This window comes from Protopterus annectens, chromosome 9.part0, assembly GCF_019279795.1.
Source record: "Protopterus annectens isolate FY-2018-M chromosome 9.part0, PAN1.0, whole genome shotgun sequence".
NCBI classification, from domain to species: Eukaryota; Metazoa; Chordata; order Ceratodontiformes; family Protopteridae; genus Protopterus; species Protopterus annectens.
In genome coordinates, this window is record NC_056743.1 from 655,023,182 (window position 1) to 655,167,360 (window position 144,179).

A 144,179-nucleotide genomic window follows, 5' to 3' on the forward strand; every position below is an offset into this window, starting at 1 on the left:
GACAAGAGGATCTGGTTAGCTGATAGACAATGTGCTACTTCAGATGAGTTGGGGAAGAAGGGGGACCTATACCTGGCAAGCAGGGCAGCCCTGCATAAGAAAGGGACCCCGAGTACTACTCATGGGTCTAAAGGAACCCATGGTGGGCAGCACACACTGCCACAACAGTATCTGTAGTAGCAGGGGAAGCCACTAGTCCAGGTACATGTCCAGGAGCAAGGGTTAAATGTTTTGAATGCAACCAGTGGAGCCATGTGGCATACATGTGTCCATGGAGGCAAGGTGGGGAACCAAAGGAGAGGGAGCCAGTAAATGGGAAAGACAAAATGCCAATAGTAGGTTGTCTTAAGACAACAGGGGTACCGAACTACCATCCTGCAGATGCCCTGAGAGGGAAGGGTTTTGAAGAGGCAGTACCATGTACTTATGCAGTTACACACAGTCAGGCTAGGAGTTGATCATGTGGGTCTGATAGCCTGGGAGAGACCCAGACAGACTGCATACTTGCAGCCAGGACTGGTGAGGTGGTTACTTCAGGGAGTGAGCTATGCTGTAGCAGTGAGACTGAAGGTGAGCCAAAGCTGCTTGTGGGTACTGATGTTCCCTTGGACAGAGTGACTGCAAAGGTAGAGGTGAGTAGTAGTACCCAGGCTGACAGTGAGGCACCACTGGCAGACGAGCCAGACTTTCTGTAGACAGGGAGCTGGGAAAGGTTACAAGGAGAGAGTTGAGACAGGCTCAGCTCGCAGACCCTACATTGCAAGGCCTGAGGCAGGTAGCTAGGGAGGTACCCGATTCTCAAGGAAAGGGGGAATCTGTATACTGGGACAAAGGGTTACTACACAGAGAGCGGACCCTTGAGGGAGGGCTAGCAGGTGGGAGAGTACAGCAGTTGGTAGTGCCTAGAGCCTACCATCTGGCGCTTCTAGCCATAGCCCATGATATTCCCTTTGCAGGTCATATGGGCATAAAACATACAAAGAGGCATATTATGCAGAACTTCTATTGTCCTGGAAATTCCACAGATGTAACAGGGTACTGCAGGACCTGTGAGCAGTGCCAACAGGTAGGCAAGGCAGGAAACAAGATGAGGGCTCCTTTGATGCCTTTGCCTGTGATAGAGGAGCCATTTCAGAGGGTAGCTATGGATATTGTGGGTCCTCTGAGTACCCCAAGTTCCACAGGGAAAAAGTATATCCTAGTGGTAGTGGATTATGCTACACAATACCCTAAGGCAGTGGTTTTGTCCTCCATTGAGACAGAGCAGGTGGCAAATGCTTTGTTAGAGATTTTCAGAAGGGTGGGTTTCCCAAAAGAAATACTGTCTGACAGAGTTGTCAATTTCATGTCAGACCTGCTGGCTTGTCTGTGGAAGTCCTGTGGGGTGAAGCTCATGAAGACCAACCCTACCATCCACAGACTAATGGTCTTGTTAAGAGGTTAAACTCTACAATCAAGTCCATGCTACGGGAATTTGCAGAGCAGTTTAAGATGGAGTGGGACAAATATCTGCCCCATCTGTTGTTTGCTTACAGAGATGTTCCCCAGGAATCCACAGGTTTTTCACCCTTTGAATTGCTGTATGGGCATAGGGTGAGTGGACCTCTAGATTTAATTCGAGAAGAGTGGGAAGATGAGTGTGAGTCTCACAAAGAGTCTGCTGTGGCATATGTCCTAGACTGCAGGACAAGGCTCAGAGAACTCATGGGCTTGACCCAGGAGAACCTGGCAAAAGCCCAACAACAGAAAAAGATTTGGTATGACACGAATATTCGAGCTATAGAGTATGCTGTGGGGCAGCAGGTAATGGTTCTCATTCCTGTCAGACACAACAAACTGCAAGCAGCTTGGGAGGGACCCTACCAGGTGGTATAAAAGGTAAGTGATGTTAACTTCAGGGTGGAACTGCTAGGCAGATGGCAGAGGCACAAATTGTACCATGTTAACATGATGAAACCGTACCATGATAGGGAGGCCCTTGTGCTGAGCATTGGCAGTGGATTGCAGGAGGAGTCTGAAGGAGATCTGGGGACTGATCTCCTCAGTGAGGCTCGGGCTAACACCTCAGTGGAACATGTAGCAATGTCCCAGCAGCTATCTCCTACCCAGGTCTGAGAAATCGGAGCAGTTTTGCAGGAATTTGGGGACATGTTCACTGGGAAACCAGGGTGCACCACCTAGTGCAGCACCAGGTGGATACAGGACCCCAAAGGCCTATTGGGCAGGCCCCTTATAGGGTTCCGGAGACAGTCATACAGACTCTGAGGGAGGAGGTACAGGAGATGTTGGAACTAGGGGTGATTCAAGAGTCCAACAGCCCCTGGGCCTCCCCAGTGGTGCTGGTGCCAAAGAAGGATGGCAGCACCAGGTTCTGTGTGGATTACAGGAAATTAAATAGTCACACAGAGTCGGATCCCTACCCCATGCCTAGGACAGATGAGGCCCTAGAGCATCTGGGTGGGGCTAAGTATCTTACAACCATTGATCTTACCAAGGGTTACTGGCAGGTACCCTTGACTCCCGGTGCTAGAGAGAAGTCAGCCTTTGTGACTCCTTTTGGCTTGTATGAGTTCACAAAGATGCCCTTTGGGATGAAGAATGCCCCAGCAACTTTCCTGAGGTTGGTGGATAATATCCTAGCAGGAGGGTTTGCCCTTGCTTACCTAGATAATATTGCCATCTACAGCCATTCCTGGCCAGACCCCTTCAGCATGTCAGGGAGATGCTGGGCAGACTACAGAGCGCAGGGTTGGCCATTAAGCTGAGCAAATGTCAGGTGGGTATGGCGGAGGTCTCCTACCTAGGACATAGAGCAGGGAGTGGTAAGATAAGTCCAGAACCTGCCAAAGTGGAAGCCATTCAGGCATGGCCTGCACCTGTTACCAAAATGCAGGTGAGGGTGTTCTTAGGGACAGCAGGGTACTACAGAAAGTTCATCCCTAGTTATATTACCATAGCTGCTTCCCTCACAGACCTGACAAGGAAGAACAGGCCAGATAAGGTAGTGTGGACCCCAGCATGTGAGCAGGCATTCCAGAAGCTTAAAGAAGCTTTGGGAGGACCCCCTGTGTTAGCCAGTCCAGATTACAGCAAAGAATTTGTTGTGCAAGTGGATGCTTCGAACCATGGGGTGGGGGCTGTACTTAGCCAGATTTCTTTAGAGGGGGAAGAGCACCCAGTGGTTTATCTCAGTTGTAGGCTCCAACCCAGGGAGGAATGCTATGCAGCTGTAGAAAAGGAATGTCTAGCCATAGTATGGGCACTGCAGAAACTTCAGCCTTATCTGTATGGAAGAAAATTCACTGTTATGACAGATCACAACCCTCTAACACGGTTAAATAGAGCCAGTCTGGAAAACGCTAAGTTGCTAAGATGGAGCCTGGGGTTGTAAGCATATGATATGTCAGTGCAGCACCAGAGTGGGATTAGCCACTCCTATAGCTTTAGCCCTGGGTTATACTACCAATTGGATAATAATGTTGCACAGTAATAATTGGACACCCTTTTAAGGGCCTTTGGGTAGCTGATAATTATTAGCTGGTGGTGGCAGTAAATACTACCGTATAGTCTGGGTAAAGGGGCACAGCTAGAGAATCTGTGTCAGCCTTTCCCAGGAGTGTCTGTGAAGTGGTATAAATACTTATCTCAAAGTGTATGTGTGTGTGTGTGTGTGTGTGTGTGTGTGTGTGTGTGTGTGTGTGTGTGTGTGTGTGTGTGTGTGTGTGTGTGTGTCTACCTGGGCAGGGACACGAAACACTGGTTAGACAGAGAGGGTACTGGAAGTTAGCCTGCCAGCTATGCTGAGATCTGGGCCCTATAGCTGTGCCAGTGGGGAGTCTAATTGGGGACCTAGGGAGCAACCAGCCCCAGACTGACTATGATCTCTGTGTGCACTTAGGGAAATTGTACTTGACTGTGTGTATTTGTTATCCTTTCCTCTTATATGAGACACCCTATCTGGTGTTAGTGGTGAGGACTGACGCTTCTTGATTGCTGGGCCAGGGCACAGCCATCACACCATCCACGTGTAATATTTGTATATACACTATTAACATCCAAAGTAATCCAATGCATTTTCGCATTCCATGTAACTTTTGAAACCTTATTCAAGAAATCAAAAGTATCCCTAATATAGGATGCAAGTGTTTCCACAAATGGTAATAGAGTTATATAATAAAACACCAGTGTTACATAGAAAATAGTTTGAAGCAGATACGATTGGTCGACCTGGAGGGCTGTACATATCTTTATGAATTTTCAGTAGGCAATAAAGAGTTGCCATAGTACAACCCTCTACATTAAATTTCTTTTCCACATCATTTTTCGTAAGGTACCCTGACCTCAAACCCTTCAACAAGCATGTAAACTGTTTCAATGCATCCTTATATATATTAATATTGCTAACTTCATAAACCATGTCATTATTTAAATGTTTAAGACACATCTGTATATATTGTATATAATACATGACCACTATCTTGTTCCCCTTATCAGCAGGTTTTATGACTGGATCCTTCCTAGCAGTGAGGTTTTTCAAAGCAGCCCATTCATTGTTAGTTAGGTTATAACAAATATGAGTTTTATTTTTATTAAACTTTATGTATGTTTGTTCAATTGCATAACCTAACACTGTGGAAAACTGTTTTACTCTTTCATTTGTAAGCAATAATATTAGTATTCAACAAACAATATGCATTAAAATTCATGAATTCATGTCATCATCCAACACATTCAGTATAATTGAATTACAGGAATAAAAACTTTTACTAGAAACATCAAAAACATCACTGTTAACATGTTTCACATTTTTGTCATTAAAAAACTTTTCAATTGTAGTTTGAGAGTAAATTGAAAGTTTTCTCATTTTAGAATATGTAAGTGAGGCAAAACTGTTGGAATAAACTTAAGGCCTAAATTTAAAACACTTATTTGTTCATTGGACAATACACAACTCTATAAATTAACAATCAAAGAATTACAGTCAATAAATGAATTATTGCCATCTACCTCTCTTTTGTATTGGTTTAAACTGTCCATCACCTGAAAATGTGACTGAGTCTTTCTTTTGTGATTATTACTTTGTTTGCCTCTGTTACCATGAAAGCATTGCTGATGCAAAGCTGGTTCCTGTGCTGATGGAAGTGGAAGAAATGCTCTAGCATCACTCTCTGAATCAGTGGTGTAACCTGTACCTTCAGAGGAAGCAAATTAAGTAGACTGAAGTTTTTTAAAACCTCCCACTTGACGAAAAGGTCTCTGCCATTGTCTGGCTTTCTTACTGGATCTCCATAGGAAAGCCCACCCATTCGTATAATCACGGATATCTCTCTTAGGCTTGCATGTCTTTTGTTCAACTAAGTCAGTTTCAAACACTCTAAGTTTTGCATTCATGTTATTCAGTAATACATCCAAGTGAGAAGTACCTAATTTAAAAAACATTTCTTTATGAATAACACATATTTCTTCTTTAATTTTACATTGTTTAATCTGTTTTCTTTCAATTAGAATAGAGACTCACTCCATAGCACATTTATGAGCAGCAGCTAACCAACGATCCCTAAAGGCTACCTCCCCTGCATCATTTGAATCAAAAGGGGTGGAGGGACTTTTAAAAGCCCAAAGTCCTCATGGAGATGCATCCAACCCACATAATATTGCAAGCTCAAAATGTTAAAATAAAGTCTGGTTTCTTTAAATAAAAATTTCTCAAAATGGTCAATCAATTCTTGAGCCTCCGGAGAAAAGGAGCCAGTACTTACATGGCTAACTGCAACAAAAGGATTATTCATTCTGCATCATCTCTCTTCCGCAAATTTATTAATAAATCCCATAGAATTATCACCAATGCTTGTAGTATGATGGTTTCCACTTATTACACCACCTTGAGCACCCTGAACTATGTAATTTTCCATAGTCCTTTGGGAAAATGAAGAACCCAAATTTAGAGAAGACAAAGACAAGAAACCATCTTCTCAAAAAATATGAGATAAACTGACCGATGGGTCAGTAGCCATTGCAAAAGACTCAAAAACCATCAGAAAGGAAAATTATTAATAAACAACAGGCTACTGCTCCAAAAGATTTTATTGAATAAAACGTTAGTGCCTCTGCTGAACAGCCTTCAAGAAGTAACCAACAGTATAAAACATCCCCTTATATAACAAACACACAGTAATTAACCAATACAACAATAAAATAATTGCAACATTTGCAATTCTTCTTTCATACAGTTCAAGCCACTTAGTTTGGATATTTGGGCACATGGCAGATATAGTTGTGATTCATCCTGTGTCATATACCTTGTCACTTGTGAGTTCTGTCCTAGTTTTTACATCAGTAAAACAGTCAGGCGACTGTCACAGAGGATATGCAAATATATGTTGGCCACTAGAAAAAATGGTCTTAATAATGCTTTTGCCAAGCATGACTCTGTTTCCCCAAATTTCAGGAAATTTTCAGTTTTTGTACTGGACTCACTATACTGAAAATCTTACCGGTGACTTCAAAGCTAGGCTAAAATGCTGTGAGGTTAAAATGGCAAATTAGATTAAGAGTCAACCATGAGCCTGAATTCATTGAGACTATCAATATTGCAGAAACTTCACTGATTTTAAATTTTATTGTTTCATGTATCAACTATTTTTATATTTATACATTTTAAATATATCACTTGTTTCTTTAAGGTCAAATGTACAATGGTACACCTACAAGACAACACATGCTAGTATTCTTACAGCTATTGGTTGTTGTAAGTCAAGTGATTGGCAACCTTTTTAAACTGCATTTCTAGTCCCCTTTGTATTTTCTGAAGATGTTCTAAGTATATGATTAAAAGAACGAAAGCGCTTAAAATACAATTTGTGTATAGAGTCTTGCCTGGTGGATTTCAAATGGAATTTTACTTTGTTCAGCTTTGTAATTGTGTAACAGCAATATCTAAAATCAGTTCTTAATTTTGGGTCTTTGTCTCTGACTCTTGAGCTAAGGGGCTGAGCATGCATGGGGTGCAATGGGTTGTTTTGTATGTCTGTAACAGCAGCAAGTTGAAACATTTCTTGGTCATTTTTTATGTATTTCTTCACTCATTTTATTACAAGCAAACATCTGTACAAAGTAATTCAAGTGGCAATAATCGATGGTGTGTGTGTGTGTGTGTGTGTGTGTGTGTGTGTGTGTGTGTGTGTGTGTGTGTGTGTGTGTGTGTGCTCATGTGTACATGTGTGTAAACACTTGGTTCCTTCATTTCACGGTAGTTATGCTGTAAAGGAAGGAAATGGTTGCAGTAAACAGGAGCATGCTCATATGAGCTATGTTTTTTGGGGTATGATCCTTGGCTTCCTTGTTTTGTTGATTGTTGACAATTTGTCTATTACCTGGTAGTGAGTAAACTGGATAGTATGAAGTGCATGAAATTAATTTTAATATTTTATCTGTGAATACATTTTTAATTTAGCTAGTTTCTTCTACACACATTACTGTGAAATGCATTGTACTGAGCTACAACAGTACAGGTGACAAAGGCTATGAGTTGTTAATGAGCTATTTTTTGTATTGCAAGGTTTGATTGCCTCAGCCTTTGCTCATCTATTGTGCGATTCTGACCAAGTCACTTCACCAGACAGTGCTCCCGAGCTCGCCATGAAAAGGGACACCTGTGTCTTTTTGGCTGTCCCAGGCTATTAGCAAGTGCATTACACATTCTCTTTTGAATCTCTTTACATAACCACTATTTAGTCTTTCCCTATATGCTATGTGAGTATGAATCCCAGCATTTTTTTAGTTTAATGGCTTGAATACACACTTTCAGTAACTGCGAGTTTCAAGGGAAGAGATGTTTACTGTTGCTCATGTTAGGGGTGTTTTCAGTGTTAGAATTTTTGTTTTGTTTAGCAACTCCTGTTCAGAAAATAGTATGCATATTGACAGGCTTGATTAGTGTTTTATGGTAACAAGGGAAAGAGACAAGTAATGAGATATTAGTATGTCTTGAAACCCCAGTTTATTACCCTACCTATGGCCCCATTTGACCATAATCTAGATCTGCCCCCCCCATCAAAATATAAATTATAGACTACCTTCTATAGTATATTGTCAAACTAGGTATGTCCCATTTATATTACATACTGTAAAGCTTGTCTAAATAGCATAAAGTTGAAAAAAAGTTTAGGAGCAGGCCTGCATTGACAACAAATAAGAAGGGCATGTTAGGGAAGCTAATGCTACAGCCAAACACAAATAACTTGTATGTAATGATGAACTGATCTTATACTAGCGTGGTTACACATTTTGTATTATTCTAGCAGCAACATCCAGTTCATGTGCTTTGTAGCTTAATAGCTGGATTATTATAGATCTTTTTCTCTTAATGATTAGTTGCAAATTTTCATAAGACTTTGATGCCATTTCTGTTTACCTTTAGTCTGCACTGACTTTCATTAATTAATCTGATACACTGATGAAGAAATAAGACAAAACAGTGCTGAACATTTACTCTTAAGGCATTCTATGTCGAAGATTTGTGTGTGACTTGATCCTAGTAATACAGACTTTTTTTTAGTTTGATGTAGTTACTTATCATTTGTTCATTTGTCTTTAGTCAGCTCCTTACATACCAGACTGTTGTGTACAGACGGGCTGCTGTATGTTCTCTTAAATGGGTTATGTGATGATGTGAGCTATTGCCAGCTATGCCAGAGAGAGTAGGGTAGTGCATGTGTAACATAAGCCAGCATAACTAGATGGAGTTTTGTAAAGAATTTGATGTCACTTGAATATCAAACTGATTTGTACAGATGCTTTTGTTAAAAATGTATTTGTAAAGTTGCTTGTGTTAAAAATGTATCAACAGTAGGTCCTGCTGAATAGAAAGGAAATATACATGTATGCCAGACTGTATTGTTACTGATGAAATGTATATATTTTAACATACAATGCTTGAAGGGAAGTGGTTAACCTCAACCCAACCAACCATAAGAAAAATATCCTGAAATTAAATGACTTTGTTTAGGTCATAAAGATTTTGTCTCAAAGCCCTGAATGCAGCCAGAGAATCAATGTCTGGACTGGGATCTTGATCTTATTATCCTTAATGGAGAACTAATTGCTACCCTGGGGTGCCAGAGAATGGCTGGTTAGTCTATGCAGGAAGGATGAAAGGGTTGGAATTGTTTTCACTCTCCAGATGAGGTAATAAGCTTTAGCAAAGTTCTAGGTGTGTATTGTGACACATCTGTGCTAGATCCTGGCTCATGTTTCTACTGAGGGGGTAGTGTTGTAACCACAGAGTCAGGTGACCAGATGTAATGTCATTTTGTGGCCAGCACTGAAATTGTATTAAGATGTTAGTGAGAGATATGACCGACACACTCAGCAAAAAGTGTGTGTGTGTGTGTGTGTGTGTGTGTGTGTGTGTGTCAGCTACTTGGAACAAGAGTCCAGAGCAATGATTTCTGCAGAGAGAAAAGTGAAGTCTTATTTGGGGCCTGGAGAAGAAGTCCAGCCACAAGACTGGAGTATGCTCCCTGTGTGTTCTTAAGGGAAATTGTGCTTGGTGCACAGAGCTGCATCTGAAAATACTGTGTGCATCTATTTTTATTCTAAGTGAACGTTCCCAACCAGTGTCAGTGGTGAAGATTTAGGCTCCTTGATTGCTAGTCCAGAGGTGGGACTTCACACATTGGTGAGTAGTGGTGTGGATATTAATTGAACTTCTGTAGCCTGTAAGCAGTTGTCATTGAAAGTGTATGTACTCTCAGCAGACACAAGGTAAACATACAAGAGTTTCATTTTTTACAACAGTTTTATTTATTTTTGTTAGTTTAGTCAGGGATGCAGGCAAAGATGTCAGCAGAGGATTATTGCAAGCTGACAGTGAACCAGTTGGCTAAGGTGTGCAAATCTAAATGACTGACCTGACTAAAGAGGAAATGATTTCAGCCTTAATCACAGCTGCAGCACAGATGAGTAACCAGGGGGACAACAAGTATGGCGATGGGGATGTGCAGCCCTCAGAAACAGGACAATTTACTTTTTCCTCAGAGGATTTAAAAACCCTTCTGGAGTTAAACTTGGACTTATTATTGCCCATAAAATCCTCTACCAGCCTAACAATACTCCAATACTCTCACACCTCATAACTTCTTATAAAAATCTTAATACCTTACGTTCATCCAACAAATGTCTAGCTAACATTAACAAATCTAATAACATGGCAGAGGATTATCTAACAAAACTGGGAAAAACTGGAACCATCTACCTAGTGAACTTACTTCCCTTCCTACCTTATCACTCTTCAAACATAAACTCAAAATTTTCCTTAATACACTCTGGCTTTGCTCTTGTTGTAACACTGATTAACCTATCAACACTGCTACCAATATCTTTACTAACTCTACTTCTCTCCACTAAACTTAGGTCCTGTAGTGCAATAGTAAAACGTTAAACCAGAAATGAGATACTTTATTTAGTTACTATTACAAGTAAATATCTTGCACTACTTTTTGTAAATAGCTCTATGAAGTGTGTAGAAATATCATCTATGTCTTGTATATTTTTTAGAAGAAAAAAAAAACCTTTGTCTGTCTTTCATCTGTGTTGGAGCTTTTCTCCCCGGGCCTCTACTGAAAATGGACATATATCCAGTTAGACTAGCCCAGTCAACAAATGTAAAATAAAATAAAATAAATAAATAAATAGACTTGAACTGATGGCATACACATGGAATTGGAATTGGCATACTTGGAGGTCGAGGAAATTGAGAGACTGTGGCGTTTGGAGGCTGAAGAAAATAAGAAGCAGCATCAACATGAGAGGGACATGTTGGCTCTTCAACAGGAACATGGAGGTAATGGGGACAGGAATAACCAAATCCCAGAAGCAATAAAGGTCAGTAAAGTTCTTCCACAGTATAAAGAAGGGGATAAATTTGATAGTTTTACGTCTATATTTGAAAGAATATGTAAACGGTATAATGTTGACCAAGGGCTCTGGGTATGGTTTCTGACCCCCTTACTCCATGGTAAAGCTGTAACTGCTGTTTCTAAATTGTCTGATACTGATTGTTTAAATTATGACAAATTTAAATAATGTTTATTGGAATGTTATAAGTTAATACCTAAAGCTTACAGAAAAAAGTTTTGTGAGCATAGACGTAAGGCAGATGAAAGGGTATGTGATTATATTTCTGAGATAAGCACTTATTTGCAGATGAGCTGGGGAGAAAAAGAGATCTCTTCTTAGCAAGCAGAGCACCACTGAACAAGAAGGGGATACCTAGTGCTGCAGATGGATACCACAGAACCGATGGTGGACAACCTGAACTAGCCCAACAGTCTACCAGTAACAGGGGAAGCCACTAGTTCAGGTACATGGCCAGGATCAAGGTTTAGATGTTTTAAATGTAACCAGAGGGGCCATGTAGCATGCAGATGTCTACTGAAGCAATGCGGGGAACAAACGGTGGGCCACTGGTAAGTTGTCTGGAGACAATAGGAGTACCAAATTATCACCAGAGTTTGTATCATATCTTAGTGGATGGAAAACAGGCCACAGCTAAGAGACACACAGTCTCTGACATAACCATAACTAAAATGATTGTTCTTCTGTATCTGTCTGAATATTTCCAGCTGTGGTATTTTTTTATATTTCCTGTGACTTTAAACTCTGGTGTTTATTGTAAACAGATATCTAGTATTCTCATTTTTTTATTATTTATTATTAAATATATATAAACCTTTCATTGTGGCTGGTCTTGTAGAAAATATTTTAACCCTTGAGAGTATTTGCATTTATTTGTGGCACTGTAGCATCACAGTCCTGAAAGTCTTGCCAATTGGTTAACACTACCATAAGTATTAATTTTACTAAGAGTAATTGGGTATCCTGGTAAGAGCCTTAAAGTAGCTGGCTGGTGGCAGTGAATCTACCTTATAGTCTGGGTGGAGGTGGCATAGCAGGTAAATCTGTGTCAGCCTTTCCCAAGTGTGTGTGTGTGTGTGTGTGTGTGTGTGTGTGTGTGTGTGTGTGTGTGTGAAAAAATCAAATCTCAAAGAGTGTGTGTGTGTGTGTCAACTCCTTGGAAAAGGAACACAGAGCACTGATTTCTTCAGAGAGAGGTGGAGTCTTATTTGGGGCCTGGAGAGAAAGTCCAGCCACAGGACTGGAGTGTACTCCCTGTGTGTTCTTAAGGGAAATTGTGCTTGGTGCAGAGAACTGCATCTGAAAATACTGTGTGCATCTATTTTTGTTTTAAGTAAACATTCCCCACCGGTGTATGTGGTGAGGACTGAAGCTCCTTGATTACTGTCCCAGAGAAGGGATGTCACAGGTTACATGACATGTGAAGTGTATAACAAAATATGCAGGTAGTATCTAGTGGTCATATACCATGACAGCATGCAGATGATTTACAATTGTGTAAACACACTCACATGTTGTGGCCACACTTCAAAACATGTAATAGTATCAAGCAAGCTCGAAGGTTTCACTTACATGAGACACATGAGTTCACTGCACATACATACATTAATATTCATATAAATCAATAGTGATGTCATGACATACTAACTCTCATTCTCTGCTCAGGGCTCTTGTATCTATCTATTCCATACATTGGATGTCAGACATATTATGTGACATTTTAAGGCATACTGTTTTGTAGAGAGACAAAGAGAAGTTAGCAGCCATGAAATGCACAAACACAGAAAGAACACTGACACATGAGAGAGGCGAGTGTACATTTCATTAACATTATATAAAGGAAAATTATAGTTTAGATTTAAATATTTTGACAATGAGAACAATGAAAATTATTTGTAGACTGCTTACTTCAAATAAAAATTGCCCCCTTATAGTTCTATACCATTATTGTTAACCACTTTCTCATAACTGCATATGAAGTACACAGTAGAGTGTGTTGTGTGATCCTCTGTGCTCCTTCCATGTGACAGTAGAAGAGCCCAGATTACTTTTTATCTATTTCAAATTGCATGTCCAAGATGACTATGAAAAGTAGCTAGTTGGACCAATCCACTGTTTCAGTTATCAGACATTAAACAGTCATCCATTCAGTCATTCTTTCATTTGTTTTATTACTTATGTAGTCCAGTTCAAGGCTGAGGAGATGTCAGAACCTTTCCTAGCACTAATAGTGTAAAAGGCAAAGAAACTAGTACTGAATAGAGCACTAGCCCATAGCTAGATGCAAATGTATACTCATTCATACATAACACACACACACACTTATGGGCAGTTTAGATTATTGAACGTCTTTAGGATGTAGGATAAAAGCATGAGACCACTGGAAAGCTCATTTAGGCAAAGTGAGGACATACAGACCACACAAGCTGGAGTACCAAGCACTGAAAAGCAGCAGTGTTAAGTGATCTACCACCGTGCCATCCAGAAACACACTTAAATACAATGCAAATATTAGGGAAAAACAACATTTTATTGGATTAGATGAGAACTTTAGATTTTTGAATACCAAAATGAATATTTTTTTTATTTCTTAAGTGCAAGGAAAAGTAGAACCTTAGTCTGATGAAATTAGGCAGCAAATTTAATAAATAAGAAATAAAGGTATGTATAATGTGTGACTGCAAGAGCTGAAGAAAACCCACACTGTTCAAATGCCATTAGTTTAAAAGTAAATCCATTTCAGAAAACAATGAAATACTTCTACAGGCCATCATGTGCTAATTTAAATTATTCATATTCATAATAATCACAATTAGCAATGCCTTGTCTCAGACTGAGATCTTGGCAAAATATGTAAAAGTAATCTGGCTTACAAAGTTTGCAGATTATTGCAAACTGGGAGTTGTTGCTAAGTAAGATGGTTGCAGACTGGGGGTTACTGTTAAGTCACCTAAAACGTGTAGTATCATCACTTTGGGTAAACAAGTCCTTCCCTCATCATACTGACTAGACAATAAACCTCTGCAAAATGTAAACGCTGCTAAGGACTGAGATATTTGGGTTGATAGCTCCCTCTCTTTTGACTCTTATATAATAATGGTTGTCAGGAATCCTTCCTTTTAGACAAGCTGATTGCCAAAGGAATATCAACAAGTTCAAAAGATGCAGTCACTCTCTTCTGTTCAGCATTGAGTAGGCCAATTATCAAGCACAACATCCCCTTGGGGTGAATCGCTTTAAATGTATCACATGATTAGAATGAATCCAAAGGTTCCTAACCAAAAAGATCACAAACCTAAAGTCCCTAAGCTACCAAGAGAAGCTAAAAGCTCTATCCCTTTATTCTGTGTATTAAAGACTTTTGAATGGCAATCTCTGTCGTGCTTACCCCTTCATTACAGCTCTGACTGCCCTGGACCTCCTGTTTCTCTGTAAACCTAATATCTTCATTAATACTAGTAAATAAAAAGCAGATAAATGAAACATGATGAAGAGACAGGTTAATACAAGCACCTCCCAAACCTCTGGAATATACTCCCCCTGCAGGTTAGGCAGTGTGGCTCACTATTTTCCTTTAAACAAACCTGGATGACTGAATGTATATCCACAGAGTTACTCCTAGATTGACCAGTATGGCACTCGCTGAGAAATTAATTGCTTCCTGAGGGAGGGTACTGCAAGGTGACAATGGTCATGAGACACAGTGAACTTGTAATATCTGTGAATCTATAATCAAACACTGTTCTTTTTCACATTGACCTTATTACAATAATGAGAAAATAAAGATAAATTGCCAAAGCTCCCCCAACATGGGCAGTTACCAAAATAAACCGTTACTACCAGTGGATGATAAATACTTGCACACCACTATCTTCTTTCAGCAATATGTTAAAAGAAAGAAATTATTTTCGATGTGCAGATATATTTTGATTGTTTAAGGCAGTAATGCTAGTTGTTCAAGTACTGTAAAGTATTACTGAGGTGAGCATAGAACTTACTTTACTGTATTTTATTCAATAAAAATCACTTCACCTATGATATTGTGCATTGCTTTATGTCTGATTGTGTTGCATGTTTATTACATCATTTGTTATTACTTACTTACCATCTTGTGTTTGGATTTTTTTTTCAAAATTTAACAGATATGCATTTTTGAGTCTGGCAAAGCTATACAACAGAAGTGAGAATGGCTGTGGAGAAACATGTTGTTTTATGTAGTAGTGGCGTTGATCTCATATTCTCTTTTCACCTACAGTTTTAGTGCCATGGAAATCCACACCTCTGCTCCTTTCCTCCTTATCTCTCTTTCTAGGCCTGGTTGTGACTTATTCAATCAAAAATATACTAAATTAAGTCACCAATACTAGTCATAAATAAAGTGTGAATGGGCGGAAGTGGGAGCAAAATTATGTAACCTTAGCTATGGAACCTTTTGTAACTCCCAAGGGCATTGAGAAGTCCCAGTTTACTTGTTACAGGTAGTGATTATCTACTTACTAAAATGCTATTATCTGCTTATTCTAGGGGTACATCAGAAACTTCCATCTCTATGCACACATACACACTATTGGCCAGGTTCAATGAAGCGTACACAGTCCGTTTCCACCATGTGGCATTTCAGCAGTAGTGCACTGTTTTGGATTCATTAACCATCGCTACACGGTGTGTAGAGCCACACACAGCCATGCAAACAAGGTAAATATCATGGAATGCAAATTACAGCATAAGCAGCTGAATTGTATGCTAATCAAACAATCCAAGATGGAGCAGCTATTCAACAAGCTGTAAAGCAACCATGTAGACTTAGTTGTGGTTTTCCCTGTGAATTCCAAAACATATTGGAATACAGCCATGGAAAGCAGTCAACACAGAAACAATGTTAGGGGCTGCTGTTGCTTTAATTCATGTGTGTGCAACAGGCTGAAGTCTATGCTGCTGCTGCTGCTAATAGACCAACAAGGCCAAGAAGGAGAAGAGTTTTCAGACCCAGGGTAACTTATCACAACCTACATGATGTGGAAATTGTAGAATGCTACAGGGTGGATGGAGACACTCTACAGGAACTCTGTAACCTCTATCATCCTCAACACAGAGCCAGGACAATCCAAGGGGAACCCATCCTACTGGAGGCAAAGGTATGTGTAGCACTTAAAATTTTAGCTACAGGAACCTTTCAGAGACCAATAAGGGACATACTGTGGGTGTCACAGGCATCAGCATCCAGGATACTCTATTAATTCTTGAATGCTATGCTCCAACATGCTAGTGACCACATATATTTCCCCTGTACTCCTGAGGACAGGACCAGAAATATGCAGAACTTCCATCAAGTAGCACACTACCCTGAAGTACCGGGTACCATACATTGCACACATGTATAAATTAAGGCACCACCTGGGGAATAGGAAAGGGTCTACGTTAATAGAAAGGAATTCCACTCTATTAACTGCCAAGTCATGTGTAATGCCAAGGGAATCATCTTATTTAATTTTATTTTATTTTACGTTATTTAACATTTGTTTACCAGGAAAGTCTTTCTTAGAATGAGCCAATTTTCAGAGGAGACCCAGGGAGAAATGCTCCAAACTTGAATGTGTGTGTGCTGGCAACCCAGACAGTTACCATGACTCACATACCTGGCACACCTCCTAACTGTATCAGATGTTCACTGGGGGGATATCCCACAGGGTCATTTACTGGGGGTTGCACTGGAACCGTGGCTGACAACACCCATCAGAAATGCACACACACCTGCTGAAGAACACCATAATGATGCACATACTCAAACCAGAAATATCATAGAATGTATGTGTTTGGGCTGCTGAAGTCGCAGTTCCAGTGTCTAGGTACGTCTGCGGGAACCCTGCAGTATAATCCATGGACATGTACTGAAATATTCACTGCATATGTCATACTACACAACATCAACCTGAGAAAACATCTTCAGCAGGATCAACAAGGGGAAGGGGCACACATCCCACCACCAAGAGTCAGAGGTGGAAGCAGCAGCTGCTGTGGGTGTAGGCAGACATAGGTGAGATCAATATGCCCTTGCACTGGCTAAGAAACATCCCATAGCACACTCACTACCTAGGGCCTAAAACCTTTCTGCTACTCACATACATATAATAACATCGATGCCAGGCAGCTCTCAAAACCTTTACCTCCTCATGTATTTGCTGTGTACTGCTTGCATCAGACAGAGTCAGCCCTGAACTAAAACTGTTGTAACTGCTGGATTTACAAGATAAGTGTGAACCTGAAATGTATTGTGTAATAATATCAATGACTGGCATATCCTTGCATTTTGTTACTTGGTAGTGTAAGCAAGTAAAAGGTGGGAGATTTGTACAGAAATGACCTTAGCATGTGACAGCAGAGAGTTATTTGACTTATATGTGCCCATTATTTAGTAGGCCTCAGGCATTAAAGATTCACACAGCCATAACCATCAAAAATAGTGATGGTCACTGCATGACTTCAGTTTAGCACCATACGTTTGTAGTGGAAAATCATTAAAGAGAGAAGTTAGAAAGTAATGACACACATTGCAGTTTCAGACTTCACAACCTTCACAAGATCACTAACAATAAAGATGGAAACATTTTGATGCTATCAACTGTCTAACTTTCTAAGACAAATATAAGTCAAAGGTACAATTACCAATTCAACATCACATATGCAGATATACTAATCACTAAGTCAGCTATGCACCCTGAGCATCAGGCACAAAGCTTATGTATCCCCGAATCCAAAAGATACAAAACAAGAATAAGGCACAGTTATTATCACTTGCACAGGGTGTTGCATGGGGGGGGGCAGGAAGCCTAGGCTAACACAAAAGGTTGGTGAGTGCATTTGAGTAAGAAAGAGAAGCAGGCAGACATTTGGATTAAGCAACAAATGGCCAGTGAGACAAAATAAGTTTTAAGCTTTACAGCTGAACCATGTAACTGTTATGTGTGTGTCTGTATGGGTCCTCCAAGTGAAACTGGTGTGTGAGTGTCTGCATGAACACAGCCAAGCTCTGTGCTAGCTCTATGTCTTGATATGTCAGACAGGCATGAGCTGTGCATGGTAGATTTGTCAGTTCATCATTGTCATTCCCGACCAAGAGAACTGGATCTGCCAGGAGTTGCACTGACACATCTATGCCCATGGTTAGATGCACTGCTGCTACCTGAATATGACTGATGTCTGCTGGATGAACTCCCCTTATGAGGACCCCCAGGACCACATCCCCATGGCCTGCCACCTCTGGGTGTGGACAGCTCAACCATTGATGGAGCAATGGAAGTACTGTCACTATGGGAGTGTGATTGAGCACAGCTATGTTGGCTAACAGCAGGTGATGTGACTGACCTATGCTCATAAGGAATCCCCTCCCAGCAGATGTTCCATCACAGACACTGCCTGTTCCAGTGTGTCATTCATCTGATCCATTGAATCAGCAACATGGAGGAGGCAGTCATGCATGTGCCACTTCTACAATCCTAAGCATTTCTGTGGAGGACCTATTGAAACATACCTGTGCCTCCATGGCAGCCCTAAACACATGTTGAGTGGCACGGGAAGAGACACCTGGATCAGGTGGAGGGTGTTCAGCAGGCCTCCTCTGAACACCTCTAACAATCCTCCTACATGGCACCTCGCTCACTCTTTGGCAACGGCCAGAGTCAACAGGCACCGAAGCTGCATTATCCACATTTCATTGATCGATTGTTTTACCCTCCACCTGTCCAATATCTAAGGGCTCACTGGAATGGGTAGGTGTAGCCCTACTGGTGTATCTGATAGAATTTCAGGGGATGTCTGTATGTCAACCTCAGTGTCAGATTCCACCCCTGCACCCGCAAACTGTGCCTCTGTTTGGCAACCATCATCATCAGAGTCTGTAGACACTCTGACTTCAGGTGGTAGAAGTCCCACACTTCCACTGTCAGGATCACCTACGATAATAAGTAACAAACAAAGGAACAATTAATACCTACACTACTATAGTCCAATATATGCTTACAAAGTAACAGTGGTGCCACTATTAGACAGTACAGCAAAACACGCAACAGTCCTGACATCAACGTCACACACTAAAATATTTCTTTGAATTGGCCATCAATACTGACATAAAATGTTTAGCTTACCATGTGCAGGTAATGACATGCTCTGTATGCTGGATGGTCCTGGAAGAAGTTAAGCAAAAGCTAAGGACAACATCATCAAAATTAACATTAACACAGGGGCTAATACTTTTCCTCTTTCTATGTCCATTAACCATACTTTCAACAAGAACTTGGATGGCAAGTCCAATCTAAGCCCATGTGTAATCAATGAGAATGTGTTGTTAACTGTAACAATCTTCAACCCCCCAAAAGAAATTCTTGTGAAACAGAATTAACGTATTGATTTAAATTACTTTATTATACAATAGTACTTAACAACTGAGATACAAAAGCCTACCTGGAAGCTCCTCCTGGGACATGCTTGCTGTCCCTGCAACAGTAGCATCAATGTCAAGGACATGCTGTTCTGCACTATCCTGTGAGCTGTCTGGATCCCTGACAGTGAACAGGAACTCTTCATTCACTGTTAGTGGTGGCTCTGTATCAGGCCCCTCAGTACCCATCCAATCACAGGCCACTGCAGCTGCTCTCCTCAGTGCAGATGAGATCATATCAGTGGCCCTATGTCATACCTGATTATATGCCTTGCTGTGACCGCCCACTGCATTAACATCTGCAACTACATGCTGACAAATTTCCATTCTGCCTGACATATCTCCATGCTCCCTTTCAAGCATGAAGGCACCATATCATCTAAAAGCTTCCACAATGACCTGATTCTCAGGGTCAGTAAAGGGTGATTTTCGAAGATTGAGATTCCTGAGTGCCATAGTCCTAGGTGTTCTAAACAACAGGAGGATAATACACATAAGTGTCACATAACTACAAAATAACTGTTCACAGAAAAAAAACAGTAAAGATAGCATTTCAGTATTATCCACTGGAAAAACATAAAGTCTAGAGATTTGAAATGTGAGCAAAAGGCTTGATGCAAAAAAAAAAAAGGAGAGTAACAATATCAACATATCCTTGTTTGTGCCATAACATGAATGTAGCTTTGTTCCCCCACCCACAAAAGAACAGACAAATGACACATTTTGCTAACAAACCATCTTTGAAATGCTGAAAGTCTATCACATGAACTGTCCCTGAAACTTATCTACAGACTTAACGCAGAAAATTCTGTGTTAAGGTATTGCCAGTCTTATATACCTGTACATGTCCATGCCATCGGTATACTTCTTACTAATGCATCCAGATAAAAGTGTAAAGCCTTTGATCAAAATATATGTATATATGTATACACACACACACACACACACACACATATGGGTTAACGTCAGAAGACTGACAAACCAAAAGACTGAATCCCAAAAGACTGAAATTCAAAATACTGAACACTTTTTAATGCAGGGGGCAAGCCCCCCTGCACCTCCATACTTTCTGCTAACTATATATATATATATATATATATATATATATATATATATATATATATATATATATACTAACTCCAACATCACACAACAGTGGAGAAGGGAAAAATTCCATCATTCACTATTTTAAATTTTCAGTCTTTTGTTTTTTTTCAGTCTTCTCAAGTAGACCCATATACATATATATATATATATATATATATATATATATATATATATATATATATATATATATACAGACACACACATATATATATATATATATATATATATATATATATATATATATATATATATATATAAAACTATTAAACAGATTTTTCTTCAGTACATTTCAGCATATGCCATATATAGCCAACAATATGCAAGCATATATTCTCAAGTTCAATTATCCTCTGTGCAGATATATCCGAAAGTAATAGCCTCTTTTCTGTGTCCTCCATATAAACAAGTCTCCTCACCTTCAGTTTCCATAGCTACACAGTTTCCTTTTTATGGTGTAGATTCAGGGCTGTCAGAATGGGGAATATGTAAATGAGGTGTGAACTCATTAAAATTGCTGAATCCCAAATACTTGGCTCAGTGTAGCAAATGTAAACATAGTGCAGCCACTCCCTCAGTGTCTGCTTTTAATGGATTGCAACTGTGAATAATTATTGGTAGGTAGAAGGAAAACACAACAGCAGTGCAGGCTGACCTACATCCAGTGGGTGCATCAGGTTAGACTTGCAAAGTGTTAGATGTAATTTTGTCAAGGTTGGACATGTAAGTATGCGGCACACAATTCATAGGTTCTGTTCATTAACTTCCAACCTTCCCTTCATTTTTGGCAACTGTATATTATATTATATTATTGCCATTTAAAATCCTCACATACTTTAAGGACAATGATATAGAATGACGTACAGACTTGCATATCTCAGATAAGAGAAAAATGAGTGACAGTCACAGAGAGGTAAGACAGAGCTGCATGTTTGCAAGCAATACTCAGAACTGGTTATGTCATCACTTAGTGTACTACATCCAGAATTAATAAATGTACAAATAACACTTATATGCTTTCATATTACTGTGGATGATGTTGCAGTTGGTTGTATGCAGAATGATTTCAACTCTTTGCTGCAAAGGTGTCTGTGTGGCAAAATAAGGATAATGCCTGCTTACTGTGTTCTGAAGGTACACTGGAGTCAGAGTTCAAATCCAGACCTATGTAGAAATATCTCATGTATACTAACATTTTGTAGTAATGTATGTATGTATATCATAGATTGCTTTTCCTCATTTCAACCACTTTTTCCTGTTTTTTTTTTTTTTTTTGGTGGGGGGCATTGTTTGCGTGATGCACGGCTTAGAGCAAACATGGAAACCAGAGAAAATTAATATCAGGTTTGGCTGTGCTAATCCCATTTGCAAGAAGCAGCAGTGTGCAAACTGGACTACTGGCCCACCCAGGAAGCAGACAGGTCACCTGCAGAGTACCTGCAAACTGGGCATCTATAAAAGGACAAAGGTCATAAAAAATACATTGTTGCAATTTTTGTGTTTCATCGCACAACTGCACTTAACTGTGTTGCGGGGCAGTTAGTAAGGCTACCCAACAGCTGCAGCCATCGAACACCTCCAGAGAGGACTCAGACAGCCAACAACTGAAACCGGATGCATTCAATTAATTCTATTGGGCACCACACAAACCTACTAAGTGGCGTTGTGCAGCAGTTAACACACAGACCTTAAGAATGATTAAGAAATTGGAAAATGCCATATAACTAGTCCTATTGCAGCAGGCGTAGGTGTAAGGTTGGAGTACATATGGTCCTGAGTTCTAGTACAAGGTGTGCAACCTATTTTAACTGTTGTGACAGTGCAGTTTATAGCAATGAACTGAAAAATAGACAAGTTTTATTTCAACTTTCTTGTGGCAACACGTGTAAGTGTAGGACTGCCACACATATAGTCATGGTTTCTAACACAGGATATTCCTTACACTTTTACTGTTGTTCCAGGTCCCATTATATTCACTCTCACTTATAACACTTTAGCTCATATGAATTATACATATGCAGGATGAGACACCATTATTGTGTTTTCAGATGTATGACTGAGGGTATACTATCTACTATATTTCTATAAATATAATTCTGCTATCTGGACTTGCATGAGCTATATAATTACATAAGACACATACACAACTGGATATATATTCAATAACTTTGTCAGTTCACACACATGTATATGTAACAGCTTAAACTGTTACCTGTATTTGTGCATGACTCCAGACTATGTCTGAGCAGCACTTCTTCTGTGGCAAAGAGGGAAAGTCAACACTGTGGATGAAAATGTTTTGTCCCTCATGCCTAGGTTTGATTCCCACAGTGTAAAACTAAATTTTCCTCAATGTATAAAGGCAAAAACAAATGTGCCGGGTCATTACATTTATGCCTCCAGTGCATGTCTGCAAACTTAACTCACCTAACAGTTACCTTCCAAGTTCCAATAAATATGTCCAGGCTACATCAGTAGACACCCCTCAAACTAAATCCAAGTGTCAGACTAATCTTCCAATTTCTGTTATTTAATTCCACCCCGCTTGACACTACTGCTCTCCACTTAACATTGTGCAAATGTAGTTGGCATCATTGTTCAGATTTGTGCACTACCAGTAAACATGATAACTGGAATTGGTGAGAAAGCATCAGTATCCATTGCTCTAGTTCAGCTGGTAGACATGGCTGGAGTTAGAAAGGAAAGTGCCAAGTTTTGGGCACAGACGTGGAGTGTCCAGGAGCCCAGGATATTTATTGGACTCCCTGTAAAGCACCACCGCCAAAGGCTTCTGCAAGGGGACTATTCTGCCTCCCAGTACAAGTCTGAAGAGTTGAATAATTTGACCCAGGCTGTATCCAGTGCCACTGGTATCTCACACACTAGATAGTAGTGTAGCATTATTGTAATGACCTACACAGATGAAAAAAGGGATACTCTCAACCACTGGTTGAATGAGTTTGAGACTACAGACATCCCACATCCATGTAAGTATAACAGGAGAATACTTGTAAGACTTAGAAAGTTAAATATAGACAAGAATGGTGTGCATAATGCTCTTCTGTTCTAGATACACCTGGATTTGAACCCAGTACCATATGGGCTCAAAAGAAATGTGTCAGTGCATTTACACCCACTGCCACAAAGTTAGTTAAGCAGCAGGTGTGTTTCATAAACTCAGTACTAACTCTCAGACTTTAGCAATGCTGCTCACATTTGCACACTGTTTAACTATGCACAGAAAGGGAAAGTATTAGAAATGTGCATCTTGCATGCACACTTTGCCATCTGTCACACAAACCCGCTGCTCGCCACACTATTGAAAAGTAAATATTATGTATTACTGCTGTTTACTGTGCATTTCCTGTTTATAACATGAAATTACATGTGGAAACATAACAAAGTGAAGGCCCCATCTAACAATATGTCACATATTTGCAATACAGCCATGTGTTGTCACCCCCCCCCCAAGCCCTGCAACCCTGGTGTCTCAGTACGTTTTTCACACATATATAACATACACTGCAGAAATTAATATCAAATATTGTGTGATATGCAATGCACATCAATCTGTTAACATGCAGAACTAGAACTATTGACCCATAAGCCTAAAAAGCCTTATCTGCAAGGCTATGGAAGGAATCAGCATGGACCTTATCAACAGGGACATAGCTGATCTTCAGCACACTTGACCCAACCCATTTTGTTTTGTCAAGGGTAGATTTTACTTATTAAACTGAATGGACATCTCTGATGACCCCAAAGATCTAGATGAAGGATAACAGGACATAACACCTATGTTGAGTTATCCAAGGCCTTTGACACTATCCCCCATTCAGGTATTATAGAGAAAATCTCCCATCTGGGGATTAACCCATACATTACTAGATGGATACCCAACTGGCTCACTGACAGAGCACACACTATCAAAGTCGGGGACTGCACCTCCACAACTAGACCACTTACCAGTGGAATACTATAAGGATCTGTGCTGGGCCCTCAACTGTTTGGAAACTATTTGTCTGAAGTCCGGGCAAAGGTAGATGGCCTGTGGTTTACCGACTTTGCAGATGACTGTCAACTGGACGAATTCATATAGAGCCCCCCAACGATTTTAACATATTACAGAAGAGATTGACACACACAAATGACTAGTGCCAAACTCATGGACTGAAACTTAATGCAAAAAATGCCTCATTTTCCCCTTTGGCAATGAAGTACCATGGCTAATTATGATAGACATAGGACCCCTCTAAGCTCAGACACAGTGTTGGGAGACTTTGGAACACATGTAGATAGCAATCTACACTTCAATCACTATGTGTCCATAGTGGTGAGGCACACGTTCTACATTGTGCACCTCATAAATAAGGCCATCACATTCAAGATCAGGAAGATCATAGTTCTGCTCTTATCAGACCACTAATTGTATACAATGATCCCTTCTGTCTGTACCTCACCAGACACCTGCAGCAACTGGAGAAAACACAGAGGTTTGTGACTGGAAGAATCCAGGGCCTCCAAAACATATACATGAAAAGACTGAAAGACCTGTCACTATACTCAGTATCATGCAGTCTGCTGAGAGGTGACCTATGCCTGGCCTTCAGAGTAGTCTCAGACCTTGACCTACTGGAAATGCTGGACATCTGCAAATCAAATGGGACAAAAAATAACTTGCTCCAGGGATCTAAACCTAGCCTGTGACATAAACAGAATATGCTGGGAAAACAGATATATCTCCCAGCAATTGCATGAGAAGCAGTGCTCCTCAATGACTCTATTCAAGCTCAACCTTGTCAACTGGATGAGGGATTGTAAATTCATCCCTGGGGTGGCACCTATGTCCCTCATGGACAGGGCCAGATGGTGCTGATCACAAAATCACTCTGCTAACAATGACCATCTAACTATACTCAATAAGGGTACTTAATTGTGTTTTTTACACAGCTAGGCTTGTAAATGCTTTAGGGACATTATTCTAGTCACCTCCTATGAACCTATGAACCTATGAAGCCATGAACCTATGCAGGCCTCCCAACATCTTCTCTACATGATGCCATGCTGATGTCTTTCACTATAAGTTGACCTGCAGACTTGTAAAAGTCTTACTTGTGCTGTTGTGCTTGCGTAAAGTACTGAGTTATGTACTCTGTGGACTTAGATAGATAGGGGTTCTGTTCTCACTACAGCCAACTGTGTATGTGCATGTATCTAGCCAGAAGAGCAGAAGTGTGTATCCTACAGTTACTGCTCCGCTCCCATGGATTGGCAGTATTTTGATACTTACACATGCCTACACATCCATTTCATGCAGGCCTCCCAACATCTTTTCTCCAACTTGTCCTGCTGATGTCATCCACTATACATTGACCTGCAGTCTTGTAAAAGTCAGACTTGTCCCATGGCACTTGCGTGAAAAACTGAGTTCTCTAGTCTGTGTACTTAGGTAGGGACTGTATTCTCACTGCAGTCAACTGGTGTGTGTGTGTGTGTGTGTGTGTGTGTGTGTGTGTGTGTGTGTGTGTGTGTGTGTGTGTGTGTGTGTGTATGCGCACGCGTGTATGTGCGCTTGTGTGTGCGCGTGTGTGTGTGTGCACTTGCTTGACATTACAGAGATACTTTTACACCAGCATGTGGGACACTGTTATTACTATAGTCTCCTTACCAGACACTACTGATGTCTTGTGGATGTATACTATTCCCAGCAGGGCATGGTTAGATACTAGACTGGTGGCCAGTCAAAAGTCACCTCATTCTATACAATACAAATTACAGTGACATGGATTTCATCTATCCACATGCATCATGGCATGGTTTGTATGCACTGTGTTTTCTTGGTGAGTAACCCATGTGGGTTCTCCAGCTGCTGCATGTGTCTGGTGAGGTACATGCAGAAGAGAACATTATATTCTATATTAGTGTTCTGATGAGGTTCAAGTACAGTGCTGTAATTTAATCCTGAGATTGGAATACGATGGTGTGACTTATGAGGTGCACAACATAGGCTTTCAATACCATTGTGGACATTTGGTGTTTGAAGTTCAGATCACTGTATACTTGTGTTCCCAGTGCTTGGATCACTGGGTTTCAGCATAGCAGGACTGTTGTCAATGCTATAATTAACAGGGAATTCCACTTTGCTGAAGACAAAAATAAAGACACATTTTTGCATTTATTTGTAGACGGTGTGGCTTTGTCACAATCATTTGTCTGTGTTAGCCCCTCCTCTAAAATCTCATTACCATAGTTAGACAATAATTGCACCCAGTATACAAGAATCAGCAAATGCAGTAAGACAAAGGCTATATACTTTAGCCGGAACTGTCTTGAAATAAATTCCAAACAGTAAACCGCCAAGCACAGATCCTTGGGGTACATAGTGGTGAGACCTCTACTGGTACAGGCTTAGTCACCAACTTCCAAAGTATGTGTTATGTCAGTGAGCCAATTGGTTACTCATCTAGTGACATGAGGTTTAATCCCCAGCTGGGAGAGTTTCTTAATGATCCCTGCATGGGGGGATTGTGTTCAAACCCAGTTGAGGATAGCCAGTATGCACTGTCGTAACTTTCATTTAGGCCTAACACACAGAATCAATGGGCTATGACAACATCACAGATCACCTATCATGTGACTCATCACATACACTTTCCTAACATGGGTGAATACACACTTCAACACACCACACAGACTATGTTCCTGTAGAAGGGTGTTTTCAACATTCATCCATGTGAGTTGGGGGCAACAGCACCCAATGCATACATGTATAGACACATCCTGAGTGTTCTCATCTGAGAGGTAGACCAACATGTTATCTGGACCTTTTCTAAATGGTTTCTAGTGATATCCAGGCTGTGTGTGCACCAGACTTGCATGCGTTGTTAATGCTACATCATGTCTGTTACATCTATTAGATGTCCTCAAAGAGATCATTAAGGACATGCATGACAACAACACTGTCAGCCATTTGAACTTGACAAGCAGTAAGAATTTGACACAAATCACACTGAGATATTCACTCAGTACTGTCAGATGTGGCCATATACACCTATATCACCAAGTGGGTAGACCAGTGTATAACATGCATGGCATCTAAACATGTTGACGTGTGAAATGACCTATATCTCAGGTCCAATGATCAGGTCCATACATCAGGGCTGTCTGCTAAGCCCTTTCCTGTCCATTATTTAAGTGATGGATATCACAGATGACAAACACATTCTGTGTCCAAACAGCTGCCTGAAGGACTACAGATTGTGGGCAATCATTGACTCCAACTGTGATATTAGTATAATACAGACAGTATCAACACACAGCAAAGATTGCTGCCACAGCCCTGACAACATCTGCAATGACAAGAAAACATGGGGGAATATGCTACATTAGGAAAACAAACACACAACCCAAATATAATGTAGATATCACCTTCTATAATCAGACCAATAGGTACGTGACCTGTGTTCTCGGGGCAATGTAAGTGGAACGTCCACAAGCATGTGGTCACAGTGCTGATTACTCCCTTGTATGTAACACAACTATTGAGTATGTGAAGGGCATCCACATCAGAGGTTATAATACCTCCATAGTTTACAGCTGTTATCACACCAATAACTGAGTACCATGCACTCGTATCCACCTACACATCTTCCCGTGATGTGTAACTAAAGTGTACCAACTTTGTCACAGTGAGCTGTCACACATCTTATTGGTTATACCTAGGTATTCCTTTTGTGGCATTAACATTACTGTCTGATGCTGCGGAACCCCCATCAAGTTGTTACACCAGATGCATGTGTGCTACCTGTTGTGGGGATGCACAGAGTACATACATAGCTGTTTGACAACATTAATGGCATGGGTAACATATTATTCATATATATATATATATATATATATATATATATATATATATATATATATATATATATATATGTATTATACCATGCACACCAGTCAACTAGCCTGTATTGATCATAATGTTGCATACAATTATAGCAATGACCCTCCTAACACCTCCAGCAGATGTTATGGTGCCAGTACAATATGCATGATTACCCTCATAGAGTGTGGACGCATCAAAATAGTTGGATAAGTGCGTTTTGCAGAATCATCTCTGATCACTCTAAATCACATATGTTATGTCACAGGCATGGGATTACTGGTGATATTATTCTGATATTGTCCATGATTGTGCTTGCTTCTTTTAATGTTGTCCATGAACCTTTATCTATGTCCCACTTGCTGGAGACTTCTGCTGTGATTACACTCATATTCAGGCAAATCAGTTTGCACAGTTTCCAATATGCAGCCAATTGTATGTAACATCCCTGAGAGATGTCCTCTGCATTATCCATGTAAGGATGCTTATTGTACACAGGCATCCTCCTCTTTGTTATGTCATCTTGCGTGACAGTCACATAATACACATTTTCACTAGGCAGTCCCTGTTGTGCCAGATTGATATGTGAGTAGTGTTGCTGCTACAACTGTCTTCCATTGACATGCCCTCATCTGCTGTACATTACTTTGGTTCATCTGTCCTCTTTCCCTGTGTTCAGTCCTGTAATTCATCTGTGTGTCCTGATTCAGTGCACACACTTCCCTCAGTGTTTATTTTACATGACAGTCCATGTACCCCTTACAGATCATTTGCACAACTTCAGTACAGAATGCCAGGAATGGGATTTTACAATACTCTGCACTGTAGATGCACTGTCCTGTACTGTATTTGGAACATATACTTAACATCATACCTCTCAACTGTCCAGATTTTCACAGAAAGTCCAGAATGTTGCCTTGTACATCTTTTGCTGTGTTCAAATTTGTGGTTTTCTGCCATACCACTGGGATGATCTCAGGACAGATGTGACTCAATAATTATATACATTTGAGTTTCAGACTTCAAATCCTTCAGAAAATGTATCTTAACACAAACTCCTGGTTATTCTAGCACATTTCTAAAGAGCAAATGTCAAATATGTCTCAATTTCTGGGACATTGCCCCCCCCCCATTATGTTGGCCTTTGTCCAGATGTCTTGCAGTAAGAGATTGAGTGCTATCTGTTAAGACCTGGTGATCCTTGTGGCATTCCACTCAAAACCATGGACCTTCAGTGCTTGGACTTAAACAGGATTGCTATCCGTGTTTGCTTACACAGTTTCCTAGCCAGCAACACTGTTGCCAGCCACAAAACCTCGCTTATTTACATTTAAACGTAGTGGCCAGCATGAATATGCAATGAGTGCTGCTGCTCACCGCGAATCACTACCCACACATGTAAACTCTGTGTAGACTTCACCCAAAATCTAAACAGATTTTATTGAATCCCAGGGTATGTGTTTATTATTTGTTTTTTCTTCTGGTTCTAGTTCTGTGTAGGTAAATTAAAAAAATGTAATACTCAGTACTGAACTGGAAAACCTGGGGGATATGTTAATGAAATACAAGTGTGAAGAGTACAACAGACAATGACCTGTGAAACACTGCAATGGACACAAGCAAAACCGTTAAATTGACAATGCAGTTTTAACAAAAATGCAAAGGAATAGTTTTCTTTCAAGAAAGCAGGATCCCGCACCTCCACATCACTATACAGACTAATTATGTGATTGTGTGGCCAACTAATTAAAAATTCATTTCAAAATATCTAAGTTTCCTGTTTCTTTAGTTATGGTTGGATACTCACTATGCATCCCAAATGTAGAGTATCACATTTGTCAGTCAGTGTATTTATTTCTGTCATATTTCAAGGTGTAGAGATTAGGATCAGCTTGTTTGCTGGTAACACAAAGATAGCTGCAGTAGCAGAGAATAAAGGAAGGATCTATGCCAGGGTCAGAGAAAGCTAAATGTAGGCTGAAAGGTGGCAAGTGAGGTCCACTGAAGACCAGTGCAGAAGACTACTGCATGTAAATCACAACATGTATGTAATGTATTAGCTGGAAAAGTGGAACTGATAACAAAAGGGCTGAAGAACCTGGGGATGTTAATCACAGTTATATTGCATCCAGATTAGTAGACTGAGCGGGAAATGGCAGTAGCAAATGAAATTATCGGGTCTAGCTTCAGAGGTCTAAACTCCAGAAGGGAAAAAAATGTAAGGTTTCCCCTCCAGCACTGAGTGGTTGTAGATGTTACATAAGGCAGTCATTTGTCTGCTGTAAAGATTCCAGAAGAAAGTCACCAGAATGGTGAGGAGGATGGAAGAGAAAAAGTATAACCACAGCTTAGTGCAGAATGGATTCCTCATGAGAGACCGTAAGGGACCATGAGTAGATAGCATGCACATATAATTTCAAGTCTAGCAATGTAAAAGGTCACCTTAAACAGGAAAATGGGAGCAGGACACATGCTGCAAACTAAGGGAACTAAGTTCTTACTGACTCTGAAGGTATTTTTTCGTGTCTATATCAGAACATCGAAGTTTTAAAACTTTGAATGTTCTAATATTGACCCGTTTTGAACGAATGCTAAAAATAGCGAAGTTGCAGAACACTGAATTCTTTCCTAGGGAAAGAATTCGGTTGTCCGGTTCTGTGGCTTCACTATTTTCAGCTCTGTGGTGGAAATTTACGGGTCGGCTTCAGGTAAGTGTGCGATTATGTGGTTGTTAGGATTAGGTCGTGGGTTAGATGAGTTAGGGTTAGAGCACGGGTTAGGTGAATTAGGGTTGGGGTGGGTTAAGTGAGTTAGGGTTAGGGCGCGGATTAGGTGAGTGCGCGATAGTGATGGACCTTAGGGTTAAGGTTTGGGTTAAGGTAAGTGGATAGATAGTAGTGCATGTACAGTTTAGTGTAGGGTTAGTTGTAGAATTATAAGTGTATGTGTGTGGATTGATGTTTTGTAGGTGTGCTTGTGTTATGTGTATGTGTTTCAGAATAGCAAATTTTTTTCCCAAGGAAAAAAATTGCTGTTCTGAATGTTCAATGTTATGTGGTTTAGATATTTTAGGTTCGATGAAATAGCGTTCGCTATTTTCATTTTCGATAGCATGATATAAACGCATTTTTTCCTGGAGAGGGTTGTGGAACCACAGAGTGACCTACAAGAATTGGTGGTGGAGACAGTGTTTACAGAGACATTCAAAAGAGCATGATAGAGAAGGTGAAAAGGAAAAGGAGATGTGGAGGACAGGTGTAATGTTAAATTCACTAAAAGGGCAGACTAGAAAACCTAACCACTTTCTTTTTTCTCAGATGAAAGTAATTTAATATAATTACTAAACTAAAATTAGTAACATATGGTACAAAGATCTTGGAGGAAAAGTGTAGGTACATTTTTTGCAACACTCAGAAGCATTGTAGCTGTTTCAATCTGTTATGTCTACAATTATCCAGATTGTTTATGCTAACAACAGCAACTTCAAGTGAATAACTTACTAACAGAAAGGATTGCTAATCTAAAAACAACATCTCTAACAGTTTTAGAGGGAACTGTTAAAAATGTTGTGTACATTTATTAACTGCTAGGGGCAACATTTTGAAAGATGTGTCCATTTTTTTAAATGCCAGGTGGGTTGGGGTACAAAATGGAATTTTCTGGTTACACTCCTGTCTTGGAGCAGCTCTTTTCCTTACCTGTTATTAGCTTTTGGCTGCATGTGCTGTGTTCCTGTTTTGCACACCAGGCAAGCTCCTCCGAACCTGTAGAGACAGAAATGTGTCTCACAGGATCCCTGTACTATGGAATAGGCTCCCCATCTATGTAAAACAGAGTTCTTCCCTGACCCTATTCAAATGAAACATTGACAATTGGATGGGAAGTCATAAATTTACCCTTAGTTTAACCCCCATGTCCCATATGGACAGAGGCAGTGAATAAAAAGAGTATTATCCTAACCCCTCCCCACAAATCCTTAGTTACCTCCCTACTAACATGCACCCCCCCTTGTATAAATGCCTATGAAACTTGAGACCCAAATGGTTTGGGGTTCACTGCAAGGGTTGTAAGGGTCCTACCCCTTTTAACAACTTATGAACACTACACACACACACACACTCAAAAATATTTATGAGTGCATTAAGGCATAGAACTGATTTGTTAAAGGTGGACTTATTTTAAATGCAGTTTGTCTTTCCATTTTCTTTTTAGTTTAATGTTTCTGAACTTAAACAGTATCAGAAAGTTTAACAGCTGTTTTTTTTTTTTTTTTTTTTTTTTTAACTATGTTGTGCAGTGCGTAACCAAAGAGATGGGAACCCAGAATGAAAACTAAAGTACACACATACTTCTCAACTGTCCAAATTTTTGTCTCTCATATTTTGGTCTGCTCCTCATACAATTTGTGGGTTTCTAGCAAATCACTGAGGGTTGAAACTTATTAAAATGGCAAGATAGTTGACTTTAAGCCACCATTTCATTAAGATAATTCAGTCTGACTTAAAACCAATTATTCTAGTACCTAAGTTTATTTGAGAAATCTTAATAATTTGTCCCTGATTTTGGGGTCTTTATTCTCCGGATAATTTTAGCTTTGTCCAGACTTCTGGCACTTAGAAGTTGAGAGGTATGAGTCTACACAAATGTAACTTCCAACACACACACACACACTAGATATACTTGAGTGTTAGAAAGGCATAGTACTAATTTGTTAAAGAATGTCTTACTTTATATGTAATTTGCCTTTCCTTTTAGGAAATGCTGCAAATTATACGAGACCACAGTTACGACTGAATTCCACTACAGACGTGTGTAACTTGTACGCCTTTGAATATCACAGACCACGGTCCTTAAAGCTGATAAATAGAAACATGAAGAAATACAGCAGTGCAGATAATTGGGAAAGCAAGGAATAGAAATTGAAACCACAGTGCCTGTAAGGGTGTGTTGCCTGGTTAATGAGGGGGAGGCAGACACTATGCAGGATATAAAGGGAAGGAACGATGAATTTATTTTGTTTTGTGTGTTTTTAATGCACAACGAATACGTTAAGCGAGAGCAGTCCACGCAGCTTAAAAAGCTTACGATGAAGCATTTTCTGGCTCTAGTTACACTATTTTTACTGTGTATCAGTTACGGTAAGAAAAATTATGCTATTTTTACAGGGCAGCACTTCACAATGAATAATTTTCTGACTTTTATTAACTATTCGTTATAAGAAAAATAGTGCAGATATTTATATGGTTTACTTTAACATTTCATACTTTTTTTATTCTAACAGAAAAAGTATAAATATTTCTCTGTTTCTTGTTAAGTTTAACGTTTCTGGAGTTAGGAAAGTTGAACAGATTGTTGTGTTTGTGTGTGCGTCTGTAACTTAAATAATATCGTGCGTTGAATTATAACCAAGTTATGGGAACTTAACTCTTCCTAAGCGAGCAGTTGTTTGACGATCGGCACCATACCTATCAAGTGTCCAATTTTTGGCAGAATGCCCTGATTTCTATCTCATATTTTTGGTCTGCTGCGCATAAAATTTTGATTTTCTTACAGATTATTGGCAAATCGTTGAGGGCTCAAGTCAAAAATGAGACATTTGAGTTTCAGACTTCACAACTTTCAGAAAAGTCATGCTAATGTAAAACCTGTTATTCTATCAACTTTCTATGTTTGTAAGAACAAACTTAAAAAAAAAAAACGGTCCCTATTTTTGTTCTTTGCCCCCTATCATTTATGGCTTTGTCAAGATTTCTCATTCTGAAGGATGAGAGGTACGATCAGGACGTGAAAGCTCGCGGCGTCCTCTGACAGCGTTGGTGCATGTGCTCACTTCCTCCGGGAGATCTTGGGGTTTGCTTGCTTTGTACAGTTCGGGAGTCGGTGGAAGGGAATAATGCCCCCTAAAAATGTACTTTGTTTTGCAATCTTAGTAGTCTTGCTCGGATTTCTCAGATTTACTTCCTTTCCTAATTTGGGTCATAAAAATGCCATGAGTCTGGCATTTCCACATTATACTTCCCAACTGTTCAAATTGGGCTAATCGGTGATGATTGAAGTCCCTAAATAAAGACATACTTTCAGAATTGATATCTTTCAGAAAAACACACACTAAACATAGCTCCCATTATTCTTTCGTTTTCAAAGGTTATAGAAAGATAATTAAAATATGTTCATATTTGGGGGCATTTGTTCCCCCAGTTTTTTGTCTAGATCTCTGCTAAGAAGTTGAGGCCTATATCTCTGAACTGTACAGATTTTCGCCTCATATTTTTGCTGTGTTCCTCCTAAAATCTATGCCTTTCTGCCAAACAGCTGTGGATTGAAGTAATTAAATAATGACATAACTGCGAATTCTTTAGAAAATTCATGCTAATGCAAAGCCTGTTATTCTATCAACTTTCTAAGTTTGTAAGAGCAATATTTAAAATCTGGCCCTAGTCCCCACTCATTTTAGGCTTTGTCCAGATTTTTTGCTCTGAGAAGTTGAGAGGTTTGCGCGCCGCCTCGCACACCGTCTCTTAATTTTGAGATCTGTGATGGGATTAATCAGTATTTATCAGTTTATCTAAATAACTTGTTCATAGCCTAGTATAAACCTATGAACCTATCTGCCCTAAGGCATTTATAAGCCTAGCCCAAATTTTTGTGGCTTACGCCACCCCTTATATGAAAAAATACTGTGCCCATTAGTTTGTTGTGCCTCTGTCCAGCAGTGACACAGAGATGATTCCCGGGATAAACCTACGATCTCCCATCCACAGGTCAAGATTTCTCTTGAACAGAGCCAGCCAGGTGCTCTGCCTCACATGGACCGGGATTTTATTCCACAGCATAGGGAGTCTCTGAGTGATAAATCTATCCCTCCAGCACGTCCTATTTATATCCGTGCTAAGGTTTAAGTTGCTTGCTCTAGTGGTTTTGGTGGATTTGGATTTTTTGAGGTGGAGCATGTCCATTAATTCCGGGTTGGACATGGCCTTGTATGTCAGGCACATGTCACCTCTGAGCAGACACTATGCAACTGAATAGAGCTGGAGTTTCTTCAATCTGGCAGCATATGACAGATTTTGGAGTCCCTTTATCCTTTTGGTGAGGAACTTTTGGGGTCTCTCCAATTGCTGCAGATGTCGGGTGAGATACATCCCGAATGGGGCATTGTACTCGATCATTGGTCTGATAAGTGAAGAGTACAGGGAACAATGACCTCACTAGATCTGGATGTGAATCCCTTCATGATCAGGTGGGCAATGTAGAAGGTCTTTCTAACCACTTTAGCAACGTGAGTGTCAAAAGAAAGGTCACTGTCAACCTGGGTCCCCAGGTCCCTGATAACCTCTTCTGTGCTTAGTGGATTGCCACCTATATGGTAGCTTAGGGTTACCTTGTTTTTCCCAAAGGGTATGACTATACATTTTTTGGCATTTAACTTCAGGCCATGGCTCTGGCACCAGCTATCTGTTTCCGTGAGTCCCTTCTGAAGGATTTCCGTGTCCGATGCACTTTCCACTATGGCACCCAGTTTGCAGTCGTCAGCAAACTTTGTCAGCCAAAGTCCTCCCATGTTGGCCTGTACTTCTGAGAAGTAGATGCCGAACAATAGGGGGCCAAGGACCGAGCCCTGTGGGACACCACTTGTGACCGGCTTGGAGTCTGACATAGCACCAGCAACTCTAACCCTGTGGGTTCTGTCCTTAAGCCAGTTTGCAACCCATCTTGTGACATATGGGTTTACATTTAAGCTGGTAAGTTTTTCTACAATGCCTGAGTGGGGTATTGTGTCGAAAGCCTTTGCAAGGTCAAGGTAGGCTGTATGGACTGCCTTTCCCTCATCAATGGCCTTGGTGACTGTTTCGAAGAAGTCGACCAAGTTCAAAAGGCATGATCTGCCCTTGACGAAGCCAAACTGGGTCGGGTCCAATGTCTGCAAGTCCCCTATATCTTTGTTTATGAGCTCCATTATGATCCTCTCCATAGCTTTGCAGACTAGACTTGTTAAGCTTATGGGGCAGTAATTACCAGGGTCTGTAGAGGCACCGCCTTTGTGGAGTGGGACCACAGTTGCCTTACGCCACTCCTTGGGCACGTATCCTGTGGTAAGGCTGAGATTAAACAGCTGCCTTATGTGCGGGTTTAATTCCTCATTTAGCTCATGTAGCACACAGCCGGGGACACCATCCGGTCCCATTGATGCTGTGTTTTTAGCTTTAGAGAGAGCAGCTTTCACCTGCGCATTTGAGATGTCTGGGAGGCTACACTCCGCTGGGATAGTTATCTCTCCTTTAGGGGCGTAGAGAGGGGTGAAGTTTGCACTGAACCTGTCTGCCAGTATGTTGGCAATGTCTGTGGGTTCAGTGATTTTTGTATCATTTTGGACTAATTCTGAGCATAACTGAGAGTTTCCACCCAGGTTCCTAACATAGCTGAAAAAGGCCTTATGATTGTCCTTTGAATCCATGGCAATTTTTCTCTCAAAATTGGCCTTAGTTGATTTTATGAGTGCTCGTATTTTTTACTAATAATGATCAGGGGTGACTTCCCTTTTATGGATTTTGTTCTATCATGTAATAGCTTTCTCCTCTTATTGTAAAGTTTGTTAATGGCTGGGGTCCACCAGACTGGACGTTTGCCCTTTGTGGAAAGAGTCTTGGTTTTATTTGGGATTGCCTGATCCATGCAGTCCTGGAGGTGTACATAGAAGGCATTTGTAAGGGCTTCCGCAGCTTGGGTTGTGGTTTCCACTGGCTCAGGGGCCTTGAAGGATACCACACCAGTCTTGAGTAGTGTGAAGTTTGCTTTAGAGAAGTTCTTCACTGTGGTCTTTTGTTTGGGGTGGGGCGGGATGTGGATTTCCAGTGAGATTAGTTTATGATCAGATCTCACCAATGAGGGATATACTTCCAGTGTGGAGCATTTTGTCCCCATGTTTGTGATAATGAGATCTAGTATATTTTCTCCTCTCGTGGGAACAGTGACTAGCTGTTCCATGGCATTTGAATTTATGAACTCCAGGAACCATTGGACTAGAAAGTTAGGGCTTGAGTAATGTTCCCAGTCTATATTCGGGTAGTTGAAGTCACCCAATATGATGGTGTTTGGAGATACATTTATACCCTCCAGTGTCTTCAGGAAGGCTGTGTGGGGTTCCTGAGTTTGAGAGAGTGGCCTGTAGCATGCTACAATTTGTAGAGCAGTTTTGCCTATGGTTAGTTGCACCTGGATGGTTTCCGAGCTTAGTGCGTTGCCACCAACCTTGAGGTGTGGGTATCCTTTATGAATATGGATACACCCCTCCTTTTGTGGTGTGGTCCGGGTTTTGGGGCCGGAACGCATGATATGAGGTAAAACCTAATAGTGCCGGGGTGCTCTCAGGAGCCTTGAACCAGGTTTCAGTTACAGCACAGACATCGATGTTCTCCATACTGAGAAGGGCCTCGAGTGCGTGCATTTTGAGATTTAGACTTCTGGCATTGAGCAGCATTACCCTCAGTTTCTTCCCATTTTTGTTTTCTAGGGTGGTAGGTTTAGAATTTGAGCCTCGCCTAAAAAGGCACTATGGGGTGGCAAGAGCCTTAGCCAATATCCGGAATCCCAGGGTGACAGGTGCAAGCCGTCCCTTGAAGCAGCGTGGCTTGTCAAGCATGTCATCCCAGGCAGACAGACACTGGATCCCCTTTGAATGACACCAGACATTAAGCCAATTGTTAAAGCTGATCATCTTGTCTCTATATTGTGGCATCATTCTTGGTGAAGGAAGGATACTGCTCAGGGTCAGGGTCATACCTGCCTGGGCTACATAATCAGATAGCTCCTCTATGTCTCTTTTCATGTAGTCCAGGGAGGTACATCTCAGGTCGTTCACACCAGCATGGACAATGACTGTGTCATATTTGTACTTGCCGTGGAGTGACCCGAGTGCTTGTGTTATGTGGCGGATTCTAGCACCTGATAGGCAGCTTACTGTGACCCTCTCCTTGTTCAGCCTGGTGAGTGGGACGTCAGTGTGTCTGACTATGGAGTCACCTATGACAAGTATGTTTGGTGTTGTATTTGGCCTTAAGGGCTGTGACTGCTTTGCACACTGCTTTTGTGGTTTATGTGTTGCTTGTGGGGTGTCTTGAGGTAGCAGTTGTTTGGGTGTCTGCTTTGGAGGCCTCTGCTGTTTAGGTAAATTTTTACTCAGAGCCTCCGAGTATGTCTTTGTGTGTTTATGTGTTTGATTCAGTGGTGTGGTAGCATTATGTGAGGCTGGTTTTGTGGTGTGTGTAGTTGCCTTCTCCTCCTGTCTGGTCTTGCCAGTCCTGAGTTGAGAGAGCTCAGCCTCCAGTTTGGCTAAATAGCTGCATCTCTCGCAAGTATTTGTGTTATGTGGGAGGAGGAGAGGGTTGTCTGTGTACATGAGGCAGTTATAACATTGCCTCAAGATTCCCAGATTCACCAGCTGGACCGGAGAGGAGATTGACAACCAACCTTTGGACATGCTAGAATAATATTGGGAATTTCTTAATAATTGAAAACAAGGGCCAGTGGGGAGTGAGGGTGTAGTGCTTTTAATTTTTAGTGCTGACTTATATAATTGCTTTAGTGAGCAAGTGCCAGGTAACTTGAGTGCAATGTGTTACAAGTAACTAAATGCAAAAACGACAAACAGTAACTTTCAAGTGAAACAAGGAACTAGTACAGTAAGCAATGCAGATATCACTAGTCATCCACAGAAGCTGAGAAGCGTATTAGGTGGAATTAGCTTCCAGGGAAATAACAAGCAAACAAACAACAAGCATATAAACAAAGCTAGATTCAGCAGGCCTGGATCTAGTCTATGCTAGAGCAAACAAGGTGTACCAATTTCAGTAAGATACAGTTCAAATATTCAGGCACTATAAACCTTTAACCAGAAATTCCCAGCTCAGAAGGGCAGAGTCCAGCCTCTTCTCCCACAAGAGTGCAGACCACAAACCTTCTTAATGTAAAATAACTGGCCTGAAGCCCAAGTGCCTAAACCAGAACTAATACTCTTGGACACTGGGCTCTCAATCAGCAGTTCCCAACTTAGAAGGATGAAAGCTACCTGTCCTGCCACCACAGTGCTTGCCACAAACCTTCCTAATGTAAAACAACTGGTCTGAAGCCCAAGTGCTTAATCCAAAAGACTTAGAATGATAGCTACACTTTAATCAAGTTACAACCAAGCAGTAATAAGTACAATTGAATACTTTAGAGAATGTCTGGATTAGTGCTCAAGTTACACAAACAAAGCTAGATCCAGCAGGCCCGAATCCAGTCTATGCCACAGCAAACAAGGCGCACCAACTTCGGTAAGAAGCAGTTCAGATATGCATGCACTATAAGCCTTTAACCAGAAATTCCCAGCTCAGAAGGGCAGAGTCCAGCCTCTCCTCCCACAAGAGTGCAGACCACAAACCCTCTTAATGTAAAATAACTGGCCTGAAAGCCCAAGTGCTTAAACCAGAATTAATACACTTTTAGAATAACAGACACTGAGCCCTCAATCAGCAGTTCCCAACCTAGAAGGATGTAAGCTACCTGTTCTGCCACAGCAGTGCAGACCACAAACCCTCTCAGTGCAAAACAACTTGGCCGAAGCCCAAGTATTTAAACCAAAAGGCTTAGAATGAGTTACACCAAGCAGTAATAAATACAATTGAGTATTTTTAAGATGATGCAAAAGTAAAATGAAGTAGGTAGAAACACATATTTATCTGAACAAGTGCTGAGATCAAAGAAACAGATTTGAGTGCTGAAACTAGAAAACTGGCTAGTTATAAAAAAAAAAAAAACAAGCTAGAAGGCTTCCCTCAAACACAGAAGGGCTTGGGGGCTCAGAAGCCTACAAATAGTCTATACCACTTAACAGGAAAGGCAGGAAATAAGCTTAATTTTTTTTTTTTTTTTTTTGTCGGTTTCCCAGATGCTCTCTTTGTACACAGTAGGAGTGCCTGAAATCAGAATATGATCTCACTGCACTCAGTTGAGTGAGCAAATGAGATGGGCCCAGAGGCAGGCTGTGGGGCGGGCAGTTTCAAGGCCACTAAGATTAACACCAAAACAAAAACAGGCAGGGTGGGTGGGAATAACTGAAGAGCAGATTAACTGCCACTTGAGTTAAATATTCCTTCAACACAGTTTAAATCAAATTAAATACTGTATTTTTTTTTAAAAAAGTGCAGATAAAGAGTACTTTTTTGCCTTTTTATCTGTTAAAGTTTTGTCCAGTGTTACCCGAATGCTGTTGTACCCATAAAAAACGTCTTTCGGCTTTTCCTGGTTAGGGGTCACTCCACCACGGGGAGGACAGGCGGACTCCACACAGAGGGCACGCTAGCCCAGAAGCGAACAGGAGAGCTATAGAGTTATAGACTTATTTTACTCTAAAGAATGTCATTTAACTGTAGTTATCTCCCTTTATCCAAAAGTCACCAGCTTTAGGATGGAGTAAGAGGGACGAAGCTAAAATCTGAGAAAAAATCAGGTGCGTCCCTGAAAAGTAAAACACTGAAATGGGATATGCTTACCGGGCATTTCATTTGTATGCTGGAGTTTTCTTGTAAGAATGCTGTTAGGCTAGAATTTCAAAGTAGAAAAACTCTAGCCATTGTGCAAATTTTAATCTGAATGTTTTATCTGAAGTGTGAAAGCATCTAACACTCATGCGTGAAAAAATGAACGGTGGTTCCGGTCTCTGTAGTATAGATATCAAAAATTCATTTCATTCAAAAATTAATTTGACACTTGATTACCGGGAAAGTCCAACTGGGTAGAAGCCGTTTTCAGAGGAGGCCTCCAGGAGAAGAGCTCCAAATTACTACAAAGTGCTTTAAGAACAAATTTACAATATTGCAGAAGCGCGTACATTCAACTACGCTGTTTTCCATATTATATTTGGTGACGTTGGGTAGATCATGTTTATTCACAGTAAGACTAGCAATTACCAGGAAAGGTAAGTAGTGGGTGGGTTTGGGCGGTCCTTGCTACTGCGCATTTGGTGGGGTAATGTTCTAATACAAAACTGTTTCGAAATTAAAACAAGCAACAGCATCTGCAGTTTAATTATAACTTAGACATAATTATAAAAGCATAACAATCGATACAAGGTATATGACAATCATTTTATATTTAGCGAATTTTAAACAGTTTGTAGAGATCTAAACTAGCCTAATAAAATAGGAATTGCAATATGATGTGTGTGTGGGGGTACAGGCTTATGGTATATTTAGAGAGAGAAAAATCAGGGAAGAGAATTAGATAGCAGTAAGGGAAGGGAGAGTAAGAGGTATAATGAAAGGTCCTTAACATTTAGGAATAGTTTATCCTAGTTTTGAACAAGAACAGAGTCAGATTTTAGCTAGGGAAGTCTTTCAGAGTTCCCAGTGTAATTATAAGTGGGGCAAAGGCCAAAAAATAGCAATTTCTAAATGTTGATCTTGTGTATTCAGAAATTTGTGAGTAACAGGTTGTGAATTAGTATCATTTAGGTCATATGAAGAATAACATTTCTTAAATGGTGACTAAAGTCCTCAATACTTTATCCAGAAAAACACATTTTGAGGACCAGACAAAAATGAGGCAAGTAGGGACATCGAGGAATATGGTGATATTTGAAAGATTCTTGGATATTCTCTATAGCTAGAGCATTAGGTATTTAATTAGGTGCTGCAGTGTGAGGTGTGATTGTCTTAAGTAGAAGTTAAAATTCCATTTCTTTTCACTTCAGTACATCCAGCAAAGTGGTATCCATTGCATCTTTAGGCAAAATGCAAAAAGAAACACTTTTGACTTGATACTTCCACACCATCATCATACACTTGTTCTCTGTTGCTGACTTAAAGGACCACTACGGGCAAACTATGAAAAAACATATATTTTTTATCTTGCCATGATTTACTGCACTTCCTAAAGCTGCCTGCAGCAAAATAAGTGCTCTTTCTTTTACTCTAGTCTTCCCTCATGGGGGCAGACATTGTGATTCCTTTGGAAAGCTAAATCTGTCTCAATGCACAGACTGTGAGAACAAATAGCCCTACCATTTGTTGTCAGACTAGACTTCCATTCACTTAGAATGGACCACCTGAAAAAAATGCCTTAAAAAACCCTAGTTTTTCTTTTATTTATTTATTTTTCTGGATTTACTATTTGTGGCCCAGCTCAGCCTTTTGTCTTCTGTAACAAGATTGCACATTTCAACCACATTACTTCACTGTCTAACTGGTTGCTACATCAAACAGCCTTTTTTGTTTGCACTTTAAGTTGTCCATCTATTTTCCCCCTGTTATTTGTAACTATTTGCATTGCCTTACTGTTTTATACCATCTTGGCTGTTTTTTGCTAATACTGCCTAGAGTTTTGTCCTATTTAAGTCAATGCCTTAAGTGAATATGCGTGGGTTGGGATGGCAACAATCATAGTCTGCTGTGAGAGGAGACATTATTACAGGTGTGACAATGTGAGGTATAGCCAGATGTGCCAGGAGAAGTAGGGCAATGGATGTGTAACATATGCCAGCACAGCGAGCCAGAATTTATTTGTCATTTGTCTGCCTGGCTATTACACAACCTTCCTGATATTCATGCCACTACTGAGACCTGGTTAGAACCCAACATTAGACTCAGAAATCCTCCCTCCTGGTTATAATGTTAGAGCTGACATACTCCACAAGAAAGCTGGAGGTCTTGCTCTTTTCTATCTTAACTCCCGTACTATTACCCCTATGAAGGCTGCCAGCCTAGCTAGATAGAATTTTATAAATAATTCTCGGAGACAGGATGCCTGGACTAAGGAATTCTTTCTATTGTCTTAAGACAAGAGTTAATTACTAGACTTTACACGTAAAATGTCTTTTATTGCTGTGGCTTCCCGCAGGTGCAGATTACAAAAAGAAATGTAAATTTTGAGTTGCTGTTAGCCGGGGAACCAAGTGTCAATAATGATGTAATGTGAAATGATTCAGCAGTACTGTGCTATCAATTTAAGACTTTCTCAGAGAGAGAGAGACAGTGATTAAAGCATTTTGGATTTTGTCTGAAGACATCAACTCACCAGCACTCTGCCTTTGCTATGTAAGTAAGATATTTATTTAGAACAGTGATTTCTCTTAGAGATAGAAATAGCCAGATCAGTCTAGCTGTTTTCGATATTTGTCAGACTATTCTACAGTATTATTTTAAAGCATTTTCCCATGATTTCAGAACTCTGTGATGTCATTGTGTTGAAGTAATAAGTATTGTGTTGTGTTTTTATTATTTATTATTAAATATTATTACACCTTTCAACTGTGGCTGTTTTGTGTAAAGGTAATTTAAGCTCTTGGAGTACATTGCATGTGTTTGGTGATACTGTCCAAGCCACTCCAATAGCTTTAGCCTTGGGTCACACTTACTATTTGGTTAACAGTAATATTACACAGTGAAATTAGTCACCCTTTGGGAAGGGCCTTATAGTAGCTGATATTAGTGGTTGGTTGCAGTGATTTTTACCATAGTCTGGAGAGAAGAGGGCATAGCTAGAGAACCTGTGTCAGCCTTCCTCAGGAGTGTGTGTGTTGTATATAACTCATATTGCAAAGTGTGTGTGTGTTTGTCAGCTGCGTGGGCAGGGGCACAAATCACTGGCTGGATAGAGAGGGTGCTGGAGGTTTTGGCTTGACCAATAGACTGGGATCTGTATCCTGTAGCTGTGCCAGTGGGGAGTCTTATTGGGGATCTGGAGAGAAAGGGAGAAACCAGCCCCAGACTGACTGTGATCTGTATGTGTTCTTAAGGGAAATTGTACTTTACTGTGTGTGTACTTATCCTTCCCAATGTGCACACCCCCCACTGGTGCTAGTGGTGAGGATTGAGACTCCTTGATTACTGGGCCAGTGCATGGGTGTCACATATTAATTGTTTGGCATTGGTGGGATATACACATTAAATATTGTTTGATCATGGTGAGTTAGCCACATCACATACTAACTGGCCTGTAGTGGTGTGGGTAGTGAATTCCTGTAGCTTGTGTACCATGATCACTGAATGTGTTTTTGTACTGTAAATCAGCCATGCAGTGAATATTTAGTTCAGATCACAATTGTTTAATTTCTTTTGTTAGCTTAGTTAGTTAGGGAGAGCAGGCAAGCATGTCAGCAGAGGAGTATGGCAAGCTGACAAGGAGCCAGTTTGCTGAGATGTGCTAGGCTAAGGGACTGGCACATGGAAACCTGACTAAGGCAGACATGATTGCAGCTTTGGTCACAGCTGCATCAGAAAACAGCAATCAGGAGGATGATCAGACTGGCTGTGGAGATATACAACAGTCTGAGAATGGACAGTTCACCCTTTCGGCAGAGGACTTAAAATCCATCTGGAGTTACAGACTTGAGTTTGAGGCCAGACGTTTGAAAATGGATGCTGTATTGAAGGAGAGGCAGAGGCAGCAAGAAAAGGAGATGGACCCCAGAAGCACAAAAGGTCAGTAAATCTCTTCTGTGGTTTACAGAGGGGGATAGTTTTGATAGTTTCATATGTCTGAGAGGGTATGTAAACAGTGTGAGGTTGACCAAAGGCTCTGGGTACAGTTCTTGACCCATTTACTGTATGGTAAAGCTGCAACTGTGTTGTGTTTAAATTATCTGATCATGAATGTTTTGATTATACTGCTGTTAAGAATTCTTTGTTAGAATTTTTTAAGCTAATCTCTGCCTAACACACAAAGCTATGTCAAACCCAGAGCTGTTGGACATGCTCCACTTAAAGAAGTCCCAATCCCTCAGAGCTACATGCTCTAGGGACCTAAACCTTGTCACCACAATAAACAGAACATGCCGGAGGGATAGATTCCTGTCCAAGTGACTTCCCATACTCTGGAATAAACTCCCTATCTATATCAAACAAAGCTCCACATTAGTACTCTTCAAGAAAATTTTTGATGATTGGATGGGAAATAGGAAATTCACCCCGGGGATCACTTCTGTGGCTCTGCTCAACAGTGGCACAGGAAAATAATTTTCTTTGGTGGCAAAAGCCAGGGTACCTTTTTGGCTGGGCTTGTATAGGCCTTAGGGCCGATAGCCTAGAACCTACCTATGAACCTAATACCTGAAGCTTATAGGAAAAGTTTCATGAGCATACACTCAAGGCAGATGAAAGTGTGTGTGAATATGTTGCTGAACTAAGCACTTATTTTCATAGGTGGGTGAGTGAATGTCAGGGCACCACTTTTGAAGGGCTGGCAGACCTTTTGGTGAAGGAACAATCACTTAGCACTTTGCCTGAGGAGATGAGGATCTGGTTAGCTGATAAACAATATGCTACTTCAGATGCGGTGAGGAAGAAGAGAGACCTTTACCTAGCAAGCAGGGTATCCCTGTGCAGGAAAGGGACACCCAGTGCTGCTCATGGGTCTAAGGAAACCTGTGGTGGGCAGCCCAGACTGCCCCAACTGAATCTGTCAGTAGCAGGGGAAGCTACTAGTCCAGGTACACATCCAGGACCTACTGTTAAATGTTTTGAATGCAACCAGTGGGGCCATGTGGCATATAGATGTCCACAGAGGCAAGGTGGGGAACAAAAGGTGAGGGAGCCAGTAAGTGGGAAAAACAAAATATCAACAGAAGATTGTCTTAACACAACAAGGGTACCAAATTGCCACCAGAGGTTATATCCTATCATAGTGAATGGCAAAGAGGCCATTGATAAGAGAGACACAGCCTCTGACTTAACCATTATGAAGCCTGCAATGGTTACATTGGAGCGCTACTTGCCTGGGCAGTCTACTCCAGTCAGAGCTTTAGGAAGGACCCCATTCCAAATACCTTTGGCTAGGGTTCACCTTGACTGGGAGGGTGGAAAAGGAAGCCAGCAACTGAGTGTGTTTGAGGATATCCCTACAGATGTCCTGATAAGGAATGAGTTTGATAATGCAGTACCATGTGCTCATGCACGTACATGCAGTCAGGCTTGGAGACAAGCATGTGGGTCTGGTAGCCTGGGGGAGACCCAGACAGACTGCACACTTGCAGCCAGGACTGGTGAGGCGGTTACTTCAGGGAGGGAGCTACGCTGTGGCAGTGAGACTGAAGGTGAGCCACAGCTTCTTGTGGGTACTGATGGTCCCTTGGCAGAGTGACTGCAAAGGTAGAGGTGAGTAGTAGTACCCAGGCTGACAGTGAGGCACCACTGTCAGAGGATGCCAGATGTCCTGTGGAAGGGGAGCTGGGAAGGGTTATAAAGAGAGAGAGTTAAGACAGGCTCAGCTCTCAGACCCAACATTACAAGGCCTGAGGCAGGTAGCTAGGGAGGCACCTGATTCTCAAGGGAAGGAGTAATCTGTATACTGGGACAAAGGATTACTGTATAGAGAGTGGACCCCTGAGGGAAGGATAGAAGGTGAGAGAATACAGCAGTTGGTAGTGCCTAGAGCCTACCATCTGGCTCTTCTAGCCATAGCCCATGATATTCCCTTTGCAGGTCATATGGGCATAAAACATACAGAGAGACGTATTATGCAGAACATCTATTGGCCTGGAATTTCCAGAGATGTAACAGGGTACTGCAGGACCTGTGAGCAGTGCCAAAAGGTAGGCAAGTAAATCCAAAACGAAAGGTAACCTGTAAAACAATCAAAGTGGTTGTAATGAATAAAGAGGATTACTTTAACAAAATTACAACAATGCTAAATGACAACAACACATATGAGAAGGTGTCAAGACATGAAATGAATAGAGCATACACCAAATTGGATTGGATCATGTATGAATACTTGATGGATGGAGTTATTGCAAAGGAGAGATTGAAGAAACTCCAGCTCTATTCAGTCACATACCGTCTGCTCAGAGGTGACATGTGCCTGACATACAAGGCCATGTCCAACCCGGAATTAATGGACATGCTCCACCTCAAAAAATCCAAATCCACCAAAACCACTAGAGCAAGTGACTTAAACCTTAGCACGGATATAAATAGGATGTGCTGGAGGGATAGATTTATCACTCAGAGACTCCCTATGCTGTGGAATAAAATCCCGGTCCATGTGAGGCAGAGCACCTCGCTGACTCTGTTCAAGAGAAATCTAGACCTGTGGATGGGAGATCGTAGGTTTACCCCGGGAATCATCTCTGTGTCACTGCTGGACAGAGGCACAACAAACTAATGGGCACAGTATTTTTTCATATAAGGGGTGGCGTAAGCCACAAAAATTTGGGCTAGGCTTGTAAATGCCTTAGGGCAGATAGCCTAGTATAAACCTATGAACCTATGAACCTATGAATACAATTTTCTCAATGTGGAACATCCTATTACTCCATCCATCTTTGGTATTCCAAAAATTCATAAAAGCATTCATGACCCACCATTTAGACCTATTGTTTCAGCCAGAGGGTCCAAAACTGAAGCTATGGCTTCATTTATTGATTTTCATTGCAAGGATGTCTTAGGTAATTTGGATCATATTGCTAAGGATTCATGGCATTGTTTGGACAAAATTAGAACTAGGCTTGTTGGAATTAACCAGGAGTTTTTTATGGCCACTATTGATATTGTGAGTCTTTTGCCATACCGCACAAACAAGGTTTGGAGATGTTTGAAGTGAGCCTACTCAAGTTTGGTACACTTAGTAGTGATAAATGTAAATTCATTACGGAATTAATGGAACTAGTTCTTGAAAATAATTTCATGTTCCTGAATGGTGAATATTTCAGACAAAAAACTGGTGTAGCAATGGGGGCACGGTGTGCTCCGATTTATGCCAACCTGGTGTTAGCGTTATGGGAGACGCACAAGATTTTTTCCTCATGTTTTTGGGATGATGTGGTTCTATATTTGAGGTTTTTGGACGACATTCTGATTTTTTGGAAGGGTACTAGAGAAAGATTTACTGAGTTTGAATCATTCCTAAATACTACAACAACCTTCCTGAGTTTTACCAGTAAGATGGTTGATAATTATTGTGAATATCTTGATATATTATTGTACAAAAACAACGACATGATAGATACTAATATTTATAGGAAAAAAACACACGCCAATTCCTTTTTACACTTTGATAGTTGTCACCCTTACCATCAAAGGAAGAATTTAGTCAAAGGACAGATGGTAAGATTATCCAGAATTATCAATGACGATACTTTTCCTTGATGAAATGAAAATCTTGTCAAGCATGTTTTCTGATAGAGGATATTCTAGGGAACTGATTGATAATATTAGTAATGAGATACGGATTAAAAGAAATGTCTACCAACCTATTATTAAATTCGGCCTTTCAAACACCATTAGTACGAATAGACCACGTATTGGTAACGACATCTTAGTCATCCCTTACAATGACACATCTATGAAGATCGTAAATGCTGTAAGAGATTGTTGGTCTAGTGTATTCACGAACCATGGTGAATGCACTGATATTTTGGGTTTTTTGCCAAAAGTTACCTACAGTAGAGGTATGAATTTGAAAGAGTATTTTGAATCAACACAGAGTATGAATACATATGTTAAGTCTAAGATGGGCAAATGTGGTTTTTGTCATTTCTGTAGATTTATTAATGATGGTCCATATGCAGTAGTTCCTAACTATGGTAAAACCATTAGATGCCCGGGACATTGCAATTGCAAAACAAAAATGGTAATATACCTTGCTACCTGTTCTACATGTCCTGCATACTATGTTGGGAAAACTATTAGGATGCTTAAAGACCGAATAGGAGAACATGTTAGAGACATTAAAAAGAAGAAAGACACCAGTGCATTATATTTACACAGCACAAGATGCAACAATTTTAAAAGGTTTCTATTTTTTTGTTATTGATAGAATACCTTTCAACAGCAACAAGGGTGGTGATGAAAAAACACTATTAGAGGTTAAAGAATGTTTGTGGCAGCTTAGATTTAATGCTAACACATACCCTGGTATTAATGACTGTATTTCCATAGCCAGTGTACTCAAATACAAATCGCTATTTATATAGGTTTTAGAGTAATATAGCTTATTATATACATTACTAATTTTTCTATTTTATGCTATTTTAGGTTTTAAATATTTGTGCATTGTGTGTTTTATTCTGATTAAATTATTAAAATATTAAATTATTTAATTAACAAAAGTATTATATAAATTATATTAAAAATCAGGTTTGCATTTTTAGCTGTAATCTAGTATTTTTTTAGTATTTGTATTTATCATTAATATATATATAAGTATTGACTATATATATTAGGCGTTTCAGCATTAATTAGAAGTGTTTAATTAATTGAATAATTATTTATTGATGCATCTATTTAAATTGAGAATTTTGTGAATGACGTTCTACTCTGATGCCCACAGTTTGGGTGAAAGCGCTTAGTACTTGGTCAGTGTATTATCAGACAGACTTCAAGCAATAAACCTGAGTTCTCCAAAAGGTAGGCAAGGCAGGAGACAAGGTGAGAACTCCTTTGATGCCTTTCTGTGATTAAGGAGCCATTTCTGAAGGTAGCTATGGATATTGTGGGGCCTCTGAGTACCCAAAGTTCCACAGGGAAAAAGTATATCCTAGTGGTAGTAGATTATGCTACAAGATACCCTGAGGCAGCAGCTTTGTCCTCAATTGAGGCGGAAAAGGTGGCAAATGCTTTGTTAGAGGTTTTCAGCAGAGTAGGTTCCCCAAAAGAAATACTGACTGACAGAGGTGCCAATTTCATGTCAGACCTGCTGGCTTGCCTGTGGAAGTACTGTGGGGTGAAGCACCTAAAGACCAATCCCTACCATCCCCAGACTAATGGTCTTGTTGAGAGGTTAAACTCTACACCCAAGTCCATGCTATGGGCATTTGCAGACCAGTTTAAGGGGGACTGGGAAAAATATTTGCCCAGCTGTTTGCTTGCAGACAGGTTCCCTAGGAATCCACAGGTCTTTCACCCTTTGAGTTGCTGTATGGGCATAGTGAGAAGACCACTAGATTAAATTCAAGATAAGTGAGAAGAGTGTGAATCCCACAAGGAGTCTGTTGTGGCATGTGTCCTAAACCTCAGCACAAGGCTCAGGAACTCAAGCCCGACAACAGAAAAAGGTCTGGTATGACAGGAATGATAGAGCTAGAGTATGCGGTAGGGCAGCAGGTAATGGTTCTCATTCCTGTCAGATGCAACAAGCTGCAAGCAGCTTGGGAGGGACCCTACAAGGTGGTAAGAAAAGTAAGTGATGTTAACTACATGGTGGCACTGCTAGGCAGGATTCAGGAGCACAAATCGTACCATGTGAACATGAAACCTTACTATGATAGGGAGGCCCTTGTGCTAAGTATTTGCAGTGGATTGCAGGAGGAGTCTGAGGGAGATCTGGTGACTGATCTCTTCAGTGAGACTCAGACTGACACCTCAGTGGAAGGGGTAGCAATGTCCCAGCAGATACCTCCTACCCAGGTTCGAGAAATCCAAGCAGTCTTACAGGACTTTGGGGACATGTTCACTGGGAAATGAGGGTGCACCCACCTGGTACAGTACCAGGTGGCTACAGGACCCCAAAGGCCTATTAGGCAGGCCCCTTATAGGGTGCCCTAGAGAGTCAAACAGACTCTGAGGGAGGAGATACAGGAAATGTTGGAACTAGGGTAATTCAAGAGTCCAATAGTCCCTGGGCCTCTCCAGTGGTGCTGGTGCCAAAGAAGGATGGCAGCATCAGGTTCTTTGTGGACTACAGGGAATTTAATAGTCTGACAAAAGTCAGGTGCATACTCCATGCCTAGGATAGATGAAGCCCTAGAGCAGCTGAGTGGGGCTTAGTATCTTACAACCATTGATCTTATCAAGGGTTACTGGCATGTGCCCTTGACTCCCAGTGCTAGAGAGAGGTCAGCCTCTGTGACTCCTTTTGGCTTGTATGAGTTCACAAAGATGCCCTTTGGGATGAAAAATGGCCCAGCAACTTTCCAAAGGCTGGTAGATCATATCATAGCAGAAGCAGGAGGGTTTGCCCTTGCTTACCTAGATGATATTGCCATCTACAGCCATTCCTGGCAAGAGCACCTTCAACATGTCAGGGAAGTGCTGGGCAGACTACAGAGGGCAGGGTTGACCATTAAACCAAGCAAATGTCAGGTGGGTATGGCAGAACCTGCCAAAGTAGAAGCCATTTAGGCATTGCCTGCACCTCTAGGGACAGCAAGGTACTACTGAAAGTTCATCCCTAGTTATAGTACCATAGATGCTCTTCTCACAGATCTGACAAGGAAAAACAGGCCAGACAAGGTAGTGTGGACCACATAATGTGAGCTGGCATTCCAGAAGCTTTGGGAGGACTCAATGTGTTTGCCAGTCCAGATTACAGCAAATAATTTGTTGTGCAAGTAGATGTTTCAAACCATGGGGTGGGGGCTGTACTTAGCTATTCAGCTGTAGAAAAGAAATGTTTAGCCATAGTGTGGGCACTGCAGAAACTTCAGCCTTATCTGTATGGAAGAAAATTCACTGTAGTTAGAGATCACAATCCCCTAACATGGTTACACCGAGCCAGCCAGAAAAATGCCAAGTTACTAAAATGGAGCCTAGGGTTGCAAGCATATATGTCAGTGGGGTTAGCAATGTCAATGCAGATGGGCTCTCAAGACAGGGAATGGGGTAAGGTATATTCAGATAGACCTAACCCTGTCAAGCAATGTTTCTCAAGGCTCACTTGAAAAACTAGCTTGGGTTCTCGGGTGGGTGGGTTGGTGGGGGGGGGGGATATATGTGAAGGCTGCCAGCCTAGCTAGATAGACTTTTACAAATAATTCTATGTCATTGTAAATATTAATGTAATCCATAGGCTTGTTTTACAAATGCAAAGATAACTATATGTTATGATTTAACTATATGTTGTACTGAGCTTCAAAAATGTAACCACAATGCAGTCTGCTGGAAGAAAGCTGATAAGTTAAGCATTTTATGACTGTTTGATCTCCAGCTCAGAGACATAATGCCTGGGCTAAGGAATTATTTCTCTTGTCTTAGGACAAGAGTTAATTACTAGATTTTAGAAGTAAAATGTATTTTATTGTTGTGGCTTTCTGCAGGTGCAGATTGCAAAAAGAAATATAAAATTTGAGTTGCTGTTAGCCTGAGAACCAGAGAAGTGTCAAGAATGATGTAATGTGAAATGACTCAGTACTACCGTGTTATCAATTTAAGACTTTCAGTGAGAGAGAGAGAGAGAGAGAGAGAGATTAAAGCATTTTGGATTTTGTCTAAAGACATCAACTCACCAGCACTCCACCTTTGCTCTGTAAGATATTTATTTAGAACAGTGATTTCTCTTAGAGATAGAAATAGCCAGATTAGTCTAGCTGTTTTCTATATTTTTGTCAGACTATTCTACAGTATTATTTTAAAGCATTTTCCTGTGGTTTCCGAACACTGTAATGTCATGGTGTTGAAGTAATAATTATTGTCTTGTGTTTTTATTATTTATTATTAATATTTTTAAACCTTTCAACTATGGCTGTTTGGTGTAAAGGTAATTTAAGCTCTTAGAGTACATTGCATGTATTTGGTGATACTGTCCAAGCCACTCCAATAGCTTTAGCCCTGGGCCACATTTACTGTTTGGATAACAGTAATATTACACAGTGAAACTGGTCAACATTTGGGAAGGGCCGCATAGTAGTGATATTAGTGGTTGGTGGCAGTGATTTCTACCTTGTAGTCTGGAGAGAAGGGGCATAGCTGGAGAACCTGTGCGAGCCTTCTCCAGGAGTATCTGTGTCTTGTATATAACTCGTATCTCAAAGTGTATGTGTTTCAGCTATTTGGGCAGGGACACAAAGCACTGGCTGGACAGAGAGGGTGCTGGAGGATTTGACTTTACCACTGGGCTGAGATCTGTACCCTATAGCTGTGCCAGAGGGGAGTCTTAAGGATCTGGAGAGAAAAGGAGAAACCAGCCCCAGACTGATTTCTGTGTGCTCTTAAGGGACATTGTACTTTACTGTGTGTCTACTTGTTATCCTTCCCAATGTGCACGTCCCTCACTGGTGCTAGTGGTGAGGATTGTGGCTCCTTGATTACTGGGCCAGTGCATGGGGTATCACAACTCCCTACTCTAATCTCATCTCACAATTTCATAAAGCAGAAATACTAATCGCTTTCCTAAAACCCAACTATTATAAAGCCCCAGGTCTCACTGTAATTAAATTCCTCCAGGACCAAACATCCCCATCCTAGAAGACATACTTTCTTGGATCTCGAACACCATACATAATGAGACTATTATCCTGGGAGATGTCAGCATTAACTGGCAGAACCTTACCTGCAAATTCCCCACCTCTAGCATAAACCTGCTTAACTTCACTCAACTTATCAACACCCCTACTAAATACACCAGTAACAGTCAGGGCTCCATATTTGACTGGATTTTAGTTTCTTACCCATCCATCCAAATATATAAATTCCAGTACCTTCCCTGACACTCTAAGCAATCACCTCCCCACTTTTACTCTCGGATCTTTCTCTCATCCCGCTTAAAGTCATCAATACAAAACCACACGAAATCCAGCTAACCTTGACCCACAAATACTAGTCAACAAATTAAAAGACATAAACTGGTCCATCCTCAGAATACTCCCTCTATATAATGCTGTCAGCTACTTCAGCACCACTTTCCTGGACATTCTAAACTGCCTAGCACCTGTAAGTAGGAAAATAATTAAAAGTAGCTCCACTCCTTGGCTGTCTGAAGGTTCTAGAGACCTTATGAAAATCAGAGACAGACTCTGGAAACAATGGCATACATCCAAATCCCCCTATGACCTTTTACAATTTAGATAATTTTGCATCTAGACAAAAAATTATAAAGAAAAACACCAATCTACTACAAAACAAAATCCCAAAACATTCTGGTCTGCCATCACTTCATTCCTCAACCCTGAGAAAAAGCAACCACACCACCTTTCCCTGACAAAACTCCTGCTCATATAGCTAACCTGTTCAACAAACACATGCATACAAAACTTCACTACAAACCCTCCCCATCTCATCATACAGCTCTCCCCACTCTCTTACCCCTTCCCCAACACTTCATCCTCCTCTTCCACCCTTGTCACCCCTCCCCCTCTCTCTCCACTGTTCCCACAACTACTCACACTTTTACACTTCAGCCTGTCGCCACAGGTAATATTAAAAAGCTCCTCCAAAAAGTCAAACCATGCTCCAACTCTCCAGACAACCTCCCAGCAAAATATCTCAAAATATCAGCTGAAGCCTTAGCATATCCCATATCCATCCTCATTAACAGATCCATCCTAGAAGGTCAAGTTCCAACACTCTGGAAAAAATCCTTCATGATATTCTACACCAAGGTGGTAACTCCATTCAAATGTCCAACTACTGGTCCATTGCCCTTCTGTCACCCATCTCTAAACTCCTTGAAAAATGCATCCACTCAACTTCTTCACTACCTCCAAAAAAAAAAAAAAAACTCTTCACACCCACACAGTATGGTTTTAGACCCAGTCATAGCACTTGTACTGCTTTTATCCTTAACTGATACTATTAATAAACTGGTCTCATCTCTGTTCCTCACTCTTTCTAAAGCTTTCAGCACTGTTCCACATGACCTTCGTATTCAAAAGCTAAATGACCTCGGACTATCCCTCTATCTACCAGCTGGTTTACTAGCTATCTATCCAACAAGCAGGCAGTTAAAGGACTGGACTCCATCTTCACATTCCAGAATACCTCAACAGGAGTTCCACAAAGCAGCATCCTTGGCTCCCTCTTATTCAACATCTTTACTAATGATCTATATGGGTCCTCTTCAAATTACCGAAACGTCAGTTCGCCGACACGCGGAAGAGGAACGCGAAAGAACCGACAACGCAGTTGACCGACATGCTAAAATCCCAACAGCTGGAAGACCGACAAGGGGAACGTGTAAGCGTGACTTGGTAAGTATGCGATAGTGAGGGATTTTGGATTAGGGAGCGGACAGGTAAGTGTGCAATAGTGAGGGATTTAGGGTTAGGGTGTGTGAAAGGTGAGTGTGCGGTAGTGTCGGAGTTATGGTTTGGGTAATGTAAGTGTGTGTTAGTGACGGGTTTATGTTTTAGGGTGGGTTAAGTAAGTTAGGAATAGGGTGCAGGTAGGGCACGTGTCTGGTACTGTCGGACCTTAGGGTTAGGGGTGGGTTAAGTGAGTTAGGGTTAGGGTGCAGGTGGGGTAAGTGTGCGGTAGTGTCGGACCTTAGGGTTAGGTGGGTTAAGTGAGTTAGGGTTAGGGTGCAGGTAGGGTAAGTGTGTAGTGTCGGACCTTAGGGTTAGGGGTGGGTTAAGTGAGTTAGGGTTAGGGTGCAGGTAGGGTAAGTGTGCGGTAGTGTCGGACCTTAGGGTTAGGGTTTGGGTTAGGGCTAGTGGATATGTAATGTAGTGTAATGTGTTGTTTACGTTTAGTGTGTCGGTGTAATGGTGTTCAGTGTTTTGCATTGTCGGTATTGTGTGTTGTCGGTTATTTGGTGTCGGTGGTTTGTGTGTCGGCGAACTGGCGTGTCGGTGTTCTAAAGTAGACCCGATCTATATACCTCCATCCCTCAGTTTAAACTCATACAATATGCTGATGACTCTGCAGTCATCTGCTATTCCAGCTCTATTTCTCACCTTCAAAAAAATCATCCAAGCAGCTTTCACTTCTATTGAAAGCTGTCTTATTAACAATCAGTTGCTACTCAACTCCTCTAAAACCAAACTTACACTCTTCGTCCCTAAATCTCTCTCCCGAAGCAAAAGCCAATTCACTATTCTCTCAAAGAATAACATCAAAATATAATATGTTCCACATACCAAGCTTCTAGGTGTCACCATTGATGAACACCTTAATTTCAATCTCCATATACAAAACAGTATTATCATTCCCTCTAGTACAGCCCTTTGGAGTGTGTACCTTTAACTCCCAGTGGGTGTGGCTTCAGCCTTTTAAAATGAAGTTATTACCTTAGAGTTCTAACAAACAGTCATTGACAGAGGTCATATGGCAATACAGTTGTGTTTGCCATCATGTATGGCTCAAGATAAACTATTCTGATACCTTGTATGTAGCATGGTTTTGGAATTATTAATGCAAATATGAACATGTAATATTTGATGCCTAGAGGTGCAGTAGGCAGTTACTGCAGAAGTGCCTGGAGACGTCACTCTGCTGTAATGAGTTTAGAAAACACACTAGAAACTTAGTATTCTCTACTGGCACAAACATTTCCTTGACCCTCCCACTAATCTCACTCTTGCCACCTCCCACCTTCTCCCTACTCTCTTATATGGTACCCCTGTTCGTACAGATTTATAAACCAATCCAACCTCAAAAGTAAGCTTGAAACTTGCTACAATAAAGTTGCAAAATTTGACACTAATGCACAATACTGCACACACCACTGCTTACCACTTCACACTCTCAGTTGGCTTGAACTTCCCCAATAACTAACCTACCTACAACTTAAAATGGCCCACAAGATCATTCATAAACCTATGTTCTGCCCAACTCTACACAATATCTTCCATACACACACACCCACTAGACCCCTTAGGTCAGAAAATAAACAGCTTTTAGTTGTGGACTGTCCCAGGATATCTGCTGGTCAAAGCCTACACTCCTGCTACATAGCAAATATCTGGAACATCCTCCCCTTAACTATCAAATCCAACCAAATTCCTTCAGCCTTTAAACACTTCCCTTAATGAACATCTCTCTAATTTATAGATCTGCTCTTGCTTAACCCCAGGTTGACAAACCATTTACTAAATAACTCACCCACCTCTTAAAAATCTCACACTCAACCTTCTTCTACCTGACTTTACTCTCCCCCATCCTCACTATTGAACTCCATCTCCCCTTGCTTCATTAACTCCTATTCTCCCCATTGCTTTTTTAACTCCTGTTCTACCCTTTACCTTTCTCTTTAAGAGACCTCTTCATGTATTCACACATCTATCACATGCTTCTTGATTATTCCTACTAGGAACTTCCCTGCATCTGTAATATTGGCCTTCAATACACTCTTGTACAAGTTGATTTTATTTATGCACCTTACACACCTGTTTTGCAATAATATTTACTTGTTTGGCGAAAATGAGAAAAAGACATGTTTGTAGCTTTTGTAACTATTACGTGCTGGAGCTTTTCTCCTCAGGCTTCCACTGAAAATGGGTAATTCTTGGCCCAGTGAACTTTCCCGGTAAACAGAAATAAATAAATACATTTGCATATCAAACTGATTGTGCAGATGCTTGTGCTGAAACATGTATTTGTAAAATACTTGTGTTTAAAAATGTACCAACAGTGTGCCCTGCTGGACAGAAATAGAAATATACATGTATTACTGTAACTGTTTAAATGTGTATGTTTTAACAGAGGATACTGGAAGAGAGGTTAATCTCAAACTTTGAAAATAGTAAGTAATTAAATTACTGCGCTGAGGCCATAAAGATGTTATCTCAGTTTTGAATGACTCCAGAGATGCAATGTCTGTAAGAAGTATGGTTTATTAGCTCCTATAGGAGAAGTGGAAGTGTTTTATGGTTTTGACTTCCAGCAGATCGTAGGAAGGCTCTGTGTGTATAATACTGACACATATGTGATAAATCCTGACAGCTTCTAGCCAAGGGGGATGCATGGGAACCAGAAGTCAGATGACCAGAAGTATGTGATGTCATTCTCTAATATGGAACAAAAAATATGTTTTAATACTATCTGAGACTGAAGTCTCAGGGCTGTCTGTTGTTGTAACCTGATAAAGAAGGATCTCTCACCTACTTCATCTTGCCTTTCTCTAGTAAGTAACCAGGGAATAGTATTTTTTTAGATCAGTCAGGAAAATATAGTGAGATTAGTTAAGTATTGTTTTTCTGTAACTGTGGGAACCTGTTCACTACTTAAGTTTAATATTACCTATAATTTGAAACTCTGTTTATTGTAAATAGATATTTTCATGTTTTTATTTATTATTAAATACATTTAAACCTTTCATTGTAGCTGGTCCTTTAGAGAATATTTTAACCTTTGAAAGTATTTATATCTATTGGTGACACTGCGGCCACTCCTGAAGGCCTTGCTATTTGGTCAACATTACCATTTGTATTGATATTAATTTCACTCAGTGTAATTGGGTACCCTTGCAAGAGCCTTGGAGTAGCTGGCTTTGGGATGTCTGGCAGTGTAATTACATTATAGCCCTGGCAGATGAGGGCATAGCTAGTAAATCTGTGCCAGCCATTGCCAGGTGTGTGTGTGTAAAAATCAAACCTCTGTGTGGATGTGTCAACTACTTAGAGCAGGAACATGAACCACTGGCTTCACAGAGAAGATGCTGGAGGACTTGGCTTGAACACTGTCAGCTGAGGACTTAACCTTACAGCTGTGCCAGTGGGGAGTCTTATTTGGGAGGGAGACAGAGAAACCCAGTCCATGCAGGACTGCATGGATAAGGCAATCCCAAACAAAACAAAGACTCTTAGTACCAAAGGCAAGCGTCCAGTCTGGTGGACCCCAGCCATAAAACAAAAACAATAAAAAGGAGGAAGCCTACACAAAGATACAGCAAAATCCTTTAAAAGTAAGACACCCTTTGATCACTATAAAAAACTAAAAGCTCTCATCTCATAAAATCCAGCAAAGCAAATTCGAGAAAAAAAATAGCAAAGAAAAGAAACAAAAGAGGCTCCTTCTTCCTATTTAGACACCCTAGGACTCCAGGAGGAAACTCAACTGGTTTCATCATGATGATTGATTGATGATACAATACTGATCCTACAGACATTGCCACACATTCAGGCTGACAGGTTCAGTGCAAACTTCCAAAAAGGAGAAATATCAGAGATAAAACCCCAAACATCCCCCCAGCAAGTGAGAACTGCAAGTGAGAACTGAAACACAAAATCTCAGCAGCAAAACACAGCCTCCACGGCTGTGCTGATGGTGTCCCAAACTCCTGTGTACTCCAGCTGTTTTAATGGGAGCTTTTCCACAGCTGTTAATCAAAGTTACGCCTGCCAGTCGTACCCTTAGGAAACTCACTTACTCCACCGACCCTGACTGTATCCCACTTCACAAAAGCACCCTCAAATGAGCCATGAGTGACAAGCCCCCATACCTCATAAGGAGAGGGAAGCCATGGAGGAGATCAGGATAAAGACATTTTATCTTTACATCAAGAATTTGCAATTTGCAGAGGTTGATTTGTCAAAAAACTTGCAAAACTTCTAAACTTGGTTGACTCCTTACAGCAGTTGGAAAAGTTTACATCAGGCCAGGGATTTCATTAGGAAAGGGGTATCATACAGCTCCCTCTCGACTAATAATTTTAACCCATACAACACAAAACTCATTTGCTCACTGGCTACCCAGCAAAAATGTTAACATCCAGAGTTGCTGGGCGCTATGTCCTACATGGAAAGTCACACTCACAGGGGGTCAGAGTCAAACGCCCCTGGGGAACTGTCCTACAGGTCTTCTTCCCTGGGCCAACTCCTGTTTGAGGAAGGTGATGGCTGAGTAAGTTTGCGCATGACTTTGCCCAAGTACAAGCAGGTGCAGACAAATAACTTAGAGATATCCTTCAGAGCCACAGAATCGAACACATCTGCACACAGACTTGGAGCCACGGGAACAGATAAAATGCCAAAAATGCAGTCCTTACCCTTTGGAAAAAAAGCCAAAACTCAGCTACCCATAGGAAAAAATCCACTGAAACACAGAAACCAAAAATGGGACCTGACACCCCAGATTTGATAGTAGTCTGTTCTGAGACCATGTGGGTTGATAAGTAGTTGGAAGTGACAGGTTGATGCCATAGTCTATCATAGGAAGACTTTCTACATTCAAACCAGGTCATGAAGGGATTCTTTATTCTTAGATCAAGGATGTCATGAGTACAATTTATTCATCACTCATCAGACCAACACCTGCGTTCCCTCACCAACTGGTGGATGAGCAATACCACCCCTAAAGGGATGAAAGAGACCAAAAATCTGTCCTGCACTGAAGAACTCCAAAAGTAAACAGTGCAAAGGAATGAGGACTGCAAAACATACCAGGCCATGTCAGATTTGATTTGATTGCTTCACTTCAACAGTTGCCATCATTGCTCAGAGGTGAAACAAGGCGGAGATTTAAACCTCGACCACGGCTAATAATGATACGTATGCTAGCTCCAGAGAAAAACCAAGATCTCCCTATGAGCGGCAACAAAATCCCGGGATTAAAGGTCGCATCACCTGTACCCTATGCTGTGGAACAAAATCCGGTCATTGGGTGGAGACTGAATATACCCCCAGGGAGAAAAATCTTGCATCCAAATATAAGAGATCAGAGATACCTCACTAACAGTAGGAATCACCAGGGCTATGAAAGGCCCCCAAAGGCACAGCAAGAGGTATACCACAGTTCTCATGGCTATGAACTGAGTGTTCCATGTGTGCTCTTAAGGGAAATTGTGCTTGATGCAGAGAGCTGCATCTGGAAATACTGTGTGTATCCATTTTTTTCCAAGTGAACTTCCCTCTCCTGTGTCAGTGGTGAGGATTCAGGCTCATTGATTACTGGTGCAGAGAGGGAATGTCACAACAGGTTCTACTTTTCTACAGTACTTGGGCTTCAGGTCGCATATCATTTTCATTGGTTCTTTTGCTGCTTCTGCTGGATTTACTGTTTAGTGCTGTGTATCTTCCACAGCAGAGGTTACCTTGAGCTACTTATCCATTTCATCTTTGTCATTGGCATGAGCATTTTCTTAGCTGTGCTGATCTACTCAGCTTGCTTATACATTGTAGTAAACAATATGAGCTTAATCTGAACATACAACCAAACCAACTTCACAGCTGTAATAGCTGTTTAGGTGTTACAACACTGGTCATTTAAAGGAAATTCAACATCAACATCTCTGTTGCCAGCCTTTTAACACATGGAATCCTGATGCAGTACATGAACTATCTCATGTTACCTGGTGATGAACTCCTAAAACCCCAAAGGAGTCTATCTGCAAGATCACCACCAGCTCCATACAGTGAATGCAACACTGTACTGACCCCCCCCCCCTTTGCACATGTGCAGCATCACAGACTGCAAACTCTAAGCCATCTTGTTCTGATGTCATTAATCTTTACCTAAGCCACCTAGGACTTTGAATGTTAGGCATCAGCCTAAACCCTCAAATTTACCTTCTGCAGTAAAACTTTATCCTACCATTGCCAGGAATGGTACTGCAGTGCAGAAAAAAGATAATCAACTTTATTGGGTTGTCTTATTGTCATTCTTCTAGATGAATAAGATTGCTGACCCCATCAAATGCTGTGCTGATGTCTGTCTGCATCTCCATGTCGCCTCTTGTAGTCAAGGTTAATCTCCTCAAATGACCCACATAAAGCATGATCAAAATACTAAAAGTAGCACTGCTCAATATAGAAGCCACACACTCCTTGCTGGCACTTCTAACACTAAGTCACTGTTCTGAATTCATGTTTCAGTAAAAGTATCCCCATAGTGCAGTCTTTTAATGACACCCTTCAGACCCAGCACTGAATTGAACATTGGTGTGTGTGTTATGTTTTTCAGAAACCATTTCACCTTCAGACTCCAAATGCAGGACAATAACATAACTCCTATGCATTTCTTCAGGGTAAACAAAATCCAGTACTTCATAGTAACTGACTCTTATGTCCTCCGTATGAAACCAAGTAGACCATGAGTCATATCTTGACAAACTGACATCCCTCACAGTGGAATCTAATACTTTCCTCTTGGGTAACTTAAACTATCCCGCCACTAACTGAGGAGTCAAGTGCTTGCAGAGATTCCAGGATTTCATTAATGATGACTACTTGGACCAACAGTCCAATAATCCCTGGTGAGAGACTCTAAAATTAGATCTGTATCACGGCATTGAAAAAGCCGTTAATCAAATGGCCTTAACATCAAATATTATGTTCATCCCCCTTGCTAATTATATATACCAACTCCGAGATCACACTACAGTGAGGAAAGGGCAAATTTTCTAATCTTCACTGTACCGTGATCTCACAATACACACCTTGATGAATGTAATTTTCGATGTTAAGGCTGTTTGATTAATGGCCTTTTTGATGCTGTAATATAGACCCAATTAGACTAGGTTCTCACAAGTGTAGCTCACCCTGCTATGACCCAATTAGACTAGGTTCTCACAAGTGTAGCTCACCCTGCTATATGGAGCCCATAGTTGCAAAGTCACTGGATAATTCTGGCCATTGTGTAGTATCACTTTAGGTATAAAACCTGTCTGAGGTAAATCTGCTTCAGTGAACTGATAATTTGAAATTCAAACACTCTCTTCACCTAGCTGATCTGCTTTGCAAACTGCAATTTTCACAAATGAGTTCTTTGCCAACCTACAAGACGGTATTCAGGTCTTAGTCTGCATAAGACGTGGTGCCAAATGTAAGCACAAACCCATATGGTAAAACCTCAATATCAACAAATGGGGAAAGAACTCCTAACCCATAAAATAAAGCACCCTAGAAACTAGGGTAAAACTCCAAAGTGATCAAAGAATTTAGAGACTAAATCAAATCCTCGATCAAGTATGAATTTGATTCACTGCCTTGCTAAGGATAGCCAAAAAGCTTTCTTCAGCTATTAGGAACTGAAAAAAATAAGAGCTCTGAAGTAATACAAAATATCACATTATCCCCAAAGACATTGCCTTCCCCCCAATTCCCCCAAATTGCTTTAACCGTGTTAGCCTGCCTGCACCATTCATAGGAATTGCCCTTAAGCAAGTGCACTCTTCAAGGCAAAAAAAGCTCCATGGGCCCCAAAAATGTGCTAGGTTGTCTTCTCCAAGCATTGCCTGGTTGATTTCCTTACATCTGTTCAGCCTTAGCCTCTCAAATGGATTTGTGTTGGTGTGTATAAATGCTGTCTCCCTTCCTCTCCACAGCGGGGCGTCCCCAACTGACCTGAACAACTTATAGACCTGTAGCCTTTTGTAAGGCAATGGAACACAGCCTTACAGGCCTTGTAAACAAGGACATGGCCAATAGCCAAAATCTGGACCTGAACCGCTTTGGGATTGGTTGGTCCTGCCTCTTAAACCTGGTAGATTTTTTGAGCAAGTCACTGAGGCATTAGATTGATGAAATTAGTTCACATTGCATACCTGAAAAGCTTTCTGTACTCTTACTTAGTCTGGCATTGTTGATAAACTAATCCAGTTAAATAATAATCCCTGCTACCTGCTGGAAAACAAAACTGGCTTACCAGTAGAATGTAGTCTATTAGTTGGAGGCACACTATGCGAAGAGTGGTTCCAGGAATTGATATCTTGATTATTATATTGATAAGCAGATACAAAAAGGCATGGTGCTGAGTTTCCCAGTCAAAGTTAAAGGTGTCAAAACACCCTAGATGACCTACATAATCATCCAAGAAGGTATAACTCATTCTAATAGTGCTTGGAGCATGACTTCAAATTAAATGCAAAAAATGCAACATTGTATCTTTTAGCAAACCTGGACACTCCTGCTTGTCACATTGGTGGCAGAATGACATTACAGAGTTGTACACCTTCATTGACGATGAACAATCTCGACTTCCATGTAGCCACTGTTTAGTTAGGTTATATCAAATGATTTCCTAATCTACTAGAGCATCTTCCTTCATGTGGAAGTCATTGCCTCCCTTTTCGGATTAGTAATGGAATATAATGCCCTACCTTTCCTGTAGTTGGCTAGGGATATGACCCAGCAAAAGAGAGCAATGAGCCCTTGCCAATAGATTAAGGGCATGTCCTCATTAAATTGCTCTGACTCTTCCATTTCCTTCCTACTGCTGAGAGGAGATCTGCCTTCCCTACAGAACCTTGAAAGATTTGGCCCTTTGTAATACTTGCATACTTACAAAATCTAGACTACCCTAAACACCTGCTTAGGACATTTTGGTGGGATAATTTCTCACAGAAAATGCCTCTTTCGGAGTAGACTTCCTGTAGAAGTTAAACAGAGAACCTGTGTAACGCTTTAAGCATAAGCATTTTTAAGTACATCCCTGGTGTGGCCCTTCTAGCAGTTGTATAAAGGGGGCAAATCTAGATCAGGGTTTGATTCATGTCTTGGTAAATGGGTGGACTACAAATGGTCCACTGGATCATCCGTGTGATATGAACCACACGCCCATAATGCAGAGGCAAAGTGGTTAATTAGTGACTCTTAAAATACAAGTTTTAATTTACTGTTCTTTGTATGCTTCATTTGGTTGGGCTGTGGTGAGATATAAAATAGTCCTCTGTCTACTCTTCGCACACCAGGTTAGTAGCCGTCTATTTTCTCCACTCCAGTTTCTCCAGTAAGATCCTTTGCACCTTTTCAAATCTAATTTATTTTGATTTGACTTGAGTATTTGAATTTTGAAAATTTTTGTGTACATTATAAAAGCATTTAATTTATTTGTGTACATTTAATTTACTTGTGTATCCAAAGCATAACTCTACCATTGAACTATTTTACTGCTACGTCTGTGTTGTAATCTTGTCTAATTTGTATATCTGGTCAGTTTTGACCCCAGGCTTTGACTGACTTCGATATAAATTGATCAGTACTCTACCCGATAAACAAATTGAAATTCCTTTATCAAAGCTTCTGGTTGTTATGGGAAGAGGTGTTCTGGTATTCTGGGTGTTCACATACCTGGAATACAAAGAGTGGCTGAGCTGGTTGGTTGCTGTTAAAATCCGTGTTTTAAATTTCTAAGTTTTACATGCCATTGGACTTTGTCTGTACCTTTTGTATTCCGTCTATCATCCATCTACTGATTTCTCTGCCATTGCCTTTGAGGCTCCTTGCTATAGAGAGCTACAAGCATTGATTCTTGACTACAGTCAGTAATGCTGTGCTGTTTGCACAGTCCTCTTTCTTACAACATATTATGCCCTATGCCCATTGCTGCCGTATAAATGTCAGCACAAATCTGTCCTTGTCACTATAGTGGAGCCAGTTGGGCCAGCAGCAAGGCAGTGAAATCCCACCAGCCAGCACCTGGCTGGGTTTAAAAGCACAACCTCTTGTACCTATGTGCTGCAATATGAAATCCCTTCTGTGGATAACATCTGCCTGTTGGTATCCTCGGCTATCATTTAGCACTGGAAACTTCCAGTTTACCTTGTCAACATCTGGCAGCCTACTGACACCTTGGTGTGCAAACTGCCTTTGTTTACTGACCACTTCTTTTCTCACCTTACACTGAACGTACATGTGAGAGGTGTACGTATGTACTACAATTTGAGGTAATCCTGTCCCCAGAACATGGGGTCAGTACACAACAGATGAATAATAGCCATACTTGCCTCAACAGTAAGCCACTTTAAGGAATCTCTCCCTAAACTCTAGTGAAAAGCTTGATGGCCAAATCCCTCCAACACAGACCACTCGCTAGTCTTGCATGCAGCAAACTCAAGTAAGAGAGCTATTGAGAGGGTCAGATTCCTGACACATCTAAACCCATAATGCTTCCTGGCTTTGCAGTCACGTAAGGGAAATGTCTTTATATTCGGTAATTGATGACAGACGGATGCACCACTTTGTGTGGTACTATACTTGAACAAGTGACAGCTATGGAGAAAATGTAACACTGAAACATAAACTGTTCTATAAAAAATGTATTTTTCAAAGTATGGCAAAATTGAGAATGCAATTAGAGGTCTTGTTTAATTGTGTAATTACTGAAGTGAAACTTCTTAGGGGAGAGTGTGAGAACTTGGAGTGAGAAGGTAAAGTGAAATGTACGGAAGTCGAACCCCACCCACTAAGGGCGGAGTTTGACTTCCATACTCTACTTTAGCTTTTCAACCACAGACACACAGACACCTTCAGAACAAGCAATCTCGTTGCAGCTGCAGTACCTCTCTATCATACCTCTCACTCTTAATCTGAACAGAGCTACAAATAATGGGGGAGCAAAGGAGCAAAAATAGGGATGGATTTTAAAGATTGCTGTTATAAACTTAGCTGCTAGAATGACAGGGTTTCCATTGGCATGCATTTTAGACAGTGTTCAAGTGATGGCCTGGCAGCAGCAGCGTCTGTTGAAAGGATTCCTTACCTCTTGGCCATACCTCTCATGCATGCTGACAGAAGCAGAGTTCCCATTTTCTGCGAGTTGCCCTTTCATTTTACATTAGATGATCCATTGTACTTTTTCAAAACCATTTATCTATAGGTTCATAGGTTCAGACTAGGCTATCTGCCCTAGGGCATTTATAAGCCTAGCCAGAGTGTGTGTGGCTTTCACCACCCCTTAGGATGAGAATACTATACCCATTAGTTTGCTGTGCCTCTGTCCAGCAGTGACACAGAGATGATTCCCGGGGTAAACCTACGATCTCCCATCCACTCGTTAAGATTTCTCTTGAACAGAGTCAATGAGGGGCTCTGCCTCACATGGACTGAGATTCTGTTCCATAGTGTAGGGAGTCTCTGGGTGATGAATCTGTCCCTCCAGCACGTCCTATTTATATCCGTGTTGAGGTTTAAGTCTCTTGCTCTCGTGGCTCTGGTGGATTTGGATTTTTTGAGGTGGAGCATGCCCATTAATTCCGGGTTGGACATGGCCTTGTATGTCAGGCACAGATCACCTCTGAGCAGACAGTATGCGACTGAATAGAGCTGGAGTTTCTTCAGTCGGGCAGCGTATGACATATGTTTGAGCCCCTTTATCCTTTTGGTGAGGAACTTTTGGGGTCTTTCCAACTGCTGCAGGTGTCTGGTAAGGTACATTCCGAATGGGGCGTTGTACTCAATCATTGGTCTGATAAGTGAAGAGTACAGGGGTACAATGACCTCTCCTGATCTGGATGTGAATCCCTTCATGATCAGGTGGGCAATGTAGAAGGTCTTCCTAACCACTTTGGCAATGTGAGTGTCAAAAGAGAGGTTACTGTCAACTTGGGTCCCCAGGTCCCTGATAACTTCTTCCGTGTTTAATGGATTACCACCTATGTGGTAATTGGGGGTTACCTTGTTTTTCCCAAAGGGTATGACTATACTGCGCGAAATCTTTCAAAAGTCACTGTCCTTAAAGAGACATCTACATGAAAACACATCAGTATTAAAAAATCTTTAAAACTTATTTAAAAACAAAACTAATAAACGTAAATATAATTCAACTACTATGTGGCTCAAGTTACAACAGCAACATGTGCTCATCACATCAAAACAACGATTAATATAAATTCATTTAGTGTAGAAGAAGTGCATTTATAAGTGTATAACTCAACACACTACTGTTAACATTTTATATGCATAAAATCATAACATAGGCTAATCTCAATTCTATATAAAACGCTATTGGGATCAAACTATACCTCTAATTTAAATGTTTTTTAAATATTTTTTAAATAATTGACACATATTATGCCAAATATATATGCATATATACTAAATCAGTATAATCTTTGAATTACTGCCTTATCTCTATAGTTTGTGCATTGAATACCCACACATTGTTAGGGACTTTCACTAAAGGCTGATTTGCTACCTTCTTAAAGACCAAGTGGTACTTTCCACAAATTTAAGCCATTTAAAAGTAGGAACTCTTCTGTCAATAGTGGTCATGTTTTATATTTCTTAGCCTGTTCTACCTGTTTAATGTGATGGCTAGCAAAGCTGTACTGTCTAATGTTTCAGGTTTTTGGAATTCTGGATTCCCAGAGAATGCAATAGACCTTTCTCTCCTGTGGGATGGAAGAACACATCCGTAAGCATCTTGCAGCATGGGTTTTGGGCTTTTATAGACAAAAATAAATAAAAAAAATTTGGGCAGTAAGTTCTAAACATAATGTAAAATTTTATTCTAACCTAACTGTGCAGTCATGAATAGCACACAAGTTACACGGATGAAACCATTCACGTCTGTGTGAATGCAGGCAAACATCTTGTAGACAAAACCCTTGGGATGATTCCTGTAGTTGTTGTTGCACATCGGTCACATCTCTTGCCAGAGTATCTGCTGTCTGCTTTAAGCACTTCGGTTTATTCCCTACAATTTGCTGTTTGGGCCTGAATTACAAATTGTAAGCATGATATTTTTTAAACAGGACTGTGCCTGTCCTTAAAAGCTGTCTGACTATGCTTACCAACTGATCTTTAGATTTCCTTCAAGGATGCAACTGCAGTCCTGACATATGGGTTGTCCTGCCTCAGGCAGCCCTTCGGTCGGCCAGATTCCAAAGTCTGGGTCCGGCGTCGGCTGATGTCTCCCCTTCCCCGACGTCAGAGCGCCTGGGGTATAAAAGCGTCAGCCAACGCCATCTTCAGTCTTTCTTGCCACGCGGTGCCCGAAGCAGAAGCAGCTCGCAAGTGCCGGTCGGCCAGCTCCTGTGATTTCAGTTTCCGAAGTCTTCAAAAAAGCTAAGTACCCCGTTGGGGACCTTTTCTTGCCTCAGCCGATGTCAGATAAAACTGTTAAAGTTAATAATTGTTTAACTTGTGGAAAACAAATACCTCATAAGGATTTCCACTCTTACTGCTTAACCTGCCTAGGCCCAGACCACGATGTCTCAGCCTGTACAGCCTGTGCTTCCTTCAATAAGCGCACTTTTAGGCATCAGGCAGAGTTTGCAGAGGAATATTTTGGGGAAGATTTCTGTTATATCATGCCGTCGGACAGCACATTTACCCAGAAAATGGAAGGATAAGGACCGACACATGCGGTCCGTGGATTCGGCCGACTCCACGCTTAGGTCTTCCGAGAGTGTCTCTGTCTCTGCAGAAGCCGAATCTCAACCACTTCAAACCGACACCGCACAACTGGTAACATCGGTACCGGAGGCCAGCGCAGTGCCGGTTATCGAATTCCCTTCTGAGACCGATGCTCAGGAAATACCAGACACCATTTCTGTTGATAAGACTACTCCAGCACATGGGGCAGCCAGGCCTCCAGTGTCCATGTGCATTAAGGCTTTTACACGTGCAAAAGCTGCTAAACAGCCAAAGTCTCTCCCTCCAAAGACCATTTCTCAGGGATCCACTACTGGTTCACAAATTTTAAGTTTAGCAGAAGACCTTATTTCCTTAATCAGGGGCTCTCAGCCACATCCAGACAGGGGTTCTCAACCACCATCAGACAAGAGGCCCAGGGTTGAGCAGGTAGATCCCCAGTCTTCTGATGAGGCCTCAGGTGACTCTGCCCATTCAGACTACCAGGAGGAGGCCTTTCCGGCCTACGAGGATTCTGATGCAGAGGAATCCATTCCCTCGGCCCAGGGTTGAGCAGGTAGATCCCCAGTCTTCTGATGAGGCCTCAGGTGACTCTGCCCATTCAGACTACCAGGAGGAGGCCTTTCCGGCCTACGAGGATTCTGATGCAGAGGAATCCATTCCCTCGGCCCAGGGTTGAGCAGGTAGATCCCCAGTCTTCTAGCAGGTAGATCCCCAGTCTTCTGATGAGGCCTCACGTGACTTTGCCCATTCAGACTACCAGGAGGAGGCCTTTCCGGCCTACGAGGATTCTGATGCAGAGGAATCCATTCCCTCAGCCCAGGGTTGAGCAGGTAGATCCCCAGTCTTCTGATGAGGCCTCACGTGACTCTGCCCATTCAGACTACCAGGAGGAGGCCTTTCCGGCCTACGAGGATTCTGATGCAGAGGAATCCATTCCCTCGGCCTCCCCTCCCGAAGAGTTTTCCTTTGGGGAAACGCTTCATTCCATGAGAGAGCATTTCAAATGGCAAGGCCAGGAATTCTCAGACTCTAGGAAAAGGTTAAGGACATTTCTACATTTGCCTCAGCATAGACCTTTGGCTGTTCCTCCAGTATTAAATGTTATAGAAGATGTGTACTCTGAGTCAAGTGTTTCCCCTGACTCCCTCCCTCCGGCTCCAGTCAAACCAGACAGGTACTACAGGGTCCCAGACACACATCAATTTCTTTACAAGGGCCACTCTGCTGACCCAGAAACCATTTCTCAGGGTCCTAAAGGGGTTACAGCCACCACTGCAAAGAATCCACTGCCTTCTGAAAGGGATTCCAGGGCTTTAGAGAGATGGGGTAAAAAAGTGTATACTTCTTCCACACTTTCTATGAGAGCATTAAATTGTCAATTTCATATGATACAGTATCAAGAGTACCTGTTAGATGACTTGCATAAAAAACTAACCTCGCCTGAACCCCTAGATCGTAAGGCGCTGCAGGATTTGGTGCATAATTCACAACAGGTTAGCAACCATTTCTTACAGTGTGGATATGATGCATTGGAAGCTTCATGTAGGTCAGCAATGACAGGTGCAGTCATACGTAGACATGCTTGGCTAAAGGAACAAACTCTGCCAGATCATGTTAAAGCAAAGCTACTAGATGCACCACTAGAAAAACAAAAGTTATTTGGATCCACTGCTCAAGAAGTCTTAAAGAAATTTGAGGAAAAGGCTAAATCAGTACAAACAGTCAAAGATTTCCTCCAGGTACAACCTCCAAGATTCAGCAGGAATTGGCCTTCTAAGAATTGGTCCTTTCCAGACACAGATTTCAAAGAGGCAAAAACAGACGTGCAAGAGGTAGAGGGCAAGCTTGAGGCTCCTACAGAGGATGTCAATGGCAGCCTCCTAACCAGAGAGGTAGTGCAGGACCTGCAACTACTGCACAAGGACAATCTCAATGACTTGACTTTGACCCCACCAACCAGGGCTCATTTGGAAGCACCCGCCAACCAGGGCTCAATTGGAAGCACCTTTGGGCGGAAAACTATCTTTATTCTAAGAAAATTGGCACAATATTACAAAGGACAAATGGATACTGCAAATAATAGACAAAGGATACAGATTCCATTTTCATACATTACCAAAAAGACAAGGAATGCCAAACCTGCCACCAAATCAAAGGGCAGAGACATTCAAGCAAATTTCAAAACTATTACAAATGAAAGCAATAGAAAAAGTTCCTTTTACAGAACAGGGCCAAGGATTTTACTCCAGACTGTTCCTTGTTCCAAGAAAAGAAAAGCAATGGAGGCCTATTCTGGACTTGTCCGCACTGAATACTTATCTCATCGTGCCAAAATTCAAAATGCTGACCTTACAGCAGCTCCTTCCCATGCTGGGCAAGGGGGCTTGGCTGGTAACTCTAGACCTCAAGGAGGCATACCTGCATGTCCCTATCAGACAAAGTTGCAGAAGACACCTCAGATTTCTTGCAGGTTCAGAGCATTATCAATTCTCAGCATTGCCCTTTGGCTTATCTACTGCACCCAGAGTATTCACGAAATGCCTGGCATCAGTAATTGCACATTGCAGACTTCAGGGGATTCAAATATACCCATAACTAGACGACTGCCTTATACAAGCAGACAGCCAACAAGCCTTGTTAAAACACTTGAACTATGTCATTCACCTATTACAGGCCTTGGGATACACAGTCAACATTCAGAAATCAAGACTCATTCCATCCCAACAAATAATTTTCCTGGGTGCCAAACTGGATACAAACACCCAAATGGCTTTTCTCACAGAAGAAAAACAAGAGCAATTACTAGTTTATTTCAAAAATCTGACAATACAAACCCGGATGACTGCAAGGAAAATCCTGCAGGCCCTGGGTTTCATGGCGTCTTGCATTCTTCTGATTCCGCAGGCAAGGCTGCATATGAGGAAGCTACAATGGTATCTAAAAAGTCTATGGTCTCAACACAGCCACAGCCTAGAAGCATTTATTCCCCTCATTCCATGCCTTCAAAAGGAATTTCTGTGGTGGGCACAAGCAAGCCAGCTGAACAAGGGTCTGCATTTCAGCAAGTCTCATACAAGCCAAACCATCACAACAGACGCCTCAGACCATGGATGGGGGGCACACATGGAAGGCAGATGCATTCAAGGACAATGGACACAAAAAAAATTGCACCTGCACATCAATCAAAAAGAAATGCTGGCGGTGATAAATGCAATCGAGGCCTTCGAAAAGTTCCTGCATCAAGGCCCCCTAATAATAAAGACAGACAATACCACAGTTATGTGGTACATAAACAAGCAAGGAGGTACCCATTCCTACCCTCTTTGCAGACTGGCAATGAAACTTTGGGAGCTTTCCCTGAAACTAAATATAGAGCTGCAATCCCAGTTCGTACCAGGAAAAGACAATGTACTGGCAGACAGCCTAAGCAGAAACATCATGGATCCACACGAATGGATGTTGCACCCAGACATTTTTCTTCAGATAACACAATCATGGGGAAGGCGGACATAGATCTTTTGCCTCCCACCACAATCTTCTGCACAAGGACATACCATCCTCAAGCATGGAAAGTGGACGCTCTCTCCTTCAGCTGGAACACTCTAACAGTATATGCCCCCTTTTGGCAATCCCCCAGGATTCTTCCAGGACAATGATTCAATGTCTGATGCAGAGGAATCCATTCCCTCAGCCCAGGGTTGAGCAGGTAGATCCCCAGTCTTCTGATGAGGCCTCACGTGACTCTGCCCATTCAGACTACAGGAGGAGGCCTTTCCTGCCTACGAGGATTCTGATGCAGAGGAATCCATTCCTCGGCCTCCCTCCCCGAAGAGTTCTCCTTTGGGGAACCCTTCATTCCATGAGAGAGCATTTCAAATGGCAAGGCCAGGAATTCTCAGACTCTAGGAAAAGGTTAAGGACTTTTCTACATTTGCCTCAGCATAGACCTTTGGCTGTTCCTCCAGTATTAAATGTTATAGAAGATGTGTACTCTGAGTCAAGTGTTTCCCCTGACTCCCTCCCCCCGGCTCCTGTCAAACCAGACAGGTACTACAGGGTCCCAGACACACATCAATTCCTTTACAAGGGCCACTCTGCTGACCCAGAAACCATTTCTCAGGGCCCTAAAGGGGTTACAGCCACCACTGCAAAGAATCCACTGCCTTCTGAAAGGGATTCCAGGGCTTTAGAGAGATGGGGTAAAAAAGTGTATACTTCCACACTTTCTATGAGAGCATTAAATTGTCAATTTCATATGATACAGTATCAAGAGTATCTGTTAGATGACTTGCATAAAAAACTAACCTCGCCTGAACCCCTAGATCGTAAGGCAGTGCAGGATTTGGTGCATAACTCACAACAGGTTAGCAACCATTTCTTACAGTGTGGTTATGATGCATTGGAAGCTTCATGTAGGTCAGCAATGACAGGTGCAGTCATACGTAGACATGCTTGGCTAAAGGAACAAACACTGTCAGATCATGTTAAAGCAAAGCTTCTGGATGCACCACTGGAAAAACAAAAGTTATATGGCTCCACTGCTGAAGAAGTCTTAAAGAAATTTGAGGAAAAGGCTAAATCAGTACAAACAGTCAAAGATTTCCTCCAGGTACAACCTCCAAGATTCAGCAGGAATTGGCCTTCTAAGAATTGGTCCTTTCCAGACACAGATTTCAAAGAGGCAAAAACAGACGTGCAAGAGGTAGAGGGCAAGCTTGAGGCTCCTACAGAGGATGTCAATGGCAGCCTCCTAACCAGAGAGGTAGTGCAGGACCTGCAACTACTGCACAAGGACAATCTCAATGACTTGACTTTGACCCCACCAACCAGGGCTCATTTGGAAGCACCCGCCAACCAGGGCTCAATTGGAAGCACCTTTGGGCGGAAAACTATCTTTATTCTAAGAAAATTGGCACAATATTACAAAGGACAAATGGATACTGCAAATAATAGACAAAGGATACAGATTCCATTTTCATACATTACCAAAAAGACAAGGAATGCCAAACCTGCCACCAAATCAAAGGGCAGAGACATTCAAGCAAATTTCAAAACTATTACAAATGAAAGCAATAGAAAAAGTTCCTTTTACAGAACAGGGCCAAGGATTTTACTCCAGACTGTTCCTTGTTCCAAGAAAAGAAAAGCAATGGAGGCCTATTCTGGACTTGTCCGCACTGAATACTTATCTCATCGTGCCAAAATTCAAAATGCTGACCTTACAGCAGCTCCTTCCCATGCTGGGCAAGGGGTCTTGGCTGGTAACTCTAGACCTCAAGGAGGCATACCTGCATGTCCCTATCAGACAAAGTTGCAGAAGACACCTCAGATTTCTTGCAGGTTCAGAGCATTATCAATTCTCAGCATTGCCCTTTGGCATATCTACTGCACCCAGAGTATTCACGAAATGCCTGGCATCAGTAATTGCACATTGCAGACTTCAGGGGATTCAAATATACCCATAACTAGACGACTGCCTTATACAAGCAGACAGCCAACAAGCCTTGTTAAAACACTTGAACTATGTCATTCACCTATTACAGGCCTTGGGATACACAGTCAACATTCAGAAATCAAGACTCATTCCATCCCAACAAATAATTTTCCTGGGTGCCAAACTGGATACAAACACCCAAATGGCTTTTCACACAGAAGAAAAACAAGAGCAATTACTGGATTATTTCCAAAAACTGACAAAACAAACCCGGATGACTGCAAGGAAAATCCTACAGGCCCTGGGTTTCATGGCATCTTGCATTCTTCTGATTCCGCAAGAAGGCTGCATATGAGGAAGCTACAATGGTATCTAAAAAGTCTATGGTCTCAACACAGCCACAGCCTAGAAGCATTGATCCCCCTCATTCCATGCCTTCAAAAGGAATTTCTGTGGTGGGCACAAGCAAGCCAGTTGAACAAGGGTCTGCCTTTCAGCAAGCCTCATACAAGCCAAACCATCACAACAGATGCCTCAGACCATGGTTGGGGGGCACACATGGAGGGCAGATGCATTCAAGGACAATGGACACAACAAGAATTGCACCTGCACATCACCCAAAAAGAAATTCTGGCGATGATACATGCAATCGAGGCCTTCGAAAAGTTCCTGCATCAAGGCCACCTACTAATAAAGACAGACAATACCACAGTTATGTGGTACATAAACAAGCAAGGAGGTACCCATTCCTACCCTCTTTGCAGACTGGCAATGAATCTTTGGAATCTTTCCCTGAAACTAAATATAGAGCTGCAATCCCAGTTCTTACCAGGAAAAGACAATGTACTGGTGGACAGCCTAAGCAGAAACACCATGGATCCACACGAATGGATGTTGCACCCAGACATTTTTCTTCAGATAACACAATCGTGGGGAAGGCCGGACATAGATCTTTTTGCCTCCCACCACAATCTTCTGCACAAGGACATACCATCCTCAAGCATGGAAAGTGGACGCTCTCTCCTTCAGCTGGAACACTCTAACAGTATATGCATTCCCACCTCTTCCTTTAATGACCAAGGTCTTACTGAAGATCAGGACAGAGCAACCAAAAGTGATTCTGATAGCTCTGGACTGGCCAAGACAACACTGGTACCCATTGCTAAGGAGCATGTCATGTACGAAACCATGGCCTCTACCTCAATGGCCACTTCTGACACAGCACAATTACAGAACTCCACTCCAGCCTACAAACCTTGCAGCTAACAGCTTGGAAGATACCTTGACTCCTCGTCAGGATACACTCTCCAAGAGGGTAAAGGATATCATCCTGGAAGCTGGAAGACCTTCCACTAGAAAGGCATACTCTGCAAAATGGAAAAGATTTTGTATCTGGAACACCACAAAGGGTCAAGATCCAACAGTGATGAGCATTCCACATATCCTAGAATACTTGGCTGAAATGCTCCACAATGGCCTTTCTTATTCTTCCATAAAAATACATGCTTCAGCAATATCAGCAGAGTACAACACTGATCCACCTGTATTCTCTCATCCACTGCTAAGTCAGTTTCTAAGAGGGATAAAAAACATCAACCCTCCAAAGAAACCACCAGTGCCTGCATGGGACCTCAACTTCATGTTGGAAAAATTAACTCTACTTCCTTTTGAACCAGCAGCATCTTCAGAACTACAATTCCTGTCTTGGAAGACAGCTTTCCTTCTGGCCATAACCTCAGCAAGAAGAGTATCTGAGTTACAGGCCCTCATGGCAGTACAACCATTTCTCATTTTTCATCAGGACAGAGTTTCTTTAAGAACCAATCCTTCCTTCATGCCAAAAGTGGTATCCAGGGTTTCACTGAACCAAGCTATTCACCTGCCTACCTTCTTTCCAAATCCACAAAATAAAGGAGAGAGACTTTTGCACACCCTGGACATTCACAGACAGTTGCGCTACTACTTGGACAGAACAAAGACTTACAGAAAATCTGACCAGCTCTTTGTTGCTTATGCTGCTGGTGTACAGGGAAAAGCAATTTCCAAACAGACAATTTCTAAATGGATTGGAAATGGCATTCGATTCTGTTACTCTTTCCATCGAAAAACTGTGCCAGCTAACATCAGGCCTCATTCCACCAGAGCAACAGCCACCTCCACAGCCTTCTTAAGAGGGGTGGCTACAAAGGACATTTTAGAAGCTGCTACATGGAGCTCCGTGCATACATTTTCCAAACATTACAATTTGCCTTTATATTCCAGATCCAGAGCAGGCTTTGCTACTGCAGTCCTGCAGGGCATGTTAGCTACACCATCTTTTTCTTAGTTCCTACCACCCCCAGCTTGGCTATGGTATTCTACCCATATGTTATGACTGCAGTTGCATCCTTGAAGGACATAGTACAGTTTTGTACCTACCATAAATGTAGATGTCCGATAGGCATGCAACTGCAGTCAGGTTTTCCCTCCCTCCTACCCCACTGTGGTATAACTGGGTATCAATCCCTCATTTTAGCTAGCTGGGGTTATCTTTTATGGTGTATTTGCTTTTATTGCTGTGCATGTTTGGAAATTTCTCCTTCTCTCCGAATTTAGCCTTCCTTACAGGGCACCTGGCATCTGGGGCAAGAAACACTGAAGAAGATGGCGTCTGCTGACACTTTTATACCCCAGGCGCTCTGACGTCGGGGAAGGGGCGACATCAGCCGACACCAGAGCCAGACTTTGGAATCCGGCCGACCGAAGGGCTGCCTGAGGCAGGACAACCCATATGTCAGGACTGCAGTTGCATGCCTATCGGACATCTACATTTATGGTAGGTACAAAACTGTACTTTTTGGCCTTTTGAAAAGGCATGGAAACCAGATTGTTTGACAAGCCAAACAATTAAAATTTGCCAACAAAACATTTCAAATGGAAAGTCCTCTGAGAAGAGGAAAGTTTGGTTGTACAACCAGAGGCAAGTAGTTTTAGATTTATTGTTCAAACATGTTGTATCAGTGGGTCTCATTAGCATGTCTTTCAAACGCCCACTAAAACTGTATATAAGAACTGTAAATCAAATTATGTTAGAGATAAAGGTATTTGTGTAGGAACACACAAGTTCCGAGGTAATATTTTATCTCACATCATCCATGCTGTTTGAGAAGTAAAATCGAACAGTACCTGAAGCTGCAACAGTAATTTGTGTGATTTGTTATAAAAAGTCTTTTGGTTACTGTTTTTAAAGTGACAAGTTTTAGGTGTTGCATCAGTGTACACTCTGCAAGTTTCTGTGGGCAACAGACTGTGAATGCAATTATAACTAAACTTTGATTTCAGCAAAACCCAGCTAGCAAGACTGAGTGTCTTAAGAAGACTTTGGATCCATCACAGTAAGCAGCACCTTATTAATTTTTCATTACCCAGAGTATAGTCATTAAGTATACTCTAACCGCAAGTAGTTACTATGTAGTGCCTCTTTCACTTTGGTTGCCTGGTCTTTATTTTGAGCTGTAAAAGTATCCACATTCTGTGATTTTATTTCAGTGATTGCACTGTGGTCTACAAGCAAATTATTTCTTGTAAATTAGGAATTCTCATTGTAATATATTTAGTCAGCAGCAGCAAAGGGTTTAACTGTACAAAGCAATCTGCATTACATGTCTTAACAAGCAAAGGTTCCATCATGTGCATAAAGTAAACACTTTCACAGCATGACTATTGTCAATTATGTTGAAAGTTCACATTTATTGGTAAGAGAATCATTTTTTTTTAAGAAAAGTTTGCAATGTAAGAGGTATCCAATTTTGGGGATGGTAAATGTCCTTTGAGGTAGAAATTCAGTACACATCTAAAATTATTTATCTTGGAAAATGTCCTTTGCTCCATGTTACAGAGCACATGGAGTTGCTACATACAAGTAGCAGAAGGTACTTCCACATCAGGGTGTGCAGCAGGGCTTCCTGAGCAAAAAATGCTTTTAATGTAACTGTGTTGCACTTTGCTGTTTAAGGTGGGTCTCAGCCAGTTTAGTTCCTTGTGTTAAGAGTTGCAGTAATTAAAGCAAAACCAGCCCTATGAAATGCACTAACATTATCACATTTACTATAACTGCAGTTGTATGTGTGACTCTTTTTATGCTTTGGGTGTGCATAAAATTATTTAAGGGTGATAGCAAACTCCAGATACCTTTACAGTATTCACACTTCAATTTGGCATGATCTGTTCTGTAGCCCAGGACCTTCCTTGACAAATCTGTCCGCCCAACATTGGTTTTATAATCAAACTAAATTATTAGTTAATGGTCAAAGAAAGTAGCAAGTATTAGACATAGTTGATTTTTCTTGAAGTTTTGTATGAGACAGCAGCTGTTTTGTCAATTTGGGGTAGTTTTTTTTTTTATCGTGCCTGACATATTTTTTTTTTTTATAGCTGATGGAGTGGAATGCTATAGCTGTGGCGTGATGTCAGCAATTGGGCTTTGTTATACAAAAACTACCTGTAACCTTCTAGAAGTGTGCTATAAAGGACAAAGTGGTAAGTTTTGTGGGTTTTTTAGTTGTACTGAATAAAGGATTATATTCATATCGAATCCCATGTATCTAAGATGTAAACTGAAAATCCCTCATTTCTCAAGGAGGGTTATATTGTTTACGGTTGAAGGTCATCTTGGTCATAAAATCTCTAATGGACATCTTAAAACTGACATACCTAAGGTACTCACCAAAGGTGAGATTCAAAAATAAACATCCGTAGAATAAATACATGTGTAATGGCATGCCAGCATTGTATAAATTGATACAAGGGTTTTCTGAAACAGGAGACAATGGTGCAATGTCCTAAAACATTGAAGAAGTACCAGTCAAACTAGTGCAGCATGATGGCATATTGTTAAGCTGCATATTAATATGGGGTGCATAGCCTAGCCTGTGAGATGAGAATCTGAGCACATTGCAGCACCTGATATCTGCAACACATTTAGCCCTGCTGCATGTAACTCAATTTAAATGGGGCAGGAGCTTAGCCCTGGTTGGTGCAGAAAATATTACATTAAAACCAAAAATGACCATGTAGCTTAACAGGAGTCTCGAAAGAAGCAGCAAATCTTCAATGTGCTTTGTGAGATAATAAATGAGGCAAATGGATGGTATACGGCAAAGTTGGTGATAACCATAATGGCAGTTGTGCTGTAGGCTGGAGTTGTACCATTTCATGACTGCATATTTATACAAAAAAAAGTAGGGAATGAGCCAGAGGTAAGATGATCTGGGTCCCATTTTAAGTAGTGTGTTTAGTTTGGTATGCAGTCATGTTGCCTGATACAGTGCATTAAGGGTACTCTTATAATCAATACTGCAAACATTTTTCTTGTCCAGTTCTTGTTGAAGTACAGAGTTTAACACCCCCCCCAAACATACTCGGGAAATGTTGGCTAAACAAATTTGCTAAGGATTGCGCAGTCTAATTTATCTTTCACATCAAGTACATGTGAAAGAGAATGAAGCCTGTGTCCTGTGAGGTACCACTGAATTTTTTCTAATTAGAACAAATGCCCCAACCTTCACAGCCAGTGTGCTATCCAGTGAAGTACATACAGGTTAATGTTGGTTTGAGAGTTTATCAGTGATCTAGCAAATGGGGATGGTGAATGCCCTGGCAGGGTTCATGTAGGCAGTGTGGACTGGATGCCCATTATTGTCTCAGTAACTCTTTCAAATAAAGTGGGCATGGTCTGTCATTTACAAAGCTGAAGTGGTGTCTATCCAGGGATAGAAGGACACTAATACCACTGCATTCCATAGTTTTGCTTGAAGATAATGCTTTTTAGATGACCCTGTTATCCCCATGGTCAGTAAGGCTGTACTTCTATGAGAACAAAATAACCACATTCTCCATATCTTGGTGACATGGTTATACTTGGGCTGAAGAGGTGGTCCAGGGTGTTATGGGACCAGCTTATTAGAATTTATATTAATTTCAGTTGATTAATGATGCTATAATATGATTGTTAAAAAGCAAATATAATTTGTATGCAGGGCTGGGAAAAATAGAGCTTTGTAAGCCACAGTACTACAAAAGGAATTTGTTAGCCTGACTCTTCCAGGCTAGGAGTGCATTGTTACTAGGGCAGGTTTGAAACATCCAAGGTCAGAAACAAGACCACTTGGAAACAGGTGGATCATGTATAGGAAGGTGTTCACGTGAAGTCTGAGGAGAAAATCATGAGGGATGAGGACGTTTGCAAAGTTTTCTATAGGACACAGTCATTGTAATGTAATAAAATTGCATGACCAGTTTGATAAGAAAATGTATAAAAATACATTTTTTGTATGTAAAGTGAGAATGCTTCATCAAGGGCTATGAAGACGGACTCCCAGTGCTGTAAGAATAACATTTCGGTTTGCACATTCTGAAGTTTTTTTCCTGACTAAAGGTATACAAGGTAAATTCTTAATGTTTATTTATGACTATAACAAGGGATTTCACTGGGTAGGACTTGAAGCTTCTCAGCATGTATCCAGGGATTTTGTCAGGACCCATGGAACTATCTTTTTGAAAGTGTTAAACAGACCTTTCTCTAGGGAAGAAAATGAGGCCAGTGGAAAGGGTGAGTAGGTTCAAGCTGGAGGAGAATTTATCCACAATGTTTGCTGTGGGATTAGTATTACAAAGTTCAATACAGAATTAAATATCTTTTAAAGGGCATATGCAAATGGACAAATCCAAGACTTTCTGCATCTTAAATGAATGGTCACTGTGTAACAGCTGTCCATTAAAGCTGTACAAGAAAGAAAGAAAAATAAAATGCCTTCATCAGTGGCGACATTTTCGGGATAACCGAGAGCCTTGCAGGTAGAAATAGCAGCAAGTATAGACTGCTAATGTTGGTGGCTCTTCAGAGAATGAGAAGGTGATGGCCAACAGTAATTGGTACATAGTTGCCTATCCATGTATGAAGTATGGGCAATAATGCCCTTGTAGCCTACTAATAATCAGTCATTCCCACAGCAAGTGTACACATGGTCAAAGCACGCACTAGTTCAGATATAGTAGCCCAATGCATCGGTTACAGTCTTAAAGAACCAACTGGTACATCTCTCATTCCTATACAACCTTCTGTGGGTGGGGGTTGACCTGATGGTTAAAGGCTGAACCTCAAGATAAAAGTACAGGGTTTGATTCTGGCCTCTGTTCTAGTCCTAGTACCTGTGAACATAGGCCTTTACTTGTTGATAATGCCAAACATTCCTAGAGTGAGGAGTTGTGCTCACATCCATGGATGCCTTGGTATATGTCTGCTACATGCTAGCTTCAAATTACATAATCTATGCCTGATGTAACTTGGTGATAGCATTTCTGATTTCCTAAACTTTATAAATATGTTCAGTGGTTGATGATCAAACACACAAGCTGGATCTACCCATGTACCCAGATCCTTATCACAGCATACAGTGAAACTGTAGATTCATGTAATATTCACTCTTCAGTCGGTCTCACATCTAATACAGTGTTTTTTGATTAGCATATTCTGCAACAAAATGGTCAATAACATATTCTGTCTGTAGCAGATGTAGTCAGTCTGCCCATTTTCAAGCCATCTACATACAAAGTACAGCACCCTCAGATGGAAGAGACCTCCCAAACATTAAAGTATGGCCCTAGGATAGACCCCAATGGGACATTGATTGTAACCTAAAATTCACCTGTCTGTGATACTTGCATGTCCTGTTTAAGCCATGCAGTTATTTGTTTTTTCAAGATCACATTAATACACAATCAATAAATTAGAATTGGGTATAAACCTATCAAAGGCTGAAAGTTATAATAAATCAGAGCACACTTGCATTTATAGCTGTTACAAAACATCCGTAAGATTCCAGTTTCAAACCTTTCCATTTATGCCAGTTCATCAAAAATAACCTCTGTTTTTCTGCAATTAAATGTGAGGGTCTGTATGACGCTAAATATCCCTTAAAGGTTGAACTTAAAAAGCACATCTCCAGTCTTGAATTTCCCCATGATTATATCTTTTCACTAGGTCATTTAAGTGTTCTCAGGTAATTATTGTCTTCTCCCTATACTTTCTTGGGTAGAATTTGGATAGTCTTTTCCATGTTACCATCTGAGCAACTTAACCTCTGCTATATGGGTTCTATCATGCCAAGGATATAACTGTGAGTCAGCTTTCAAAGCTTCAGGGCACCTCCCATGCACCTAAACTTGGGCAGCTTGGGCTAAGCTGACCAAAAAAACATGTTTAGGCACAAAGCCCTTCAGAGCTTTACTGCCACTGAGGAGTACATTCCTGAGGCTTTTGAGGATCAGTCAGCTTCTGCTTTCCTATGCTGGGCAGATAAATTCCCCTTTGGAGAAACTTACATTTTTTTTTGCTTTATTACTTTCATGTTCAATAAAGTTATTAAGCTAAGTGCTGCACTGTGTTTTAGTGCACTGTCTTGAGACTAATGTACTTTTAAACAGAGCACTCATTTTTTTCTGTCATTTTTAAAAGCAGTATAAAGTAAGACTTTCTGGGGAGAAATTAAACACTGTGCCAGCCCGACAAAAGAAAATGGTCTTTACTGTTTTTTTGTAAAGCTAGTGTTTACTGGCAATTGCTGCTTCTCTTCCCCTGGGAAAGACCCCATTTTTCTGTTGACTGTGAAACAGACTACCAGCCCCAATGCTGGTCCTTCCAGCTACAAAAACAAACATTTGCCACAACAGCAGGCTAGCAGTTTGCCTCAGCTGCAGATGGGTGACTCTGCTGTGAACATTTGTTCTCACACTACTTTTCTCTACACCAGATCCCTCTGGTGTAACCCCTATACATTACGGACCCAGCTTAGCAAAGTCCTCTGTAGCTGTTGGGGTCCCCACAGTGGGCAAGGGAGAACTACTGCTGCTGGTGCTGGGAGAGGGAACAAGGAAGCATTCCATCTTGTGTTGGAACACTGTGCATGCCTGTGGAAGTGGCTGCTGCCATTAATAATAGGTAGCCTCATTTTTCATGTTAAAAAGACAAGGCCTGTATCTACTCATCCTCTTTGGGTACGGGTAGTTTACTGGGCTTAGCTCAGGGGTTTTAATTCAGACTATTGATCCTTCTTGTAGAGCAGTGTCTGGTAAAGGAAAGGTATTTCTCTCTCCCTGAAAAGATTAGACCCCCTGAATCTGAACAGGAAGATGCAGGGACAGATGCAGGTATTTCCCTCGTTCTGGTTCTGACTGAGCTCAGTTTGATTCTCACTAGAGGAATTTCTTTGAGACTTGAATGTACCAGTGTTTTCAATGGGAGAAGATAAGTTTCTCAGTCCCTCAGAAAATACTAGTGAGCTCTTACAGAAGGATTTTCCAGAACCTATACTTCCTCTGCTTTGCAGGATGTTACTGCCTCCAGTTTTCTTGATCAGCTGCTCTGAAGAAGGCAGATAGGATGTATAAAGTTCCTCCATCTTACATTTTGTATGGTCACAAATCAGACAAGCACCTGTAGCTTTAGTTGATCCTCACTGCTGCTCGGCATGTGATTTCAGTCTGCTTATAAGGATGAGGGAAGTATATACTTTGCAACTTTGAATTTCAGAATTTTGAATCCTCAGCGAAAGTATGAACATTTATTTGTAGTTTCTCCTTGAGGAAAAATCAGCTTTAAATAACTTGGTTTCTTCTATTAAGTCCCTACTTCGTGTTTACTGTGTGATTCTGATTCTACCTCCACGGCTATGGCCACTGGTACTATTGGTTTGCATGGCTGCATTGCCAGAACATCCCAGATTTTACAAGTCTTATTGTATAGAGATTGTGTTCTGCCCTGCTGCTGCAGAGGTGATCAAAGTATGGTGAAGGGTCAAGCTGATCCAGCCCTCCTTCCAAAATTCTCAAAAGGATTTTCTCTCATCCAATTTTTGGGAAAAACAGAATGCAATCCCGAATGCAGGTAAATTAGAGTTTAAGAAAGAAATTGTAAGGAGGTTCAAAAAAGTCTCACCTTCCAAAGCAAAGGGCAGCCACTCTGTTCAAGGTGCCTTGTGTCCCCCTTCACCCTGGCCCTTTTTATTTCCAGAAAGTCTGAATCTCTGTTTTTTTTTTCTTTGGCAACAGATTGTTCAGACAAATGGGTTCTGAAAATCCTGCATGAGGGATACAGATGGCATCATGCCAGTGGGAGGAAATCCCTCATTTTCAGGGGGTTATTTCCCCTCCAGATTAGACTTGTCATCACTTGCTGTGCCAGTGAGTGACTGCTGCCTGGGAAGGAGGAATTGGTTCTAAGGGCTTTTATTCAAGGATGTTACTATTGCCAAAGAAAATGCTTGGGGACCAGTTCTGGATCTTTTTTGTAAACTGGTTACCTCTTCAAGTTTCCTGGGAACACTAGCCTTGATACTTATCAATCACAGCCATATTCATCCAGACTTCAGACATTTCATAAGGTTTTGACTGGATCACATTACCTGTTCTCTGCTTTACCCTTTGGACTGTCCACTGCACCAGCAGTGTTCAGTGTCTAGCTCTAGTTAAATGACTGCAGTCAACATGTTATCCACACTTTTCTGTATTTTAGATGACTTGTCTTTGCAATGTGTTGGCCATCTCTGTTGGGTAAGAGATGACTTGCACAACATGGGATTCCAATAGAACATGCAGGTCTGTCCTGACTACATCATACAAATAGTGCTCCTGTGATGTCAGTTCAAACAGTTTTTCTTCAGGAAAAATAGATCCAAGGTTTTCCAGTCAGACTTCTGTCCCTGCAAGGGAATACCTCAGGATTTTGGGGCCTCAGGGCATCTGTGATTCTTGTTACCCTGGCCAGACACCACAATGAAAAAAGATAGCGGTATCAAAAATCTCTTAGACCCAGCATCAACACCCTTTTTTTTGAAATCCTAGAGCTGGGGTTTCAGATCTTTTGTTGGAGACAGCAGATCCTTAAATCCAGGTCTCGCTTTTCACCCTCCCTGCAGCAAAGCAGTTAGTCACCACAGCTGCTTTGGATTTAACTTTGAGATCACTTAAAGGAGGGAGTAAGTGCAGGGGGTATGGGGCACAAAGGACACACAAGTGACTCAGTCTGTGCACCATCTTTGGCCCCAGAACCTTTACAGGTGGTTACAGACCACATGGCATGTAGGGTATCGACAAGCAAAGGGGAGCCAGGTCATACCCCCTTAGCAGACTAGCAGTGCTAGCTTGGGATATAGCTTCACAGCACAATCCCACTTTATAGGCATCCCACATTCTTTCTGAACAAAACTGTGTGGCAGCAAGCTGAGCAGGACCAGGGTAAACCCTCATAAATAGAAACTAAGATTGGGGGGGGGGGCTTCCAAGATTTGATCCATTTGTGCAGGTTCCTCTTGAAGTAGACCTCTTTGCTTCTCCCCCTGAACAATCAACTGACTGTTTTCCAGGACGTCATGCAAGAAGGTCTGTTTTTAACTATTTCCACTAACATCCAGAATACTTCTGAAGATTTGGAAGTGATCCCCATGATCACTGTGGTGACTCCATTCTGGCCCAAGCAACCATGTTTGCTTGTGGGAATGGCCTGGGGCAATTTCCACAGGCTTCTCCAAACTGTATCTACTCACAGAAGAACAGGGACATTTAAAAAGTGTTAAGATAGATCAGTTTACTGCCTATATGATAGGGTCCTAATTCTTTTTAGCCATCTGTTTACTGAGGACTTGCAGTAGCTACTAATAGAGGTAAGAAAACCTGCTACTAGAAAATCTTATTACTAAATGGAAAAGGTTTTCTAATTTGTGACAACAACATAACCAGTACCCATTCAGTGCTAGTTGTCTGTTTTTACAATATTTGAGTTGCTATCCTGTGGCCTTTCTTCCTCAACCAGGTTTCTTTTTGGCAACTTCAGCATGTCTGCCCATGGATCCTCTTTCAATGCAGTCTCATGTCAAAATGTTCTTGAAAGGGGTTTTGCATAAGAGGCTTCCAAGAAAACTGATGGCCCCTCCTTGGGATCTTTTGTATTGAAACCAACATTTGCTCCATTTGAACCAGCTAATCTGGCTGAATAGTTTCTTAACATGGCAAATGGTTTTACTGACCCCTGCAAGAAGAGTATTGGAATTACAAACCCTTATGGTGATTCAACCTTATCGGGACAGAATTTAACAGTTTAAAATCCTTTTCGTGCCTAAAGTGGTATTCAGAGTTTAAGACAGGCTATCTATCTCCATTTTCTTTTTTGAACTAAAAGTGAGAGAGAGAAAGAGAGAGATGATACTCCATACCTTGGACGTCTACAACTCTGGTACTATCATGAACTGATCTAAAAGATGTAATTTTCTCACTTCTTATGAAGGTAAGAAGGGACAACCTGTGTCAAAGGATCCTTTCGAAATGGTTTTCTAAGGCTATTACCTTTTGCTGTATGCACCGGGGGGGGGGCAAAGTCTTGCTATCTTTGCTGACTAACTGTCACAGTGTGGGACATTGCCACATGCCTTCAACTGATTCTTCTTGTGGTCTATATTCCTTCAGAAGACAAATGTAGTGACACAGTCCTGGACAGATCCTCATGAGTGGATATTGAGTAACCATTTAATCAGGAAAATAAACAAACGTCCAGTATATTCCATTATCTGGTGTTTACAGCAATTGTTCTAAAGATGCATTGTAAAGTTAAGATAGAATAAGTGTTCCAGCATGTTTTAGTAAGTCTCAAGCTGCTATTTTCCCCTCCTATGATTCATGTAGAATATGAATTCTCTAAGTCATCAGCACTAGGGTGGTCTAAACACTCCAGTTGTAATCCTGTTCCACGGTTGTCCTCTTGTCACAGTTGCACAGTTTACAGTGTTGATGTTTTCAAATGTGCAGAAATTAAGTTTGTCTTTGATCTCCTTGTTAGAATGTTTGTTACAGGCCCTTTTACATCCTGTATCCCTGCTCCTGGCAAGTGTACATTATTTGATTATTATACGCAAATGTGTGCTCCTCAAATTGAATTTCTAATTACTAGTATGTCATTTATCAGATCTGAGGCATCTCCCACCTCTAACCAATGTCTGTTAAATGCAGTTCTCATCAGTATTCTTTGTACTCAAGTCCTGAGCCATGTTTGTAAAATTTTCTCCCTTTTCTTTAATATTTACTCCAGTTTAGATTTCTTTCTTTCTTCTATCCTGCACCTTCCTTTCCTGTGCCTTATCAGTTGGAAAGATGCCATTTTCTTTAGTCCATTCCCGGTAGTCTGTTACATAAAATAGTGTCCTTTTTATGATATATAAATATCAAGGACACTGAACTCCCCAAGCATACTTGAACTGTCCCTTTTTTGGAGGAACATTCTATTTTCAGCCATGATTTACACCTGCGCACTTATTCTTTTGGTATGCCCTCGACCATGATTTTTGAAGCTGTCTAGTAAACAGAAAACCACACTATATAGGTTCATAGGTAGGAACTAGGCTATTGGCCCTAGGGCCTGTATAAGCCTAGCCAAAAAGGTACCCTGGCTTTCGCCACCTAAGAAAATTATTTTCCTGTGCCCCTGTCGAGCAGAGCCACAGAAGTGATCCCCGGGCTGAATTTCCTATCTCCCATCCAATCACCAAGATTTTTCTTGAAGCATGCTAATGAGGAGCTTTATTTGATATAGATAGGTAGTTTGTTCCAGAGTATGGTTCATAGGTTGGTACTAGACTATCAGCCCTAGGGCCTATGCAAGCCTAGCCATAACAATTCCCTGGCTATTTCTTCCCACACTATCTACTTCCCTGAACCCCTGTCTAGCAGGGCGACTGACGTGATCCCCGGGGTGAATTTCCTTTCACCCATCCAATCATCGAGGTTCATTTTGCAGAGGGCCAAAGAGGCCTCTGAGACAGGAATCTATCCCTCCATGTTCCGTTTACTGTGGTGACAAGGTTTAGGTCCCTAGAGTGTGTAGCTCAGAGGGATTGAGATTTATTTAAGTGGAGCATGTCCAACAGCACTGAGTTTGACATAGCTTTGTATCTTAGGCAGAGATCACCTCTGAGCAGGCAATATGCGACGGAGTAAAGCTGGAATTTTTTGAGATGGTCTGTGTAGGGCATCTGTTTGAGGTCGGTAATCCTCTTTGTGAGGTATTCCTGCGGCCTTTCCAGTTGTTGTAGATGTCTTGTGAGTAGAGGGGAACAATGACTTATTTTTTCCTGGATGAGAAACCTTTTGTGATGAGGTGTGCCACATAGAAGGATTTCCTGACTACTGTGGTGATCATCAAAGGAGAGACTACTGTCCACCTGTGTCCCAAGGTCTCTTATCACACTTTCCGTCTCCTTCAGATTGTCAGATTGCTGGAACATCAAACCGCATATAGCCAAGATGAAAACATCATTTTTTTTAGAACATCTGTTTGTATGGAGATCAATGTAGGAAAAAAAAAATCTCATTCACTTCAATGTTAGTGCGGTCTTGGAGTTGGTAGATTTAAGTAGTAAAGCGTGTGGGGGTGCAGGGGAGAGAAGGCCCCTGCTGCAGCAAAAAAAAAGTTTTTTTTTTGTTTAGGTTTCGATGTTCCGAGGTTTCATACATGTGGTCTCAGCCATATGCGGGTGACGTTCCAGCAGGTCAACAATCTGAACTACACCGTAACATACTAGTGCTATTAATAATTTAGAGGGCACCTTTTACATTTACCTTTTATCTTGTGGTTCAAGTTTTGCAATACAGTCAATTAAGTCTACAGATATTTTTATTTTTAATATGCTTGTATTCTTCTATAATTTGTCACTTTAAAATGTTTCTGAATGTATCCCTGGAAGATATTTGTGCTGTTTGGATATATAATGTGAATACCAGACTTTTTTGCTAGATATACCTACTTTAAAGGGCATCTGTTCATATTAATTGTCTGCAGCTTGATGAGAAGTAATTCAAAGTAGCCACCCTGACCTACTGTACCGATTGTACCAATTGTACTATACACTGGATGCCCTGTGTGCAATTGCCTGTGCTCTCTATCAGTTGTTCATACTGTAATAAAAATCTGAGGCAAATTTCTTCTACCAAGCAGTTTTATAATGAATCACAAACCAGCAGTGGATGGTTAAATACTTGTAAGTTCATTTACTGCTGTCCATGTCTTTCACCCCAAGGATGAGCTACATCCATGTGCATTGGTAAATGTACAGCCCATGTCTCGCCCCAAGGATGAGCTACATCATGTGTATTGGTACTGTATGCCCACACTGCCTGTGCTGTCTGTGTGCAGCCCATGTCTCACTCCAAGGATGAGATATCGTGTGTATTGGTACAGTATGCCCACACTGCCTGTGCTGTTAGTATACAGCAAAATTGTGCTTTTAGCTGCTACTTGCCAACTCTCTAATTTCCTGGGAAAATTATCTTTTACTCCCAGTGGCTGTCTGCATGAACTCACACTCTGTGCTTAGGGTTAGAGATACAGTTATCCAGAAGCACGCAAGAGTTTTGGTGGTTTTAATGTTTTAACTGAATCAATAACTGATAAGGTGTTTACACCAACACTACCATGCAGTAGGTGTTCCAGTTGCACTTGCTATATTAGAAGCTTAAAGTTTCTTTTTTGGAGTAGTGAAGTAGTACCAATGTTGGGTTGCATTTGGAAAGCTTATCTAATCCGTTAAATACCTTTTGTAGTGGTGAAGTGGTGGCCTCTTGCAGAGGGCCAGGAGTTTCAACTTTTTAGTTAAAACAGAAGCTCTACCACATGGGTTTGGTTTTAAGTTAACCATATCATTGCAGTGAATAGGTATAGATGCCCAAATATATGACCAAAATGTAAAATTCAGAAAGCAACAATTTCAGGTATAAGGCTTGCTAGGGAGCAAAACCATTTACAAGTGACTAAATAGTAGCTGCTTTTAGAAATAGCTTAATGGAGGGATGTTATGGATGACAAACCAGGTCTTCAGGGAAAAGGTATGAGGATGTGAGGGCAAGATCTAAATGGCAGACTTCCCTGACCTGCAGGGAGCAGTTGTCAGTGTGTTGGCATTTTATGAATTCTAACAAAGCTCTGGCTACAATGGTAGCATCTGGCAGTTGATATTGGGGAGTAGGATCAATACCTAACTTTTCCTAAGTATTTTAAGTCATTCTCCATGCTTTTGAAGTGATCACAGATGGGATTCTATAGTGTAGTGTAATATGTGTTGCTAGGACTTACAGTTCCAAATTTGTATCTTGTGTAAATTTGGCACGAGACAGTGACTAATTATGAATAACCCCCAGTTATATCTGAACCCCATGAGTGGTGTTGACAAACTCTGGAGGGAGTCATGCCATTACACTGGACCATGTTGCTTTAATTGTGCAACTGATGCCTTGAAGTAAGGAAGGCTTCAGGTGCAGTTAGCGTTGTGCATTCAGCAGTATCCTATGTGAAGACAGCAGAGCAACACTAAGGCCAAGAGGTGCTTACAGCTGATGCCTCCATGTAGGAAGTGGAGTTTGGGGGACAAGTACAACCCAGCAATACCACATTGTGTAGCTAGATTTGTTATGCTGGGATGTAATCAGTCTGTCTAAAGAATGCATGGAGGGTAGTTAAAGCTTTTAAATGGTAAGCAAAATAGAGCTAAGTGGAGGCAATTTCTGGCAAAGCTAGAGTCTGACCATTTTTGTCCCACACAGACATGCACTGTATCCCCTAGAATTATATAGCTATTAATTGCCAGTTGAAGGCAATTAACTAACTTTTTGGCAACTGCCTAGGGTGCTTGTCTTCATCAGTGTCATGAATAATGTGAGTAGAGAGAGGGTAGCAAGTGTCCCCTGCTCATACGCTTAAGATTTACTCCCAAATAGTCATAACATTGTAGTCTCATCTCTGGTGCATGGACATGAGGCAAAGTAACATCCTTAATCATAGTGTCGGAGGAAGCTGTCATACTTTCCCCTCATATGGCTCTTAAGCTTCCAAGAAATCACCAGTGACCAACACTTTGTCCAATCTACTTGTGTGACCTTGGAGGTACAGGTATGCAGTACAGATTGCAGTAGAAGTAAGCATGGCTGTAGGTGTGCATATTCATATTTTGGCTGCATGGATTGGGGGAAGGAGTGGTGTGTTATGGTAACATGTGGTGTAGTCACAGACTACGCGAGCTGGAGAAGCTGGTATACACACCACCTGAAGGAGTTAAATAGGAGTAGCAGACTCAATAAACATGAGGTAGTTTGGTATGAGATCCCATATTGTGCTGCTGATGGTTGATGCAGGAATGTGACAGGCAGAATAACTAGGTAAGGTTTCTGCGGGGTCCCAAATTACAAACTAGGGACAGATGTAAAGATCATTGGAAGGTGGAAAAAGTTGATCTCGTACTAATAAAAATGGTCTGGACTACTATATATCACACACTTGCAGCTTCTGTCACACTGCAAGAACAAAGCAGGTAATTGGGTACCTACACAGGAGGGGTATATGTGAAAAAGTCGGTGTAGGGTCTAGGAATGTGTAGTGTTATAATTCTGTGTATCAATGGTCAAGGGAAGCGGACAAGGTGACGTCTCCAAGAACATTGTTACCAATAAACCATGCATGCAAATTAGTGCATGGAATATGTGCAAGAGGACTCTAGCCCTTCAAAGGAGACTGCTTGTAGCAAATCACCATTCTTTATTTTCCAACAGACAGTAAACTGGCCTTCAATGCCATAAAAATAAATGTTGATTTTTCTGCTAGATTGTCACCTTTTAGATGTGCTGGATTTCTGTCTTGTAAGAACTTGCCTTGTTTGAATGTCTAACCACAGAATATACATTCATTGAATCCAATATCACAGAAAATGTTAGTTTTTGGGGGCAAGCCCCATTCCACTGCCCTCATGGCCCCTTACATCCCCCACAGTTACTAAACAAATAGCATACAATGAATCACTGCTGGGTGCGTACTTCCCAGATGATGGGGGTGGGGGGTGCACTGGTAAAGTGACTTCTAGACTCACTACATCACACACCAGCAGTAATCATCTGTAGCCTTCTGCAGTTTTCTATTTATTGCGAGTCAGACATCACTAATCTTTGATCAATGAAACGCATAGTAACCATATTGTAGAGACTCAAAAGTTTGTCAGTCCAATGAACCCATGGAACTGGGCACTTAACCTGGCTCCTGGGGATGGGGCAAGTCCGAATTGTCTTGCTCTTCTGGTTGCTCAGCACACTTTTGCATTTGTCCACTTAACACCTATAGTTCTTTATGGCATCCAAGTCTTTTTTGGGTCGGGTTTTTAAGTTGCTTAGGGCAAGAAATAATTGATAATTAATGTAGGATGCCACACAGTAAAGATCACTTGTTGCCATTTTCCTATATATGTTCATATTTTCATAACTGAAATGTATATGCTATAGAGGGATATATTAGATGCTATGGTTGAAGACAGGAAAATGTATTGTCAGTGCCTGACAATATACTGGAAATATTGCAAGTTTTTAATTATAAGCAAAATTTATGTATGTTCTTCAAAATAAGAGGCTCGCAGACTACTTTTTTATATTTTTGTATCTCAAATATACAGAGATGTCATGTCAAAGTTTAGTCTGGTTTAATTGTTCAATATATGTCTAGGTTGTATAGTTTACAAGGTATGACAATTTGTTTATGAAAGTTTAACAATATAGCTCTGGTTTGTGTGCATTATAGTATTTGTGGAAATACTAAATGCAATGACTGTTATTGCTGTAAGAGAGACTTCGATTAAACTGTACAACAGCTGATTTTTGAGAAAATGCTGTGGAATACTCTAGCAGCCTACTCACACCTTGTGAGATTCCACACCACATAAGTGCCAATGAGATTGGGTTCACTGGATTGGTTGAAATTGTTTTACCACAGGCATTTGAATTCAGGCAGTGAGACTGTGCCTATATATAAAGGCAGGATCATGATAGAAGTGGTTCCTCTTGCATCCGTATGATTCAGTTAGCTAATGATGCATGCAAGCCCAAACTTCCTGCCCTATACCTTTACTCACTGTGGTGCTAAAAAATATCTAAAGACAAAAAAAAAAAAAAAACTTTGTAAAAATAATCTTCATACATTCTGCTGTTAAACAAGGCAGACTGCTACAACTCCTACATTAAATCCTGTTTCTGGGCTAGTTAATCCCTAGCACTCTGTTTGTACATGCCAGAGGAAGAAGCTTGGGTAATGCCTACATTACTCATTATAATTTCACACTTCTGCATAGCCTTAATACATTATCCCTCCACATAAACATGTACTTGTGGTTTGGTTAAAGCTAAACCCATATATGCATCCCTGGTATTAGTTTCTGAAAGTACACCTTCACCCAGACACGCCCTCCCCAAGTTGAAATGGATCCTAATTCAGACTCACTGCTGGAGCCACACCCCCATGATATCAAATTATCAGACATATAGTGGGGCTGAACATACAGATGAGATCCTGTTTTCCAAACAGGTGTTTATATCCAGTTATCGCTCTTAAGTCCACATCACAGCAGCATATTAAATCCCTCTGAAGCACAGTGCTAGCCTGGAAAACCTCTGGAGTGACCCTCCCCCCCTTTTCAAAATCGCGTTTTGGGAATCGAATGTGAGCCAGGGTATTAACAGCTGAGTGCTTGAACAATTCTCTACCATTGCCTTCACTTAACTCTGCCTTCCTGTAAGTCTTACATTTTCATTGCCATCAGCCTCGTATTTTTGTTCTATGTGCAGTCTTGTCTGTCCATATAGTATCTCAGTGCACATTCCACTGATTCTGACGATTAGTTAATTTGCGCTACTTGTGCAGTGTCAGGACTGCTTTTACGTTGGGCATCATTTTCTGTAGAACTTGTTCATTTGGAAGCATCCGACTTGTCAACATGACAGAATGCTGCTTGTACTCCAGCATCCTATCATGTTTTGTAGTTGCTGCACATTGTGTAACATTTAGCTTCCCAGGAAACAAGTGCATCCAGCAGAGGTGGATGGTTTGTGTGAAGATCTGTGACAGTCAGGCATGAGTGTCTAAGGTCAGAGGCTGGTATCAAATAAGGAGATTTAAGTACCATGGCACCCCAACCCCATGCAGACTGTGTGTGAGGGGGTGATACTCATGCACACACTTAAGTTTCCCAATCTGTACAGCTGTCATTTTGCTTTACCACTACACACAAGGCATGCACTTTCAGGTTGTTTGCTGTTGTCTTCTGTAGAAATACCTTGAATTTGTACTCCCATTTATAGGATGTCTGCACACTTAATTCCAGCAGTCCCATAATCATAACTGCACAGAGTGTTGTCCAAATATTTTCATTTTAAATCTTAAAATTGTAGTTACATTTTTTAGTACAATTTGTTTCTCATAGTTTTCATTTTTGTTAATATTGATGTGTTTTCTGTTTAAGGTTCTGTAGTAACCAGCAAAGGATGCTTGGCACCAACTAGTTGTGAGCAGTCTGCACAGGAAACAGCTATGGGAATCCCATATACAGTTGTAAGGCACTGCTGCCTAGGAAATCTCTGCAATGGTGAAGTTACCAATGGTGGAGTTACCATCCAGATGTCTCTTCTGACTGGCTTGGCTATGCTACTTGCATGGATCCTCCATTTCTGAAAGGATTAATAGAAAATGCATCCTCTGCAAGAATGACACTTGATTATATGATTTAAGCACTGGATGTGGTGTTTGAGAACCAATTTTCTATTTTGTGTCCCTTTGCTTTAATTTGAGACTCAGCTTTTCTTATCAAATGGTTTCTATCCATGTAGCATTTGAGAAATGAATACTACTTTGTGTCACTTTTGTTTTAATTTGAAATGCAGGTTTTCTTATTAAATATTTTCTATTGGTTAACCTTGTGAAAGCTTTTTTAATTGGTATAACACTTGTTCCATGCTCTTATTGGAAGAGTTTGGCATTACTATGACACATGGCTAACTGGAATTCATGGTGTAAAGCTTAATTAGTTAGAACAGCATTGCACTGCATTAGGTCCACTGCCTCATGTTACACTATAATCACTTTTCATCAGAAAAGATGCATTGAATGTTTTAATGGTAGGATTAACATGAAAAGCTTGCTCTGACCTCTAAATGATACTCCTTGTCCTAACTGGAAGGTGAATGGATGGGATACAGCTGCTAAACTCTGAGAAGGTGAGTGTTATCTGAGTTTTTTTTTTTTTTTTATGACTTGGGAGCATCTCTTCTGTCATGAGTTCCAAAAGTTGTAGGACTGTTCCAGTTTTTTTTTTAATTGTATGTCTGCTTTAAGTGAGACACTACACATAGTAAATCTGGTGTACATATCTCAAATGGAGCATGTTAGCCTCTTGCAGTGGACTGCAGTCCTCTACTGTGAAGTGTTGCTACTGGGATGGCATCTAGTGATGGGTAGAATTGTTTCATTTTACTGGGTCAGTCCCACTAGGCTAATAGCCTCTTTTAAGGGGAGACCCAAGGTGGTATTTGTTCTACTAGGGAAAATCTAGGAACCTCCCACAAATCATTCAACAGGTGCCATGGGATACATTGCATTCTACTGAGCTACCACCAGCTCAAACAGATAGTACCTCAGTTTAGCTTCTGTGAAGGATGGCACACTTGGGAGTACAGGCTTTGTTTAAGGTCAGGTATGACTTAAACCCAACAGATGCCCTGAAGATGCTTTTGAGTACCATGCAGGCAACAACTGGACTACCCACAAGTGCCTTACTAGAAGGATACAAGGGCAAAAAAGTCCTAGTGGAAGACTCTTAACGCTGTTGCTGTACTCTGACCTAGGGACTAAGAGTTGTCCTGTCTGGCATACAAGACCACCTCCAATGCAGTACTGATGTACTTACTGCACAGCAGTCAAAAGGGATTAGAGGTACTCAGTCTAGAGTTAACACTTTCTGCAACATGAACAGAATGGTTTGGAGGGATAGGTATCTCAGAAGATACTGCTGCTCGTGAACACACTCAAAAGTAGAACAAGGCTCACCCTGTCCATCTTAAGCACACCCTAGATCTATAGATGGGTATTACAAACTTTTACCCCAGGCCTACTCCCTGTAGTAATGGCTAGAGGCAGCTCCTAAATGCTCTATCCCACACATGGGTCTCCTCAAGTCATCTATGGTGTGATCCCAGTTATCCCTTACTAGGGGTAAAATTTGAATATGGGGATTGGTAAGGCCAATCTAACACCAACCAGGATAGGTTAACTTAAGCACTGAAAAGGAAATTGGCTAGGCTTAAAACGGTCCACAACGGCAGCTAGCCTAGTACTTGTGAACCTAAAAATGGATGTGTACACTTGATTTTGCTTTAAAATATAAACTAGTAATCCAGTGTGTTCACTATTTTTGACTGATCTTCATGCTATGTGACCCATTCTTATGAAAAGACTTTGTCTTGCTGAAAGTAAAAAAAAAAAAGTACTTATGCCAGAACTATTTGCACTCTCCCAGGCTAATCCATTGTAGCCAGACAGGAAAGATACTGCTGCAGTTCTATTGCCAATTAAATCTTGTAGGGTTTTTAGACTTAAATGTACAGGAGTTCCAAATCCACTCTGATTTGGCCTGGGAGACAAACTGCTTATAACAAAAGTAAGAATGTATGTACAGCTGCATATTAATACTTAATGTCAGTTCTAATGTGAAGCAAGCAGTGCCCAACAGGGTGGAAGTTGCAGGGAAATGGACTGGCGAGGGATGATGAGGCCTGACTCCATCTGCAGAGGCCATTCTAACACCTACTAGAGAATATATTGTGATTTGTATTGATTATATTTCATGTAATGGTTCCTCACAGGATAACCACCCCCTGCAGTGATGGCTGACCTTGTGGTGAAATGGAGTACTAGGCAAAGGGATTCATTATGATCCACCACTCAGCCTTGCTGCCATCCACTGCCCATTCTGCGTGCATACTGGTCACCTCATACCATCCAGATTTGCTTTTTTACCCTCTTATCTTATTGGCCAGCTTTTTCCTACAGCCTTTATATGCACCCTGACTGGGTGAAATTGCACTACACTATTTCACACTGAGCTGAACGGAGGAGGGACACTGACCACAACTCTGATCTGTGATATGTAACAATAAGTATTCTGTTTTCTTGCTTATTTTACTAGTTATTGCTTATTCTAACCATTTATTGCACTTTTTATTGTTTACTGCCTTCTTCTTTTTACTGTATTTTTATTGCTATAAATGAATCTACTGCAATTGTCTGTCTTACTGGGCCTGTTAATTCGCTTTTGTTACCACCTCACTTTTTGTAAAGCTTTTTTAACTAGTTTAACTGTGTGAAAGGTATTGATTGAAATGTTCTCCATTTGTTAAGCATCTGTTTGTTCTGATTTTCCTGCCAAGGAGTGTGTCATATAACTAATTTGTTTGCAGTTAAAAGCATTCTCTAGAGTATCCTTGTTCCTTTGTCTGTTTAAAACTTTCATTTAGTGTCTCACTGCTGTTTTCAGCTGTAATAAACATGTCTGTAGTGATTTCTGCCAAAAACAGTATTGCTAGTAGCTGTAGAACTGACCAGTTTCAGGACTGCTGTCTCTGGGCCTAGCCATTTGTTTGTAGTGGCTGTTTGTTCTGAGCACATTTTCTAAGCCATCTTCGATTAGCAGAAGTCATTTTTCACTTTAGTGAGAGTATAGTGTTGATTGGCCACTGACTAGTAAAGCTTGGCTGTTGTAGGGCTTGGAGTAGGCATCTCATTGGTTATTTTGAGCTTTTATTTTGAGCTTTTTAAAAATTGTTCCAGGTTTAAACCTTATGGTACTTAAGACCTACCTTTGTGTTTCTGCTATTTCACACTGAGTTGAAAGGAGGAGGGGTACTGACCACAGCTCTGATCTGTGATATATAACAATATGTATCCTGTTTTCTTCCTTATTTTTTACTAGTCATTGCATATTGTAACAATTTATTCCACTTTTTGTCTGCTAACTACCTTTTACTGTATTTTATTGCTATAAACTAATCTACTGCAATTGTCTGCCTTACTGGGCCTGTTAAATCACTTTTGTTACTGCCTCAATTTTTGTAAAGCTTTTTTACCTAGTTTCACTGTGTGAAAGATTAGTTAGAAACTTTCTGTATTTGTTAACAACCTGTTTGTTCTGATTTTCCTGTCAAGGAGTGTATCATAACTGATTTGTTTGCAGTTAAAAGTATTCTCTAGAGTCTCCTTGCAACTTTTTTGTTTAAAACTTTAGTGTCTCGCTGCTGTTTTTCTGCTGTGGTAAACATTTCTGTAGTGATTTCTGCCTAAAATCATGTAGTTAGTAGCTGTAGCATAGTTTTCCCACCCTCCTTTCCTATTGTTGTCTTGTCCTTAAACTTGGTGGCTTTGCAGTTACCTGCCCCTACTGTAAATTTGATCTGGGACACTCCTCCCAGTCCAGTCTCATTAGCTTATTCTACTTAATACAGAAAGAACATTTGGGAAGGCCAACCCCTTAGTTTCTCAACCTTGAATTATCTACTCTACTCTGTTACTTCATCTTGCTTTTTTGGTTACTTGTTCTCTAAAATGTTCAAGTGCATCTTTTCTGCTGCATTTACTACTGGTTGTTTTTAGCCTGTTTAAATTGAGTTATTCTAAGCCTCTTAGTTTTGATTCAAGCACTTCAGCTGTAGGCCTACCCCTCAGCTCTCCCTGCCTCTCCCTCTCAGATTCTGACAAATATGGATGGACAATTTCCTACAATTTCTGTTGCCAGCCTGGTTGATATGGGCATCCTGAGACAGTGTAGCAACTGCATGTACATGGATAACCATCTACTATTACCACCTAGGAACACAGTTTGTGAGAGATGCAGTTAGATTAACAACTTAGTCTATGCCCTCTCCCTCACAAGCCAGTATATCTGGCACTGAGAAGGTTATTCACACAATCACTACATCTCAAACACCACTACAACTACACAGCACCCACCCATATATGTGGAGGTCCTCAAAAATACGCAAACAAAGGAGACCTCAGAGGCAAAAACACACGCAAACTCCACAACCCTCCACACCACATATTATGCATAGTCCACACACCTGTGCCTCGCAACCCCAAAGGCCTAACCATAAACCCAACATATTAGTCGTAGGAGACTCCATTGTGAGACACACAGAAGTGCCTCTCACCAGGTTGGATAAGTAGAAAGTCACAGTTAGTTGTCTGTCAGGTGCCAGAATCTGCCATGTCACACACGCACTCAAGTCTGTCAACGGGTACTGTTATGACTCTCTCATAGTCCATGTTGGGGTGAATGACTTCAGATGTACCTCCCTGGACTATATGAAGAGAGACATGATTGAGCTTGCTGAATATGTGTCACAGGCAGGTATGCCCCTAGCCTTAAGCAGCATTCTACAATCACCTAGAATGATGCCTCAATATAAACAGAAAATTATTGACTTTAACAATTGGCTTAGTTTCTGGTGTCATTCCAGGGGGATCCAGTACCTGACAGCCTGGGAAGATATGATCGATAGACCATGATGCTTTGCTAGAGATGGCCTGCATCTGTCTCCTTTGGGTTTCTGGCAAAGGCCCTTGCCTCCCCTACAGTGCCTTTTTTAGGAAGAGTCTTGAAGTCAATAAAACCAACATAAAAAGTTCAACAAAACGCAAATTAAAGGTCATGCTGCTAAACGCTAGGAGTCTAAACATGAAATTGTACTCATTGCAAGCATTCTTAACCTTGAAAGATGCTGGCATTTGTACAGCCACAGAAACCTGGTTCAAAGCTGTGGAGAGCACCCCAGCCTTACCTAGTTACTCATCCTATCATACATTCAGATGCCAAACTGTGGGCAGCAAAGCCAAAGGAGGTGGAGTTTCAGTACATATTAAAGACACACATACCTCCAGGCTAGTCAAACAGTATGACATACAGGAGACCAACCAGGTTGCATACCGCCTACTCTACTCAGAGGTGATCTCTGCCTGACATACAAGGCCATGTCCAACCCAGAATTGATGGACATGCTCCACCTAAAGAAAACCATATTCCCTTGAGCCACACGCTCTAAGGATCTAAACATCACCACAACAATAAATAGGATGTGCTGGAGGAATAGATTCCTGTCCCAGAGACTTACCATGCTCTGGAACAAGATTCCACTCTACATTAGGCAGAGCTCCTCACTAACACTCTTCAAGAGAAACCTTGATGAGTGGATGGGAAACAAAGTTTACCCCGGGGATCACTTCAGTGGCTCTGCTGGACAGAGGCACAGGGAACTAATCTAAGTGGGTTACGAAAGCCAACACATTCTGGCTAGGCTTATAAATCCCTTTGGGCAGATAGCCTAGTACCTACCTAGGAACCTATGCAGCTAACAGTTAACAAGACCCCTATTCAAATCATAGCTAGCTACAGGGCCCTAAATGTGGCTCAAGATGCCCACTCCACCTATCTGGACCTCTTTGAATCTATCAAGATTCAACCCTTAACTTGATCCTGGGTGACTTTAACTATCCAACCATACACTGGAAAAACTACTCCTGCCAGAACACAAATGCCCAGAGATTCCCTGATTTTTATCAGTGCAAATGCCTTGAAACAGCTAGTCAAGACCCCCACAAGAGATGATAATATCTTGGAATTGGTATTAACTAACATGAGTAACCACTGCAGCATTCCTACACTATCATCCTCCCTGGTAAGATCAGACTATAAAATGGTCACTTTAGAAGTCAACATCTCCCCTGACCCCCCCCCCCCCAGCTAGGGTCAAACAAAAGCTTCTCCAAAGCTGATTACAAACTCCTGATGGATGATATAAACAGCTTCACAGCCCCCTCCGTCTCTGATGGAACTGGCACCAATGTTCAACTCTACACCAAAGTACTATACGAGCACTTATATATAGATGCATGGCATCAGAAATACCTGACAGGACAAAATCATCCTCCACAAGGAAAAGTAATCCTGTCTGGTGGACATCTGCAATAAAACTATATAACAAAAGGAAAACATTGCTGTCCAGGAACAAGAAGGAGCAGGTGACCAACTGGAAGCAATCTCTCCTTAGCCTGAACAAGCAAATCAGAGCATGAGTGAAATCCTCTAAAGCCAACTTTGAGTCCAAATTGCCACATCTACTAGAGACAATCATAACTCCTTCTTCACATATGTCCGCAGTCTCAAAGGAGCACCCAGATCTGTTCAGAGCTGGTAGTCAAGGACACTACATACACAAATGCTATAGATATAGCCATCCTACTGGCTGGCAGATTCAGCAAAAACTTCACCCGTCTGTCCCCCCATCAGTAAATCAGGACAACCCCAGTACCTACCCCCCCCTTATCTCTATGGAACAGGTCATCACTGCCCCCTCAAAGGCAAAAAGTACAGCTTCCGTGGGACCCAATAACATCCCAGGCTGCATCGTACATGAACTCAGGCATGAACGTGCAGCTTCATTAGGCACCCCATTCAACCAAAGCCTGAGTACTAGCTTTGTCCCATCTGAATGGAAGACAGCCACTGTCATCCCTTTATGGGAAATTATAGACCCATCAGTCTAACTAGCCTAATCTGTAAGGCTATGGAACAGATTATCATGGACCTCATTAACAGGGACATTGGCAACCTCCAAACACTTAACCCCACACAGTTTGGCTTTGTCAAGGGTAGGTCATGTCTGTTAAATCTGAAAGCCGTGGACAAGGGGAAGACGGTGCACACCGCCTCCTTTGACCTGGCCAAAGCCTTCAACACTATTCGCCACTTGGGAATAATAAACTCTCTCTCTCAATTAGGCATCAATCCATATGTTATCATATGGGTAGCAAACTGGCTTACTGATAGAACCCATGTACTCAAAATCGGAGAAGCCACCTCAAGCAGTAGACCTGTAACATGTGGCCTACCCCTGGGATTGGTCTTGGTGCCTCTGTTATTCAGGACGTACTTCTCTGAGGTGCAGGTCAAAACCAGTGGGCTATGGCTAACCAAGTTTGCAGATGACTGCAAGCTGGGTGTTGTCATCAATTCCCCAAGTGATGTGGACATTCTCCATGAGGGTCTCATCCAAACAAATGACTGGTGTCAGAAACATGGCCTCAGTCTGAATGCCAAAAACATGCATCATCATCCCCTTTGGGGAGAGTGACATCCCCCTATATTATCACATTAATAACACCCTAAGCACACAATCAGTCGTGAGGAATTTGGGCACCCAAGTTGATAGCAACTTGCCTTTTTTGACCACCATGTTGCTTCCATTGTACAGAAAGCTTTCTACATGGCCCACCTCATAAGTAAGAGTATCTCATCCAGGGACAAGGAGGTCATAACATTCCTGTATTCTTGCCTTATAAGGCCAAGTATTGAGTACAATGCCCCCTTCAGCATTACATCACAAAGCATACGCAGCAGCTGGAGACCATAGAGGTTTCTCACCAGAAGAATCCAGGGCCTCGGATATCTACCCTACACAGATAGGCTAAAAGCCCTGTCCCTCTACTCAATTTCATACAGACTCCTCAGAGGTGACCTCTGCGTGGCATACAAAGCAATCTCAGACCCTACCTTGATGGGACTGTGCATATCGGCAAGTCAAGCTCCACTCCAGTAACTTGCATGCATGATCTCAACCTGGTCTGTGACATCAATAGGACTTGCTGGCAGGACAGATTTTTGTCCCAGAGACTCCCCCCATCTGTGGAATAGACTCCATCTCCACATCAAGCAGAGTACTTCATTATCCCTTTTCAAGCACAACCTGGATAACTGGATGGGAAACTGAAAATACATGGCCTGGGATTCCACCTGTGTCCCTGCTGGACAGGGGCTTTGGGTGCTGACTTATCTAAACAATGGCTAAGTTTATAAGGGCCTTAGAGCAAGTAGCCTAGTAACTTCCTATGATCCTATATCAATGTGGAAGAAATAAAGTTAAATTGTAGTTGCTGGACACATAGCATCTGTGAGCTTTAGATGGTCTGTGGTGTATTTTAACACTTTTCCAACTCTTCCAATGATGCCTGAAGAAAAATGACTATGGAAAGAAATCAGTCCTTTCAAGGAAGAAATACTGTGTCCAATGGGTAATGGTAACATTAGTTCCCAGTAGACAGAAGATGGTTGCTTGAGGGCACAGCAATCATGTCCAAGAATATGGTCTGCTTCCTTGCCCCCTCCCATAGGGATGAAGACATGAACAGAATGTTTTTTACACTGTCTGCCTACCCCGGCCTCAAAGTAAGTCTTACTAATCACTTTTAGTTTGTTTCCGTCAACCATGTTTTTTGAAAAAAGATGCCTAGATATAACTGTCCCATCAAACTGGAATCCTTAATAGCAAATTCCAGAAATGTTCTTCAGTAGGAATCTTGATGACCACCAATACTTCTGCAGCAGTGACAGACTAGTGCAAATTCTGCTAGCCAACCTTAAAGCCTTATGACTTGTCATTAAAGTAGAATGTAGAAAACGGATATAATAATGTAAACTTTGTAGGTATTTGTGAATCAGTTCCACATATAGGGAGAGCTCCCACATCTGTTCCACTTTATTTGCTTTTCCATATTGTCAGGTTTAAGTAACATCAAAAAATTAGATTTCTCAGTATGCGCTTATATTGAACAAGGCATGCTCTTCAGAAAACCATCCAGATCTTCTGTCTGAATTATGCTTGTGTGGCATGTTCTGCTACTTGTGGTGTACTGGCCACACTGGTAAAGGCTGAAAATATCCCAAGGACCAGCCCACTAACCTGGTTAACAAGTAGCCAGAGTTGAAGTTGCTATCATGTACACTGCCTGTTCCACCTTTCTCCACAAGCTTCTCTGCACATCTTGTCTGTGACAGTTTTTTTTTCCTGATACCTATACTTTTCTGGCACTTTATGTTGAGCCTGTGATTGACATAACAAATCCTATTGTCCATGTCTTGCTAGAATACCTGAATTAATATGGAGAAATTTGAAAATTGCACCCAGTTAGCAGTTATCAGCAATTTCAGTCACAGGCCCTTGTCATTTGCTTTCACATCTGAGAAGTAGAAGCAAACGTGAATAGTATAGATCTATGTGGAACCCCACTGGTGGTGATACCCTGACAGAGGAAGCATCTCCTAGAACCCATAGTGTTAATCTGATAGTGAGCCAGTTAGCTATGGAAAGCAGGTACAAATGTCAGATTATCAGGCAAACAGTAAATCACCATTTAGTTAACCTTGACTTACATAAGAATATCCTAAAAAGCTATTGCCTAGGCTGCATGTGGACTATTCTGGTATGCTCCTTGGGGATTTTATTATTTTTTGTTGTATTGATAAATGCGTGTTCAATGTTTTTGAATGTGTATTAGTTAATGAGGATATTGCACTAGACACAACTGTATCTCTTCTTGAGAAGGACAGGAACATTGAGCATATGACTTAACCAGAGTCCCATGGTTTACAAGCGGAAATTTATGCATAAAGCCCAGGACTGCAGGCTGAAACTTGCAGCCTTAGCCACTCACATACTAGCTATACATTGCAGTAGTTATTTAAGAAGTAATTGGTGAGAGTTATGGCTGAGATATGGCTTGCTTTTGTGAATAAATGCTTGAAGACTGTGTATTTGGGTATTCTGTCTCTGTGTTACATCTGAACATTGGTTATCTATCATCTGCTGCAGCTGTGACATGGTGTCAAAAAGGAACATTTTTATTAGTCAAAAATAGAATAAAATGTATATATTTTTTTGCTTGTTTTATCTGTTCTTGAGCTAACTCTGTTGTAGCAGATGTCTTTTGTGTGATTAATGGTTAGGTATGTCTGCAATGCGTGCTTACATGAAATATTTGTGTATGTCTGTATATGCAACAGAATTTTACAATCTGTTGCTACTCTCATCACTGATAAAAATAGCTGCAAAATTCCAACTCTGAGAGCACTGTTATTGCAGTGTGACAATTCCATCTTTCTTATCCATGTTGGAAGCTGTGATCTGAGAGGTGTTACAGTGCTGTTTTCACAATGTCCTGTGAGCCGATAAAGAACAGCACAATGAAATGCAGTGGATCTATTGATTTCACCCCAATGACTGGTGCAGTTATTGTCCCTTGATGAGGTTGGCCTTGTGTCTGACAGAAGTAATTATAGACCCCCATCTTTTGAAACTCATTTGCAAAGACATGAAGTGCATTGTAACTGATCTCATAAACTATACTATCAAGAATCTTATTTGATTTCCAGCACTGGAGACTTTTAAAAGGGTAGCTCCTATCTTCTGAATTTGGTAAATGTCTTTGAAAGGGCTGCAGTGTAGATGGTGGCCATGTGATGGACAAGGTGTATCTTGATCTGGACAAGGCCTTCATCTCCATTCTCCTTGCTGGCATAAATACATCAAAATTGACACGTTAGCATAGATAGCAAATTAGCTGAAGGATAGAACCCCCCCAAAGTGTGAATTTTAAGAGCCTCAAATAATGTATGGAAGAGACTAGTTGTGTTCCTTAAGGCTCAGTGCTGGGACGTCTTTTTGGCCTTTACTTCTCAGCTCACTAAGCAAAATGCCATGACTTCTAACAAAGGCTGCAAAATATTGCAAATTCGAGGTTGTCACCCTATGACTCTGAAGCTGAAGCTTTCCACCATGAACGTCTCCTTTAAACTCGTGGTATACTAAAAATACACACAAACTAAATGCTAAAAATTGTATTGTAAGTTTTGGCAGACAGACCCTCCCTTCATGATACTGTACAGATAGTACACCAGCACAAAACAAAATGTAGTCAGAGACCTTGGATTAATATTTCCTTTTTGATCAGAACAGTTATTGAGTATACTGCACCCTTTTGGATGCATCTCATCAAGTAGACCCCAAAGGATCCTAACCAAAAAGATCACAATCCTAACTTTCTTCAGCTGTCAAATGGGGCTGGAAGCTTCATCACTTTTCAGCATCTTATAAATTTTTCAGGGGAGGTTCTTTGTATTGCTTACTGCACCATAAGAGACCTGTTATCTTGGACCTCTAGTATCCCTGCAAGTCCAAATGCTCCACACATATTAGAACCAAGGACTGAAATTTTCATCAACAGATACACAAAACATGGGGGAGCATGTTGATAACTGTACTCCTTCAAAGCCTCTGGAATAAACTTCCCTTGCATGTTAAATACTGTGACTCATCATCTTCCTTTAAACATAACCTAGCTGACTGGAAAGATATTCACAAACTTCCTCCAGGATTGATTGGTATGATCACCCTGGAGAAAGTATGACTGTAGGGAGAGTACTGTTAAGGCATAAGTGGTTATAAGAATAAATAGCCTTGGAATTTATATGCATGCATTTATATATATATATATATATATATATATATATATATATATATATATATATATATATATATACATACATATATATTGGAGTCTTGCAATTCCACTAACAGTATTGATTCAGGTTAGCACAAATGAGTAAGTGTAAGGTGGAAAGTATCTATGTAGGAACAAAAGTTTTAGTATTGCTACTCACTCCTACCTACTTTATATTTGATATTGCATGATTGGTTTCTTCCTGCACTCAACATGTGGTGCATTTGACACAAGTCAAATGGCATACAATCTGTACACTTGATCAGTGTTATGGTACCTATTCGTAATATATCTGTACATTCCAATATATTTGAAGAGTGAAGGCACCTTTATTACTCAGTAAACTATAGACTGCTACAGTACATCAAGACATCAATTTTCTAGCTGCACTTCTCAGCCAGGTAGATGCAAGCTTGCCTTATTTTGCCATCTCATGATACAGTAATTTATTTTTCTGAATGAGAAAGCCTAATCTGTTCTCCACCAATCGAAACTGGGCTCATCCCATGTCTCTGTCTCTCCCTTTCACCTTAATGACGGCCATTCATCCTCCTAATTTCCACAGGGTTCACAAGTATCTGCACTATCTGTTAAGGTTTATACTGCAGGAACAGGCAAATCAGCTTGAGGATGATGAGTAATTACAGTTTGTTTGCACAAATCAGAAATGTAGAAGATAATTTGTGATAGTTTAAATGCAGAGTCTTTGGTTTAAATTGGAGCTGCAGTATCAGTATGAATGGTTATAAACATGCTGTGCAAAGTGCTACTTTGCATGAACCTAATCAGTGTTATTAAATGTTTTAGACAGGTATAATAAAATGAGAAAGCATGAGCTAGCTGGCAAACAGAAGCAGACAGTAACCATTGATCCAGGCTTGTGTGGCTAAAATCACAGTGTATTGGATTCAGTGCAGTACTGTCATGGGATTCTGTACTTTGTCACAGTATGCCATAGTTTATGCAGGTAAATTTGCCTTGTATGAGATCCAGTTTACTACAGGCACAGAATGATGTACATTACATCCCCAAAGGCTATTAGAATCAATTTAATTGTGCTACAGCATATCCTAATTTGCATAAGTTGCTTTATAGTGCATTGGACTTGGTTTAATATGGCCGGTAGATACCTTAGCTTGTATAGCCAAATTTGCAGTACTGTTTGATATTATCCTAAAATGCTTAACCAAAAAAGCAGGAAACAAACAAGCGAACAAAGCTCCAGTCCACCAAGAACACAAGCTGTGTCTGTCTTTTTAACTAAGCTTCTTCAATTAAGCTTACTAATTAAGTAATTAGTAACTCCTATAAAAAGGGAGGTACTTTTTGTATTCTTTTAAAAAACTCCTCTGAAGAAGCCACACTGTGTTTGTGGCGAAAACGCTGCTTTTTACTTGTGCAAAATTAATAAAAACGCGTTAAGGAACTTTTGGGCTTGTGTTCTTGGTGGACTGGAGCTTTGTTCGCTTGTTTGTATCCTAAAATGCTTAGCATACTCTTGCTACACACCATGGAAATGAGTTTTGTTTTATTTCTTTAACTGCGTGAGTGCGCAGGTCTATAGACCATTTTCTGCAGTAACCCGGGCAAGAGGAGCAATATATGTAGTTACATTGACTTTAATGGTGTTTTGGGCCATCTTCAATTCTGTGACTAATTTTATAGCAAATTTAACTTTAATATTGTTATAGGATGTGGTCTTCACTGCATAGCTAAACAGCATTAACAACCTCACATTCCCTTTATTACAGATGTGGTTAAGTAGTTGTTTTGAGGATCATTACATTCAAAATAATTTGGCCATGTGATGCCCCTTGAACTGCATGATTTTGTAGCGCATTTCATCCTCTTTAATAAAACCACTAAATATGTTATACTATGTGGATCATTTTAAGAGAGAATGGCTCATTTGAAGAGGAAAATAAAATTATACACATTACTACTTTGTAGTAGAAATGGTACTTTTGACCACCAAGACATATTTATTGCATACATAAACTTCAGTGCATTGCAGTGTGTTTTAAATGGTGTAACAGTGCTGTACTTCTGATTAGAAGCAGCGGTGCTGTATCCATACCATGACAGGTTAAAGTACACAAATCATACATCTCTAATGTCCAGATTTTTGTCACAAAGTTTTGGTCTGTTCCTCATAAAATTTGTGATTTTCTGGCAAATTGCTGGCATAATCTGAAGAATGAAGTCACAAAACAATGACATATATTTGAATTTCTGACTTCATATCCTTTAGAAAATGCATAATAAGACAAATCCTATTCTTCTAGCAACTTTTTAAGTTTATAAGAGCACTATTTAAAATCTGTCCCTATTTTTGGGCCTTTGTCCCCCCATTCCATCAGCCTTTGTCCAGATTTCTTGTGCTAAGAGGTTGAGAGGTATGGCACAAATGAAAAGCAAAACATTTGCTGTAGTAATTAATGCACTGTTATAATACTGCTGCATACTGAGCAGATGTACTGCTACACAATTCAAAGGCTATTTCCTTTATTTATCGGTAAATCATATTACGATTTTAGTCATTTTCATACTGATCTGCTACAGTTACCATCCTGCTGAATGCAGAACAGTGCCTTTGCAGACAGCAGGCCATTTTGTTGCAGCAATTGAATCCATCATTATCAGTCCATATACTGCTGAGTCATTTTTGAGTAATTTTTATTTTAACGATTAATAGCATTTATTTTAGGGCCATGTGCCATTACCATCAAATATCAATCATGAGTCAGAAGTCCTTCCTCAAAGACATTCTGTAATATTGAAAATGCTGCATCAGATTCACCCTAGAATCTTCAAAAGGAAGAACAAATTCCAGTAATATGTATGGTGGTGTGGTATGGATCAGGATGTTGAAAAAAGTAAATACATGCTGAATGGTAAGCAAACAGTAAATCACCAATGCAAATACTTTTATATCCATGTCAATAGCCTGAGCAGCCATAATCTAGACTACATGTAGACTAGAGTGATCATTGCTGAACTGCACCAAAGACGTGTTACTCAAATAAAAGCAAATAATCGTCCGTGATCATTGTAAGACTTCAACAAAGCATGTGAATTAAATAAGAGCAAAGAGGCATGATTGATCATTGCACAGCTGCAACAAGGTGTAAAAACAGTCAGAGGCAGTCGTATGTAAAATGGTGCTCTAGTTGAAAAGGCTGCATGGCACGCCGTTGACTACACAGTACAATGTTGGCCTACCCACACCATCCAGATTTTTCTGCTGCACTTTATTCATTCAGCATGTTCTATCTAGACAAGCCTGCACTCAGATAACTGTGGAAAAAAACAAGTGCAGTAAGCTGGGGGATTGTTTGTCACAAGGCCTCCAGAAGCCATGGGAGTTGTAAATGCCCTGAGGTGCATTTTAGAGGATTTTAGACAACTTTTTCATTCTGTGATGGCCTGAACAAAACAAGACCAAAGAAAGAAATTTAGTCTCACTCCAACTTTTTTTTTACATCCTTTCAGCACATCGTAACTGACCAAGATTACACAGCATTATATATGTTAAGCCAGAGGTTTGGGGAAAGCAAGGTTCTCATAAGCCATTAGGGTCCTAGTTGCTTTGAGGTATATTTTAAAGTTTTTTTAAACAACATGATGGCCTAAATGAAAACTATGATTAAGGGAATAAATTGCATCTTACTCTTGAAATTTGCTTTTTCCTACAGCCTTTCAACATACCCTAACTGACCAAGAGTACACTGTAGTGACTAAATTAAGCTGGGGGGTCTATGGGCTGCTAAGTGTACAGAAACTATGGGGGTTATAAGTGTTCTGAGGCGCATTTTAGAGGTTTTTTGCAACCTTTTGATCCAATAATGGCCTGAGGGAAAAAAAAAAAAATATATATATATATATATATATATATAGAGAGAGAGAGAGAAAAGAAATTAAATGTATGCTTCTCTACTCTCCCCATAAAGATATCCACCTGAATATGCATCAGATGTCTGACTGAGAAGAAAATGAAAAAAAAATAATAATACATCCTTCTAGACAGTACAGTATTTCTATACAAGCAATAGAGATCCTCTGTGCACACCTCTGAAGTTTGTAAGAGAAGTTAAATAATGACCACACTGTCCCTAGCCCAACACAAGATATAGTGACCTCTGACATTTGGAAGGAATGCTAAAGAAATAATGACATCATCCCTTGCCCCCCAACACACAAGCACAGTGACCTTCTGTTTACACCAGTGAGCAGTGCCTGTTTTAGACCTCATGGTGGTTCAACTACTAAGACCAAGTCAAAATCCACATATACAACCTTGGTGTTTGTGGGCCAACAGCCCCCAGGAGTTCTGAAGGTCTGTGTATTCTATCTTCTTCTTTCGGCTTTTCCCGGTTAGGGGTTGCCACAGTGGATCACCTCATCCGCTCATGATTGGCAGGGGAGTTTTACGGTGTCGAGTTGCCAGCCCGGTGCCCAACCTTCCACAAAAGACACACACGCACACCTAGGGCCAATTTAGAGTGTCCAATCCACCTGCAGCATGTCTTTGGGATGTGGGAGGAAACAGGAGCACCCGGAGGAAACCCACTCGACCACAGGGAGAACATGCACACTCCGCACAGAAGGCACCCCAGCCGAGGATCAAACCAGATAACTTCTTGTGAGGTGGCAATATTAACCACTGCACCACCATGGCTGCCCAAGGTCTGCATATTCTATAATGTGTGTTATTTAGGTTTTTGAGAAATGACTGTTAAACTGAGCAAGTAACAAGGCGGTCAGTTACTTTTATCCAGACAATCAAGGCCAAGCAGTTATAACCACTCCTATGTACAATTCAAATGTCTAATTGTGATAAAAGGATGGCTGTGTAATATCTTTCATCTTTGTTCCAAAGTTGCATGTTGTTTCACATAATAACATTAGTCCTTTAAAACCAAAATAAGCAAACAGCAGCAGGAAGCTAGTCGTCTTTCTCAACAGAAGACAGCAATGCAATTGTACCTACTCTGTCTGTCCATATCAAGTGTCCAGTTAAGTAGTCCATCTCACTTTTCACAAATGCACACTAGTCCTGCAAAGTGCAATAGTGACTCTTTATTCTGAGTGAATGACAATAGGGTCCAGCTAGAATCACCCCCCCCCCCCACCCAGCAGTTATAGCCATGATGTCTGATAGCTATGAAATATTATTTCACCTCTATAGTCCATACAAACAAGTTGCCACATATTAAAGTATTCCGGTCTAAGTTGCTTTACACAAATCACAAAGCCAGAAATATTGCAAAAACTATACGGTTGACCACTACCAGCATCATTGTAAAAATAATAACATAATACTTATCTCAACATGTCATTCCTCTCATCTCAACTGTTCAGACTACTGCAGAATGTCTCTGATTTTATCTCATAATTTTCACCACTGATCCTTGTAATTTTTTTTTCTGGTAAATTGCTGATCATTACAGGCCAGGCATTAAAGATTCATACAAGGTCTCTACTTCATGATATTGCAGCTTTCAAGTTTAATGTCACATGACTTGAATGTCAAGTGAACTGGAGCACCTACCTCCTGGAGCACCCTCTGCGCCACAGGCTTATTTTCTTTTAGCAGGGGTGCTTATGTATTTTTTTTAAAGCAAAACAACATTGCTCTAAAAAAGAAATAATTAAATAGAGAAAAAGCACCCCCTCTGAGCCATAAGTGGTATTCTAGTTGGCCTATGTGTAAGGCCAGCCCTGCGAACAGTTAGCACAGATCATTGTTCAATTGTAACAAGGAATATTAGTCAAATATTTTCAAATTATCAGAACTGTTTATCGTCCAAGTGTAATAAGGTTATGTTAATCAAATGAGGACAAGAATCAAAAAGACTGAACTAGTCTGTAAATCTAAAATAGAGACTGAAGTTTCAGTAAGAGCTAACAGTCATTACTGATTATTGTATAAACACAACACCTAAATGAACAAATAAGAGCAAGAATAACAAAGACTGAACCAGTCTGCAGACCTGAAATATAGACTGGAGTAGTTTCATTAAGTAGTACAGTGACTCCTGCATGTCCTAGAGGCACCGGATAATCCTGCGGAAGTCGCAGCTGATATGCGCTTCTACTTTTTGTGTTTGAAGACTGAGATAATTCCAAAATTATACCTGTTGACTGAAGACATACAGTCCTCAAAATCTTAAAACTTGCCTGTTGACAACCCACTTAGTCGGTCTGCTTGCGAAAGATGTCACTCTATTTGCCTTGGGGACTATGGTAGTTAGTCACAAAGCTGTTTTCTTCTATTAAGGGCAGGAATGCGCCCTAATTTCAAAGAAGGCCTGCCCAGTAGTCTACTCAAGTCATCTCAATCAGAGAATGACATTGAAAACTATAAAAAAGTTAATTATTTTATTATCGTGCAGAAATGTACAGTGAAAAAATGTACTATGCTTAATGTTTCCAACATGTATGGTATAAGACTAAATATTTCTTGTATTATAATGTAGTTTATACAGGGAACTATTAACATAAGATGGGGCTGTAATAACACATATTCATGCAATCCTTAAGAATGGATGTTAAACCATGGAGCCATCTGTCTCAGCTGGTAGTAGCTCACATGAATGAAAAACATTCCATGACACATACTGTAAAGGAAAGTAGAATCTACTAGTGTCCTGGAGTAATTATCTCTAATCAATACAAATAGCACCTCAGATCCCTCTGTTCCCATTTTTTGGCACATGGGGTCAGGGTGTCATATCAACAGTGACAATCACCTAGAGCCAAAGTTCACACCACCAGGTGGCTAGCCCTGCTACAGCTGTTCTTCCATGACACACATTCACATGCAAACATACAACTATGGTCAATTTAGAGTGCCCAGTTCACCTACTGCATGTCTTTTGAAAGTGGCAGGAAACAAGAAATCCAAGAGGAAATCCACACAAACACAGGGAGGACATGTAGACTCTGCCCAAAAGGCACCCCAGCTGAGAACTGAACTGGCAAACTTCTTGCTGTGAGGGGACAATGTTATCCACTCCATCACTGAGCCAGACCTTCAGAATAAACATTGCACAGTAAAGGACATGTAATCAGTATCCAGCTCAAACTAATCTCTGCTGGCCAACCCCTATTACATGTTTAATGTATAGTGCTTCAGACATATCTGAGATGTGGAAGTATATATGCAATATTATTTGGACATTGTTTAGATATTTTATTAAACATTTTGAACAATTTAAGACATGGACTTTAATATCAAGATGGAATATCTAGGATCCAAGTCTATGATCTACTATTGAAGCTGTCCATCTGTGGCTGTCCTGGTACTAATGACCTGGGAACTTATTTTCCTAAAACATGAGCATCCTGTCCTACTGCTTCTGTCACTTGCATCAGTTACATTTCATTTCCCAATGCCTGGAAAGAAGGACTGGTAGTACTTATTACAGGGGTTACTGATTCCACGTAAACTTCACAGATTAGATCTTGTTCACTTCTTCCCTCTCTTACCAAGATGCTAGAAAAACAGTAACTAATCAGATTCAAGACTAAGTTAAAGTAGTAAGTATGGCTTGTGTTATATTTCACATTTTAAAAATACCAGTCATGGTGGGAACAGTTAATGGGGGTTACAGATTACTGACCAAAAGATGGTTCAAAGTTAGGATTATTAATTATTTATCTTACAACTTCTGTCTAGCATTCTACAAGGCTGTGTATTGCATCCCCTTCTGTTTCAATGGTTATTAACAAACTCACCGGGCCTTTTTCCCCTGTATGTACCACTTATGCAGAAGATCAGGTAGCCTGGTGAGCCTCCCTCAACTCATCTACATCCATAAAAGACACCTTTGATTTTGACCTTTACCCCTGATTTGTGCATAGAAATGTGCTGTTCAGTTGCACCAAATCTTGAACTGTGATGCTTAATACACTTATAAAGAGGCTCATCTCAGAGGTGTCACTAAGGGAATCAAGAACACATATTAAAATGTTCACTTTTAGAGTACTTGTCTGACCAGCTCAGCTCTACAGTGTCTTTGAGATAGCATGCTCAGCAACATAAGGTTATGATGGAAATCCTCAAGATCACTCTGTCCTATAGCCAGGACTGCTATAGACAACATGGCATGTATCCCCTAATTAGCATAATGGCCTTCCACTCCTAAGCTAGTCTTTTCCACATAATCTGTACGACTTGAAAACACTGTTAGAGTGTGTTAGTTTATGTTTCCACCCTTCAGTCAAATGTGTCACTACTAAACTGTCTGGTCCCTTATGAATGAGTATGTAGCTTAGTTACTCTGCATTTGGTTATCAAGTGTCTTGAGCACTGTCCTCCCTTTTGAAGAGCACCACTATATGAGTCCCAGTGTAGGTGGAGTGACTGACCTTTAAAGACTCTAAACAATCCTTTGCCATGAGGGCATGGCCAAGATGGTGAGCTGAGTACAGCAGAGTTTAGTTCATCTGCACTACTAAAAAGTTTTTAACAGGATTTTACTATTAAATTTGACCTAGTCAGTGCCAGAAGTAAAGGAAAAATGTATTTTCCCTCAGGGTCAAATTATAATAATTAAAAAGTGATAAAAAATCCTATCCAAATGTATTGAAATAGACAACTTGAAGGATGTTGTTTTCCAAAACTTTTGGTTGAGACTATTTGTACAAAATAAGATTTGCAGTAGATATTGCCATCCATATCTTCTTCTTCTTTTCCTGGTTAGGGGTCGCCACAGCGGATCACCTGTCCACTCATGATTGGCAGTGGAGTTCTACAATGTCGAGTTGCCAGCTCGGCGCCCAACCTTCCACAGAAGGCACAGACATGCACACACTCACACCTAGGGCCAATTTAGAATGTCTAATCCACCTTCAGCATGTCTTTGGGATGTGGGAGAAAATCGGAGCACCTGGAGAAAACCCACACGACCACAGGGAGGCCATGCAGACTCCACACAGAAGGCACCCCAGCCGAGGATCAAACCAGAAAACCTCTTGCTGTGAGGTGGCAACGCTAACTGCTGCACCACTGCAGCCGCCCTAGATATTGCCATCCATATAAGAATCCATAAAAATAGGCAAGATGGGTAAAAAGGTACACTACATACAAGAGAATAGCAACAAACCACACTATCAGCTTCTGAAAACTATAATCCAACACAATGTTAATATAGGCAGTATAGAAACAAGTTTAGATTTAAAATATTTGATGTACCTGAAAAAATGGAAGGAGAACATATGGTTAATTTTCTCACCATCCTGATTTCAAAATGTTAAACTTTCAGGAGGGCTTACAATATGGCAGCAGCCCCCAACCACTGGGCCGCAGACTGGTACTATGCTGTGGATCATTTAGTATCAGGCCACACAGAAACTTTTAGGCAGAGAGTGAAACAAAAAAGTGAATGTGTATGTATGTATGTGTATGTATGCTTGTAAATTTGTGAGTGTATTTATGTTTCTCTCTGCGTGTGCGAGTGAATGAGTGCAAGAAAGCAGAATGTGTGTGTGTGTGTGTGTGTGTGTGTGTGTGTGTGTGTGTGTGTGTGTGTGTGTGTGTGTGTGTGTGTGTGTGTGTGTGCATGTATGTATCTTTCTGTCTGCGTGTGTGAGTGAATGCGTGCATGAAAGCAGAACAGACTGTGTGTGTATGTGTGCGTGTGTGTGTGTGTGTGTGTGTGTGTGTGTGTGTGTGTGTGTGTGTGTGTGTGTGTGTGTGTGTGTGTGTGTGTGTGTGACAGGCAGAGAGAGAGAAAGGGAGTGAGTGAAGAGTGAGAGTGACTCCTGACATCAGCAGCAGCATCAGTTAAGAGGTTGGCATACCTCTCGACCATCCCTCTCAACCTCTTGCACAATAAATCTGCCAGAGCAGCTCTCAACCTCTGGACACAAAAAAAATCTGGACAAAGCCAAAAAATAATAGGGACACAAAGCTCCATAAATAGGAACAAAGCTTAAATATTGCTCTTATAAACTTAGAAAGTTGATAGAATGCAAGGTCTTGTGCTACCGTGCATTTTCTGAAGGATATGAAGTCTGAAACTCAAATGCTTGTTATTATATAATGACTTCAGTCCTTATTTATTTGCTACAAAAATCTAGAAAACCCCAAATTTTATGAGGATCAGACCAAAAATGTGAGGCAAAAATCTGGACATTCTGTGAAAATCTGGACAGTTGAGAGGTATAAGTCAGAGCCATAAATAATAGGGACATATTTTAAATATTGCTCTTATAATCAAAAGTTTCCATTATGTTTGTATTCCTCTTGACTATACCTCTCAACCTTTCTCACAATAAATTTGGACAGAGCCACAAATAATAGGGACTGATTTTAAATATTGTGCTTATAAACATAGAAAGTTGCTAGAATAAGCACTGAAAACCATGCTTCCATTTCCAGCATCCTACATGCAACTTTTCAGACTGTAACTATGCTCTTTATTCTTTCACTGCAAAGACTACATCTCCATATTGTTTATAAAGTGTCTTGGCCAAGATGGTGGGCTGAGTACAGCAGATTTTAGTTGATCTGCACTATAAAACATTTTTAACATGATTTTACTATTAAATTTGATCCAGTCAATGCTACAAGTGAATAAAAGAAAAGTACTTTGCCTCATTTGTCAAATTATAATAATCAAAAAGTAATAAAAAAATCTATCCAAATAAATCACAACAGACCACTTGAAGGAAGTAGTTTTTCAAAATTTTTGGTTGAGACTATTTCTACAAAGTCACATTTGCAGTAGATATTATCATGTCATTGTCATGGGGTTGGGGGGTGGCCTAAGGGGCTGGGAGGGTGGCCTAATTGTTATGGTGTTTGCCTTACAAACACAAGGTACAGGGTTTGAGTCTCACAAAGGATAATTGGCTAAGCTTAAAATGACTCATAAGGGCAGCTAGCTTAGTACTAACCTATGAACCATATAGAATTCTTAAAAATAGGTAATATGGGTAAAAAGGTACACAACATACAACAGAATGGCAACAAACAGTATCAGATTCAAAAACTATAGTTCAACAACAAAATGTTCATGTAGGCAGTATAGAAATATGTTTAGATGACAGTGAGGAAAGCTAGGTGGGCAAAACATCCACAGTGAATTTATACTAAAATAAATAACTTGCTACTGGACAAAGCTGATAATTAAGAACAGCGGGAGAGAATAAATAATATAAGAATACTTGATGTGCCTTAGAAAAATGGATTTTTTTCTATTGTTAATTTCCTCACCAGCCTGATTCCAAAATGTTCAACATTCAGGAGGGCTTACTATATCGTATAGCGAGAGCCCATGGATATCGCACAAAATGTCAAACTAAGAAATGAGTCCCTCCCAGGTCAATAATTGTTAAATTCCTCAAATTTATGGATAAAGAACTTATCAGAACTGCCTGAATATTCTGTCATCAGGCTTGATAACAACTATTCATAGAAAGTAGTGGAAAATGGAAGGCTTGCTTATGACTGGTAGAGTCCCTAAAATGTGGTTTTACTTTCAACAAAAATAAGAATCTATCACAAGTAACAAGTAATTTTAACTATTTAGAAGATGATCTTTCCTTTCTTAAATCTAAAAAGATCAGCAATCATCAGGTTGAAATAGACTGGAACCATGTGCACCTAATGAGACAAGAAGAGAGACCTGAATAGAAGACTGGTTGTTAAAACAAAACCAAAAAGACAAATGAAATTGAACATTAATACAATGGACTAATGTGTTTATCTAAATAAAGTATATGTTTGTATTTCCAATAATTAAGATACAGAATCTTCATACAAGACTATCCCCCGGATTTACTTATCCTCCGTGCAGGACTAACTTAACCCTATACGAAGCTGGCCGATTAGGAGCAGAAAGGCAGTGCGCCATGCATATTAATGAGGCACACTGCCTGAGCTCCTAATCTTACACAGAGCATGTAAGAGTGCAGGGGGCGTGTCTGAGAGCAGAGCTCTCAGAATATACATGCCCTCTACAATGAAGAACAGCAGAAAGGCCCAAAAAGTGAGCGAGACCGCTCATAGGTGTCCGCATATCTCCACCAACATTCCGCCTGGTGTACAACAGCAAGTAAACACAAATAAAATGAACAAACCTGTATTTTTTTCTAAAAAGCAGATGAAAGCTAACCGTAGGTTCGCAGGTGTGCCCATCACTTAGCTACGGTTAATGTAGCTTAAATGGCTGAAGAGTATGACAAGGACAATATATGCAAATGAAGCAGCATAGCAATAGTGTAGTAGGCAGAGCATTCATCTTACGAGCAGGCATTCCCGGTTCAAGTCCCACTGTAGCACATTCCATTTTCAATGGCAAAGCACATTATGACTAATATGCATAACCCACTAAATAACATATATTTATGAACTAGAGTACTGCAGTAAATGCACATGTGAGGTGTGAGTATCATAATGAATAAAGCACTAGTAAACAGGTTTAAGAAGCAATAAGCAGTAGTAAGCATATTCAAGCACTAGTAAGCAGGTTTAAGCCCTTTTTCATGGGAGTAAGCAATGCCCATAAAGGTTAAGCAATTCTGAAGCTAACTCTGTGTAAGCATATGTAACCAGAGGTTAGCAGTGCTTACCCTTGCGCAAATCCACGCAAACCCACTTATAAATGCTCAAAAGTGCCTTAATCACTCTTTATCCAACGGCCCTTGTTCTGCCCCATCAACAAAATGAACAGCCACACAGGTCTTGAACCCAGGACACTATACACTATAGTCACAGTAGTTAACCACTAAGCCATCACAGAAGCACAAAAGAATGAGGTATCAGCAAACAAGTCTTCACTATAGTAAAACCAAACTGAACCTGTGAAAGGAATCAGTACACAGACACATGTGCCTTAACCCACTACATAACATAAATATGTGAACTGGAGTAAAGCAGTAAGCCCAGAAGTCAGGTGTAATAGAGAGTATTGAAGTCCCCAATAAAACACAAGGACCCCATACAGTGTACGTACACATGAATCATGGATACCAGGCATACATATAAGGTGTAATGAATAATAACTCAATGCCAAATAGGAATTATAATGCAACATCTAATGTAAGCAATGCTAAGCATTGCACAGGCCAGCTTGGGAGGTGTAAGCAATGTGTAGGCTTGCTAATTCAAAGTGCACAGTGTTATACCCCTTTAAACAATGCCAATCCTAGGTAAGCACGTTTACCCATAGCCCAGCCTTTTCAAAACCAGTCAATCATGGAAAAGTGCAGGGAAATCGGCCCTACTTAAACCCAAGAGGCGGGATTACATCTCATAACTTGTTGTAGCTTTCCCTTGCAGGCACAATGGCAGTAAGGGGAGAAGGTGTGCACTTTTGGGCACAGCACTGATGCATCCAGGAGTCCAGAGTCATGGCAGGACTCCTTGTCAAAGACCATGATCAGAGACTGCTGCAAGGCCAGTACCAGGTCTCCCAATATAAGGCAGAGGCCTGGGACCATCTCGCCCATGACCTCACCAGTGCCACTGGCATACCCCAAACTGGTGAGCAGGTCAGGCATCACTATGCCGACCTGAAGTGGCATAAGGGGGAACCTCTTGGACCAGTGGATTCAAGAGACTAGAGCGGCAGGGGATGTTCCAGTCATGTGTATCACCCCACTATGTGTGTAATAATTGCCAGCTCAGGTATATCAATGATAGGTATGGATAAATATTCCTCTTATGTCCCCCACAGCTGCAAAGGAGCAGGCTGTGAACCAGGAGGCCCAAGTTGGTCACCTGGCGAGGTTGTAATGTGAGGCGATTCAGTAATACTCATGCATTTACAGTCATAGGAAATAAAACTAAAAGTAGTAGTAAATCAATTGCCTGTATAAAACCTGTATTGTTCAAAGCATGTACTGCATACATTGGAGAATATGGCAGGAAGAGTCTCATATAATATGTATATAAATAAAAGCATAACAGCTTGACAATAAAGGTCTAACTGCTGGACTGCATGTGTATACTCTGCTATCATATGGTAATATAGATTTGCAAGCATGTAATAGTACTGTACTATTAAGCACTGTTATCCACACCATGCACCATCAACTGAATGTGTAGGAATGCCTGTATATGAGAGGTGTAATCCCCAGAGTCAATTGTACAACCAAGAGACACATAGACAGCAAAAAGGGAAAATGCAGACAACAAAACCCGAATAGCACATGCAGCTGAGATGTGAACTGTTGTTTTGTAGCACACAAAGCCATGGTTCAAATCCTGCCACTGGTAGTAGTCTGCATACAGAATCATACTCCACAACTGTAAAGATATGTACAGAATGTCCAGTAAAGTGGCCCATATCTGTTGCCTATCAATCTGTTCCCCTGGGAAATCAGTGGGATGATCCCAGACATATAGGCAGCAAACAGGAAATACAACTGATTGACACACATCTATGAGTACAAAGCTGGCACACTAGCAACTCTCCGATGCCTTATGAGACTAAGAAGCCATGCATGTCCCATTTACACCCCAACTTGTCAAGATGTGGTCAGAGTGTGTACAGTAACAGAGTGGGATGTATGTGCATAGTAGTAATGTGGAATCTGGTACTGTGTGTGGGAACATTTAGGAAGCGCTAATAAACATTTCTCCCACAGGTCTGTCAGATACCAACACTGTGCCCAGAAATACAAGAATGATACTCAGTGCTGGTACTGTTTACATTGGTATTGTATGGCACTGAGACTGATGCAGTTGCTCTGAATAATGAAGTATTACACATCACTGTTACCCACACTGTCCTATAACATATAACTGTCTAAGAAATCTGTATAAAAGTGTTGTAATACAAGGTCAGAATGCAAAAGCACAAGGGATTAATAAGACAGAAAGCAGATAGGAGATATACACCAATATCTATATAGCAGACACAACTGTGATGGACAGTGTTTAAGTTGTAGCAGACACAGCCATGGTCTGAATCCTAGGAGTGTAAGTAGGCTGCATACAGAATCACACCCCACAATTGTACAGATGAGGCCAGAATGTCCCGTATATGGGCCCATATCTGCTGCCTGTCCCCCTGTTCCCCCTGGTAAGTCTGTGGGATGATCCCAGATGTTTAGCCAGCAAACAGGGAATACAAGTGATTGTAAACATCTATGAGAACAAACCTGTCAATGTAGCAACTCCCAAAACTGTTAGGAGAGTATTATTTCAAGTATGTCCTATCTACACTCCCATTTTGTCAAGCTGTGACCAGACTGTGTACAGTAACAGAGTGAGATGTATGTGCATAATACTAATGTGTAATCTGGAAGTTTGTGTGGCAACAGTCAGGTAGTGCTAACAAACATTGCTCCTACAGGAACGTCGGATACAAACACTGTGCTGAGAAATAAAGACCATTAAAACCTGTACTGGTGCTGTTCACTCTCATATTATAGGGAATTGTGAGTGTTGCAGTTTCTTTGAATAATAAAGTATCACTGATCACTGTCAGCCACACTGTGCTACATAATATAACTGTGTAGGAAAGCATGTATATGTGTGTGTCAGGTCACTAAAGGTTGAAGATGACAATATTCAGGATATGTCCTGGCACACCAGCATGTGGTCAACACATGGCCAGAGTCTGTGCAGAAAGAGTTAGATAGCTATGTGCACAACATCAACCTGGAATCTGGGAGTAAGTGTAGAAACAGTTAGTTAGTGTTAACAAACATTCCCTCCACAGGTATACCAGGTAAGAGGTGTATACTGCAGGTAAAACCAGTTCATGTGTAATGATGACGACAGCCATATCACAGTCCAAACTAAGGCTATAAGGGAGTATAGTAAGACTTGTAAGGTACAGATAACAGCACTGACTAGGAAAGTAATGTGAACTACAGGAATATACTAGTTAATTGACATCTTTCTCTCCCCCCCAACCATATCTCCAACAATAATCAACATATCACTCCAACTGGTATGAAATGACACCTATGTTCTGATAATGTCCAATTGTTTGATAAATATTTTAATTGTTCCCATCCATGTGCTATACTGAATTATTCCAACATTGGTGGAATGGTGCCATCAATGTACCTGCATGCTGTTCTTATTACCACTGTGGTCCCATATATGCATGGGTTCTGTTTGCTATGTAACTGTTCTGTATTTGGTGTCTGGGTTAATGGGAATATCTATGCATGCTGTTATACCTAACCCTGGAATGTGTTGACTATTAATAACCCACATGTGATGATGGCATCTAAACACTATAGCATGCTTGGGAAGGCTGGTCCCAGTGGACCCACCTGTCTCACCTCAGCTGGCCGTGGGCCTGGGCACCAGCATGTCTGGGGCCCAACCCAGAACCTCCCTGTCTGTTGGTCCTGCACCACCTTTGAGTGGAACCTCCTCAGGGGATGGGGCTCACCCACCCCTGGGAGTGGGCACGGACAGGCACCTGTCACCCATCGCCAGGTTGGGGCAGTGGTGTATAGAGAGATCAACCAGCAGCTTGGTGATCTTCTACACCAGCCTGAGGGCTGAGTGTCTCAATTAGAGCATCAGTCTGGCTCTGCGACTCAACCCCCAGAACAGCCACCATCAGGACTGTGAAGGTGCAGTGGTGACTGCCCATGGGTGGGGACCTCAGTCCCACTGTTTCCACTAGGGGGTTCATGGGCTTCCGATTTCCCAACACCCCTCCCCAACCAGGTGTTTACCCCCACATGTGTCATATACTGCCCCTGTATGCATCTTGTTTGTCTTGTCTGTTAACCTACCCAACCTACCTCCCCAAATATACCCACTACCCCTCCCCAACATCCCACTCTCACCTGAAAAAAAAAGGCAATCTGTTCCCACTAAAAAACTCACCCCATACATAGCTGTCCATTTTGCACATGTGTGCACTGGACACATATAATCTGATCTAATTGGCATCATAACTTATCATTGTTGTCCTCACCCCCTTCCAGGGATTTGAGTGTCCAAATCTACCTCCAAATTCAGTGTATATGCACAGCTGTTGGTGTAGAAGAAGTGGGCAGCTATGGAAATTCCCTACACCCTTCCTGCATATCCCTGGCTAGTTTCCTTACTGTCTTTCCCTCTTTGTGCCCCTTTTTGCACCACTTTCCTATCAATCCCTTTTTTCTTTTCTTTTAAAGAAATTAGAGTGGGGGTAAGCGGAAGTAAGCACTTTAAAGCAGCAGTAAGCAGGTTTAAGCCTGTTTGCGTGGAGGTAAGCAAAGCCTACACTGATTAAGCAATTTAGAAGCTGAGTATAACACACTGTAACCGGTGGTTAGCAGCACTTACCTTCACGCAAACCCACTTACAATTGCTCAAAAGTGCCTTAATCACTCTGTATCCAATGGCCCTTGTTCTGCCCAGCAACAAAATAAACATCCTCTACAAGGCTCGAATGCAGGACCCTACACACCATAGACAAAGTGACTTACCACTAAGCCATGTCAGATATACATAAACCTGATGCATTCACAAACATATCATCTAGCATAGTCATTCAACAGTACAGAGTTTTCCAACATGTAGAAGTATGTGTTTGTGTGTGTGTAAATATATTAGCTAAACAGATACAACATATCTACATATGTGATATATATATATATATATATATATATATATCAGCATATTTACATGCAAATGCCTACATCTATAGATATATATGTCTACATCTATATGTCTAAATATATACAGCACGTTATATATATGTAAGCAGATATATATATCTATGTAGGTATATACAGACATAGTTATACATATATGTAAGTATATATATATATATATATATATATATATATATATATATATATATATATAGGTATATATGGACATACATTTGTAGATAACAATGGGAAAATAACTAAAACATACATGTCCACATGCACCATTAATGTGGTTGAGAAGCCCCAAACAATATACATCTTGTATATACCTGTAGGACAATGGCAACTGCTGCAGAGATACACTATGGCATAAGGCATTACAGTAGTCCACATTATCAGCTGGGTCTAGGCTGCGACATGTGGTGTTTAGTGTATGGGACACTGCAAAGTGACACACGTGTAGGGCTTACTTGTTATGCATCTGCATAAAGGCTGAAGGAGGGGGAGGTTCTACATGACATACCAGTGCACTACAGCAGGGATCCTAAGAATGCTAGGAATGGCTCTATCTGCACATAGTCAGGTTCAGGACCTGTGGTATCCATAACCCTACCCACACAGCAAAAGTGATGGCAGTGTGTGAACACCATGGAATGTGCACATGAGTAGACCTTGCAATCATGCAGAATAGGGGGACATGTGTAGGGCAGACTGAACATACACTGGCAAATGCAGATGGTCTATGCTGGCATACCCCTGCCAGGAGTAGTGACTGCTGTAGTATACACAAGAGGTGCGATAAACCATCATGATAAGGGTGTGCACACATATGCCCACACGGTGTATATGCATTGTGGTCAGCACCACACCTAACACAGTCTGTAGACAGTGCATGTGAAAGTACAAGACATATGTCACATATTGGGCTCATGTACTGCTAAGGTATGCAGTGATGTGGTCCCATGGCAGATCAAGGATGTGTGTGTCAAATCAGTAAAGGTGTGCACACCCCCCAAAGCCACGTTATGCTCTGATGGTTGTCAGTGTAAGAGTATTGGATTGGTTATACACAGTCTGTTGATGTTGACAGCTGTAAATCAGGCATCAGGCTCAGGCATTCACCAGTGACAACTGTCCACATATCATCCCAGGTATGTGTTGCTGAAAAACATAGGGGCTGTGAGCAGTAAATCTGACATAACTGACACACTACTACACATTCTGCAATGGGTTGTATACCTGTGAGTTGTGGTGCACAGTACATGGCAGGGTACAGAACAGGTGCACTGCAATACTGTGTACATGGGTGCAGTTGTATCCAGGGGAAGGGGCATCACCTAGTGACATAGCACATGCATCACATACATGTATACTGTTGCTAGCATGGATTGACTATAGATGAACTGCATGCTGTTCTGTCCCATACGTTCTGCATGTTGACAGATGGGTAATAAGAAGACTGTGTGTACTCTCATTGTGCAACATCACCTGTATGTTTGTGTGTGTGTGTGTGTGTGTGTGTGTGTGTGTGTGTGTGTGTGTGTGTGTGTGTGTGTGTGTGTGTGTGTGTGTGAGTGTGCGTCCTGGTGGTTAATTTGTCTGCAGGGTCACTCTGGGGAAGTGGAGGAAGGTAAATGCATGTAGGATGCGTGTGTGCATGTGTGAGTTTGTGTGGGCAGCCATGTATGTACATGTGAGATTGTGGGGTGTTCATACAGCTGTACCTCCCTTTGGGACTGTGCAGTACATGGACATGGACTGCCACATTACACACCAGGAATACCTGTCATGTGTGTAATCGCAGGACACCAAATAGTATAATATGGTCTGTAGCATGCAGCAAGCATCCAGAGGGAAGGTAGGCACCAGGTACACCCATAATATCGCAGTCAGCAGAGAGGTCACCTACGACCCACGCATGCAGCACTACAGATGCATTGGGGAAGTACTGATAAACACCAGGGAATGCATCCAAATATTACAGTTGTCACATGATAGGCTGAAGGAGCAGCATATCTGGGATATACTGAGCATTACATACACATGACACACCAGTGCGAGATATTATGGATACAACATTGTAGCCCACACATATAGGGGCCATGCACATCATGTTTGGACATACAGAGGGTGCATACTGAATGACAACAGTGAGGCCATATAAAACCACTACACACAGGTCAGACAGGTAAAGTAGGAACAGGCCTTGTGTTGTGGCTGTTTGTGTGGGCATTTAGAGGACTGAGATGTTAATGAGTGGGAAAGTGTGTGTGAATATGTTGCTGTACTGAGCACTTATTTCCATAGGTGGGTGAGTGGATGTCAGGTCACCAATTTTGAATGGCTGGAAGACCTTTTGGTGAGGGAACAAGCCCTTAGCACTTTGACTGAGGATATGAGGATCTGGTTAGCTGATAGACAATGTGCTACTTCAGATGAGTTGGGGAAGAAGGGAGACCTATACCTGGCAAGCAGGGCAGCCCTGCACAGGAAGGGGACCCCCAGTACTGCTCATGGTTCTAAAGAAACCCATGAAGGGCAGCACAGATTTCCCCAACAGAATCTGCCAGTAGCAGGGGAAGCACTAGTCCAGGTACACGTCCAGGAGCTAAAGGTAAATGTGTCCATGTGGCATACAGGTGTCCACAGAGGCAAGGTGGGGAACAAAAGGTGAGTGAGCCGGTAAGTGGGAAAGACAAAATGCCAGTAGTAGGTTGTCTTGAGACAACAGGAGTATCAAACTATCATTCTGCAGGTGTCCTGATAAGGAAGGATTTGGATGAGGCAGCACCATGTGCTTATGCAGTTACACTCAGTCTAGGAGACAAGCATGTGAGTCTGGTAGCCTGGTTGAGACTGAGGCAGACTGCATGCTTGCAGCCAGGACTGGTGAGGTGGTTACTTCAGGGAGGGAGCTACTCTGTAGCAGTGAACCTGAAGGTGAGGCACAGCTGCTTCTGGGTACTGATGTTCCCTTGGACAGAGTGACTGCAAAGGTAGAGGTGAGTAGTAGTACCCAGGCTGACAGTGAGACAACAGTGTCAGAGGATGCCAGACATCCTATGGAAGGGGAGCTGGGAAGGGGTACAAGGAGAGAGTTGAGACAGGCTCAGCTCTCAGACCCTACATTGCAAGCCCTGAGGCAGGTAGCTAGGGAGGCACCTGATTCTCAAGGAAAGGAGGAATCTGTATACTGGGACAAAGGGTTGCTATACAGAGAGTGGACCCCTGAGGAAGGACTAGAATGTGAGAGAGTACAGCAGTTGGTAGTGCCTAGAGCCTACCGTCTGGCACTTCTAGCCATAGCCCATGATATTCCCTTTGCAGGTCATATAGGCATAAAACGTACAAAGAGGCATATTATGCAGAACTTATATTGGCCTGATATTTCGAGAGATGTGACAGGGTACTGCAAGACCTATTAGCAGTGCCAAAAGGTAGGCAAGGCAGGAGAAAAGGTGAGAGCTCCTTTGATGCCTTTGACTGTGATTGAGGAGCCATTTCAGATGGTAACTATGGATATTGTGGTTCCTCTGAGCACTCCAAGTTCCACAGGGAAAAAGTATATCCTAGTGGTAGTGGATTATGCTACACGATACCCTGAGGAAGTGGCTTTGTCCTCCATTGAGTCAGAAAAGGTGGTAAATGCTTTGTTAGAGATTTTCAGCAGGGTAGGTTTCCCAAAAGAAATACTGACTGACAGAAGTGGCAATTTCATGTCAGACCTGCTGGCTTGTCTGTGGAAGTCCTGTGGGGTGAAGCACATGAAGATCACCCCCTATCATCCCCAGACTAATGGTCATGTTGACAGGTTAAACTCTACAATCAAGTCCATGCTACAGGCATTTGCAGATCAGTTTAAGAGGGAGTGGGACAAATATTTGCCCCATCTGTTGTTTGCTTACAGAGAGGTTCCCCAGGAATCCAAAGGTTTTTCACCCTTTGAGTTGCTGTATGGGCATAAGGTGAGGGGACCTCTAGATTTAATTTGAGATGAGTGGAAAGGTGAGTGTGAGTCTCACAAGGAGTCTGTTGTGGCATGCATCCTAAACCTCAGGACAAGGCTCAGGGAACTCATGTACTTGGCCCAGGAGAACCTGGCAGAAGCCCAACAACAGAAAACGGTGTGGCATGACAGGAATGCTCGAGCTAGAGAGTATGCTGTGGGGCAGCAGGTAATGGTTCTCATTCCTGTCAGACACAAAAAGCAGCTTGGGAGGGACCCTAGAAATTGGTAAGAAAGGTAAGTGATGTTAACTACATGGTGAGACTGCTAGGCAGAAGGCAGGGGCATAAATTGTATCATGTTAACATGATGAAACCTTAACATGATAGGGAGGTCCTTATGCTGAGCATTTGCAATGGATTGCAGGAGGAGTCTGAATGAGATCTGGGGACTGATCTCCTCAGTTAGGCTCGGGCTGACACCTCAGTGGAAGGGATAGCAATGTCCCAGCAGCTATTTCCTACCCAGATTCAAGAAATCCGAGCAATGTTGCAGTAATTTGGGGACATGGTTACTGGGAAACCAGGGTGTACCCACCTGGTGCAGCAACAGGGGGATACAGGACCCCAAAGGCCTATTAGGCAGGCCCCTTATAGGGTGCCTGAGACAGTCAAACAGACTCTGAGGGAGGAGGTACAGGAGATGTTGGAACTAGGGATGATTCAAGAGTCCAACAGTCCCTGGGCCTCCCCAGTAGTGCTGGTGCCAAAGAAGGATGGCAGCACCGGGTTCTGTGTGGACTACAGGAAATTAAATAGTCACAAAGAGTTGGATGCTTACCCCATGCCTAGGACAGATGAGGCCCTATAGAAGCTGGGTGGGGCTAAGTATCTTACAACCACTAATCTTACCAAGGGTTACTGGCAGGTGCCCTTGACTCCCAATGCTAGAGAGAAGTCAGCTTTTGTGACTCCTCTTGGCTTGTATGAGTTCACAAAGATGCCCTTTGGGATGAAGAATGCCCCAGCAACTTTCCAGAGGCTGGTAGATCATATTCTAGTAGGAGGAGGAGGGTTTGCCCTTGCCTACCTAGATAATATTGCCATATACAGCCATTCCTGTCCAGAGCACCTTCAGCATGTCAGGGAGGTGCTGGGCAGACTACCAAGGGCAGAGTTGACCATTAAGCAGAGCAAATGTCAGGTGGGTATGGCGAAGGTCTCCTACCTAGGACATAGAGTGGGGAGTGGTAAGATAAGGCCAGAACCTGCCAAAGTGGAAACATTTCAGGCATGGCCTGCACCTGTTACTAAAATGTGGGTGAGGGCATTTTTAGAAAATTCATCCCCAGTTATAGTACCATAGCTGCTCCCCTCACAGACCTGACAAGGAAGAACAGGCCAGATAAGGTAGTTTGGACCACAGCATGTGAGCAGGCATTCCAGAAGCTTAAAGAAGCTTTGGGAGGACCCCCTATGTTAGCCAGTCTGGATTACAGCAAATAATTTGTTGTGCAGGTGGATGCTTTGAACCATGGGGTGGGGGCTGTACTTAGCCAGATTTCTTCAGAGGGAGAAGAACACCCAGTGGTTTATCTCAGTCATAGTCTCCAACCCAGGGAGGAATGCTATACAGCTCTAGAGAAGGGATGTCTAGCCATAGTGTGGGCACTGCAGAAACTCCAGCCTTATCTGTATAGAAGGAAATTCACTGTTATGACAGATCACAAACCTCTAACATGGTTAAACAGAGCCAGCCAGCAAAATGCCAAATTGCTAAGATGGAGCCTGGGATTGCAAGCATATATGTCAGTGCAGCACCGCAGTGGGAGTAACAATGCCAATGCAGATGGGCTTTCAAGACAGGGAATCGGGTGAGGTACACTCAAATAGACATAACCATCTCAAGCTGCGTTTCTCAAGGGTCACTTGAAAAACTAGCTGTTCTCCAGGGGGAGGAGATATGTGAAGATTGGGAGGAAATGTGAAGGCTGCCAGCCTAGCCAGATAGAATTGTGCAGATAATTCTGTCCTTTGTAAATATAAATGATATGAAGATTGGGAAAAATGTGAAAGCTGCCAGCCTAGCCAGATAGAATTGTGCAGATAATTCTGTCATTTGTAAATATAAATGCTGAAATGCAGGCTTGTTTTCTTAAATGCAAAAATATGCTGTGAAATGTTGAACTTAAAATAATGTAGCAACATTGCCCTCTGCTGCAAAGAAAGCTAAGTCAAGCATTTCTTGTATGTCATTTGAAGTTTAAATTATTTCATGATTGTCTTTGATGTTTACAATTCAGCTCCAGCCGGGCTAGATGAAGGCTTCCTGCCTATTGTTTTAACTTAAGGAATAATTACTAGAGTTTACATGTGGAATGTCTTTTATTGATGTAGTTTCCTGCAGCTGGAAGATAACAAAAGAATGTAGTATCTGTCAGTCTGGGAACACCAGGAAAGTGTAAAAAATTATCCAATGTTTATCAGAACTGCAATAGCAATTTAAACAAAGAGAATCAAAAGGCATTAAGCATTTTTGTCTTGATCATCCAACGCACAGCACTGTCTTGCTCATATGTAAGTTATCTTTGACTTGTGTTTTCTTTTAGAAATAGCTAGGAGCTAGAAAGATTAGACTACATGTTTTTCTGTGATGTTAGAACTGTACTATTGAATCATTTTAAGTATTTCTGTGTGATCTCTGAACTCTTGACTAGCTCTGTTTAGTAGAAAGTATGGTCTTGTGTTTTTAATATTTATTATTAAATATTTTAAAACCTTTTAACTGTGACTGGTTTGTGTAGAGATAATTTAAGCTCTTTAGTGTACTTGTATGCCTTTGGTAAAATTGTACAAAGCCACTCCTATAGCATTAGCCCTGGGTTATACTGCCAATTGGATAATAATATTGCACAGTAATAATTGGACACCCTTTTAAGAGCCTTTAAGTAGCTGATAATTATTAGTGGCTGGTGGCAGCTGGTACTACTCTACTGTCTAGGTAAAAGAGGCACAACTGGAGAACCTGTGCCAGCCTTCCCCAGTAGTGTCTGTGTGGTTGTATAAACTCTTCTCAAAGTGTGTGTGTGTGTTTCTGCTACTTGGGCAGGGACACAAAGCATTGGTTGGACAGAGAGGGTGCTAGAGGTTTTAGCTTCCCCACTAGGCTGAAATCTGGATGCTGTAGTTGTGCCAATGGGGAGTCTTATTGGGGACCTGGAGAGCAAGGGAGCAACCAGCCCCGGACTGACTGTGATCTCTGTGTGTGTTCTTAATGGAAATTGCATTTTACTGTGTGCATTTGTTATCCTTTCCTCATATATGAGACACTCTCTCTGGTGTTAGAGATGAGGATTGAGGCTCCTTGATTGCTGGACCAGGGCACGGGCATCACACACATTTCTTGATCATTATGTATGTGTTTGTTCATTTTATTGTAAGCAAACATTTGAGTTGTACAAAGTCTTACAAGGGGTCATAACTCATGGTCATACCTATGTCTGTGTCTGTCATCACTAAATGATATCTTTGGTATTGACTAGCATTTTCATGGTATTACATTGGAATGGAATGGCTAGGCTTAAAATGACCCCCAAGTCAATAGCCTAGTAATCTCCTATGATCCTGTGTGTGTGTGTGTGTGTGTGTGTGTGTGTGTGTGTGTGTGTGTGTGTGTGTGTGTGTGTGTGTGTGTGTGTGTGTGTGTGTGTGTGTGTGTGTGCGTGTGAGTATGTGTGTGTGTGCTCTCACTTGCATGTGCTTGCATGCACATCTGTGTAAATACTTGGTTCTTGCATTCCACAGTAATTATGCTGTAAAGGAAGGAACTGGTTGTAGTAAACAGGAGCATCATCATATGAGACATGTTTTGGGGGTATGGTCCTTGGTTTCCTAATTTTCTTGATTGTTGACAATGTGTTTATTATCTGGTAGTGAGTAAACTGGAAAGCATGAAGTGTATGAAATTAATGTTAATATTATATCTATGAACACGTTTAATTTAGCTAGTTTTTTGCAGGCACATGGATGTGAAATGCACTGTACTGGTCTACAACAGAGTTTGTTTGGCACTTAGTACAGATGAGTAAGGCTATGAGCTTTTAATGAGCTATTTTTTGTAGTGCCAGGTTTGATTGCCTCAGCCTTTACTCATCTACTGTGCAATTCTGACCAAGTCACTTCACCAGACAGTGCTACTGAGCTTCCCATGAAAAGGGACACCTGTGTCCTTTGGGCTATCCCAGGCTATTAGCAAGTGCATTACACATTCTCTTTTGAATTTCTTTACACAACCACTATTTAGTCTTTCCCTGTATGCTATATAAGTATGAATCCCAGCATATTTCTTGTAGTTTAATGGCTTGAAGATACACTTTCCATAACTGCAAGTTTCAAGGGAAGAGAAGTTTATGGTTACTCATGTTAAATCTGTTTTCAATGTAAGAGTTTGTTTTGTTTAGCAATTCCCTTTCAGTGTTTTTGATGTAAATTAAAAATAAAACATTTAAATTAAGTACAAATGTCTCTAATTATTGTGAAATAAATAAATAAAATAGTATGCACATTGACAGGCTTGAGAAATGTTTTACGGTAATAAGGGAGAGAGACAGACAAGTAATGCAATATTAGTATGGCTTGGAAACCCCAGTTCATTACCCTGCCTAGGGCCCCATTTGAGCATAATCTAGATCTGGCCTCTTCAGCAAAATATAAATTACAGGTTACCTTTTATAGTATATTGTAATACTGGGCATTTCCATTTTATATTACAAACAGTAAAGCTTGTCTAAACAGCATAAAGTTGGAAAAAGTGTTTAGGAGCAGGCCTGCACTGACAGCAGGTAAAAAGGGCATGTTAGAGAAGCTAATGCTACAGCCAGTCACAGCTTGTATGTAATGATGAACTGATGTTATACTAGCGTGGTTACACATTATGTATCATTCTAGCAGCAACATCCAGTTCATGTTCCTGTAGCATAATAGTTGGATTTTTATAGATCTTTTTCTCTTAATGACTAGTTGCAGATTTTCATAAGGCAGGACAAAGATGCCATTAGGCACTTCAATGTCATTTCTGTTTACCTTTATTCTTCATTAACTTTCATCAAATAATCCAATACACTTATGAAGAAATAAGATAAAACAGTGCTGAACTTTTATTCTAAAGTAGTGTATGTGTAAGATATGGATGTGACTTGATCCCAGTGATAGACTTTTTTTCCTTTTTTTTTTTTTTGGTTAGTTTTTGATAGTTTGATTTGTGTGTTACAGTGGTGCAGTGGTTAGCATTGTTGCCTCATAGAAAGAGGTTCTGTGGTTCAGTTTTCATCAGGGGTGCCTTCTGGGCGGATTCTGCATGTCCTCCCTGTGTTCGTGTGTATTTCCTCCAGGTGCTCTGATTTTCTCCCACATTCCAGAGACATGCATCTGCAGAGTTTCTCTCAGACTCTGCTGAAAATGTGATCTGTCCCAGTTGGACTTTTCAGGTAAACAAATGTTAAATAAATAAAAATGTAATTACTTTATCATTTGTTCACTGAACGTTAAAAATAAAAAGGAGACTAGCTGATTCAGAAAGTTTTTTTCTATGTATGATATATAGCATACACTACAACACAAAGTGCTTCTTAGTATTCACTACAATAGATAGTAGTATGAGCAAATGTGGGTTCATAGTACTGTGTTTTCTGAGCAGACATAAGCAGCAGTATATAGAGTTCACTACACTATGTCCATCAAGGAAGCCTTTAAGAATTTAAATCAGAAAATGACTGCTTGTTAAAAACCTGTCATACTAACAGCTTTCTAATTATGATGGATGGTAATCATTAACTGGGAGGCACTTTAGGTTGCATGTAAAATCAAAAGAAAACAGAAGTAACAAACAATAAAAACAATATACAAATTCTGACTGAGCTATTATGATAAAAAAGGATAATTGGCAGAGGTGTGCTGATGTAGAATGGGTGTGTGAATCTGTTGCTACAACAAAGGGAGTTATAAAGTAGGATGTGGTATAAGATAGAATTTATTAGTTCTGTCACAAATTGTATGCAAGCTACAAATTTCTTAAACTGTGAAGCCCAGCTGTGACGAGAAAAGATAATAGGATAACTAATACACACAGTAAAGTACAATTTCCCTTAAGTGCACACAGAGATCACAGTCAGTCTGGGGCTGGTTGCTCCCTTGCAAACCAGGTCCTCAGTAAGACTCCCCACTGGCACAGCTATAGGGTCCAGGTCTCAGCCTAACTGGGCAAGCCAAAACCTCCAGTACCCTCACTATCCAACCAGTGCTTCGTGTCCCTGCCAAGTAGCTGACGCAACACACACACACTTTGAGATAAGTATTTATACAACTTTATAGACACTCCTGGGAAAGGCTGACACATATTCTCCAACTGTGCCCCTTTACCCAGACTATATGGTAGTAATTATTGCCACCACCCAGTTAATAATATCAGCTACTAAAAGGCCCTTAAAAGGGTGTCCAATTATTACTGTGCAATAGTATTATCCAATAGTAGTATGACTAGGCTTACTTTAGAGTGGCCTATTACAATAACCTCTATAAATATGCAATGTACTCTAGAGCTTATCTCTACACAACACAGCCACAAGTAGAAGGTTTTAAAAAATATTTAATAATAAATAATTAAAACACAAGACAAAACTACTACACCCAGAGATATCTAAGAGTTCACAGATCACACAAAAACTGAATACAGTAGGACAGGTCTGATTTCAAAGAAAAATGCCTAATTAATCTTTTACTAGCTTTAACTATTCCTACAAGAAATCACAGTGCTAAAACTTACATGTGAGCATAAGGCAGAGTGCTGATAAGTGAGATATCCAAAGTCAAAATGCTCTCAGTCTTTTGTGAGAAATAGTATTTAAACATTACTAACAAACATGTCTCTAAGGCCCTCCTAAATTACATCATTTTTGACACTTAATTTTTCCCAGTATTCATATTGCATCATCTTAACACCTGGTCTGAGTTCTCAGGCCACAAACTGCATTATTTAGCAATCTAACTCCTGCACAGAAACTTACAACAATAGAAGACATTTCACATGTATATTCTAACAGAAACTAGAGCAATAAACCACATTCCACATTTAAATTCTGGTCATAAACTTTAGCCTTAAAACAATGGGCATGAAACCTTCATCCAGCTGCACTGGAGACAAATTCTAACATGAATGGGTCACAACATGCTTCACTAGGCCAGTAGAGTGTAATGTTGTCACATATTTTGCAGTTCCACATTTCATAGTATTCTTTACACTCAAGAAACACGCCTGTATTTTACATTTATTATCAAGAAAACATGCCTGTATTTTACATTTATTTACAAATACCAGAATTATATATCAAATTCGATTTGACTAGGTTGACAGCCTTCGCCCATCTCCCCCCAATCCTGACACCAACATTATTATTTTTTTTTTTAATTTTTAACCAGGTTAGAGCACTAGTCAAAAGTTACCAATTTCAATGTCAGACCATGAAATTCAAAGAAAGTTAGAATTAAATTTTGGTAAAAGTCAGCCAGAGTACTAAGACAATATGTATCAGAAGCATGTAAATACTTTCAACAAACAAGAATGTAGCAAAACTCGACAGTTGAAATACTTGTTATTTACAATATATCTGAAACTGTTCACATTCAGGAAGTGAGATATTATCAGTAAGTTATGTGAGTGAGAAGGCTAGATTAGGAGAAGTGAAACAGATCTGAAGCTAGATCATCTAGAACCCAGTGCTACTGTCCTCAACTCCCCTGGAAGCAGCAAGCACAGCAATAGCCTGGTCCATTTTTCCCTGATCTGCAGCCCTCAGTTTGTCAAGGAGCAAACAAAATACATACTTTAAGGTTTAAAAACTGTATCAAACCACTTGCTGCATTTGTAGCACAACCAAGCACTGAAGTGAGTGCTTCAGTCGTAACAGTATAGAAGTAAATGCTGTTACTGCACTACCAATCCACCAGTATCTGACAAGCGTGCATCCTATCACCTTGTACCCGGAGTGGCTGCTCTCTTTGTCCAACCATAGCTATGTCCATGAAATGAAATAAAGAATGTAAGTGACAGTGCGAGTGCAATTGGAATGAAAATGAGCAAATGAGGAAACAAAGGTTAGGTGATATTATTGGATGAAAGGCAGAGACATTTAGCAATTGCATGGACTAGGCCTTTATGTGCTCTGAATATAAAGTAAGATGTGGTGTCTTTCATCTGTGGGGAAGTACTTTCCCAGAGTTTTTGTCGTAGTATGGGGAAGCAGTGATCTGTGCAGTGGAGTTTAGATGGGGTGGGGATAAAGTTGGTGCACTTTGATTATTGTTTCTGAGGCTGTAGGAGGAACATTATCTAATTAGTTTAGCACCTAAGGGAGAACAATTCTGGTTATTTAGGAATTTAAGCAGTTGCAATCCTGAAAGAAGATGGACCCTTTGTTGATCTGGAAGCTAATTTGCCTTTCCAGTGTTTTGCAGTAGTGTTTGTGTTTATGGGAGAGGGCAATCAACTTACAAATGTTATTGGTGATTATATGTTATGTATGTTTAGCCTCATTTGTATCCAGAAGTCAGTAAGGACTGGAGAGACAGTATTCTAGTTAGGAAATAAGAGTGCTCTTACCTATGGCAGTGCTGGTGGCTTTATTAAGAAAACAGGATATTCTATTGGTCCAAAAAAAGCAAGGAATTAACCTTTTTTTCTTGTGTTGCCGAGGTGAAGGGAGAGTTTAGAGATGGGTCAGGTCATATGATGAAATATTTAAAAGAGGATATATTTTCTATGAGTGTATTGTTGTGTGCTTAGATGTTTAAATGGTATGCTGTTTTTTAAGCTTTTGTTTGGTGCCAAAAATCAGAGTCCTTGTTTTCTTTAAGTTGAATTCAAGGAATAATGTTAAATCTTTTCATTTCTGCATGTGTATCTTTTATGGGTGGGCATTTGTCATTAGTCAACTCCTTGCAAATGGACTGCTGGGTTACATGACATGTGAACTACATAACAAAATATGCAGATACTATCTTGTGGACATATACTATGACAGCATGCAGAATATTTCCAAATGTGTATATACACTCACATGCTGTGGCCACACTTCAAAACATTTGTTAGTGTCAAGTAAACTGGAAGGTTTCACTTACATGAGACACATGAGTTCACTGCACATACACACAATGGCATTCATATAAATTAATAGTGATGTCATGACATACTAACTCACATTCTCTGCTCATGGCCCTTGTATCTATCTATTCCATATATTGGATGTCACATATATTATGTGACATTTTAAGGCATACTGCTTTTGTAGAGAGACAAAGTGAAGTTATTCAGCATGAAATGCACAAACTCAGAAAGAATATTGACATATGAAAGAGGTGAGTGTACATTTCATTAAGATTAGCTAAATGAATAAGTATAGTTTAGATTTAAGTACTTTCACAATGAGGACAATGAAACTGATTTATAGACTGCATATTTGAAATAAACATTTCCACCTGGAAGTTCTATACCGTCCCATTACACATGTTCTGCTATGGAACATTGTTAACCACGTTCTTATAACTTTATTTGAAGTACACAGTAAAATGTGTTATGTGATTCTCTGCATTCCTTCCATATGACTGTGGAAGAGTCCATATTGCTTTTTATCTGTTTTAAATTGCATGCCCAAGACGACTATGAAAAGTAGCCAGTTGGACCAATTAATTGTTTCACTTATCGCACATTAAACAGTTATTCATTTGGTCATTCTTTCATTTATTTTGTTATTAGTCATGTAATCCAGTTCAAGATTGAGGAGATGTCAGAACCTTTCCTAGCACTCACAGTGTACATGGCAAAGAAATTAGTACTGTATAGAGCAGTAGCCCATCGCAAGATGCAAATGTATACTCATTCATACATAACACACACACACACAGACACAGACACACACACACACAGACACACACACACACACACACACACACACACACACACACACACACACACACACACACACACACACACACACACACACACACACACACACATACACACACACACACACACACACACACACACACACACACACACACACACACACACACACACACACACACACACACACACACACACACACACACACACACACACACACACACACACACACACACACACACACACACACTTATGGGCAGTTTAGATTATTGAAAGTCTTTGGTATGTAGGAGGAAAGCATGAGACCAGTAGAAAGCTCACTCAGGCAAAAAGATGACATTTAGACCCCACAAAATGGAGAACCAAGCTTCTGAAAAGCAGCAATACGACTGCAAGAGATGTAGAAAACCCACACTGTTCAAATGCCATTAGTTTAAAAGTAAATCCATTTCAGTAAACATTGAAATACTTCTACAGGCCATCATGTGCTAATTTAAATTATTCCTATTTGTAATAATCACAATTAGTGATGCCTTGTCTCAAACTGAGATCTGGGCAAAATATGTAAAAGTAATCTGGCTTGCAAAGTTTGCAGATGATTGCAAACTGGGAGTTGTTTCTAAATAAGATGGTTGCAGACTGGGGGTTACTGTTAAGTCACTTATGGGACCCAAACCATCCAGACTTGTCCCTCTTTGTAAACTTTTTGTGTAGTAAAAGTGGGCCACAACTAAATGCTAAAAAGTGTAGTATCATCACTTTGGGTAAACAAGTCCTTCCCTCATCATAATGACTAGACAATAAACCTCTGCAAAATGTAAACGCTGCTAAGGACTGAGATATTTGGGTTGATAGCTCCCTCTCTTTTGACTCTTGTATAATAATGGTTGTCAGGAATCCTTCCTTTTAGCCAAGCTGATTGCCAAAGGAATATCAACAAGTTCAAAAGATGCAGTCACTCTCTTCTGTTCTGCATTGAGTAGGCCAATTATCAAACACAACATCCCCTTTGGGGTGAATCGCTTTAAATGTATCACATGATTAGAAAGAATCCAAAGGTTCCTAACCAAAAAGATCGCAAACCTAAAGTCCCTAAGCTACCAAGAGAAGCTAAAAGCTCTATCCCTTTATTCTGTGTATTAAAGACTTTTGAATGGCGATCTCTGTCTCACTTACCCCTCCATTACAGCTCTGACTGCCCTGGACCTCCTGTTTCTCTGTAAACCTAATATCTTCATTAATACTAGTAAATAAAAAGCAGATAAATAAAACATGGTGAAGAGACAGGTTAATACAAGCACCTCCCAAACCTCTGGAATATACTCCCCCTGCAGGTTAGGCATTGTGGCTCACTATTTTCCTTTAAACAAACCTGGATGACTGAATGTTTATCCATAGAGTTACTCCTAGATTGACCAGTATGGCACTCGCTGAGAAATGAATTGCTTCCTGAGGGAGGGTACTGCAAGGTGACAATGGTCATGAGACACAGTCAACTTGTAATATCTGTGAATCTATAATCAAACACTGTTCTTTTTCACATGGACCTTATTACAATAATGAGAAAATAAAGATAAATTGCCAAAGCTCCCCCAACATGGGCAGTTACCAAAATAAACTGTTACTACCAGTGAATGATAAATACTTGCACACCACTATCTTCTTTCAGCAATATGTTAAAAGAAAGAAATTATTTTCGATGTGCAGATATATTTTGATTGTTTAAGGCAGTAATGCTAGTTGTTCAAGTACTGTAAAGTATTACTGAGATGAGCATAGAACTTACTTTACTGTATTTTATATGGTAAAATCACTTCATCTATGATATTGTGCATTGCTTTATACCTGACTGTGTTAAGTGTTTATTATGTCATTTGTTATTACTTACTTACCATCTTGTATCTGATTTTTTTTTTCAAAATTTAATGGATATGCATTTTTTGATTCTAGCAAAACTATACAAAAGAAGTGAGAATGGCTGTGGAGAAACATGTTGTTTTATGTAGTAGTGGCATTGATCTCATATTCTCTTTTCACCTACTTTTTAAGTCCCATGGAAATCCACACCATTAATCTTTTCCTCCTTATCTCTCTTTCTAGGCCTGGTTGTGGCTTTTTCAATCAAAACTACGCTAAATTAAGTCACCAATACTAGTCATAAATAAAGTGCGAATGGGCAGAAGTGGGAGCAAAATTATGTAATCTCAAATATCAACCTTTTGTAACTCCAAGGGCATTTAAAAGTCCCAGTTTACTTATTTTATTTGACACTGTTTACCGGGATAGTCCAACTGGGCAGATGCCCGTTTTCAGCAGAGGCCTGGGGAGAGAAGCTCCAGTGTAAACTAAACAGATGGCGCATTAAATACAAAGTACAGTAATTGGAAGTTCCAAGGAACACATCTACATAAAATTAGATAAAATACATATTAGTAGCCAAGCATTTACATACAATGAATAATAGAAACTTGCTAAAAGTATTATGTTAGATTTATATTATCTAGGTAGATCTGACATTTGTTATGTATCAATAAACATTGTCTAAGGCATTGTTGAAGAGCTGATACTGGTGATGACTTATTACATGGAAGAGAGGAAAGGAAAATTGGGAGTAGAGTAAGTGGAGGAGGTAGAGAGACTAGAGAGAGAATGTTTGTGTAAGCATGGAAGGAAGTACTAAGTGAGGTGGGTTAGGGGTATTCTACAGAGGAGGTAACAGGGGTATAGGAGTGAAGGCTACAGTGCAGAAGGGTGATAATCAGCCAGGAGATGAGTATGAGCAAAGTCAGGAGTCAGTTAGGTGAGTCTTAAGAAGTGTTTTGAACTGTGAGGGGTTTGCAGTTGCTAGGATGTGCTGAGGGATAGAGTTCCAAGCCCTGCAGGTACAGTTGGAGTAGAGAGAATCCCCAAAACTGTTATTAGATTTTGTGACTTGTAGCAGAAATTTGTCAGAAGATCTCAGGTGCCGTTTATTAGAGTGCAGTTGAAGTCAATTATGAATAGCTGGACACTTTTCAGGTTGCTATACTACACCATGGGCAGTTGTAAGTTGAGTGAAGGTTAGGAGATTGGGTAACTAACTCTAAGCAGCTGAGTTGAAATAGAGCAGTGCGGTGATGGGATCTATATGGGGAGTTTGTGTCAAATCTGGCAGTGTTGAAGCAGGTTTCCAGTTTTGCTAGGTCTATTTACTTCAGGTTGGTGAAGATAGGAGAGGTGTAAAATAGGGTAGAGAGTAGGTGGGTGACAGTAATAGATTGTCTAGTGGAGTTCATGAGGTATGGTTTTATTCTATATAGAGAACCTAGTTTTATGTCAACCTTTTTTATGATTAGAGATAGATGTTTATTGAATTTCATGTTAATAACAATTGTTACAAGTAGCTTTTTTGTTTGTGATACAGGATCTATCTTGGTATTACTGGATGAACAGATAAGAAAGGAGGATAGGCAGTCTTTTTTTATTATTCAAAAAGAGCATTAGTTTAGTTTTATATTGGATTAAAAAATAATTGAGAGTCAGACAGCCAAGATTCTACAGCTGAAACAGAATGTTGGGTTATTTCTTGGATTTGAGAGAGTCAACTGCACACTGTATGATAGTGGTGGGATGGGTAACAGTATGAAGTTTATTGGTGAAGATACTGAGAAGGAGTGGACCTAGGCTTGAGCCTTGTTGAATGCCTAACATGACAGATAACAAAGAGGAGAAATCATGTTGCCATTTGACAACTTGTTGTCAGTCAGATAGGTAGCTATGGAACCATACAAGGGCAGACTGACTTAATTTTAGGGTTGAGAGTTTGTTGAGGATTTTTTGATGGGAGATGATATCAAATGCTTTGGACATGTCTAGAAAGATGGAAGAAACTAGTTGACCATTATTTTTGAATTGGTTGTGTGTGTGTGTAAAGCTTAAGAGGGCAGTAGTGGTATTATGATTGTGTCGGAAGCCATGCTGGAAATTGGTTAAAAGGTTATTGGATAGTAGGTAGCTCATGAGCTGAATGTGGATATTTTTTTTTTTAGAATTTTGGATACAGGAGCTAAAATTGCTATTGGCCTGTAGCTTGAGAGAGCTCTACTGTAGAGTTCTCATCTTTATGTAGTGGGATGATATTTTCCAGATTTGGGGAACATTTTGTTCTGTGATGGAGCAATTGATCAAAACAGAGACAGATAATCACTACTTGTAAAATTTTTTACAAGCTATTTACCAAAATGCTATTATATGCTTATCCTAGGGATACATCTGTAACTTCCATCTCTATGCATACATACACACTATGTATTTTTGGCAGTTCTAATTCTCTGTAGCTAAATTAAAAAAATATTCATGCTCAGTACTTAACTGGAAAACCTGGGGGCTATGTTAATGAAATACAAGTCAGAAGACTGGAATACAAAATGACCTGTGAAGCATTGCAATGGACACAAACAAAAACGTTAAATTGACAATGCACAGTTTTAAGAAAAATGCGAAGGTTCATAGGTTCATAGGTGTGTACTAGACTGATGGCCTTGGAGCCTTTACAAGCCTAGCCCATAGGATTACCCTACCATCGTGCCACCCAACCTTAGTTCCCTGTGCTTCTGTCGAGTAGATCCACTGGAGCGATCCCTGGGATGAATTTTCTATTTCCCATCCACTCATCAATATTTCTTTTGAAGAGGGCCAGTGAGATGCTCTGTTTGACATGTATGGGAAGTCTATTCCATAGCATGGGTAGTCTCTGGGTTATGAACCTGTCCCTCCAGCATATTCTGTTGATTGTGGTAATGAGGTTGAGGTCTCTGCAGTGTGTGGTGCAGAGGGATTGGGATTTCTTTAGATGTAGCATTTCTAACAGACCTGGGTCAAACATAGCTTTGTAAGTCAAGCAGAGATCGCATCTAAGTAGGCGATATGAGACAGAGAATAGTTGGAGGTTTTTTTGAGTCTGTCTATATAGGACATGTGTTTAAGGCCTAGGATCCTCTTTGTGAAGTATCTTTGTGGCCTCTCCAGTTGTTGCAGGTGTCTAGTGAGGTACATGCCAAATTTGGCATTGTACTCAATGATTGGCCTAATGAGGGAAAAGTAGAGGGAGACAATTACCTCTTTCTTCCTGGATGCAAAACCCTTAGTAATGAGGCAACTTTTTAAGAAAACTGTATCCCACACCTCTACATCTCTAAACAGACTGATTCTGAGATTGTGTGGCCAACTAATTAAAAGATTCATTTAAAAATATCTAGGTTTCCTGTTTCTTTAGTTATGGTTGGATACTCACTATACATCCCACCTGTAGAGTATCATATTTGTCAGTCAGTGTATTTATTTCAGTCATATTTCAGGGTGCAGAGATTAGGGTCAGCTTGTTTGCTGATAACACAAAGATAGCCACAGTAGCAGAGAATGAAGGAAGAATCTATTCAGGATCAGGGAAAGCTGAATGTGGGTTGAAAGGTGGCAACTGAGGTCCACTGAAGACCAGTGCAGACTACTGCATGTAGACCATAACATGTATGTAATGTATCAGCTGGAAAAGTGGAACTGATAACAAAAGAGCTGAAAAACCTGGGGATGTTAATTAATTACAGTTATATTGATATCCGGAGTAGTAGACTGAGAGGGCAATGGCAGTAGCAAATGAAATTATCGGGTCTAGCTTTAGATGTCTAAATTCCAGGACAAAAAAAGTAAGGTTTCCCCCCTAATGATCAAGTCAAGCACTGTAAGTTGCTCTAGATGTTACATAAGACAGGGTTATTTGGCTGCTGTAAAGATTCCAGAGGAAAGTCACCAGAATAGTTAGAGGGATGGAAGGGAAAAGGTATGACCACAAGTTAGTGCAGAATAGACTCCTCATGAGAGACCAGAAGGGGCAATGAATACATAGCATGACTGTATAATTTCAAATCTGGCAATGCAAAAGGTCACCCTGAACAGGAAAGTGGGAGGAGGGACACATTTTGCAAACTAAGGGAACTATGTTCTTATTGAATCTGAAGGTCTTTTTTCTGGAGAGGGTTGTGAAACCA

The 144,179-nt window shown here is 40.9% G+C and overlaps 1 protein-coding gene across 1 annotated transcript; it reads left to right on the top strand.

Moving 5' to 3' along the window:
* Positions 1-33,235: 33,235 nt before the first annotated feature.
* On the top strand, positions 33,236-95,225 carry LOC122811410 (sperm acrosome membrane-associated protein 4-like). The gene is made up of 3 exons (XM_044083239.1): positions 33,236-33,475; positions 78,845-78,949; positions 94,777-95,225. Exons 1-3 carry the CDS (start codon positions 33,316-33,318, stop codon positions 94,983-94,985), a joined length of 474 nt encoding a protein of 157 aa, XP_043939174.1. The 5' UTR covers positions 33,236-33,315; the 3' UTR covers positions 94,986-95,225.
* The last annotated feature ends 48,954 nt before the right edge of the window (positions 95,226-144,179 follow it).

Bases quoted from the DNA above. Each gene is read 5' to 3' on its own strand.
- LOC122811410 (XM_044083239.1), top strand. From the start codon at position 33,316: ATGCAGGATATAAAGGGAAGGAACGATGAATTTATTTTGTTTTGTGTG. The intron at 33,476-78,844 runs GTAAGAAAAATT...TTTTTTTTATAG, and splicing joins TTTACTGTGTATCAGTTACG to CTGATGGAGTGGAATGCTAT. The intron at 78,950-94,776 runs GTAAGTTTTGTG...TTTCTGTTTAAG, and splicing joins GTGCTATAAAGGACAAAGTG to GTTCTGTAGTAACCAGCAAA.